This window comes from Cetorhinus maximus, chromosome 8 (genome assembly GCF_964194155.1).
Source record: "Cetorhinus maximus chromosome 8, sCetMax3.hap1.1, whole genome shotgun sequence".
Taxonomy (NCBI): domain Eukaryota; kingdom Metazoa; phylum Chordata; class Chondrichthyes; order Lamniformes; family Cetorhinidae; genus Cetorhinus; species Cetorhinus maximus.
In genome coordinates this window covers 98,490,523-98,634,701 of record NC_135886.1, presented here as the reverse complement: position 1 = coordinate 98,634,701, position 144,179 = coordinate 98,490,523, and the positions used below count along the sequence as shown (strand labels likewise).

Genomic DNA, 144,179 nt, shown 5'->3' with positions numbered 1-144,179 from the left:
TGCCTCTTCCCATTCTAGTAAATCTTTTCTCTGCTCCCTCTCCAAGGCCTCGCCTTCCTTAATAAAGTGTTGTGCTCAGGGTTGGACTCAAAGCTCCAGCTGAGACCTAATTGATATAATGGTTTCGAAAGGTCTTTCTTAGTTGTAACACAATGATTCACCAGCTGGCCCACTCCAGGGGTTGCATATTACAGGAGGGCAGAGAGCTCGCATGCCCCACCCTTCACCCACCAACCCCCCACAAAGCCAAATCGGTGGCAAGCCAACTTGCTCCATGCCAGCCCACCTGCCCCGCGGCCAATACACGCTGTGAGTGGGCTAAATAGCTTGTCAGTGGGACTTCCACCGCTCACTGGGGAGGAAGACCGGCCTTGGGAGCTGCAGGCCAACCGGATTGACTGGCAAGTCCAGCCGTCCCAGCCGCGTTAAGAGCGCATTAGTGGGCACTCCCGGGACTGCAGGCAGAAGAAGAAGGCTCATGGATCCTGGAGCCAGGTAAGTCCAGGGCGTTGGGCAGGGAGGGTTGGGCAATTTAGGGGGCAGGGGGATGGGGGGATGGGGGTGTTCGGTTTTGGTGAGCAGGCTTTGGGGTGGGTTAAGTGGCTTAGGGTGGCTGCCCCCTGATGCACAAAGGGCACCTCCCAGAAGATAATACCCCCTCCTTCCTTTCCACCTTTTTAAAAAGCTAAAAAAAATGGCCTGCCTACTCCCACCAGACTGCCCACGTCAACCGTTATGTCATGTGCAGCATATTATCTGGATCAAGTGGCTTGGTAACAAGCTTAATTGGCCCTTGATTATTTTCCCATCATCCAATGTTATGGGCCCTCTCATTAGGTCTCTCATGTTGCAATCCTGCCCGCTGTCTAAATTGGACCACAAATGCAGAGGTGGTCAATTAAGAGGTTGCCTCATGTAAAGTTGCTCTAGCAGGCACACTGAGGCCAGGCACGGGCTCAGGACCTGGTCACAATGTCAGGATCCTGACTCCTGCGAGAAAATTCAGGCTATAATGTTAAAGTCAAAACCACTGTATTTGTGACAAATACCACATTATGACTTCCTCAGTTATGACTGAGGAAGTTACATATAGGCCTGACTGACGAGGGAGCAAAAATTGCTGGATATATCCAACAAATTTCTCAACATCTGACTGCATCAAGGCAGTCTAATGTTTTGAGTGTGAGCAGTACTAATGGAGAAAATGATAACCCATTTCTTTTCTGTCAAATGCTGACTGAGCTTCTGCACATTTTCAGCAATTTCTGTTTTTATTTTAGCCTCCCAGCTTTTCAATTTCTCTTTTAATCTGAATAAGTCACCCTGATTTTGATGCAGTAAATACAACGCTTATGGTTGTGAGTTTTAGTTAGCTTTAGAAACATAATTAGCTGAAGCCTGCTCTCTTTTTACCTACCTTAGCTTAGTGTTCCCTTATCTAACAAAACTCTATCAGTCTGGATCACGAATGCTTCAATTGTCTGAGCATTCACAGCCATTCCAGACTTTTACTATCCGCTGTGTGAGAAGAAGATTTCTGATCTCTCCCCTCTATAACCTAATCTTAAAATTATTGTTAGGTCTCCTCGTTCTTGATTTCCCCACTTGAGGAATTTGCTTCTTGCTTCCTGTCCTATAGGATTGTTACATATTAAACACCTTGATCAGATCACCCCCCCAATCTATTAAACACCTCAACCAGATCCCCCTGGATTCTATTAAACACCTCAACCAGATCCCCCTGGATTCTATTAAACACCTCAATCAGATCACCCCCCCACCCCAAATGTATTAAACACCTCGATCAGATCGCACCCCCCAAATCTATTAAACACCTCGATCAGATCACCTCCCCAATCTATTAAACACCTCGATCAAATCCCCCCAGATTCTGTTAAACTTCTCAATCAGATTACTCCTCAATCTATCAAATGCCTCGATCAGATCCCCCTTCAATCTATTAAACACCTCGATCAGATCCCCCCAGTTTCTATTAAACACCTTGATCAGATCACCCCACAACTGTTAAACACCTTGGGTGAAATTTTACGGCAGTGGGATTTTACATTCCCGCCAAAGCCAATGAGGTTTAGAACGTCTCGCTGCATTTTACAGCCCCGCCCCGCCGAAACGGGGCCATAAAATTCTGCCCTCTGATCCGATCACCTCCAAATCTGTTAAACACCTCGATCAGATCACTTCTCAATTGCACATTAGGGATTAATTATTCTGCTTTCAAAATTTCTTCTCTCATATCACATTTTCTACAGAATTACATAGGTGCAATGCAGTTAAAAAAAAGCAGAATGCACAAAATCTCCAGCTCAGTGATCCTTTATTCCACTGGCGCCAAAGCTATAAATATCTTCATCAAAAAAAACTTAACTTAAAGAAACAAACTCCTTCCAATGAGATGACCATTGCCTGGCACTCCAAACATATTAAAAAAATTAAGTGCTCAACTGCTTGGCCCAAATCAGCCATGTTGCAGACTCGGGTGTTGAACATGGTAGCAGGGATGCCTTGCGTTCAGCAGGATGATAGGTAGTGATCCTGAACCTCTCTCTTTTATCTCCTATCCCCCCCTCTTTGTAAAATAGGTTTGGGGTTAAATCTGGATTTGAAGCGCAGCAAAGATACAAAGTTGAGAGCCAGCACTCTGGCAGCAGCTACCCACCAACACATGAGCCAGATTACCTTGCTGTGCAGACCACAAAGGGTACCTTTTGCACTGCAGGGCTTCTCAAGCTCAAGGGGATTCCTTGCTGTCCAGGCTGTTTTCCTTGGTCCCTAGCAGCTGGATGCCTGCTCCAGTTTTTCTCACCAGTGCTCCAGGCACTGACATGAATGAATGTCACCATATTTCCGCTCTCTCATTAGAGAGAGACAACTGGTGGTGAGTTTAATCTGAGGGTCACCACACCCAGGCAAGGCGTAAGGTTGAGAAGGCAGGGCCTCCATGGATGACCTCAGCTGGTACAGGAATTGAACCCACACTATTGTCATCACTCTGCATCATAAACCAGCTAACCATTCTCTCTGGCCTCTGCTTCTTCTGCCCTCGCTGCAGTTCGTTCCTCGTGGCCTCTGGCTCTGCCCACATGAGCCCACCAAAGACACTGCCCTCTCTCATGAAGAAACCTACAGGCTTCGCCAAGTTCCCTTCCCTTGTGCTCTCCCCCACTATTGCCACCTGCTGGAGATGATGAGGTCGACAGCCACCGCAGCACCTGCAGGGCCCAGTGCGAGTCAGGAAGACAACAAGACCTCCCTGTTACATAGAATTTACAGCACAGAAACTGGCTATTCAACCCAGCCAGTCTCTACTGATGCTTGTCCTCCATGTGAACTCGTGTCTAGTCCCAACTGTCTACCCTGTTCCCATATCCCTTTCTATTTACCGTCAACTATTATGTTTAAATGTTGAAATGCTGTCTTTTTCAATCGCTAAGTTTGGTCGTGCATTCATAATCCTCTTTCTCCTGCTCTCTGTTCTAAATCTTGTGGGTTTAATTTTATCTCTGTGTCTCCTCATTCTAGACACCTTCACTGGTGGGAACCAGTCTGATTTGATGAGGATAATCTTTCGAGTTATCAACAGTCACAGATTGTAACTCCTTCGATTATATTCACAGTTCTTGGTTTTCCGGGAGTGGGACATGAACCCACAACCCTCTGATTCAAAGGCGAGGGTGCTATGAACTGAGCCACAGCTGACACCTCCGATTTGATGAGGATAATGTACAGGTAAGATATTGTGGTAAATTGGCTGCAGTGTGAGGCAATGATTTATGGTAGCATTAGCATACAAGAGCAAGGAGACTTATCAGCCCTGTGCATGTTTTCATTTTCTAGGATTACCAGGGGAGGCTGTTTTGGATGCAAGCTGAAGGAGAGGGTTTTTTTTATATAGTGGGAATGGATTGAGATGTAATATGAGTGAGAGGAGAGTGCATAGGTGAATAAGTGTCATTCGGGGGTTTTATCCCCAGACGTCTTACATTGGGCATCGGGCATTAACATTGTCCGATAGGAAATATTCTCCTTCAGTTGAGCTAGGTTTGGGGCTATTTCGTGGGTGAGAAGGTTCTTCTTTTATTTGAGCGCACCAGTTAGGTGCTCTGGCTGATGCTTTCCATTCCTGTATCCATTGGCCCAGAATTCCTACCCAAGCTCCAACCCATTCCCCTCCCTTGCCATCCCTCCGCTAAAGTGAATGAGTGGACAACCCTAACTTCTATATCTGTTTCTGAGATTGGGTTTAACCTTATTTTACGGTCTGATATTTCTGCCTTGATTACTGTTTCCACAAACAGTAAAGTTGCTCCTTTCTCTTCTCTCTGTAATGTGGTTAAGTGATTCACAGTGACACAATAGGTTGAATTCCATTCTTATTACATGGGTTTCCAAGATTTTAATCAGTGTTCTTGGAATTCAACAATTCCATTCAGTTTTCCATGTAATTGTGGTAACTTGATTACATCAACCTGACTTGGGAATATATTACCTCTCCTCTACTGTTGCTGGGTCAAAAAAACCTGGAACAGCACTGTGGGTGAACTTTACACCACATGGACTTCAGTGGTTCAAGAAAGCAGCTCACCAAGGGCAATAAGGGGTGAGCAACAAATGCTGACCTTGTCAACAATGATTACATTACATGAACAAATTTAAAAAATGAATGGTTCATTGATGTGAATAGATAATATGGCCTCCTGGATCACCAATGGAAATTGTCTGAGTGGAGAGGTTACTGGTTTTCAACCTGCCTAATGCTACCACCAGGCAAGGAATATCTCAAACCAACTGAAGATAAAGAAATGGGCTAGACTTATAAAAGGTATTTCATAAAATCTCACATGAAAGGCTACTAGTTATTCTCAAAGCTCAAGGTTACAAGTATAAAATTGGCTGAAGGTTAGAAAACAATGGTATTTGTTTGGGGAATTATGTCAGGGTGGGGCGAAGGACTGAATAGGATCTCCCAGTATTAGGGGCATTTTCTAACTTCCATAAACAACTTGGGCCATGATTTCCCAGTTGGCGAGCGGGGGGCGGGGCCCGCTCGCCGACACATAAAATGACGCGGGATGGCATCAGGCGGAACTCCCAACGTCACCCCGCTTCTTTCAATTTTCAGGTCGGCGGGGGCTCAGCCGAATCAGCGCTGCCGACCTGTCAATAGCCTATTGAGGCCATTTAACAAGTAATTAACATAATTAGTGGACTTGCCCGTCCAACCTGAAGGGTGGCGGGCAGGCCGGCAGCCCTGGCGGGCTTCAGGAAAAGCATGAAACCTCATCCATGGGCGAGATGAGGTTTCATGTAGGTTTGCAAAAATTTAATATAAGTGTGACCAAAAGTGATGGACATGTCCCAACTCATGAGGGGACATGTCAGGGAATTTTTTTTTTTCTGTTTTTATCATTTTTTAATGTGGAGCCTATCTCCCTCACGGAGATGAGTGCGCTCTTTTGTGCTCATGCGTGAAAGAGCGCACTCTCAGCTGAGGGAATTCCCCCCTGCCCACACAGGGAGCGCATGGCGCTTCCTTGTGGACGTCACGCTGGGCGGGCCTTAATTCTGCCCTTGGAGAAGTTTGATGAAAATTGATCAAATTTGTAGATACTACTGGACTGGTGAGTTTAAAGGCCAAGAAATTACAAGATGACATAGACAAAGAAATATGAGTGTTCAGAATAAGAGGCGATGAAATAAATTTAGAGAAAGATTTGCATTTATATAGTGACTTTCATGGCCTTATGACATCCCAAAGTGCTTTACAGCCAAAGAAATATTTTTTTAAGTATAGTCACTGTTGTAATGTAGGAAACACAGCAGCCAATTTTCGCACAGTAAAGTCCCATAAACAGCAATGTGATAATGACCCTACAATCTGCTTTAGTGATACTGATTCTGTGATAAATATTGGCCAAGACACTGGGGAGAACTTCCCTACTTTTCTTCAAATAATTCCATGGGATCTCTTATGCCAACTTGACAGGTAGACAGGGCCTCAGTGTCATATCCCATCCAAAAAGACAAGTGTAAATGAAGGAAAATGGAAGGCAGATGTATCCACAATGCTGAAAAGGTGAAAGATGAAGTTGAAAGAAGTCAAGGAGCTTTGGTAAATTTGGCACTCAATGTGCCTAATCAATGCAGACCAGCACTTAACAAAACCCCAAAGAATATACATAACTAGTGCAATAGGATGAGTCAGGAAAGCAGTGCTAAATCTCTACAGAAACAAAGGAGGATGTTAAAAGTATTGAAAGAAGTCAGAGAAGAGCCAGGAGGTTGACCTCTGGCGTTAGGAGTGTGGGAAATTAAACTCGGACTTTTCAGCCTGGATAGGAGATCTCTGACAGGTGATCTTGTAGAAATAGATGGTAAATGGTATGGTTCAGATTAATCGAGATAACAGTTTTAAATTAGATTGTAAAAATAGGACAAGAGGACACAAGTTCAAATTAATCAATGGCAAATTTAGGATTAGCATCAAGAAGTTGATCACCACATTAAAAAGTGACTAACACTTGGAATGGACTCCCAGATAGAGTAATGGAGGCGAAAGACCCAGGGCCATTTAGGAAGCAATTAGATGCAGAAGTACTACACTATAGTTTTTGTGTGTGGATAGTTTAAGATGGGCCAAATGGCTTTTGTGATCTGTAAGAATCTTTTGAAGGAAGGTTTGCAAGAATGAGAACAAATGTTCTGTAAATTTGCATCTAAAACTACTTACACTGTTTAAAAAAAAAATTTCAGGAAATATAAAAGTAATGCCAAAGGCAAGAAAAGATTGAAGGCTAAGATTATTTTTAGAATAAATCCAAACTTAATTTCTGATTCAACACAAGGAAAGCTGCCAGAATTTTGCCTACATTTTCCTTCTGTCAATGATTGAAGTCTAGTACACAACAGAACACTGATCTGTAAACATATAAGAATGACATTCAGAGGATAGGGAATAAAAGTATTCATCTTGTGAATGCATTAAAACTTAATTATTACAAACACTTTGAATTGTTCTGTACTGTTTATTATAGACTGTGTTCATTTTTCACCCAAACTTCTTGGGCAACCTATTTACTGAAGATACTCTTAATGATGTTATCTTCCTTTAATAGGATTTCTGACCCAAACTGAACCAGGGATAAATTGAGAATTGACCTAGTTTGAATTATTTCAATTCAGAAGGTGCTTCCTTTTTTATTAACTGGCACCTTGGTATATGTCGAGGAACTGAAATCCTTCACCGTTAGCTTGCTATTGTGGCATAAGTGGCAGCATTCCTATTTCTGAGTCAGAAGCTTTTAAGTCTCACTCCAAGAGATGAGCACAAAATTAGGTCTGACATTCCAGTGCAGTACTGAGGGAGTTCTTAACGGTTGGAGGTGTTGTCTCTTGGGTGAGATATTAAACTGAGGCCCCATCTGCCCTCTCAGGTGGATCTAAAAGATTCCATGGCACTATTTTTAAGAAAAGCATGGGAGTTGTTCCTACCAATATTTCTCCCTCAATCAGCAACACACAAGCAGGCTATCTGATTGTTATAGTGTTACTGTTTGTGGGAGCTTGCTATGCGCAAATTGGCTGCCATGTTTCCTACATTACAATAGTAGCTACAGCTCAATTGTACTTCATTGTTTTGCGACATCCAGTGGTAGTGAAAGGCGCTATATAAATGCGAGTTTTAAAAAATCTTTACTATTGCAAGTGCCGAACATCCTGGCATTTTTTAACATTAAAGTAAGCAGTGGTTCCCAGTGAGATTTAAATCGTGGGACATCTGGTATAGTTGGAACATTTCTGATTTCCAGAAGCCCAGTGTGGAGGATGGAAGATAAGAAAAGGAATCTGATTTTATATGATCAAATGGTAAATTTGAATAAGGAATACCATTCGGTCTCTCATAGATCATCCATCCTACACCCTAACCAGGCTCCAATTGCTCCATATGTTTGTTGAAGTCACAGCTACCATCACTCTCTGGGTCACATGTCCTAACTAGGAGACTACTGATGATTTCTAATGAACTGATAACAATATCACGAGTGGAAAATTAAAATCATGGTTGCCGTGCCCTTTAAACAATAATTGTCACACTCCCAATGGCCCTCAGGCCTGGTAACATCGGCTGCGAATTTTAACATACTCCTCCGTTGAATTACTGACTCACATCGAATGAACCTATGCAATTAATGGCACAAACTTGCAAAAGGCAGCATCGGTCATCCATCATTGGAAAGAACGGGCGGAATTTTCCGTGCCCACTGGCGGCGGGCGTGATAGGTGGCATGCGCAGAAAATATGGCGGGACCTACTTCACGACAGCATGAAGGCAGGTCGCAATCTTCCGCTCAGCCCGCCGATGGCTGGCTGCATTTCCCGCCATCAGTCGGCGGGGAGCTAATTGTAATACATTAGCATATAATTAAAAGGCCATCCCGCTAGGCTCTTGGAAACCCACTGTATCGTCCGTCCACTTCAGCGGGAAAGCACGCCGACATGTTTCACAACAACTCGCAGGCGACGTACACTTTGGGGGAGCTGAGGTGAGTGAACAGCAGCATTCACCACAGCTCACTTGTTATTTACAGATCTCAGGGGCGCCGGGGGTGGGGGCAGGGGAAACTGATGCCCGGCCCTGCAGGCAACTGCTGAGGGGTGGGGGTGTCTGGGGGCAAGTGCTGGCCAGCCTCGGAGGCGACTGCCCTGGTGGGGTGAGGGCGGGGGGGGGGCGCGGGGGTCAATTGCTGCCCTGGAGCTGCATCCCGTGCACAGGCAATCGAGGTGGGGGGCAGGGTAAGCAAGGGAAGCAGCCACGCATTAGGGACACCTGTATAAACTGACCGAGCCTCTGCAACTAAAACAGATCAGGCACAGCCAGAGTGATATGATTGGGGTCAGGCTCCTAGCCTGCCCGCCCATGCAAGCATTGTGGAGATACCAAAGGGCCACCAAGTGCTCCATACCTTGCCCACCAACCCCCCACCACCTGCCCCGGCACACACTTCCAATCTGCCACCACTTTATTGGACTGCGGAGCAGTTGGACTGCACACGTTGTACAATCTCCTCACCAATGTTGGCCATGTAGCAGTCACTGCTGGAGGTGCTCACAGCCCTTTGCAATCTCAGCATCCTAGGTTTGGACCAGTGACCCCAAGTCGCAGGTTGACAGGGCAGCCATGCAGCGCACTCATCTCTGGCCATCCAAGGGGTGACCAGCATTCTCCGGGAAGCATTAACGGGCAGTCACACAGGGCCAGGAAAGGTGCTAAGGACAACCATGATAACCACGTCTCTCTCTCTTTCATGCTGCAGGAGGACCATGTCAGGATCATGGAGCCTGGTGACCTAACTGTATGCCTGATGGCCTACAGAGAGCAGAGAGGACGGAGGAGAGAGCGACTGAGGCACCTGGCCACGCAAAGGCAGGAGCAGCAACCTCATGAAGAAGGGGCAGCAGGGGCTCCCACACACACTGCCCAGGAGCGACAGTGAGCCATAACTGGTCAGCACCTAGCGACACCCCAGGGTTTATAGATATCACCTGCCATTCCTGCAGATGACTGAAAACCAGTGTCACCGATGACTGAGCATGTCTAGGGACCTGGTGGCTCACATCTGCCACTTACTGCAGGACTTGGCGCCAAGGTGACATGGAGGGTATCCACTGCCAGTGGCTGTGAAAGTGACCACGACGCTCAATTTCTATGCCAGTGACTCCTTTCAGGGCTCCACAGGTGACCTCTGTGAGATTTCACAATCTGCCACCCACAAATGCATCCATAAGGTCATGGATGCCATCTTCTCCATGGCACACAACTTTGTGCATTTCGCCTGGGACCGGGACAGCCAGGATGCAAGGGCCATTGGATTCGCCCTGATCTTGGGATTCACACAGGTATAGGGTGTGATTGACTGAACTCATGTGGTGCTAAGGTCTCCATCGCTACACTCAGTGGACTTCACCAACCGCAAGGGCTTCCACTCACTGAACGTGCAGCTGGTATGTGACCACAAGAAACGCATCCTGCAGGAGCACGCACTGTTTCCAGGGAGTGTGCACAATGCCTACAGCCTGAGTCGCTCGCAGATCCCTGCAGTCTTCCAAGGTCCACAGAGGCTGCAGGGTTGGCCCCTTGGGGAGAAGAGCTACCCACAGAGGCCGTGGCTGATGACACCCGTGCAGCGGCCTCAGACTGCAACAGAGCGACGCTATACTGAGACTCATGCAGCAGCTCACAACTTGGTGGAGCAGACCATCGGGATGCTGAAAATGCGGTTCCGGTGCCTGGACCGATCTGCTGGAGCCCTGCAAACAGTCCACAGAGGGTGTCACGCATCATCGTCACCTGCTGCGCCCTTTACAACCTGGCACTGCAACAGGGAGAGGAACTGACTGAGGAGGAGATGGAGTAGCTGCACGTCTCCTCTGATGAGGAGGACACTGACGGGGATGAGGGTGAGGGGGTCCTTGGAGGTGACGATGATGGGGATAAGGCTCTCTCACTAGCCAGATGAGGCAAGGACACTTGGGAGGCCCCATAGCTTCTGGATTTGTGGAGGATGATGACAACATACAGTGAGGTGTCCCCATAGATCCTCACATCGCAGTTGTGAAAGTTTGACGCCAGTCTGGCATATCTCAACGTCAATTCTGACAGAATGCTCCTGTCACGGAGATGCAGTGGAGACCCTAATAGTCGCTCGATTGCAGGAGGATGATGACAAAATGCAGTAAGGACACTCCATAAATCTTCACATAGCCTCTGAGAATGTCCGACTCCTGTCGACAAGGGCAGCTCACTTGTGCTCTGTGATCAGGGCCATCTCAGAGGTGCAGCCATAAAACTGTAGACACATCTGATGCTGTGTCCGCCTTCAGCACTTCAGCCCTTCAGGAGCTGGTGCACAGCATCACTGGTCGCAGATGCTGGTGTGATGGGGGCCACAGAGAGTATGAGAGAACTCTGTGGTGCCTGCCCACTACATTCTGGCAGCAATGACCAGCACCGCCGAGGTGCAGGCATCAGTAATGTTTCCAGGGAGTGTGAGGCTGGACCATCACTGTGGTCAGAAGGCTGCACAGAGCACAGGGAGGAGGCCCTGGACTGAGACACCTGCCTTTTATCTTGTGCAGAAAGGTTTCATATCTGAGTGACAAGAACTTTGCTCATCAGAACAAGGAGCCACAGGCAGGGAGACATTCTTGGGAGTTTTTTGACAATAGTGAACATTATATGCAAGTAATTAACACCCATGCCCAGGCTCTGTTTTCAAATTCTGTGAAAACTTTTAATTCCAGCATCCCTCCACCTGTCTGTGACCTTTCCCTCCTGTTGTGAGCCAGTTTGTTCTGCATGGATAGAGATGGGGAGAGTGTATCAGGAACCTGCCAGGCCAGATGATAGGTATGCCTGGCCTGTGTGGGGGGGGCGAGTGGCCCCATGGGTGGGATGAGGACAATGATGGTGTGTGTGAAAGAGTGAATGGTGATGCCCTTTGCACTGGCAGTGTGTGAGGGCCCTGTGGGTGTGTGATGGGTTTCTGAGTGTGTGAGTTGGGAGTGGTGAAAAGAGTGACTTACCCTGGCGGAATGGAGGAGATCATTTATCCTTTTGTGGCACTGGGTGGCTGTCCTCTTCTGAAGGGCGTTGGCGCTGACCACCGCTGCCATTGCCTCCCAAGCCGGGTTGGTGACATTGCTGCCCATCCTGTGGCCAGAGCAGGGCTCCAGGACATCCCGGTGGGCCTCCAGCAGTCGCTCGAGGGACCTGTCGTTGAAGCTGGGTGCTGCAGTCTTTTTGCCTTTGCAGGCCACGTCTCCCAGGCAGCGGTGGTGAGTTGGTGGCGATGAGCGCTTTGCTGGCAGCTGCCTTTTAAAGATGGCGGCCGGTGTGTTGCAACAGCAGGGTGATGGCGAGCGGGCGTATGAGAGCCTGCCTGCAATGGAAACGGCATGTTTCACGGGAGTGAAAATATAATGAGGCGGGCTTGGGAGGTGTGAAAACCCGATATTTTCATTGACGGGTAGGACTCCATTTTACCCGCCTGCTATTGCACTTAGTGCAGTTAGGGGGAAATTCAGCCCAACATGTTTGATCAGTGCACTGAAACTGGAATAATACTTGGATAGTCAACAAACACAAATCAATTTGAAAACCTAAGACGCTGGGTCAGAAATCCTGGAACTCCCTCCCTAACAGCACTATGGTGTTCCTACACCACATGGACTGCAGCGGTTCAAGAAGGAAGCTCACCACCACCTTCTCAAAGGCAATAAATGCTGGCCAAGCCAGTGACGCCCATATCCTATAAATGAATTTTAAAAACGCTTCTAAATCTATTCGCCATTAAAAATAATGTGGCAACTGGGAGTAACCATTTATAGTTTTTATTTCTATGCTAAATAATGTCTCTAAGGCTGCTTTCCTTTGCTCTTTCCTCCTTTGCCAGTAGGGGGAGATCACACACAAAACAGGTTTACAAGTTCCTACCATACACTCCTTTGTTTGAGTCACAGGAATTTCTTATAAATATATTACATATGACAGTTGTTGAAGTAGCTTCTTGTTTTAAATCATATTAACATGTATGTCCCTCACAGGCCCCAGATGAGAGCTGTGTTCATTGCTAGAAGTGTCCTCCTACACACACCACCAGCACACAGCTCCATGGGGTCCACTAACTGGTGTAAGAGCAAACTGTATTCATCAGCTCCTTGAGCTCGCAGGGCTGCTCAAGGACTTGATTATAGGTTCCATCCCTCTCTGAAAGCAAATGAAACTTTTACAAGTTGAGCTTTATGTGAAGGCTTCAAGTTTGTTTTGGTGCATTCACACTAACCTAGAATGAGGGGGCCAACAACTAATACAACAGCTAATACAGCCCTTACAAAGACGGCAATTGAAAATGTAAACCCCTTATATATTTAATTTGGCATGTGGAAAACTTATTTCATTGAAAACCCATTATTAGTGCCTGTTAATGTCATTTGTGGCTCATTTGGTAACACACTCACCCCGAAGCCAGAAAGTTGAGGGTCCAAGGCCCACCTCAGAGACTTGAAAGAACAATCCAGGCTGAAACCCCCAGTCAGCTCTGAGGCAATGTTCCAGTGTCATTCAGGTGAGATGTTAAATGAGGCCCCGTCCCCCCCTTCTCAGGTGGATGTAAAGGATCCCATGGCCTATTTGAAAAGCAGGTGAGTTCTCCTGGTGTCCTGGCCATTTTTTAATATAGCAACCCACATCAGTAAATATCTGAATAGCTTGTAATTTATTTCAGTGCTGTTTGTGGGAGCTTGCTATGTGCAAGTTGGTGCCTACATTACAACAGTTACTATGGGCTTGATTTTTCCCAGGGGCTTTGGGGCCCTGACGCTGGGACCAAATGGGGGTCCCGAGTCCGCACTTGCCAGCTGTGAGAACGGTGGTGTAATCTTCCGGGAGGTGGTCTCTTCATAAGGGCGGTGAGTGAGCTCCCAATGCTGCTGGCCCAATCAGAGGGCCGACAGCTCTGGAGACCCGGCAGCTCCACTGAGAGAGGTGGGCGGTGCTGAGGCAGATTGGGGACCACGAGGGTGTCCCAACATGGAGGCATGAAAACAAATGAATAATTATGAGGGCCAAAGCCATTAGGCACCTCAGCGTGGAGGAAAAACTCATCCAGGTCCAATGGTTTCCCCACATGTCACAGGGAGGTCACCTGCATTCAGCTGGCAGTGTCTGCATTTGGCGCAGGGGTGGTGGTGGCGAGGGGGGGTCACAAAATCAATTCTAATTGAGGCCGTAACCATCTTAATTCTTATTCCCAGCCAATCAACAGGAATGTGTCTGGGAGCCATCCCAATGTGGCTCCTCTCTTTTCCCACCCACGGCACCTCTGCCTCCAAGCCTGTCATCCCAGGGCTGGGAAAATTCCACCCTACACTTCTCAAAATTTGTGAAACACGTTGAGGCATCCTGAGGCTATGAAATTCACTGCATATTTCCAACTTCTTTCTTTCTTTCTGGCAATTGAAAGGAGCAGGAGTTGTGAAAGGAGATTAAAGTCTGCAATGAAGCACAAACTGTGAACAATCATCTCATATTCACTTTGCCACCTCATCAATAATTATTTTATGAGTGACAGTGGGGAGGTTCACTTTAAAAGAATGAATAATTTCCACAGCATTATGACTGGGGAGTATAACACATAAAAATTCCAATGGATACGGGTACTTCTGAAGTATGCCATAAAGGGATGAGCCAGGAACTCACCATTACAGAAACTTAAGCAAAATACTGTTGATGCTGGAAATCTGAATTAAAAACACAATCTGGTGGAAATACTCATAGGTCTTGGAGCATCTGTGGAGAGAGAAAGGGTTAACTTTTCAGGTTAATGTTCTAATGAAAGGTCATCAACCTGGAATGTTAATTCTGTTTGTCTCTCCACAGATGCTGCTTGATCTTCTGAGTATTTTCTGTTTTATTAAAGATAGTTGTCAGGAGAACAGCTAGTACTTCATAACAAAAGAGTTGGGAGAGAGGAAAGAGTGACCCAAACAAGTTGGATATATCCTGCCTGAAATTGGTTTGATTTGTTTTCTCACTGTAACAAGTCCTGTGAGAATTACTTCTCCAGTGACAAGTCTGTAGGTAGCATCATACTGTGACATGATAGTCTATAAAATGATGGAGTGAAAAGTCGTAGCCATATTATTCACTAAATACTGAGCTCTCAGTCTTGGTTAGGATGTTGCATTGCAGATACACTGCATTTGAATTCCAATCAAAACTATGGACCAGCTCCTGTTGCAAAGATACACTCTTCTATGGATAAAAGATCTCAACTTAGTGGGGAAACATTTCCAGCCCCCGCAAACCTCCTGTCATATGATAGACACATGCATGTTTTTATAGGCAAGAGTGGAGAATTCTACAGTCCAGATCAATCTTGTTCTATAATGTAAAGCCAAGATTAAAAAAAGAGGATGCCAGCAGAATGAAATTTCTAATAAGCTCCTTTAACTGAGTTTAATCCTTTCCCCAAAATAACTGTTGAGCAGTCCACAAATCCTTTATGTATTTTCCATTTTAAAAATACTCTCACTAGATAAATGCAGGTGATTGAGTGTGATGTAAAATGACACAACATTAGAGAGGTTAAATTAATATTTTCAATCGGAAAAGATGATTTTTTTTTACAGTACTTGGTTGTGCTATCAACTTCTTACATACCTCTGCATTTCTTCCAAATTACCATAGTAGTGATTTGGCAGGTAAATATTTTAATCCATTTTCACAGGATCAGAAACAGATTGACCTAGTCAGTTGTGCAGACAGCAGATCACCACCACTTTGAAGGCTGACAAAATAGATAAATGAAGTCCATTGTTCTAGATATTAAACATATAGTTTGTAATGGAGCTGCATGAGTTATGCTTATAATAAAGCTGTCCAGGTTATGAATCATAGAATGGTTACACCACAGAAGGAGGCCACTTAGCCCACTAAGTTCATGCTGGCTCTCTGCAAGAGCAATTCAGCTATGATTTTTGCATAAAAAATAGTATCCTCATGTCACTGTTTGTTCTGCTGCCATCACCTTAAATCAGTGGCCTCCTCTTCTGCACCCTCCCACCAAATGAACAGTTTCTCCCTATTCACTCTGCCCAGAACCCTCATGGTTTTAAACACCTCTATCAAATCTCCTCTCAACCTTCTCTTCTGAAGAAGAACAACCTCAACTTCTCCCATCTATCCATGTAACTGAAACCTCTCATCTGTGGAGCCATTCTTGTAAATCTTTTCTACACCCTCTCTAAAGCCTTCACATCCTTCCTGAAATGTGGTACCTAGAATTGGATGCAATACTCCAGTTGAGGCTGAACCCTGTGTTTTGTAAAGTTTCATCATAACTCCCATGCTTTTTGTACCCTGTTCTTTGATTTATAAAGCCCAGGATTCCCCACGCCTTTTTAAACATTTTTTCTACCGCCCTCACCCTGCCACCCTCAATGATTTGTGCACTCATACCCTCTGTTCCTGAACCCCAATGAGAATTGCGCCTTTTAGTTTATATTGCCTCTCCTTGTTCATCCAAGGAGATGCTGGTGGAATGGGTCATTCCATTGAACCAATATGTATCACTTAACACTTCTCCGCATTAAATTTCATCTATCAGGTGTTGACCCATTCCACCAGCCTGTCTATGTCCTCTTGAAGTCTATCTCTATCCTCCTCTCAGTTCACTGTATTTCCAGGTTTTATATCATCTGAAAATTTTGAATATGTGCTCTTACACCCAACAAATCAAAGTCATTAATAAATGTCAAGAGAAACAGTGGTCCTAGTCTTGACCCCTGAGGAAACCACAGTATGCCTCCAGACCGAAAAGCAATGGTTCACCACTACTCTCTGTTTCCTGTCACTCAGCCAACTTCACATCCACGTTAACACTGTCCCTTTTATTCCACGGCTTTCAACCTTGCTGGCAAGCCTGTTATTTGGTACTCTATCAAACGCCTTTTGCAAGTCCATACACACCATATCAACCAGACTACCCTCATCAAACCTCTCTGTTACCTCATCAAAAAACTCAAGTTAGTTAAACACAATGGGCCGGATGACCTTTAAATATGGTGAGCTGGTTCAGATTCAGAAGCCCCATCCCCATTACTGACAGAAACCATTTTCACCGGTAGGGGTAAGGAGGCAACACTCAGTGATGAGTTCAAACAGACTCTATTTTTTCACTCTACGAACTGCCTTAACCCACAGTTTGGGAGTCACAAATTGTTAGAGTAGATATAAGTGCTTGTGAAGGGCAGATAAGGTCTGTAGGACTATCAAGCTGTGAAGTTAATTAAATGCCCAGCCCTTTAAAGATTAAAAAAAAATCACTGCCTGTGTCAGTGAGAGTTAAAAAAAAGTACCTGTCCTAGCTGTTCAATAGCTGTTTGTTGACATTTTCCCCAAGGGCTACCATTATGTCGTTATTAATGCTTCTCTACTTTCCACAACTTACAATTATCTCAGCAGGCATTCCCAATTTCACAGTTTGATTGTCAGCTCAAAGACATGTAATCCTTCAATAACCTCTTTGATGTGGGGTTTTGGATACAAGTCTGTTTGAGTGTATAACAAATGAAGTACTTGAGGACATTTAAAGGTTTTGACTGGACTTTTATGAATGGGCATTTTTAAAAAAATATAGTGAAGGTTGTAATAGATATGCAGGCCTCTATTTTATTTCATTTCGACATGGCTCCTGATATCTGCCATGGATGGCATAAGTTGGCAAGGGGGCTATAAGAAGCCATGGGGGTGAATGGAGAGAATGGGTTAGCATGAGTTGGCATGGGGAGTGGGTGGAGAGATGGTAGAGTGGGAGGGATCAAAGCTAGAGAGCCTAAGAGTTAATAAAAAAGCTGGGACAAAGTTCCTGAGAGCTTAGGTGGTCCTATTAAACAGCCCACCATGGCACACAGCAGCCATAGCGACTGCTTCCAATCTCTGTCCGGGTCAGAGCTCCATCCCACTCCCGCCACCACTCCCCACCCCTGCCCCCCCAATCTCACAAGATCGAAAATCGGGTCTGACAGAGCATTTTCTCCCAAGGTGGTGCCCACCTCAGGACCAAAAATCCACCTGAGGTGCCTTTAATAAATCCATACTGGTTTTTCTTCATATTAATGTATCCTTGACCAAGCGACTGTTAATTTTATCCTGGATTATCATTTTAAAAGCTTTCCCACCACCTTGGTTAAACTGACTGGCCTGTACTTACTGGATTTATCCTTACGTCCTTTTTTAGCCAAAGGTATAACATTTATAATAACAGTTATAATTCTCCAGTTCTCTGTCACCACCCCTGTAACCGAAAAGGATTGAAAAATTATGGCCTGTACCTCTGCAATTTCTGCCCTTGCTTCCCGCCATATCCTTGGACGCATTTGATCTACTCCTGGTGACTTACCAACTTTAAGTTCAGCCGACCTTTCTATAAACCTCTTTATTAATTGCCAATGCATCCAGTGTCTCAGTTACCTCCTCCTTCACCATATCTTGGCACCATACCATCTTCTTCTTTCATAAATTCAGATGCTAAGCTAAGCACTTATTTCGTACTTCAGCCATGCCCTTTACCTCATTCCATGGACCTCCTTTTGGATTCTTAATCAACCCCATCCTCATACTATCCTTTTACTATTTACTTTTATTATGCCAATCGAAGACTTCTGGATTCCGCCTTATGTTAGCTGCCAATTTCTTCTCTTAAACTCTTTCTTTGCCTGTCATTTCCTTTTTCACTGTCCCTCTGATCTTTCTATAGTCAGTCTGGTTCTCACTTGTTTTATAAACCTGACATCTGTCATGTGCAACCTTTTTCTGTTTCATCTTTCTTTGTGTCTCTTTCATAATTTAGGGAGCTTTGGTTTTGTTTGCCCTACCTTTCTCTCTTGTGGGAATGAATCTTTGCTGATGACATAAAGAAAAACCTCCACTAATTTAGCAGGAAGAGGAATGTGTTGGTGTTCATTCGTTATTCTTGCTAACAGTAATTTCTGGACATTTATTTTCTTTTTAAACTGCACTCACCAGTTCTAATGAAGAGAAAGGAAACAATGATTTCACAGCTTCAGAATATCCCAAAGCATGTTAGTCAATAAAATACCTTTGATGTGTAATCAGTATTCTAATGTAGGAAATACTGGAGCCAATACTTAACCTGGCCCAAACCAATGAGGAACCAGACAAGTGGAATTTTCTTTCATTTGACATGAAAGTACACAATTCTCTTGTACAGATACATGCCACTTAATCTCAGCCTAGACAGGTGAGGCACAAGTTGGCAAAAAACAAGACTTATGGACCTGAGGTGTGGCGATATGGCTAAAATTTTACACAATTTACCAGCATAGAGAACTGGTAAACTTTTAACTCCTTGCCATAAAAAGCCACCTTTTACATACAGTAGAGCACTATCTTGTCACCTAGAGTTAAGTAGAAATAATTTTCCAGCACCCTCCTCCTCACTATAGGAGGTTTATTCATCTTGGTTCTACTTGATCTGTAATGGTCTTCCTATCTTGGACTCCAGGGCTAGGATTTTACGACCCCTCCACGCGTGTCTGCCCCCGGCGGATGCAGTGATCCATTTAAATTCCCATTCAGTTCAGTGGGACTGTAATATCCCGCCGGGTGGGAGAGGGCATAAAATCCTGGCCTAGGTATGGGACTTGTTTAGTAGACAGACTGTAGCCATACTCTGATATCTGTATAAGACTTGTTTATTAGTATTGCTTCTAAACAGGTTACAGAGTAGGCATGTTGCTCCTAGGCATGGGTTCTAACCTCTCTCTCTAGAGAGATAGAGAGAGAGAATCTAACACATGACTGACTGATGTCAGTGGTACATCATCATCTACATCATACATTAGCATATTCCATCTGTTAACCTTTTATATTACACTACTGATGAGCCAAGGTTGTTGGTCAGGGCTCAAACATGCATAATACTGCAGATCTGCCTAGTTCAAAACACCTGACTACTGAATCTATCATAAAGAGTTGCCTTGATTCCAACCTGTCCCCAGGTTCACCCTCATGGAGTCAATGCTACCTCAGGGTGATCATGATTTTCCCACTTCTTCTCTTCCCCTTCCCCTAATAATGGCTCTGAATGAATTGTGAGTGACGTGGCATTCCTTTGTCATTTTTATACTGGCGTGAACTTATTGACCATAGATGACTATTGTAAGACAATTACTTTGGGTTGTACCCCTACTCTTGGAATAATGACAGACATGGAAAGTATTGCTTCCACTTACACGTGGTGTTGTCTTTACTAAGCTTTATTTTCAAGTCACAGAAAATAATAATTACCAGTTGCTTAGTATATGCATGTTGGAGCTCACCCCGGGTAGTTGATCCCCTGATGGCTTTGCCTTGCACATCTTGCAGTGTCTGAGCAGGTCACTCCTTCACAACTGCAGTATAGAATTTCCTCCACCCTGATCTTAAATTTTTTTATTCATTGATGGGATGAGAGTGTCACTGGTTAGGCCAGCATTTATTGCCCATCTCCAATTGTCCTTGTTCAGAGGATATTTAAGAGTCAGCCACATTGCTGTGGGTCTTGAGTCACATGTAGGCCAGATCAGGTAAGAACAGCAGATTTCCTTCTCTAAAGGACATTAGTGAACCAGATGGGTTTTTACAATAATTAGCAATGGTTTCACGGTTCTCATCAGACTTTTAATTCCAGATTTTTATTGAATTCAAATTTCACCATCTGCCATGGTGGGGTTCAAGCCCAGGTCTCCAGAGCATTACCCTGAGTCTCTGAAATATTAGTCCAGTGACAATACCACTACACCACTGCCTCCCCTTGGCTCCATTCCAATTACCACGGTGTCAGCATGTCTCCAACCATATTTGGCCAGAAGCAAATTTCTGCTCACCTGATTGGCTTTCAATCATTTTGTTGGCCAAACTCTACTGACTGCACCATGCTTTGTCTCAAAACTGATTAGATTAGCCCAGTTCATTGTAAGTTCCAACTTGTTACCACACTTATGGCTCTCTTAAATTCTTTGGTTCAAAGTCCTCTCCAATCTCAATATTCCACAGTCCACCTCCTCCCCCCACCGGCCTCTGCTCATTGCAGGCATGGTTACACCACAAGCATCTTTTTTTTTACACAATATTTCTGTTTCAGCATTTATAAATTGTCTTACGCTTTTACTAAATAGTAGACTAAGGCATGTTATTTGAACATGTTAACACTTATAATAACACCAACAATAATTTTTACCCTACAATGTCTTCACAATAAGGAAGATAGTCAGCTTAGATGAGCTGATTAGTAAAATATTTTCATTTAAATTTGACCTGAAATCATTTCTGGTTTTTAAAATTAAAGTATTTTCTTAAAAAACAAAATGTGATTATATTTTCGCTAATGTTAGTAAAGATAGGAAAATCCACTCTTGTTTATTATTCCTATTGTAATTGTGGTGGTAGGTGCCATAGAGAAGGTTTGATGGCTGAAGGTAATGCAGAGTAATATTTAAGGGAGTTTTTAATCTTTTCACATTTAAAATGGTACCTTCTTGCAATATGAGCACTGTCATGATGACGGGAAATTGTGACTTAGTGAGATCTACCTATGAATTCATCAGTTAAGCAAAAACATGTTGAATGGTTTAAAGAGGAGCTGTTTTTTAAAAAAAATACAAGAAAAGACACTGACCAAAGATGGCTACCACCAGTCACCTGATATCTGGTATTGTAAGTTGACCACTTTTCTGGAAAGCTCCTATATGGATTGCACTGCAGACCTGCCCTAACATGTTGTATGGGATTTTGCATCTGGTGGGGGGAGGGGGGTGGTTTCAGGGTCCACTTAAAAAAGGAACTCTTGAAATAAGGGCATTAAAAATGCAAAGTGATGGACTTTAATCAGTGGTAATTCTGTCAAGACAATAGGAACTGCTAACCAGCCAGATACACTCAGCATACACTCAAAAACCCCTGTGGAGGGTGAAATAACCCCATCTCCTGCTGGTTTCTACTATCTTGAAATGTGTCAAAAGTTTGTGAGATGAAAGATTAAAAATATGATGCCTTGTTCTACAAAAATAATTGCAAGACATGTTAATTGAATTCCTTCCTTGGAATATACAGACAGGACGTTTAAGGACTGATTTTGCCAAGCCAGAGAGAGAGGCAAAAGTCATCAAAGTCATCTGCTAAAGAGAGCAGTAAGGAATCTCTCTCTCTCTCTCTCTGAAGCTAAGATTGGCTCCGGCAAAGTGCAGCTAACTGAACTTCAATTCAACTACAGGAGTTTAAAGGAAAGCTAACTTCAAATGGCTGCAACGTTCAACAATCTCTGCCTCAAGGACAAGTAAAGGACTTAATTGCATATTCTTTTAACTTTTATTTGGTCTCTAACTTTCTTATTTCTGATATCTGTGTGTGTGTGTGTCATTGCGTCTTGCATTACTTTTTCTTGGGCTTAGTAATTAATAAATTTACTCTTTCTTTGACTCAAGAAAACATGGTTTGATTGACTCCTTATTAAAAAGCAAATACATTGGGATTGGAAAAGGTATTTATGGGGAAAATAAATTCTAAAAAAACCTTTGTTGTAACCAACCGAGGGGGAGCCAGCTCACTCCTCCTCATCCAGTCCTAACAGCACCATTTTATATTTTGATCAGATCAGATTTATTATCAAGAAAATCATTTAATTATATTTGTTCTTAACAGAACTCAAGCATTGTTGAGTTGATTCACCCCTGCACAATGAATTACAGCACAGAAACAAGCCATTCAGCCCATGAAACCTATGGAGGTTTCTTCCTAATCCAACCTAATCCAAGCCTTCTGCTTGCTTATCATTATTCCTGGCTCTAATATTCTTTTCTTCAAGCAACTATCTAGTTCACTTTAAAAATCATCTATGGACACAACTTCAACAATGGTTTGTGGTGGAGAATTCCACATTCAAGCCAACCTGTGTGCAATGATAGTTGGGGGCAATTTTCAACTCTTGGTTGCCTGTTTGCATTGTTTTTACAGCTCCTCATATACTCTGAGGACATTAATCCTGGCAATCAGAGGCCCCATGAGTAATTGGTGTCAGCCATGGTTCAGGGATAGCACTAGAGCCTCTAAGTTACAAAGTAGGGGTTCAAGTTCCACTTCAGAGACTTGAGCATAGATGCCCAGATTTTAGTTCCTGGGTTGGGTTTGCAGAGTCAGGAGATATCCCGATTTGGTGAAAATGACTGTTAAAACTGTCTGCCCACAGGTCAAATTTTCAGTGGTGGGAGGAGGGCAGCTGAAGAACGCATTGAAACAGGCAACCCCAGAACAAGTGCACAGGCATCTAGGTGGGGAGGCAAGCTGGGCACAAGGCATGCCTCTGAGCCCCAGAACTGTGTTTAAATAAATAAAAAATAATAAAACAAAAAAAATTCCTCCAGTCCTCACCTCTCACCCCTGCACACTCCCCATGCCATATTCATTCCAACCATGCCAACCCATGCCCCCACCCAATCCCATGGCTCCCATACCTCCTATGCCAATCAATGTCACCCCACTCACCAAATCATGCCAACCCATGCCCCCACCCCCCTTTTCCCTCAACCTCTCCATGTCAACTCACCTGGTATCCTTGGACAGTTCCTTGACAGCTTTGACACTTCCCGGATAGCTTTGACACTTCCTGAAAAGCTTTGGCAAGTTTGAAAGCTGGCAGCTTTTTAACAGTTCCTTATAGCTGGATAGTTCTTTGACAGCTGGACAGCTCTTTAACAGTTCTTTGACAGGTGGACAGCTCTTTGACAGTTCCAATGACTTTGTGTGTAAAAAGTGCATAATCATGTTCACTTTTGACAATCTCAAAGGGTGGCTTACCTTTCCCAAAGGTGCCCCAGAAACCTATCCAAAGGGGTATCCTACTTTTCCAGAAGGGTACCCTGGTTATCCAAACACACCCACCAAGTTCAGACCTCTTCTTACCTCTTCCATTCTGTATAGTCCGGATTCTACACTCCTGTTCTTCCAAAATCCCACTTCAGTGGAGGCAGTTGGTGATTTAAATGGCCACTTCCCTCCGTGAACCTGGCCCGACTCCAGTCCCGTCCCTGCAAAGGTGGGAAATGCCTGGGTCGGGCGCCAGCCTTAGAATTTTCAGCCATTTCTGGGATTTTCACCACGAAGGAGAGCCTCCCTGTCATGGCGAAAATCTGGGCCGGAATTTAGGCTGCCATTCCAGTGCAGTACTGAGGGAGTGTTGCATTGTTTCAGGCAGCGAGGACATAAAATGGCACCAGGGTCGAAATGTTATTAAATGCTGTTATCTTTATGAAGGCCACAGTTATAAAAATCTTCCCTTTAAATAGTACCCAGCATGCCCACAGGATGCCCCAAAACACTTTACAGCCAATGAAGTACTTTTTTTGAAGTGTAGCTACTGTGGTAATGCAGCAGCCAATTTGCAACACTTCCTTGGAACACCATTGGAGTGCCAGCATGAATTCTGCGTTCAAGTATCTGAAGTGGAGCTTGAACCCAAGCAGTGCTGTCATTGCACAATAACGTTTATAATTTCTGTCCTTAATGCCTGGCTACTGCCACTATCTGCTCCAACTCATCAACCATGAGCAATGCAAGTCCCGTGGTGGGCATTTCAAAATCTTTTTAAAGAGATGCTGATACATGATGCCCAAAAGGTTTCAGATGATGGGAGACAATTTGAGCTTTCAAGACTTTTTTGAGGGTTGGGTATCAGTATCAAGGGGCAGAATTTAGCCCATGTCAGGCGGGCTCAGCGGGGGGTGGGCAGAGACGGTCGGGAAGCCGATCGGGGCCGGACCACGATTTCATGCTGGTGGGCCAATTAAGGTCTGCCCAACGTGAAACGCGAGTGGCAGTGCTCAGCACTGCCTGTGTGTGGGGGGGGAGAGGAGGGCGAGCGAGACGAGCACGAACTTCGTGCATGCGCGTGAGTGCGTGCTTCATAATCTCTCTGAGGCACAGAGCTGCCTCAGAGAGGTAGAGTTAATTGATTCTTTAATGGCCTTAAGAGGCCTTTTAATTGTTGGTGGGCGTGTTGCCGACTCCGGTGGTGCCCACCGACTGAACTATCCCACGACTGCGTGAATTGACGTTGGCACGCTCGGTCGACGTCAACGCGCATCATTTCACACTGGAGTGGGTCGGGCACATGCCTGCCCACCGAGCTTAAAATTTTTTCCAAGGCAGTAAAGGTGGCTAGATCGTGTTGAGGGACAGATCTGCCATGAGGTAACTGGATGTTGGGGTAGGCTTGAGGAGCTGAACGGTCAGTAGATACCTGTTCTCCAGTATATCCCCAGTTTTTGTGGAAAGGAAGGCAATTGACCAAAAAAGTGAAAGGATAAACAGTATGTGGTGAAAACAACAATGCTCCCTTCACAAACAACTGGGAACCCTCCGAGAATAACAAGGAATAATACAGGAGGAAGAGCTACAATTAAACCAAGTGGGGACAAAGAGCCTTGTGAGAAAAACTGAAACAGCAATGGAAAGTCATTTGAAATCGACAGGAGGGGGCTGGGCAAGGAGGAAACAGAGTATCAGATGAGACATACATTAGAAGCTAGTTAATATGTGGGTATTGATTCAGAGATGCTCAAATGAGCCACAGATCAAGCGTAAGCAAACACTTGGGAGACAAATTTATAAAATGTGTTTACATGAATGCAAGAAAGATTAGAAATAGGAAAATGAGAAATGGTAGCCGTTGCAAGAGTGATTAGCGGAGCGAAGCAAAAAGAACATAGCAACTGAACAGGTTTGGACCGACTCCCCAAAAAGGGGTGTGGAGTTCTTCAGGGTTCTTATGAAAATGTTAGTGGGTAAATGAACTGTTACAGGACCATTCACAGGGACACCAAGGAAATTCTCCACATGGCAAGTCTGTCCCTACAGTGTAACAGTTAAAAAAAATGAGGTTGAAAGATCAAGAGCCAGTCAGGGAAAAGGTGAAAACCATAAAAGGTGCAAATGGCCTTGAGCATAAGAACATAAAAAAGTATGAGCAGGAATAGTCTGCTCTGCCAATCAATACAATCATGGTTGACCTGCCTGAACTCCACCTTCCCACCTGCTCCCCATAACCTTTCATTCACTGAGACGTCATAAGTCTGTCTATCTCAGCGTTGAATATACTAAACAATAAAGCATCCACAACACCCTGGATTAGACAATTCCAAACATTCACACACTCTGAGTGCAGAACTTTCTCCTTATCTCAGTCTTAAATGAAAAACTCCTATCCTGAGGTTGTTTCTGTGTTCTAGATTCACCAGCCAGGGGAAACAATCTATCATTTTCAATCCTTTCAAACCCCTTCAGGATCTTGTATGAATCAATGAGATCACCTCGTATTCTTCTAAGCTCCAGAGAATATAGACCCAATTTACTCAGTCAATCATCATAGGACAACCATTGCACCCCTCAGACCAATCTAATGAACCTTTGCTTTACTGCCTCCAAGGCACATACATCCTTCCTTAGATGGAGGGGGGTGGGGAGGTGATGGCGTAGTGGTATTGTTGCTGGACTAGTAATCCAGGAACCCAGGGTAAAGCTCTATGGATCTGGGTTTGAATCCCACCATGGCAGATGGTGGGGTGGAATTTGAATCCAATAAAAATCTGGAATTAAAGGTTTAATGGTGACCATGGAACCATTGTTGTAAAAACCCATTTGGTTCATGAATGTCCTTTAAGGAAGGAAATCTGCTGTCCTTACCTGATCTGGCGTACACGTGAATGAAATGTCCTGGCAAGCCACTCAGTTGTAACAAACTGCTACAAAGTCACAAACAAGGAATGAAACCAGACGGACCACCTGGCACTGACCTAGGCACCAGAAACAACAACGGTGATCTCAGTCCTGTCAACCATGCAGAGTCCTCCTTACTAACATCTGGGGACTAGTGCCAAAATTGGGAGAGCTGTCTCACAGACTAGTCAAGCAACAACCTGAAATAGTTATCCTCACGGAATCATACCTTACAAGCAATGTCCCAGGCACACCACCATCACCATCCCTGGGTATATCCTGTCCCAGGAGAGGCCCAGCAGAGGAGCCAGCACAGTGGTATACAGTCGGGAGGTGTTGCCCTGGGAGTCGTCAGCATTGACTCTGGACCCCATGAAGTCTCATGGCATCAGGTCAAACATGGGCAAGGAAACCTCCTGCTCATTACCACGTACCGCCCTCTCTCAGCTAATGAATCAGTACTCCTCCATGTTGAACACCACTTGGAGGAAGCAAGGGCGCAGAATGTACTTTGGATGGGGGATCTTCAATGTCCATCACCAAGAGTGGTTCGGTAGCAACACTACTGACTGAGCTGGCTGAGTCCTAAATGACATAGCTGCTAGACTGGTTCCGCGGCATTGGGTGAGGGAAAAACATACTTGACCTCATCCTCACCAATCTGCCTGCTGCAGATGCATCAGTCCATGACAGTATCGGCAGGAGTGACCACTGCACAGTCATTGTGGAGACGAAGTCCCACCTTCACATTGAGGATACCCTCCATCATGCTGTGCGGCACTACCACCGTGCTAAATGGGATAGATTTCGAACAGATCTAGCAACTCAAGACTGGGCAGCCATGAGGCACTGTTGGCAGCAGAATTGTACTCGAACACAATCTGTAACCTCATGGCCTGGCATATCCCCCACTCTACCATTTCCATCAAGCCAGGGATCATGAAGAGTGCAGGAGGGCATGCCAGGAGCAGCACCAGGTACACCTGAAAATAAGCTGTCAACCTGGTGAAGTTATAACACAGGACTACTTGCATGCCAAACAGCATAAGCAGCAAGTGGTAGACAGGGCTAGGCAATCCAAAACCAACGGATCATATCTAAGCTCTGCAGTCCTGCCATATCCAGTCGTGAATGGTGGTAGACAATTAAACAACTCACTGGGGGAGGAGGCTCCATAATATCCCCAACTTCAATGATGGAGGAGCCCAGCACATCAGTGCAAGAGATAAGGCTGAAGCGTTTGCTACAATCTTCAGCCAGAATTGCCTAGTGGATGATCCATCTCGGCCTCCTCTGGAGGTTCCCAGCATCACAGATGCCAGTTTGCAGCCAGTTCGATTCACTCCACGTGATATCAAGAAACAGCTGAAGGCACTGGATACTGCAAAAGCTATGGGCCCTGACAACATTCTAGCAATAGTACTGAAGGCTTCTGCTCCAGAACTTGCCGTGCCCCTAGCCAAGCTGTTTCAGTACAGCTACAACATTGGCATCTACCCAGTTATGTGGAAAATTGCCCAGGTATGTCCTGTACACAAAAATCAGGACAAATCCAACTTGACTAATTACCACCCCATCAGTCTGCTCTCGATCATCAGTAAAGCAATGGAAGGGGTCATCAATAGTGCTATCAAACAGCACTTGCTTAGCAATAACCTGCTCACTTATGCCCAGTTTGGGTTCTGCCAGGGCCAGTCAGCTCCATTACAGCCATTACAGCCTCGGTTCAAACATGGGCAAAAGAGCTGAACTCCTGAGGTGAGGTGCGAGTGACTGCCCTTGACATCAAGGCAACATTTGACAGAGTGTGGCATCAAGGAGCTCTAGCAAAACCAGAGTCAATGGGTATCAGGGTGAAAACTCCCTGCTGGTTGAAGTCATACCTAGCACAAAGGAAGATGGTTGTGGGTGTTGGAGGTCAGTCATCTCAGCTCCTGGACATCACTGCAGGAGTTCCTCAGCGTAGTGTCCTCAGCCCAACCACCTTCAGCTGCTTCATCAATGACCTTCCTTCCACCATAAGGTCAGAATTAGGGATGTTCGCTGATGATTGCACAATGTCCAGCACCATTCATGACTCCTCAGATACTGAAGCAGTCCCTGTCCAAATGCAGCAAGATCTGGATAATACCCAGGCTTGGGCTGACAAGTGGTGAGTAATATTTGTGCCACACAAGTGTCAGGCAATGACCATCTCCAACAAGAGAGAATCCAACCATCGCCCCTTGATGTCCAATGGCATTACCATCACTGAATCCCCCAATATCAACATCCTGGGGGTTACCATTGACCAGAAACTGAACTGAACTAACCATAAAAAACTGTGGCTACAAGAGCAGGCCAGAGGCTAGGAATTATGCTAAAAGTACCCTGACTCCACCAAAGCCTGTCAACAAGGCACAAGTCAGAAGTGTGATGGAATACTCCCCAGTTGCCTGGATGAGTGCAGCTCCCACAACACTCAAGAAGCTTGACAATGTCCAGGACAAAGCAGCCTGCTTGATTGTTACCACATCCACAAACATTCACTCCCTCCACCACCGACACACAGTGGCAGCAGTGTGTACCATCTACAAGATGCACTTCAGGAATTCACCAAGGCTGCTTCGACAGCACCTTCCAAACCCAAAACCAGTACCACCTAGGGGGACAAGAGCAGCAGATAGATGGGAACACTGCCACCTGGAAGTTCCCCTCGAAGTCACTCACTATCCTGACTTGGAAATATATCGCCGTTCCGTCACTGTCATTGGGTCAAAATCCTGGAACTCCCTTCCTAACAGCGCTGTGGGCATATGTATACCACATGGACTGCAGAGTTCAGGAAGGAAGCTCACCATCACCTACTCAAGGGCAACCAGGGATGGGCAATAAATGCTGGCCCAGCCAGCAGGGCCCACATTCCATGAATGAATTAAAAAAAAGATATGAGGACGAAAACCAAACCACACAGTACTCCAGGTGTGGTCTCACCAAAGCCATATACAATTGTAGCAAGGCTTCCTTATTCCTCTACTTCAATCCCCTTGCAATAAAAACCAACATGCCATTTGCCTTCCCAATTGCTAGCTGTAAGTGTACTAACTTTTTGCACTCGTTGTACGGGTACACCCAAGTCTCTCCGAAAATCACGTTACCATAGATCGTGCAAACAAGCCGACGTTTGAAGTTTTAAAAAACCTTCCAAAACGAGGGTCGACTTACATTGGGTATAAATTGTTTCTAACCAAGCAGCAACAAGGAACATAAATACTTGGACTCATCTGCATTGGGAAACACCAAAAATCTGTACACCGCCTATGTGGGAAGAGGGGAAAGCCGACTCTACCCTTTTATTGGGAGCAGGTATATTTTCAATATTTTATTTGATAAATCCAGTTTGTTCTGATACCTTGCAATAAACATTTGTGCCAAAATAAAATAAAATAAATCACTTACTGCCCATCTAACTACACCCAGCAAAGGGAACTAGAGATGTACCGAATATATGTTAAATTCTATTGCAAAATTTGATCTTTTTACTCCCTCTCTATTATAACCTGCCAAGAGAAAAGCAATATCAGGAACCATCAATCTGTATTTAACTAACTGATGCACATGTAACTCCATAAAACCTCCGAGCCAAAAAGCTGAGGATGAGAACAAAATAGTCAATATTTTGAATGAATATTTCCTTTGAACATTCATAAGAGAAGACATAAGCAAACAAAATATCTCAAGGATAATGAATGTGCATGAGATGACAATCTAGATAGGCTAGATGGGTGTAAAATTAATATTTCTCCAGGGTCAAATAGCATTTATCCTAGACTGCTGAGAGAGACGAGATAGAAGATTTGTGAGGCACAGACTGCCATTATGAGAAAGTTAATGCACACTGGGGAGGTATCAGTAGATTAGAAATAGGTTAATGTGGTGCCCTTACTTTAAAAGGATGGAAAAGCAGACACAGTAACCACAGACCATTTGCTCTATGTCCTTTCCATGCAAAGTAATGGAATCAATTTTCATCTGTACAGTGATAACCTGCTGAACAGCACTACACATGAATTCAGGAATTGAAGATCTTGTCTGACGTGTGAAGATTGGACACCCTAATGATGTATATCCACATTTACAAAAGTCACTCCACACAAGACTATGGAATGGAATTAAAAAGTAGTAGAACCTGGGAGATTTTTTCTGTTCACTGTTTATAGTGAAGTTGAAAATGAGTTCTTGATTTCAGTACAAAATAGTAAAGGAAATCTTGCTCTGACGTGTTTCATGTGTGCACACATTTGAGTAAATATTTGAATTAAATAATGTATTTAGCTTTCTCTCTATTGAAACCACATTATAAAAATATTTGCTCAGTATATATTTATATTCAGCAGTTAACTTTCCATGACAAAATATAAAGTAAATTTGACCCTTTTTTGTTATAACTGTCTCTGTGCCTGTTTTCCACTCTAATTCCTTTCCCTCTCCCTTTGTCTCCTTGGTTTTCTACCTTCACCTTTTTCCCCTCTCTCTGCATGACTCTCACTTCCAGTGACTCATACATACGAACATATGAAATAGGAGAAGCAGTAGGCCATTTGGCCTCTCAAGTCTTCTCTGCCATTCAATAAGATCAAGGCTGGTCTTTTTGTGTTTCAAATTTCATATTCTCATCTACCCTTGATAACCTTTGATTCCCTTACCTAACAAGAATCTATTTATCTCCACCTTAAAAATACTCAATGACCCTGACTCCATCGCCTTCTGAGGCAGAGAGCTCTCAAAGTCGCACAACCCTCTGAGAGAAAAAAATTCTCCTCATCTCTGTCCTAAAAGGGTGACTCCTAATTTTAAAATGCTGCCCCCTAGTTCTGGACTTACCCACAAGAACAAGCATCCTTTCCACATCCACCTTGGCAAGACTGTTCAGGATCTTGCATAATTCAATCAAATCACCCCCCAATCTTCTAAATTCCAGTGGAAACAAGCCCAGTCTGTCCAACCTATCCTCACAGAACAACCCACTCATTCCAGGTATCAATCCAATCAACCTTGTCTGAACCGCCTCCAATGCATTTACAGCCTTCCTTAAATAAGGAGACCAAATTTGCACACAGTATTCGAGATGTGGTCTCACCAATGTCATGTATATTTGAAGCGTAACATCCTTAATTTTATGTTCAATTCCCCTCGTAACAAAGGATAGCATTCCATTAACCTTCTTAATTACTTGCTTTACCTGCATACTAGCTTTTTGTGACTCATGCACTAGAACACCTAGATCCCTCTGTACCTCAGAAATCTGCAGCTGTTCTCCACTTAAATAATACTCTGCTTTTTTATTCTTCCTGCTAAAGTGAACAACTTCACATTTTCCCACATTGTATCCAACTGCCAGATTTTTGCCCACTTATTCAAGCTATCTATATATGTCTACAACCGCCATATGTCCTCTTCACAACCTACTTTCTTACCTATCTTTGTGTCATCTGCAAATTTAGCTACCATGTCTTCACTCCCCTCATCTAAGTCATTGATATAAATTGTACAAGGTTGAGGCCCCAGCACAGACTCCACATTTATTTCTGTCCAATTATTACTTTTTCTCTCTCCCTCTTTCTGTATGCCTCCTTCTTTGTCTCAGCATTTCTAGACCTCCCATTATCCCCTGTGGGCCTTTCTTTCTCCTTTTGCTCTTTTACCAACAATGAACAGAAAATGTCCTCAACATTCCTAAGTGTTGCAAAGGGTCAGACAGGGAGCAGGCATTTTAAAGATTAATTTGATTAAGAAGATAATTAGAATAATCAAAAAGACAAAACAGATTAATCCCTCAGCATCATCAACTAAAGTTCTATTTCACTGGTATCACGGGTAGAATTTAATGCCCTCCCTGTGGTGGGTTTGGTGACAGGAGCCGGGCAGTAGGCGCTGGATGGGGACCCTGCCTCCTTCCCACCTCCTTCCCTCCTCCTTCCTGCCTCCAACCGATTAAGCCCGTGGTGGGTAGGCCCGAGGGCGGCCTTCCTACTCCACAGCCAATTGAGGCCCTTAAGTGGGAAATTAATGCCCACTTAAGGGCCTCATCTTGTCAACGCTGGTGTTAACCCAGCAGTAGGCGGGGGTGTTCATAATGCAGGGAGCATGACAGGAAAACCCTGGTATGTTTGCTTGTAGGCTTCCAGAAGGGGATCCTCGTTCAAAGGCTCTCAGTGCCTGATCGAGGTACCCAGAATCAGGAAGGGAGTGGTGGGAGGCACTGATAGCCACCTCTCCCCTGGCCTTACTACCAACTCCCCAAAACCCTCCTTCCCTGTGACTCCCTCCTGACATCACTCACCTGTCCCTCGGAAACCCTAGGCCTCAGGTGGGTGCCATACCGGTAGCAGTCACTGCCACCCCGGTGGCGCTGCCGTTCAATAGGGCTTCAGGCCTCTAATTGGCCAGCATCTCTCAGCAGTGGGACTTGCATCCCTGGGGTCCTCGATCCTGGGGAAGGCCCGATGGTAGTCGGTTGGCAGGCCTTCTCGAAAAGAGGTGATGCAGCGATCCCTCTCATTTCCACTAAATACCGCCACATGAGTGGGAAGTGGTCCAGAGTCCATTAATTTAATCTGTATTATCTCTCTTTCTGCCTATACCCAACTTCCTTTCTCAGTTTTGTTTTTCTCTCAGCCTTTTGGTGTCTTTATATCCTCCACAGAGACTTGGTGGCAAACTTAAGGCTTTGGTCCCCTGGTATAATAGAGACAATCTTGTCCCTCCCTCTGTATGAAGCTTGAGCTCTCCTCTGAGCCTCAGTGTTGGAAGAGTTTGCTCATATGTAAACAATTTAGTCAAATTATAGACCAGGGAAATAATTCTAGATTTCTATGGTATCTCCTAATTTTAATTCTGGCATTACCCAGCTCATTGTTTGTGAAATGTTTGTTGGAAAGTTGGGAGGCCAGAATATGAGACGCCAGGAAAAAGCAGGGTTTATTAGGATTAAATATTCAATTTATGTTGTTGGTGCCGTTGCCTTCTCCAATGATCCATGTAAGGAAGCTTGGTTATCTATGTTAAGGCCCTGTATAAATACAAGTTGCTGATAGTGTTGTTGTTTTCCAGCATTAAATCAAAAGGTGTTCATGATTTGCAGAAAGTTATCAGATGCACAAATCCAGGACCATTCACTACTATAGTGCTGTCAGACCCTTGTCCTTCCCGCCTTCACTGGTGAGCGATCCCAGGAATCCACCAGTAAGTCAAACACCACATTCCATCCCCAGGTGTGCTACATTCAGGCCCTCTGTAGAGTCACCAAAGCACAGGAAACCTCCCCTGATACTGCCCAGCACTTTCTACCTCTCTGCTGTGAAAATTGAGAAGCCCCTGCCCAGGCGTGCCAAACCCCAGAGCCATTCCCAGTGCCCCCAATGCTCAGATGCCTCTCAGTATTGCTAAACCTCATGTTCATGACCCACTGAGCATTGCTAAATACCACAACTGTGTCCCCTGAGACCTAAGATCCATTGCCTGTGCTTCCTCAGTACTGCTAAACTCCATTCCTAGCTTTCTCCACCCCTCAGCACCCTTGTACTTTATGAGCTTGCCCAACCACTCAGTACTGCTAAACTCCATGACCATGGCCCCCTCCAGAACTGCAGAATTCATGTGGGACCTGGCCATGGGGTGCCTGCACAGTGAGGAGTGAGCTGACGGATGGCGCCGAGTGGGGAATGTGCAGAGGGCGGGTGGAGAGGCATTGGAGCCAGCCCAGCCTCCTGGATAGACATAGGCTTCTGCCACCGCCCGGGCCAGAATTTTACATTTCGGGATCAGACGTGCAGCCGACCCGACCTCGTGTGAAATGGCGTGAGAAAACATTGGGCTCGCATCCCAGCATCATCACACCATCGTGCCATATTACAGTCAGCAGGCACGTGTGGAATTCTGATGCTTGCCCACTGCCAATTAAGTGGGCAATTAAGCCCATTAAAAAGGCAATTGATTGAAATTTTATGTTGCCCGTGCGATTTTGCAGTTGACACACGAGCCACACGACCAGGCAACCATCTCATTTTTAAGTGAAACTCAATCCAGGGTGGGGGAAAAGAGCCGTGGCTCTGTGAGTAGGTAGGAGTTTCGGTGAGAGTTGGTGCTTTTCTGACAGTTATTTGCATTTTCTGTGTTTTCTGGAGGACTCTTTGGCTTACAAGCTTTCTCGGAGGCTTCCTGCCGAGGGCACCTTTCAGGGCACTATCCTGTGCCATCTGTATTCCAGCAAATAGGGATTGTCTACTCCACTGGAGGGACATCCTCCTCTGAGGAGGAGAGAGCTGGAAGAGAGAGGAGGTCTGGTGTCCGCAGGCAGCATGCCAGAGAGTGATCTGTGGAAAGAGAGGCGCAGCCACATGGGGTGCAGGGCCAGCCGGAAGTGCAAGGCGGAAGGGTCCGCAATCGATGCCGTTATCCTGCAGCGAGTGCCTACAGTCAGCACTCCAGCTACCTGGATATGTCGGAGGTCCAGTGCCGAAGGGAAATCTATAGGGAGATCGTGACTTCCATTTGCATATGATTGGTCCTGAGATCGCCTCAAATTGTGTTGGTGGCCGCCGGATGCCAGTGGCTCTTAAGGTGACAGTGACCCTGAACTCTTTTGCCTTCGGCTCCTTCCAAGGGTCAGTGGGGGATCTATGTGGTATCTCCTAATCTGCTGCCTATAGCTGTCTCAGGCTGGCCACTGATACTCTGTTCAGATGAATAATGAACTTCATTCATTTCTAGACTGACAAATGGCAGCAGGCTGAGCGAACCAGAGGCTTCGCTGCAATTGCTGGGTTCCTCCACATCCAGGGTGCCATAGACTGTACTCATGTGGCTATAAGGGGGTCAGCGGGTGAGTTGGTTGCTTTAGCAACAGGAAGGGCTCCCTCTCCACCAATGCTCAGATTGTTTGCGACCACAGGACACAGATTTTGCAGGTCTGCACCATGTACCCGGGCAGCTCCCATGATGCGTACATCCTGCGGCATTCCCAGGTACCAAGGCTCTTCATTGCTCCAGCTCAGTTGGATGGTTGGCTCCTGGGTAACAAAGTCTATCCCCTGAAAAGGTGGCTCATTTGCAAGTGCTATGTCTTGGTGCCCACCACACCCCCTCGCTGACAGCAGCATTAGAGGCAGCCTGCTGACTGTGATGTCCTGTCAGCCCTGATGACCTTGGTGGGCATCTGCTGGCTGGCAGAGCCTGTGTGGGCCCGTTTGAGAGGGAGCGTCCAGCGCCATGGCTAGGCACTCCTCAGTCATCACGGCCTCATCAGATGCCCTGGGCATTGGCAGAGGGGCAGAGGAGCTGCTGCTTTTGTCTGGAGCGCCCTGAGAGGAGCCCACAGATGCAACATGCAGCTTGTCTGCTGGCGTGAAGTCGGTTTGAACCTCCCTGCTGACCGTTGATGGCTAGCAGAGGGACTAGGTTCCTCATCCATCTCTCAGACTGGCAGTGACCTGCTGAGGCCACTGCCAGTGTTGGGCTTACAGGTCTGAGCGCAGCCCCAGAAACCCCTGATTCTGTTCCTGGAGCTGTCTCTCCATGACAATCACCACTCTCTCAATGGAGGAGGCTCTGCGCTCGGAGCTCTGGGTTATCGCAGTGCTCATGCTCCACATGGACTCCTCCATAACAGAGACCATGGCAGGCAGACCCTCAGGATCTCCACAAAATCGTCCCATGCATCCAGCTGGACATCCAGTGTCTGCTGCTTGATGGTCGACTGCAGAGGCTCATAATCTCCTCTGACTCAGCATGGTCTTGGTATCCAGCTGTCCTCCACTGCCGGTGCCCTTGGCACTCACTACCTCCACCAGCTCCTCAAGCGAGTGTGATGTGCCCTCAGCACTGTGCACTACCATCTGATCCAACATGCTATTGACCACCGATGTGCCTGTATCTGCACAGGTGCTTGGTTCGGAGAGATAATGTGGCGCGGGTGCATCTGTCCGCGTCTCCTCCTCGGGTGTCAAGGGAGGGTCCTCAGGGTCTATTGGGCATCGTGAGGATGGCATCTCTGAGGGAGGGACAGAATATGTCAGTTGATTACATTATAACAGAGTGACTGTGCATGAACTACAGTTGTTTGTCAGAATGGGCAACTGCCTCACTGAGGCCCTGTGATTGCTCGAGCAATGTGGACTGTCAATTTGAACTTCTCATTGGAGATGCCACGATCCTACATTTCCCAGTTTCTCACCTGTCCACTGGACTCTTAACTTCATCCGAGGCCCTTGCTTTCTGTGACCTATGGACCTTGTTCCACACTCGCATTCCAAGTCCAGTGCATCCATCTCGAACTTGGAAAGTATCAGTCTGTCGGGGGCCCCACCACTCATTTGTGTGCACTCCAGCGCATTATGGCTTCTCTTCTCCTGTACGGGCAAAAATGCATTAATTAGTGCACCCTCCACCTGCCACACCATCGCAGCCTCCCCCACACCCAGGAGAGCCAGCTTGAAGCGTCTGTCAGGTTGGCACACCTCACCCTTCTCTGCACACAAGGCAAGCAGTCACATCTCCCAGCCTTGGCATGCACAGGGATACATGCTATTTGACACCCTGCATCTCACACTCTGAGTGCACAATGAACGGCCACCCTTCATGCCAAGTTGGTACTCACCCTTGTGGAGTGCAGAAGATCATTGAACTGTTTCTGGCACTCGGTCCATGTGCAGCGCACAGCATCATGCCCGCTTATCTGGGCAGCCACTTCTGTCCAAGCCTTCTTTGTCAGGTGGGGTGGCCTCTTCTAGCCATCCTGCAGCACGAATGTGCCAAGTTGGGCACTCACTGCCTCCACTAGAGTGCGCAGGCACTCGTCAGAGAACCAGGAGGCAGAGTGCCCATTGGCATTGCCCTCCCACCTGGCATGCTCAGTGGGTGCTGAGGCCATCACTCCTGCCAAGCATGCGATCTTGCGCTCAACTCCTGGCAGCTTTCAGGGAGCCGCCTGTGCTATTTTAAATGTCCGCTCTGGGCCACCATTGCACCCAGCCCACCACGCTCCCGTCCCAGCTGGCAGTGCTGAACCAATGTCTGGGCGCATTTCATGCTGGCTGGCTCCTAATTGGACAGCCAGCATGAAATCGCTTCCAGGTTGCGATTGCGGAAGGGAGCAGGTAGCACATCCGCTTCCAAGCCCACTGATCGTGCACACACAACTTGCATAAAATTCAGGCCCTGAGCCTGAAGAAAGCCACATATGATGAAAGTTCCCACTTTTATTTCAGGTATAATCACTCACGTACTTCATCTTGCATGCCATCTTATTATGAGTTAAAATTATGCACATGTGCAAAGATATTATATAAAATAAAAACCACGTAACTCACTTTGAATGTAAGAATAATCAAGGCCTGTAATTTACTGTTAAGAGAAAAGAGCACTCAGGTGGAATTCAATCTCTAGACATCAATAAAAAGCTTAAATTATGATCTGATAAAGAAACAAAATTTGACTTATTCAGTCACCCTAAACCAATACTCATGATAAGACGTTGTGCATTCAATGACATCTTACAACTAATATTATCAAACTGCTATTTTCTGATTTAACATGTACAACACTACAGGAGAATTATTAGTACATAGCTAAAAACCTTACACAATGCCAATCATTCTTCAGACACCACATACTTGAGTAAATTCTGTAATCCTACACTCCCAGTGGGAAAGCAGCATTGGAAAGGAAGGGAAAGCCGAAATGGAGTTACATCATTGTAGCCTCAATTCTCTAACCAATATTGTGAACAAATATAATTCCCTGCTGAGAGCATGGCATCAGGGCATTTATCCCACTACCTAACGCAATTTCCATGTCAGACTTTTTAAAGGAAAGCATATAATGAAACAAAAATGATCTTTTGGCATGTACCAATTAGCTTTGCAGAAGCCACCACTGAGGGAAAACTTCAATAACCCTGAAAACAGGCAGGGAGATTGCAATGTACAGTGAACACACACCCCATTGTCCTTTTGATGCAGGCAACATGCCAACTTTGTGCTGCCTGCTGATTTGGATGATGACCGCATGCAGCTCAGTGCTGAACATGTTGCTGAGTGGCTGTGCATCTTAGCAGGCAACTTGGTGCGAGGTTAGCACTACTTCAACCTAGCTTGCATTACCAAAAAGCCAGCCTTAAAGGAGAGATTATTTCTGACTGGAGCAGGTGTCGGAACTGTTTGTAAAAGAGAGTCTGAGCGGAAAGATCACTGAATTATTGTGCAACAGGGGAGAGAGCATGCTCCAAGGTTCTCTGAAGCTGTCTTGATGGAGAAGGTGGAGAGAGAAGTCCTCTATCCATAGAGGGCCAGGAGACACTCCAGACAAACTTTGAGATGGAAGTAGAACCAAATGCTATATCCCAGCAACTGCACCACTAGCCTCACACGCTGCTCAATGCGCCATGTCCCCATCACTCACCTACCAACAATCTCTATCAATTACGGCTCATTTTTCACATTCATATGTTTCACCTCACTGTCACAAAGTTAATACTGCTTCAAGTCTCACACCCACATCACACATTTTATACACACTACCATGATAGGCACATCATGCAACTAGATTGTGCAACACTCACTAACACTTCCCTCCCTTTTCTCATGCAGGCTGACTCAAAACTGAAGGGAGGAGGACCTAATAGGTGGCAAACAGGTGCAGCTGCATGTCTGAACCCTCCGAGGAGGAGACAGTGCTGGCCATCTTGGAGTAGTCATGACTGAGGCTGTGACCAGCAACAGGGCTGAAACCAACAAAGGTGATGGTATGCTCATACTTAATCCTCCATCCCTCATCCCACTTCCCATTCATTCCACAATCTCTTCTGATTTACAAGCTGCAGACGATGTAAGCATGCATCTCTTACTTTCCCCTCCTCCCCTCGCCACAACCATGCCCTGTGTCTCTCTCTTTCCTCCTGCAAGAATTACCACCTGTCCAGGCAGTGGTGGGAGAGCAAGAAGCCAGCAATGAAGAAGAAACACCATCACTTGATTTCACTTTCAGAGCTACCAGTTCAGATTCTGACACTGAGTGTCATTTAGAAGATTGCATAGAGGTGGGATCTGCATGTGGTGAGACACGGGACATGAGTGGCCTTCAAGCCAGGGCAGGGGAAAAGGTAACACATCATGGTTGTGTCCACAAGTTAACCACCATGTCTATGCTGTAAAGGCAGGGCCCAGCCAGCTGCCACTCCAGCACAAGCAGAAGCCACTAAGACTGAAGCTGCTGCCATCATTGGTCTGGATACCAGAGCTCAAAGTGGCTCACAGCAGTCCAGCAGCCTGTCCTGCAACAGATTACAAGGATTGCTGAGGCAATTCCTGGGGAGGGGGAGGGGGGGCCGTGGCAGCAGTGGCTCTGTGGTGAACTGTCCTCTCTCAGAATTTTTAAGAAATCCATTCATGGGATGTTGGCTTCACTGGTTAGGCCAGCATTTATTGCCCATCCCTAGTTGCCCTTGAGAAGGTTGTGGTGAGATGCCTTCTTGAACCACTGCAGTCCCTGTGGTGTAGGTACACCCACAGTGCTGTTAGGAAGGGAGTTCCAGGATTTTGACCCAGTGACAGTGAAGGAATGGCGATATATTTCCAAGTCAGGATGGTGAGTGGCTTGGAGGGGAAATTCCAGATGATGGTGTTCCCATATATCTGCTGCCCTTGTCCTTCTAGATGGTAGTGGTCCTGGGTTTGGAAGGTGCTGTCTAAGGAGCCTTGGTGAGTTCCTGACAGCTTGAATGACAGCATTCATCCTCTCCGCTTTACCACTTTACCAGTGCTCTCACCGTTCCCTGTCAGCCAGCCAGCTCAGACTGCTGCTGCCAATCCTGGGGTGGTGCAGTCTGAAGCCAGGCCTACCGGGGCCAGAGTTGATGGAGCCATGCTGCAGCTACTGGGGTAACACTGAATTGAAATACTGGGACAGGCAAAGACACAGGGAAGACAGGCACTAGGAAATGCAATAGTTAACTTTTTTATGTATTGTGGCATGGGTTGATTTATAAGTTTGTTTTGAAATGTTTGTTTTGCCCTGGTTGTAATTTTTGCATTGTGCGTTAGTCAATAACAGAAAGAAGGCAAAGTGAGAGACTGCTGGTGAATGGGGGGTTGGGGTTGCATCTACTGGCAATGAGCTGTTGGATGAGCTGTTCATGGACAGCCAGGCCAGGAAGCAAACATGTCCGTTGCCTTAACACTTACTCTTTCTCCTGCTGCTCCTTCTCAGCTGGTTACAATATCATTGGGGGCGAGGGCTGTGCCCTCATGATGTACAGGATGCAGCAGACTACCACAAACCTTGATACCAAATGTGCTGAGTACTTCTGGGCTCCACGAGAGTGACCCAGGCAACTCAAGCATTATTTCAGAATGCCAATGATCTCCTCTAGCACACTTGGTGTGGCAGAATGCTTTTCATTATATGCAAGCTGCCCTTGTGTATATGAGTTGTGCACTGGGGTCATGAGCCATGTCAAGGATTAGCCCAGTAGTCAACCCCTGGTTTGTCATGGTGGCTCAGATGTAGATGGCACAGTGGACCGCCGCAGCATGAACTTATCATGGCTGCTGTGCGTATATCCCCATTGACCTGCATAATTTGCTGTGTATGGTTGCAGACTAGCACACTCTCTCCTTTCAAAATTCTGAAGGAACTGTTCCCTCCACGATACCTTGGTCCACTCCTTAGACACCCCCAACAATCTCTCCCTTTCCTATGGCACCTTTCCATGCAAGCACAGGAGATGCAACACCAGCCATTTTACCTCCTTCCTTCTCACCATTCAAGGCCCCAAATGCTGCTTCCAGGTGAACCACCATGTACTTCTTGTAGTATATGAGTATTTGGAATAGCAAAAGTTAATGCAGGACTGGGAAAGAGTACCGCCCACAGTGTGATGTAAAGAGACATATGACCTGAGACTAAGGTCAGTTGTGGAGTGGACAGAGACCTGTGTAGAAGCAAGCATGGAGTTAGCTCATGGCTTGGGCTATACCCTGCATATATGTACATACTTATGTGTTATCAATAAACACTTAATATTCAATCATACAAGACTCAGAACCTCTTTGTGAGACCGAATGAACATACAACATACAACACTTCTTTCAATTTTGTATACTGTATTCGCTGCTCACGATGTGGTCTTGACTACACTGGGGAGACTAAACACACACTGGGTAACCGCTTTGTGAAACACCTCCCTTCAGACCACAAGCATGACTGAGCTCCCTGTCGCCTGTCAATTCAATTCTCCACCTCGCTCCCACTCGGATCTTTATGTTCCTGGCCTGCAATATTCCAATGTAACTCAACACAACTTCGAGGATCAGAACCTCAGCTTTGGATTAGCACCTTCTGAACTCAACATTTCAATTCAACAATCCAACAATTGCTTAAAATTCATGAATTTTCGGTCATGACCTTTGCCTCCATTTTGTTTAATATATTTTATTTTGCTGGGGTTTTTTTATCTCATTTCTTTCTTTATTCCTTTGCTTTGCATTCAGAAAGCTGCTATCCAGCCAGTCAAATCTCAGTTGGACACATGTTTTTCTTCTATACTTGTCCTATTACCACTTGCTTAGGCTTTTGCACCATGAAACCTTTTATCATTTAATCTCTACCACCCTCCACCCTATTAAAGATCTTTCCTTTTGTTCTTCTTCTCACCCTCTCCTCTCAAAACCTATTACATTTCCAACTTTCCTCAGTTCTGTGAAAGGTCACAGACCTGAAACGTTAATTGTTTCTCTCTCCACAGATGTTGCCATAACCTGCTGCATACTCCCAACATTTTTGTTTTTTTATCTTGGGTATCCAGCATCTGCTTGGTGGGAGGGATTTGGTGCGAGTTTAGACACAAGCAGCAGAGTGTTGAATGGCCTTAAGCTTACAGAGAGTAGAATATGGGAGACCAGCCAGGGGTGTGTTGCAATAGATGTAACAAAGACAGCAATGATGGTTTCAGCAGCACATGAGCCGAGATAGGGGCGAAATCAGGCCACGTAATGGAGGTGGATGGGTCTTAGTGATGCACGAATATGAGATCGGAAGCTCATCTCGGGGTCAAATGCGACACCAAGGTTGAGAATAGGCTGGCTTACTTAGACTACTGCCAGGGAGAGGGGTGGAGTCAGTAGCTAGGCCTGCTGCTGGGTGCCCACCTCCAGGCAGTTGATTTCTGGCACATTGGGAAACTGGAGGCCAACTGGAAAATCCCAGCCAACTTCCTAAACATAACTTTAACTAGGCTCTTAATGAGTCTAATTGCCTTCTCGTTCTATGGGGGTGGTAGCCTTCCAGGGGTCTGAAACCATCTCCCCAAAATGACTGGCAATGGGAACAGTGTCCCAAAACTGCCACACCAACCAGTGCTGGTATTTCTGGGTCCCCTCCCACCAACCCCAACCCTCCACCAGTCATCATTCCCAACTTTGTAGAGTCAGAAAATTCAGCCCCTGATCTCCATTGCTTATCAGTACATCCAGTATTGGTTGAATTTTGCAGCCTTAAAAGGATCTCATGGGCTACACTTTACAGCCCCATAGAATACACTGTGGCATGACCTTCCTGTCATTATGAAATAGCAGGGTAAATTTTTGTCTTCATAATTTTCAATGAAATGAGAATCAAGCAGTTTTTCCATAAGAGTTGAGCAGTCTGCTCCAGTAGGTTATGCCTGGGCAGTGAAGAGGAAAATCGAACCAAGCATGTTTTTATACTACCTTTGCCCTGTAATAATTGATTGGATACATGTTTTCCTTATAATTAACAATGTTACACATTACCTTTGGCTGGCACTTTGACATGTTCAGACATACACCACAGCATCTTACTTAAGCAGCGCACTCTTTAAGTGAGCTATTGAATTTGTACATGAATATTCTTTTGGGTCTGTGTCAATGTGGGATAGAAAAAATGTAATAATTTAAGAATTTTTAATCTGCTGAAAAACAGAATTGCATGAGCAAACAACTCTTTAATTACCCAAAATAGATTGTGAGAGGGATAAAGATTCTGATATGTCCCAGCCTCCTGATCTCCTGCATGACATTATAAAGACCCTTTGTTTATCAGATGCACTGCAATATACAAACTAACTGAATGTGGTTAGTAAATCTTGGCTACTGCAGAAGTGGGTTTATCTAATGACCAAAAGTCTCATGTTTTATAACAAACTTTATGCAAACACGGAAAGCCAAGGATAATGTGACAGTCTGCAAAGGCAATATGATGTGTTTATTCAATATAGACATTGTTCACTTGTTGCTAAAAATGTACACTTCATTCCAACCTTAGCCTTTCTGAAGCCAACCACAAGCTGCAGCTCGAGGGGCTTTGCAAATGTTCACAAGGGGCTTATCCCACACCACGTGGCCTTTACCAGTGAAGGGTTCTCAAAATTCCCACACTTTTCATATCATCAACAAGGATATGACTTTTGGACTTTTATGGCAGAGGACCCAACTGCTGACTTAAGTGTAGAACCCTGCAGACAGGAGGCTAGGCCCATGAGGCCTGGGACTGGTCATGCCTGGGCTTGTTGAGTGCAGTGTGGATTGTTTGCCTGAAACCAGACAATGAGAGGAGACAGAATACGCATTCTTCCCTTTAAAACAATCAGCCCAGAGAAAGACTTCATCTTACACGAAACTAAAACCCATAAAAATCTTGCATAAATAATCACTACTAACCACTAAGGCAGGAAGGCAGCAATCAATGCACTTATACGAACCTATCAATACTCCACATATACATTGGAATTCAGTTCAAGACTCGTTACGGGGACAGGAAGACAGTGATAAACAACATGTGAGCACATTAAAAATAACAAGACAACAATCACCTGAGGAAGTCTACCAAAATCAGACAAAGAACTAACCTTGATTTGGATTGAGATAAGAAATTCGAAAAACAGTAAAACTGGGCCACCAGTTTTGGAGTGGTTGAAGCAGAGTTTAAGCAGGGAGAGGTGGCTGAGCCAAGCGGAGGGAGGAGATCTGGAGGTTTGCAGGCCCGCAGGCAACATCACGGCGAGGGGCACGGGGTGGCCGGCTCAACCAAAGACAACAAGGCTGCAACCGCAGCCCTCCATGAAGATTGACCACCCACAACCGCGCCCTCCACCCAACTGAAGAACCTTCGCAGATTCCACAGACCAGGACCACATGGGGAAGACAGGCCCCAGAGGACACAAAGCGCGTACCCCAAAACTGCAACCAGCTTACCTGGCTGGATTTCGAACTGTCAAGGAACCCTCGTTGGTGAGCATGATCCCTGACCTCTCCTAGTTCAATTTAGTTAGGTTTTGGGGGTGGGACAAGGGTAAGGGGATTAGTATTGTGATTTTCCCTCGTTATGCCGTGTGTTCCCCATTCTTAACTAAGTGTACTTTGTAGGTCTATATAATCTCAGTGTAATCCTAATGTTATAAATTCATTTGTGACTTCAATAAACCCAGTTTTTTTTTTCTTCTTACACCAAAACCTGCACTTTGTTACAACCCTCAAATAAGTCCAAGGTCTAGAACCCAGGGAGTGGGAGTGATTCGGACCGCTCAGAGGTCAGAGGTGAAGCTGACACACACTACCATCCCCTACACCAGGGCCTAAGAGCAGCCATTTTCTACTTGGTACGACTAAGTCCATCTGACTTTGGACAGTATTTAAACATTTGCTGTTTCCTTCCATACTTCACCTACCTCTTAGTCTGCTTTTCCGTACCACATAATGTCTGTCGCCATTCAAATTACCAGTGCCCCACGACTATCAGTGACTCCAAAGTATTTTATAAGCACATCAATAGTAAAAGGGTGGTAAAAGTAGGAGTAGGGCCGATTAGGGGCCAAAAAGGGGATTAACACATAGTGGTAAGGGGCATGGCTGAGGTATTAAATGAATACTTTGCACCTGTCTTTACCTATGAGGCAGATGCGGCCCAGGCCATGTTGACAGAGGAGGAAACTCAGTCACTAGAAGGGTTTAAAATTGATAAGGAGGAGGTTTTGGATAAGCTGTCGGTACTTAAAGTTGATAAGGCACTTGGACCGGATGAGATGCATCCAAGAATATTGAAGGAAGTGAGAGCGGAAATTGCAGAGGCACTGGCAATAACCTTTTAATGTTCCCTGGATTTGGGGGAGGTGCCGGAGGACTGGAGAATAGCAAAAATTACGCCCTTGTTCAAAAATGGTTGTAAAGATCTGCCCTGCAATTACAGACCAGTCAGTTTAACTTCGGTGGTAGGGAAATTTCTAGAAACAATTATTCAGGATAGAACTAATAGTCACATGGAAAAATGTGGATTGATTCAGAAGAGTCAGCATGGATTTGTTAAAGGAAAATCATGTCTAACTAACTTGCTGGAGGTTTTTGAAGAGGTAACAGAAATGGTTGATGTGGGCAAAGCCGTTGATGTGGTGTTTACGGACTTCCGAAACGCGTTCGATACAGTGTCACGCAACAGACTTGTGAGGAAAGTTATAAGTCATGGAATAAAAGGGACAGTAGCAACGTTGGTACAAAATTGGCTGAGGGATAGGAAACAGAGAGTAATGGTTAATGGGTATTTTTCGGGCTGGAAGAAGGTTTGTCGTGGAGTTCCCCAGGGTTCGGTATTGGGACCCTTGCTTTTTCTGATATATATAAACGATCTAGATCTTGGTGTGCCGGGGACAATTTCAAAGTTTGCAGACAACACAAAACTTGGAACCATTGTAAACTATAAGGAGGACAGTGCAGAACTTCAAAAGGACATTAACACATTGATGGAGTGGGCAAATAGGTACAGATGAAGTTCAATGCGGAGAAGTGTGAGGTGATGCACTTTGGTACAGAGGACATGGAGAGACAGTATAAAATAAAGGGTGTGCAGGAGCATAGAGACCTGGATGTATATGTATATAAGTCTTTAAAGGTGGCTGGACAGGTAGAGAGAGCTATTTCTAAAGCATACAGTATCCTAGGCTTCATTAATAGGGGCATAGAGTACAAGGGCATGGAAGTTGTGGTGAGCTTATATAAGATACTGTTTAGACCTCAGCTGGAGTATTGTGTACAGTTCTGGGTGCCACACCATAGGAAGGATGTGAACGCATTGGAAAGAGTGCAGAAGAGGTTTACGAGAATGGTTCCAGGGATAAGACACTTTAGTTATGACGAAAGATTGGAGAAGTTGGGACTGTTTTCCTTGGAGAGGAGAAGGCTAAGAGGAGACTTGATAGAAGTTTTAAAAACCATGAAGGGTCTGGACAGAATAGATAGGGAGGAACTGTTCCCGCTCATAAATGGATCGAGAACCAGAGGGCACAGTTTTAAAGTGTTTTGAAAAAGAAGCAAATGCGAGATGAGAAAAACTTTCACACAGCAAGTAGTTAGGGTTTGGAATGCACTGCCTGGAAGTGTGATGGAGGCAGGTTCAATTGAGGCAGAGCATTGGATGATTATTCAAATAAAAACAATATCCAGGATTACAGGAAAAGGCAGGAGATTGGCACTAAGTTAAAATGCTCAAAGAGCCGGTGCAGACATGATGGGCCAAATGGCCTCCTTCTATACTGTAACAATTCTATGAATCTGTGATGCTGAGACTCTGTAATGCTAAATGTTAATTCCAGTCAAATCCATTCTGTTGATCACAACATCACACCAAACAATTTAGTATGAAGGTCATTGCCTGAAATTTAGGGCATGTTCTCATCTCACTTTTGGAACTGAGTTATGTAGTATAAGGGTCTGGCACATATAGGGTTAATGTGGGATTGAGTACAGTACTGCCCACATAGTGATGTAAGAAGATACATGACCCAGACCCAGGGGTCATTGTGGTGTTGAGCAGAGACACAGAACTATCTAAATATGGCAATAGCTTCTAGCCTGTATCCTTTACTGTGCATGTGTAAATAGTTCTACTTGTTAATAAAGACTTTCAGTTAATGTACTGAAGACTATGAAGACTTCTTTAAAAGACACCATTCTGTAACCCGCACCCTCCCAACATAATATAAAAGCAAAATACTGCGGATGCTGGAAATCTGAAACAAAAACAAAAATAGCTGGAAAAACTCAGCAGGTCTGACAGCATCTGCGGACAGGAATACATTTAACATTTTGAGTCTGTATGACTCTTCATCAGAACTAAGGAAAAATAGAAATGAGATGAAATATAAGCTGGTTGAGGGGGGTGGGACCGGTAGAGCTGGATAGAGGGCTAGTGATAGGTGGAAGCAAAGAAGAGATTGCCAAAGATGTCATAGACAAAAGAACAAAGGGATATTGACGGTGGTGATATTAGTTATGGAATGTGCTAATGGTGACATTGAGGGTAGAAAGCAGGACGAGCATCCCTCCCAACATGGTGGCAGCTGGGGATCAAAAACCCTCAAACTCACTGGAATTCCGAAACAGGGTGGGATGCTGGAAGACTAAGAAAAATCTTCAATGAAAATTCTGACCTGAGAGAAGCTCCCAACAGAAGCTGAAGGCCCAAGAAAATTCATCAGCAAACAATCTAGAGAAAAGGCCTAGAAGCTGAGGCAGAAATTTTTACTGCAGCAGAAGACTCCACTGATTCTCCCTTGGAAGCCTAGCTTCTGAGCAGAGAGTCCACAGAGCCCGCAAGGGTCACTGAAATCTTTTAAAATTCCAGGCTGTAGCTAGTCCTGAGAGCCCTTTCCCTAATTCAGTGTCAGAGGCCATTGAAGGAAAGCCTGTCGCTAAAACTCAATTTCCCAGTGCGAGCCCCGAATTCATAAGATAAGAAAGAAGAATTCATTATTTACAGCTCTTGGGAACATCTCGACTCTCCAACTGAGAAAATGGCAAGCAAACCATGGAACTAAAGAAGTCAGCACACAGCTGATCCAGGCAGCCATTATTAAGATTCTTTTGTGGAGCCTGTGAAAACTAGGAGGTTCAGGAATTCCCTTTGTCTCGGGGTCAACAGCGATGGCATCTTGAAAGTCTATAAGATTTTAAAGCTACACATGCAATTTAATTTTTTTTAACATGGATCACAATTCAATACTCCCAACTCAATTTGGACTGACCCAAGGGCCGAACCCAGCAGGAAATGTGGAATGCTAGAGAAGTGATTTTTCACAATTCTGGAATACATCAGGTCTCAGTAAAAAATCAGAGGGAGCCCAGATTACTGCCTTTTTATATTCATTTAGTGATCTTGCAAATCAAATTATCCAAATGCAAGGCATTGATGAATCCACAACCAGCCTTGAGGAACAATTAACAGCCTTTGACAAATATTTTAACCTTCAAGCTGAGGAGAGGGCAGAGCTTAAAAAGAGGCATAGAAAACCCCCAGCAAAGCAATGAAAGGGTGAAAGACAATACCCAAACAAACCCCACGAGGGCACCAGAGAGGCAGGGAACTTTCCAAAAGTCCCAAAGGAATACCCTTTTAAAGACCCCGACTTATTTCCAGAACTGTATCAGCAGCTGATAGGGAATGACAAGAATACAGCCCTGTGGCAGGCAGAGGAAGGAAAAGCAGAAGCTAAATTAGAAAACATCTGCAACAAAGCTGAACTGGAAGATTTGAAGCACAAGATTCAAGTTGAGTAAATACCTTTGAAAATGGTATGTTAAACTAAAGTCTTCAATGAACCAAACTGTTTGAGATCTGAAGAAGCAAATTTCGGAGAGGTCACAGAGGTACCTGGAAGAAATAACGACCCCCAATTCCATGGTTGGCAAGTCCAGCGGGAGTTGGGAAAACTCAACCAGCTGTACAGCCAGGCACAACAGCAGGCAGAAAAGATATTCAAAGAAGTTTTGGCTTTAAAAGACTCTTTGAAGAACTAATACATGCCCCTGGAAAAAAACGAAGAGTTAAAAAAGGCTTTGAATGCTACTTTAGAAAAAGCTGCATTGGAACTATCAGTAGTGACAAAGCAACACACTGACATGCATAGCCAGAAGACAAGAGTAGAACAAGAAAATAAACAGTTGAAAGACCAGCTAATTATGCTTGAGGATCAAATTCAAAAACAGTCCATAACCCTTCAGCAACATGACGGAATAAAGACTATCTTGAGCCATAGAATGGCAGAACAGAAGAACAAATTCAATAAGGCTCTGGTAATTTACAAGGAAGCTCAAGGCAAAATCAATGATCTTCACAACAAAAAGGAAAGCCAGTTTAAAGACCTTCACAGGCTATAAGGATCCCTCAGGTCAGAGTTTGTTACTCTGGAACATCACAAAGAGAAACAAAATGAATTTAATGCCACTCTGCAAGAACTAGTTTTCAGAGAAGACTTAGGAATGTTCAATATTCTGGGAGGAAGCTGAGACTGCGGCACTGAAGAAACCAATTGCACATTTGGAAGGAACCTTGGCGAAACGTTGCATTTCCGAAGAGGTATATGAAGGGATGAAAATAAAGAATATAGAATGGCAAGCAAAGGTAGAAGTTCTCATGAAAGAACGTGAGGTGTCTCAAAAACAATTGGCAGAAGTTCAATTACAGAATTTGAGCTTGAAGGATAGCACCGGGGAATTATACTCTGCCAAGGAAAAACTGATTGGTGTATGGTGACTCACATATGAATGATGAGTTTGTTAAGGAAAAATGAGAACCGATGAGAACATTGGAGTGTCGCTCACAGGATGTACAACACTTGAAAGAGGGCTTGAAATGCTTAAATGATGAACATGTGCAAACAAATTCAACAAAGGTAGACCTTCAGCTAAAACCTGATGAACTTCATTCATCAGATATCTCTAGTAAACATTGAAGAAATGCCTGGAACAGGAAAAGGAATTGCTGAAGACACAGAACAGTTGCTTGAATACAAAATTAATGACCAAAACTGATGAGATTGTAGAGCTCTGATCCAACCTGAACAATATGATGGATGAGATGTGTAGTATGGAAGGGCAAATCCAAACTTTGAGAGCAGAGAAGACGAATTCTAAAAAACACATTGAGGATCGAATGAATGAACTGAATGAACTGCTGTAAATAGCAGTCAGTGACCAGGCAAGAAACATTCCCGACAGAACTGAATGCCCAGGTGAAGGTGTCAAACTTATATAAGATCTCCTCAAAAAACTCTGAGACAAAGACAACTCAACTTATCAGAATAGTTGCTGAGCTGAATGAAAAGGCTTGTAATCTCAGAAAACAACTGGAAAAGAAGAAAGTAATCAATAATTTGGCTAAAATTGTGAAACAGGTGCGAATGAAGTTTCTATTGTTGAAACGTGAATGTCCATATTCATTGAGACAGCCCACGTGACAAAAGAAGAGGAGAAATAAGTGCCAAGATGAATACAATGTTCATCCACCTACCCCCCCCAAAAAAAAAAGTTAGAGTAGCTGCAACCACCGATCAATGCAACAGCAGAACTGGCCAAGTGTAGTTCAACACAAAGAAATGGAAAAAAAGAATAAAACATACCCAGATGCCAGCCCAACCTCCAGACCAACAGGAAGAACCAGCAACAACACAGCCTACCACTCCTCTGACAGAACTGCAAACGAGATCTGTAAGAGTTATAAGACCTCCAGACTACCTGAACCTTTAAATTCGAGGACTTGAAGGGGGGAGATAGGGTAGTGATAATGTTGTAAAATAGTGATAATGTAGTAATGGTGATAATATAATAACAATAAGGTAAATATATGGGACTGAAAACAATATAAGACATGAAGTAAACTTGTGTAACTCCATATACATTGGATAAAGACTTGGAGGAAGTGTAGTATAAGGGTCTGGCACATACAGGGTTAATGTGGGACTGAGTACAGTACTGCCCCCACAGTGATGGAAGAAGGCACATGACCCAGACCCAGGGATCAGTGTGGTGTTGGGCAGAGACACATAAAGACTTAAGCATGGAGATAGCTCCAAGTCTGCACCCTTTACTGTACATGAATAAATAGTTCCGTGTGTTACTAAAGACTGACAGTTAACCTACTGAAGACTGTGAAGATTTCTTTAAGAGACACCATTCTGTAACCAACACCCTCCCAACAAGCTCCTTAATGTTGAAGCCAGAGGCATCTCACATATTGGGCTGAGGGCCTTATTTCCATGGAGCTGTGCTGCTGAATTTCTAGGTCCCTTTCTTCATTTATGGAGAGGTATAACTGTTAGAGATGAACATGCAATTCCAATTTGTACAAAGAGCAACAGCCAAGACAACTCTGGTCCTTTAAATAGGAAAATTTCAAAGGGGCACTGCAGTGTACAATTTGAATGGATAGGATTGGGGCCTTGTAATCCAATTGATGGATATTATTAGTTGTGAGAACACGATGGTGGGAGGGGAGCTCGCCAAGTGGGGAGCACGACAAGGAAACCCTAACATGTTTGTTTGCAGACTCCTGGGGTGGGGGGTGGGGAGAGGGTGCAGTGGTGGTGGGGGCAGGGTCTCTTGTTCAAAGGCAGTCAATGTTTGATCGAGAGTCCCGATATAGGGAAAGCGGGGTGAACAACTGTCCATTATTTTAAGGGATTGTCGCTTATTTTGCCCCATGTAAGGGACACCTTTTGTCCCTTATTTCTAGAACAGCCTGTGGGAGATTGATCCTGGGAGTCTCCAGGGTGAGTTTGAGTGATTCGAGTGGGATGCAAATGAGTGAGTTGGCCAGCAGAGAGGTGATAATGTTGTAACTGAACAAAATAAATTGTAAGTTTTAGTTAATTTCAAATCTCCCCCTGCTATCATGGTCTCAAGACAAACCCTCCTCACATCCCCCCACCCTACTCTCATGCTTACCAACCTCACTCTCATGGTCCCCCCTTCACAGTAACCAGCACCAACACCAGCACCAGCACCAGCACTCCTGCCCCAGGCTGGTCTCATAGGTCAAAGTATCCCTTATTTTATTTCTTAAGAGTTGGTCACCCTGAGGGAAGTGGGTGAAAACCACGACTCTGTCCTTGCAGATGAACCTCCTCACCCCCAACCCCTCATGAGCCCCTTCCCCCCCCATCACTTACCTGTGCCTGGATCCCTCCTCAATCTGTGCCCCTGGGCGAGTGTAGTACCAGCAACAGCCACTGCCTCCTTGATGTCGCTGCTGAGTACAGAAGTGCTGCCAGACTCTGACTGGCCAGCAGCTCTCAGCAGGCAGGACTTCTGCTCCCAGGGTCCGTGATCCCAGGGGAAGGCGTACTGCTGGCCTGTCAAGTGCCTGAGTGGCACAAGATGTAGCAGACCTTCTTGAAAATAAGTTACATGGAGGTCTCCCTGGCCCTCCTGGCCGCCAAGATCCCCGTCACCTCCACAAACATCCACCTATAATCTTATTAATATATACTTTTCGAGGGCTTGACTAGGAAGATGCTGACCTAGGCTGTTTCCCTGACTGGAGAGTCTACAATTTAGCATTATAGTCTCAGGCTAAGAGGTCGGCTATTTAGAATTGAGATGAGGAGAAATTTCTTCACTCAGAGGGCAGTGGATTTTTGGAAATCTCTACCCCAGAGGCTACGGATGTCAGTCATTGATATATTCAAGATTGAGATGAAAATACTTTTGGGCACTAAGTGAATCAATGGATTTGAGGATTGGGCGAGAAAGTAGAATTGATGTTAAAGTCCAGTCATGATCTTATGGAATGGTGGAGCAGGCTCGATGATACATTTTGTCTACTCCTGCTCCTATTTCTTATGTTCTTGTGCTCTCTTCCTCTCCCTCTTGAAGGTACTGACTGCCCCCATCTCCTCTTTCTCTTCCTCTTTCATCTGAATGTACTGACTGCTGCTGGGGTATGTTACGCAGCTAAAGGTTATTTTCAAAACATTAAACCAGTGACCATTCTTTACATGTCACATGGGCATCACAGCCCAGTTCATTGCTGCCCTCACTAACACCCATAAATCAGTAGCTTTCATCTGTTCCCATGGAGGTTTTCCCTTCACTGGAACAGGAGCACTGAACACAGTTGTAGCTCTGCTAGCATTGCTCCAGTTGAAATGAACTAATACAGCATAGATCAGGCACCCGGTCTGGGATACCACTGTCTTGTTTGTTGTACAAAACACTGCCTTTACTTTCAGAATTCTAAATTTAATTTTACCATTATTCTAGGCTGGTTTAAAATACCCTGTTTTGTTCTGCTTACTATATCCTCAACGTCCCCTGCAATGTCTCATTCACCTTTGTGCCCCCAATTCTAGAGGAATACTTCAGAATAAAAAGATCTCTCTCATTCCACCAGAGTACTATTCTTCTTTAATGAAATGCTTGCCTATTGGTGAAATATGTGTCTTATACTGTAAGCTACTACTCTTAATAAAGCAATCAGGGAAAATATAACTGTGGTCTCTATCTTCCTCTGACATCTCCATTCCATTACTGACCTTGCTTCCTGACCTTTCCCACCCCTCCATTTCCTGTGGCTCTCTCTATTGATAGTTCATTTGGTGTCATACATACTCAAGTGATTATTGAGTTTCTCTCCCCCACCCCCCTCTTGCTATCGAAATGGCTTCCTATTCTGCTATTTTCATATTAAAAAGAATAGTAACTCTTATCAAGGAGATGGTAATTGTGGGATGTCTCTTACAGTGTACCCAGTAGTGAAGTCAAACAACCAAATTAACAAACTCTTAGAAAAATAGCACTTCTTATGAACAAAGCTTCCCCCTGTTTCCATAGGTCCTTACTCATTCATTTTCATTCAAGCTTTTTTTTCCCTTTGTCGATGCCCAGACTCCATCATAAATTCACAATTGGAGCTGTGAATTTTTTTTAAAAATAGATCCATTGAGGTAGAAGACAGTCTTTCAAGATTCATATAGTGCTGCTACTGAGCAGCTTTTAGGAGAGCAGAGCACATTTTCATGAAATTAAATCTTGTGCTTCTGACTTATGGTTAATAATGAGGATTTGCTGCTGATGATGTAAACTCTCAAACACACTGGAAGGCATCCAAAATGCCTGCTGCATCAACTTAATGTGCAGTTGGAAAACACTGTATTTATTGTTTGATTTATTGCTTCTAAATCTCATTTCATCCACCTCTTTACTCTGTTAATACCAAGTAGCTCTTCCACTTAAACCTCCATTTTATTCCTTCCACAAAAATATTCTTGATCAGTTCAAGCAAATAAATTCCTATCACATATTTGGGTAAAGATCTGTTTCATCTCCCCCTTATTTTTACTTCAGTGTTTCTTTCATACATCAACTCCCTCAGCTTTGTGTCTCAATTGTTCACTTGTTCATTTGAGTGAGAATTTTGGCTGCCACCTTAGACCTAAACCTGTCATTCCTATTTCCCATTTCTCGCGCCATTTTTCTCCTTTTCTCTTTACCTCTCCTAGGTCCATCTTTCTGGCTTTCCTTCATTTCTTCCCCATCGAGTTCGCTGCCTTCCCAAATTCCTACTCCAACCCTTCAGTATTCCTTGACATTCTTATCCTCCTGCCACCAGGTTAGGCTTGATTTCCTCTTAGCCTGCAGCTTCCCCCGTGCCTCTCTCAACAACCTCCAAAAGGCCCATCAAGGCACTCATTGCTACCTTCTTATGACCAGTGTGCCTGCTGGTGGCTAATTTTTGCTACCTCTTTCTTGGCCAACTAATCCCTCCTAATGCTGACCCCATGGACTCTGCCAGTGAATCAACTCTCACCGCCTCCTCTCCGGATTTCCTTCCAGAATGCCTGTTCACTTGTCAACAAGGCCCTTGGCATCATGAGATTATTGTGATGACTGTAGAAACACCATGGCCTTGATACAATCCTGGCTGAGGGGTGACGACACCTTCCTCTGAAATGAAGCCTCCCTACCTGCCTAGACCTTCCACTGCTTGTCCCATAAAGCCACCATGACAGTGGTGTGGCCCTTATCACCAAATCACAACTTGGTCTCTCCATCTGCTCTTCTGGTACCTTCTCCTCCTTTGTAGGGTCTATCCATGGGCTCCTTCTATTTCCCATCTGCATGCTACCTTGGTGACATTGTTCAAAAACACCTCAGGTTCTACATGCTCGCAGATGACACCCAGCTCTAACTCACCATCACTATCTCTCTAAATCTCTCCACGGTCTCTGATTTACTACACTGCTTATCCAATACTGCATGAGTAGAATTGAGGGAAATTGTGAACTCAGAATTCAGAACTGAGCTCTGGACACGGGATTAGAACTCTGCAGCATCTGACTCAGCGGCATGTATGCTTCTCAGTTTGTAATGGTACAGCTAGTTTCAGGCAGGGCAGAGGTTGGGCAGCACAACTAGCATCAGTGCCATAGGTCAAGAAGTGAATGTTATTTAGTGATCCCCGGGGGAAATGTAAAGACATAGGCCAGAATTTTCGGCTCGGTGAGCTGAGACGGGGCCCGCTTGCCGAGGCGTAAAATGATGCGGGGCGACGTTAGGCCTGCATCCTGATGTCACCGCGTGTCATTTAGATTTTCAGTTCGGTGGGCGCGTAGCCAAGTTAGCTGCACGCCCGCCAAACGTTCAAAGGCCTATTAAGGCCATTTAAAAACTAATTAAACCAATAAACTGAGCTTCCCGTCCACCCCTTGTCCTCACTTATCACCCCACCAGCCTTCGGATTCAAAGGATCATCCTCCGCCATTTCCACCAACTCCAGCATGATGCCACCACCAAACACATCTTCCCTTCATCACCCCTGGCGGCAGTCCGCAGGGATCGTTCCCTCTGTGACATCCTGGTCCACTCCTCCATCACCCCCTACACCTCAGCCCCCTCCCACGGCACCTTCCCATGCAACCGCAGAAGGTGCAACACCTGCCCCTTTACTTCCCCCCCTCCTCACCGTCCAAGGGCCCAAATACTCCTTTCAAGTGAAGCAGCATTTCACTTGCACTTCCCTCAGTTTAGTCTACTGCATTCGCTGCTTCTAATGTGGTTTCCTCTACATTGGAGAGACCAAACGCAGACTGGGTGACCGCTTTGTGGAACATCTTCGGTCTGTTTGCAAGCATGACCCAGACCTTCCTGTCGCTTGCCATTTCAACACACCACCCTGCTCTCATGCCCACATGTCCATCCTTGGCCTGCTGCAATGTTCCAGTGAAGCTCAACGCCAACTGGAGGAACATCACCTTATCTTCCGACTAGGTACTTTACAGCCTTCCGGACTGAATATTGAGTTCAACAACTTTAGATCATGAACTCTCTCCTTCCCCACCCCCTTTCTGATTCCCCTTTTTCCAATAATTTATATATATTTTTCTTTTCCCACCTATTTCCATTATTTTTAAATGTATTTCCATCCATTGTTTTATCTCTACCTTTTAGCCTATTTCGATTCCACCCCACCCCACCCCCACTAGGCTCATCCTGCTTTCCACCCTTAATGTCTCCATTAGCACATTTCTTAGCCAATATCACCACCGTCAACACCTTTGTCCTTTTGTCTATGACATCTTTTGGTAATCTCCACCTATCACTGGCCCTCTATCCAGCTCTACCTGTCCCACCCCCCCTTAAACCAGCTTATATTTTGCCTCTTTTCTATTTTTCCTTAGTTCTGATGAAGAGTCGTTCGGACTCGAAACGTTAACTGTATTCTTCTCCGCAGATGGTGTCAGACCTGTTGAGTTTTTCCAGGTTATTTTGTTTTTGTTTCAGATTTCCAGCATCCACAGTATTTTGCTTTTAGCTTGAAGCTTTATTTTGTTGTGAGCGAGCACATTCCTTTTGTAGTGTAATCCATGTCAATACTGCCGTTTCTGCAGGAGCTTTTGTAAGGTATGTGTTTACAGATTCTCTTCCAACTGTCTGATTAGAATAAGATACTTCACATGGTGCCATACCCAACTATGACCCAAACAAGTTTCATTCCTGGATTTCTCTCCCTAAACCTCTCCACGTTCCTCTCCTTAAAACTTATTTCTTTAACCAAAGCCTTTGGATTGCCTGTCTTAATATCCTCTTATGTGGCTTAGTGTCAAATTTTGTATGATAATGCTCCTCTGAAGGGCCTTGGAACTTTTTACTATGTTAAAGAGGCAATATAAATGCAAGTTGCTATCTGTATTGAAGAAAATATTGGTTCTCTTCCATGTCCTGATAAATCCTTAACTCAACCATCTTGTTTTGGATTACAAGTCATGCCTTGTGTCCTAATACATTGGACAAAATTGTTATGAGGATGTGCTTTCTAAAGATGCAATTTCTAATTTTTCTTTTTCTGGCTGGATTCTTGAAAAAAATCACTGGGACACTCTCTACAGACATTGGGAAACTGTCCAGACTAGCAACCCACACAATCTCGCATTTCACCAACTGGGATGAAAAGGACAGACGCTTAACCCCTGGGGAGCGAGAAATACCCAATCCCCCTGTTGGCTTCACACCACCCTGAGGTGCTTCAAATGTTTCTAAGCTAAGACATCAAAATGCAATCACCTGTTCTGAAAGAAAAACTGCAGCAAACATGAACTAATATAATTTCTCTGGAATATACAGCCATCAAGGTACTTTTAAGGATTGCTTACCAAGCAGGAGAGACAGAACGAAAGACAATGCAATGTGTGTGTGTGTGTGTGTGTGTGCCCAGACGAATGTGTGTGATGAATGGTGGTTGTGATTTACCTAGTTTTTTTTAGTTCAGGAAATAAATTCAATAAACTTATCTTGTTCTTTGCTTAACCTAAGAAAACCTGTCTGACTAATTCTTTGCAGTCTGAAAGTGTAAATTGTGGGACTCCTACAGAATTGGCAAAGCACACCCCCTCTAAATTCACACAAAATCCTGTTACAGTCAAATCTGGAGTGAGAGAATAGAGGAGTCATTTAACTCCTCCTCATGTGATCGTAAACATCAAAAAGTGATGATTGCAAGCTTTGCTTTTTCTGGTCCTGAGCTAAGAACCATAAATCTCAGTGCTCAGCATTTCAACTGTGCACTGTTTTTATCAGACATTATTCAAGCTTCAGCCAAAGAGTTTAAGCTGCCTAAGATCTTGTCAATACTGCAGTTCAGACTACCTCCCAATATTCTGTCTTTGTGACCTGTGAAATATGTCTACTTCCATGGATAAAGCCCACATTTCCTATGAGCCAGAACTCGTGTAAAATATTTGGGATAGTGGGATGCAATATGTCATTCAGATATGCATCTCTTGATCTCTCCAATTTAGTGGGAACACACAATGCTGAAAGACCAAGTAATCAGGCTAAACTACTAAATTAAATTTATTGTACATGTTAACTTATACAGAAACAGTAATAAATAATCTGTTGGGATCAAAAAATATCATTTAATTTTCACAGATACTGGTCTTATCTGAGTTATAGCTTACATTGAGATTCTTGAAGTTTTTAAATCATAATTCTGCAAATGAGATTATATGCCATGCACGGATTCCTTGGGGTTCCATCTCATGGGGAAAAACAGTTGAACCATATGAACTAAAGTAAACTCTATATTTATCCCCAACAATGCCCCTAAGGACAGGGTTGTTAGTCAAACCAGACTTGAGAGATGTCAGGGCGGCCTTTTCAATACTTTGTTTCAAGCAGTTGCTTGCACATCCTGGACAAAGCAAACTTACATCGGCAGATGAGAATTTTGAGGATCGTGATTGATACAACCATTACAGTTAACATTCTAGCAGTGTCAAAGTCAGTTATTATCTAAGGTAAGAACCAAACCACTTTGTCATGAGTACCAAAAATTTCAGGGGCTCAGACCACTCTACAAATATTGGGGTAAAATTTTCAACTGCACCTGGTGTGTGGTAATCTGGCAGAGAGGATCACTCAATTTAGATCCTGTGCAATTTTCATTCTAGGCCAATAGGATCTGGGGCAGGAGTCTGGTCCATCCAAACTCTGTTCTATTCTCTGCCCTGTATCCAAGAAATCCAAAGGGCACAGGTAGGGGCTAGAGAGGCTGGTTCTTACATCCTTCCCTTTCCATCCTTATGTCATTGACAGATATTTGAGGGTTAGGATAACCTCCCCTACATGAAGTTCCATCTTTCAGCAGCCAATGGAAAGGTCAACCATATGATGTGGGAGTACACAAAAATATCCCACAATGCTTTTACCCAACCATAATCTAATGAATGAATTGAAAAAGAAACTTGGATTTATAGAGCACTTTTCACACCTTCAGAAGTCTTCAAAAGAGATTAACAGCTAATGAAGTACTTCTGAAATGTAGTTACTGCAGTAATTATGGGGAAAATTGCAGCCAACTGTGCTCGCCAAAGATGATGAGGTAATTAATGTTTTGAGTCCGTATGACCCTTCTTCAGAACTAAAGAGAAGTAGGAACGTGATGAAATTTATACTGCTTAAGGGGGGTGGAGCAGGTGAAGTCGGATAGAAGGCCAGTTAAAAGTGGGGACTAAGGAGGGATTGACAGAGATGTCATGAACAAAAGGACAAAGGGAGTGTTAATGGTAGTGGTAAGGGCTGAAGCCTCTGAAAAAAGGTCATACGGACTTGAAACATTAACTCTGTATCTTTCTCCACAGATGCTGTCAGACCTGCTGAGTTTTTCCAGCATTTTCTGTTTTTGTTTCAGATTTCCAGCATCCACAGTATTTTGCTTTTACCTATGATGAAGTAATTGTTTGATTCCGACAGCAGGAGAGTTAGGTGTTGCATTAAAATAATATTGGCCTTGGTCAGGCACAATTGCCTGTCTCCTGGATGAACAGACAAGCCATTGCTCTGATTTTCCTGGCTCCATCGTCACCCCAGCTCACATTCTCAAAGGGTGCTGAAATCAGTGAAGATGCCCACCATTTTTCAAAATCAGCCCTGTCCTCAGGACCAGCAGTGGGACAGACTGGCAACCAAAAGTTCCAACAGCCACGCTTGCCATACTGGCGTGCACCTCGAGATGTTTTAACCCCAGTTTTTTGTGCATGCATCAGCCGTGGCATTGCTTATAGGAAATCAAATGACGCCCTGTTTAATGACAGCGGCTGCACTGCACAATGCACAGTGTATTATTCTACCGCTAAGTTGTTTTATGCTCTTCAGGTTCTAAGTTTGGCAAGTAAGAAAGATCAGTCAGAATTTAATTGTTGTTTGGTGAAGAGAGTTTGAAAATTGTGAGGTCTTTGCAAATCTCTGACTCCAGATCAGATTGAAAGCCAACTCAACGCGAAATGGCTGTTTTCTTTATTGATCACTTTGGAGTGTGGTGAATGGTCTTGAAATCATTATTTAGCTAGATACAAACCAACCAATAAGTGAATTAAGAATAAGATAATATTTATATATTCATACTTTATTGATCAAAATCACTTCGCTAAGCTGGCATTATTAGATTGTACAATCGCTAATGTCACCTTGTCAATCTTGCTGGGTTAAAATTAATAGTGGCTGTGTTTTTTGTGGTTAAACTGCATTGTAGACAAGGATTCAAAAAAAATTCTCAGGCTTGGCTTTCACTCGTAAAACTGGCATTTGTTGATCATTCCTAATTATCTTGCAAAGATGATTGTGGAGCTGATTGAAGCTGTTTGATGCAACTTGTTAGGCCATACCAGAGAACATGAGTCTACCACGTTGTTGCGGAGTCACATGTAGGTCAGGCCAGGTAAGATTGGCTGGTTTTCCTCCCTGAGGGCATCAGTGAACCAATTGGGTTTTTGCAATAATCTGAAAGCTTCACGGTCACTTTAACTGATGCCAGCTTTTTATTTAACACTGATATCAAATCTTAAATGGCCGTGGTGGGATTTAAACTCCCAATTTCTGGATAATTAATCCGAATTAGTAGTGCCACAATGCAACCATGCCTAAAACTGGACTTTGCCTCATAAAATATGATCATGGGACTTGCTGTGATGATGACTGTTCTGTAGAAACATTTGGGTTGGATGATGAAATGTAAAACTTATTTTTGCAGCAGGAGACATTTGTTGTGCCATTCGCCATTGACCTGACTACTGCAAACTCAGTTAAACCTACAAAGATATTTATTTTGACATGGAACATTAGACACTGAAGCAGTAATGGTTAATGTTGTCCTTTATTTAAGAAAAAGATACGTGTTGGACAGACAGTGCAATACTAATGATGCAAAAACATTGACTTTATCATCTGTTTGATGGGTTGGTATTTCAGCAAGTCAAAGAGAAAAATATCAATATGTTGCTTGTCCAAAAGTTCTCATCCAGTCAAAAGAAATAACTTAGATTTATTTAGCACCTTTCACAACCCCATGATGTCCCAAAGTGTTTACAGCCACTGAAGTACGCTTAATGTGTAGTCACTGTTGCAATGTAGGGAAATGCAGGTGCCTATTTGTGGACAGCAAGATCCCATAGACAGGACTCTGGTAATAATCTTTTTTTTTGGGTTAGGTTGGTTGAGGGATAAATATTGCTTCTTTGGAGAGTGCTATAGATCTTTAACATCCATGTGAAGGGGCAAATAGTACCTCAGTTGAGCAACTCCTTTGAGAGATGACACCTCCAACAGTGCAACACTCCCTCAGTACTGCATTGGAGTGTCAGCCTAGATTGTGCGCTTAAGTCTCTAGTAGGGCTTCAACTCTTGACCTTCTGGCTCAGAGGCAAGAGCGCAACTACTGAACCACGGCTCACACTGAAGGCAAAGTCTTCAGATATTTCCTTAGCTTATTAAAGGATTATTATTAAAACATTACACAGAGCAGCAGATTTTCGGTACCACTGAGTACAGATGCCAGGCGTATATCTTTCAATCTCCTATTCTCACTTTAGCTGGGTTCCTGTGCGTTTTAGTTGCAGACAGCTCTTCAGCAAGTCCTGCTGTGTGGGGTGCAGAATGCAGAAGTGCCCTGAGGCTCCTCAGATGTAGGAATGATCAAAAGAAGTCACTCTTTCACACCCACTCTTTCTCAAAGTGTTTTGACTATTTGCATAGCGTACTCAAGAACCTGTTTGCATTTTAGAATTGGGTCCACACAAACACATGGAAATTAAAACAAGACTCATTTTCATTAGATCTGGCAAATGCTTAACCTTGCACTGGTGACACTAAGCTGAATCCTATCAATGTATCCATTGTCAGTACTATGTTGTTTTTATTTGGCTTGTGAAGCATCATAATAAGCTGCTATACTGGCTGGAATTAATTAAAACTTTAATAATCATGAAATTCTCACATTATTAAAATCATTTGTGTTGCTTTTCTTGACTTCACATTCTCCCTTGGAGAATAGTGGGCAGTAATCGGAGGATGCATAGGCTGATTAATAGTTTGAGTACAGATCACCCGTAATTTAGCTGAGTGGCAGAATTGGCTTGGGGAGGCTGAATGACCTATTCCTGTTCTTTATGTTCCTCTGTTAACCAATTTTTTTCCCGGAAAATGGGTAAACATGCGAATTGGGGAAGGATAGGATTACATAGGCTCCGGTTGATGTCCTAACATTTTTATTCATTGCAATCTAATCTAAATGAGTTTAGGTTTTGTCAAATTAAGATCAGCCTGACATGACACTTCCAGGAAAATCATCAGAGCAAATGTCAAACAAAAACAAAAAACTGCGGATGCTGGAAATCCAAAACAAAAACAGAAATACCTGGAAAAACTCAGCAGGTCTGGCAGCATCGGCGGAGAAGAGCAAAGTTGACATTTCGAGTCCTCATGACCCTTCAACAGAACTAAGTAAAAATAGGGAAGGGGGTGAAATATAAGCTGGTTTAAGGTGGAGGGGATTGTTGGGACAAGCAAGCAGTGATAGGAGGAGATAACCAAAAGATATCACAGACAAAAGAACAAAGAGGTGTTGAAGGTGGTGATATTATCTAAAAGAATGTGCTAATTAAGAGTGGAGAGCAGGACAAGCAAGGTAGCTCTAGTGGGGGTAGGGTGAAATAAACAATGGGTGGAATACATTTAAAAATAATGGAAATAGGTGAGAAAAGAAAAATCTATAAAAAGGAGGGGGAAGAAACGGAAAGGGGGTAGGGATGGAGGAGGGAGTTCAAGATCTAAAGTTATTGAACTCAATATTCAGTCTGGAAGGCTGTTAAGTGCCTAGTTGGAAGATGAGGTGTTGTTCCTCCAGTTTGCGTTGAGCTTCACTGGAACAATGCAGCAAGCCAAGGACAGACATGTGGGCAAGAGAGCGGTGTGGAGTGTTAAAATGGCAAGCGACAGGGAGGTCTGGGTAATGCTTGCGGACAGACCGAAGATGTTCTGCAAAGCGGTCACCCAGTCTGCGTTTGTTCTTTTGACTGTGACATCTTTTGGTTATCTCCTCCTATCACTGCTTGCTTGTCCCAACAACGCCCCCCTCCCCCCCCCTTAAACCAGCTTATATTTCACCCCCTTCCCTATTTTTACTTAGTTCTGTGGAAAGCAAATGTCAGCCTTGTATCACACTGAGGCCAAATGTGATTGATTGTTTTGTCATGGAAATATAATAATTTTCATGATATCATTGTGATTTATTGTAAAGGTAGGTTAATAGTGGGGTTTGGATTAGTTTCTCTGCGTGAATGTGTGTGAGAGGGATTTAATTGAATTGCAGACAGCTAGTCTGGAGCTTTTGAGTTATCTAAAGATGCTAAATACGTAAATATGGCTGAAATTTTAGAATGTGAAGTGTGAGAAACATTTGCATTTTTAGATAAACCAGAGTTGTGAATTTCAAAGAGATGGTGAAGTGTTACACCTAGCTATAAGGGGTTAAGCAATGTGTTAATTTTTACCAGAGATTATTAATAATATGAATGCTATGAAAGATTTATATTATGGAGAAAGTAAAGTTGAAAACTCATATTGGGACCATGGAGTTGATGTTAAAAAGGGAGAAACCTGTATAAAGGGCATGAGGTTATGTGTAAGGAGAAGGAATTCTAAGATCTAACAAGTGTGAAAAGCCCCCAGCTTCTATGCATCAAGCTGCTGTCTACAGGGATCGAAACTAAGAAAACTCATTGTGACTATCCCTGTCGAGGGTACTGTGTGTTTTGCCTGGGTCTGTTGAAATCTATCTCGTTTTACTGTTGCCTTAATGGAGGTATAACTGGGAGCTAGATTGATTAGGAGATTTAGGAGTTATTATAGTAGTAATTTGTAGGCCTATTTATGTGCTTAAAAAAATTTGTCTTCTATTAATAAATGTTTAATTTAGTTTTGTAAAAAAACCTCTAAGACTTGGTTGGCTCATTACCTCTGAATTCAAGGCACGGATCTCAAAATAAAGTACAAATCGCAAATAGTTGCGGCAGCTGTTTCAAGTTTCCCTCTGGGATTTGAGCAGCTCAGCATTTACCATCTGCTGTGCCATAGCAGCTTATTCATGCCAGTGACAACTGAGTAGTCTGTGATTTATTTTCCAAAACATTTTGTTTTTCTCTGCGATTCTTGCTATGTTAGGGCTGAAAATTGGTTTACAAACTATTTGCTAATTGACCATTTGTTTTAGACAAGACCTACACTAATTTTGGGTTCCTGCTCCCATAATTTCTCATGTGCAATTTTTGTCCAGTTGAACCATTGGCTTTGATGATATTGTTTTAATTACAGATGAATGGCATAATAGGGAAGAGGGGAATAAGGGAAGGATAGCTGCAGGCTTTATTTAAGCCTAAAATCCTGCTGTTTTAATGAACTAGTAAATGCAATGCTGCTTGTTCAATGCCTATTGTCAGGATAACAAATCAAAACTTCCTTTTCATTAACAGAAACAGCTTTATTTTGTGAAAGTTATTTTGGAAGTACTTAAGGTAGAACGATCAAAGTTTTCTAACTTTAGAATCTCATTTTTCAAACTTAATGGTGACTGGATAAATAAAAGTGAGTTCATGCGTCCAGTGCTACCTTTGTACTGAAATAATGCTGTTGCTATGGTAATCCAGGATGCTTCGAAGTTCCTCCCCTGTCTTCTGGTGGGCAACCTGGAATTCTGAAAAGCTGAGAACTTTATAAGGCTTGATTAACACAATGGAGTACCAGAAATAGAAGATTGAAAAATCCTTGTGTTATGCGCTATTTGAATTTGAATCCCGTTCACACTTAACATTTCCACTGCTAAGGCTCAGCTGGCAGCTTTAGCTGGGGCCTTTCTGAAGAGGAAAGGAAAACAAGCCTGTCTTTTTTCACCCGGCACTGCTCAAGTGGGCCTCTTGATGAAAGAGCACCATTGATGGTGACCATGGAGATAACTAAGGACTAGACTGCCATCCCACTCTTCCAACTAAAGGAATAATTTGCATGCAAAAATGAAATAGAACTAACAAAAGACAACTAATTAAATGATTTTAATGCACTCATTAGCCACACATGCATTTTAGATTTTGTATATTAAGAAACAAGTTTCAAATATAAAACTTTTGAGTTAAAGTGCACCATTGGAAAGCACCTTTTACATCTTTGTTCATAACTAAATCTCCTCAGAATAAACAAAAAACAGGTTGGTAAGGCAAAATTTTCCAATATACTCTACTCCAAGAAATTGTTCGCTGTTTTCCCAAACTTAGATTTAATGCTGCTGATTTTGATATGTATGTAAATTGGGATATCTTAAATTAATCCCAGGGCATGTAGAGTGATTTTAAATGGTGCAGTTACAGATACCAGTGTAAACCAGAGCATTATCATGATAACCAGCAGTGAAGTCTAATACATGAGACCCAAGGCTCGAATTTAAAAAGCTATCAACCTGCCTGCCTCATGGGTACTAGCTCATTTTAACAGCTGAGCTGGTCGGGGTGTCATGGGCCAGAGACAAGTGGCAGCCGGTTTCTATCTGTCTCACTGTTCTTAATGGTGTCTCCTGTGGCATTGGGAATTCTGTAGCATTGCAAAGTAAAGTTAAGCTGTCTACAGTTCTCCCTCCACCACGAGTTTGCACCAGGACTAAACAACTGTGATAAAAGAGTCAGGGAAGAAAAAGGAGGCTGTAGGGAGTATAAATAGATCAGTCTATTTATCCATATTGTGGTGAAGTTAGTTTAAAACAATGCAGACACAAAAAAAAATCATCTATGATTGGCAACTAGTTATTTTGTACATATAAGTTGCTTTTATTTCAGAAGGAAAAATGCACAAGCCCATCTGATATAAATATGTGACCAGATTTCTTACAACTTGCTAAATTTTTCCTTTCCAAACAGGTAATTGTTATATGATGAAATAGAATGAGCCTTGAGCTTGAGCTTTGCAGATCAATGAAATAATTTAAAGATCCTTTGATACAATTAATGGTATGTCCCAAAGGTATGTGTTGGGGCCCCTCTTGTCCTCCACACACATTATTGAACTGGGCACAGTTATAAAGGGAATCTATTTCCATTCAGATACTTAAGAGTCTTGGACTGTAAAATCCATGGGGGCACAATGAGCAAAGAATTACACCAGGATTGTGCATGTGGAACTCCTCCACTGACCCTACAGAAGTTCACAGGTCAGAGGGCAGGGCCTGTAGGAGCCAGCCATTGGTCGTGCATGGGGATGGTTACCAATTCTCCCAGATTAATAGTGAGTCTCCCAGAATTGATGATTGCCCCGCTTCACACTGCTTAGCAACTAAAGAGGAAAGCAAAGCTTTGCACATCACAGATTTGAGAGGAAAGAGAACCTATTGTCACAAAGATGGTAAAACCCAGCCAGTGATCAGTGGCAAAGGCCCTGCATGGCGTGAGGGAGTGAGGGGGTTGCGCGGGAGGAGATAAAAATTCTAAGCTGAAAAATTAACACTCAGCCCTACAGCTTTCTAGTTCTCTCAATTTAAATTAGTCGCACAGAGTCCTGAAAACGTGATGGGGTCACCTGGAGACAACTGATTGATAGAAAGGAAGAGTGTAGGGCCAGGCTAACAGGGAGGGCAGAGGCAATAAGAAGTGATGGAAAACACAGGTAACATGAAGGAAAATACAGGGAATGTAAGGCTGGAGGGATTTGGTACAATACTCTTTAAGCTTAGAAAAATCAGCAGTAACCCAACAATTGTTTAGGAAATGGATTATGCAGACTATCTTTGAAATAAGATCTAACTCATCTCAGTAACAGTTTGTATTTTCTGAAATATAGACTGAAATTTTCATTCGGTACTGCATGGACTTCCCTCCTGCTGCACCACCCCCCCAACCCCACCCCCACCTTGTGTCCCCACCCAACTCCCTGCCAGCTATTTCCTACTTGCCAAACACAGGATCCACCCGAACTCATTTAACTGCCGTCTGGGTTGGATTCTCCCAAATTGCTCCCCTCCCACTCCTGAAAGATTATCAGATCAGTCATGAACTCACGGAATGGCAGTGCAGACTCGATGGGTTGAACGGCCTACTTCTGCTCCTATGTCTTATGGTCTAATGCATTCCAACAATTCCTCACATAATCTCTGTACCTGCCTCTGAACAATCATAGATTGGTTATCATCATGAACAGATTAATTTAGCCCATCAGCAATGAAGCATGCGTCAGGACCATACAAGGACCATACAGCAGAGAAAGGAGGAATCATGAAGCAGAAAGTTACAGAACAAGTGGGAGAGGAATAGTGAAAAGAGCTGTAGTCAGAAGAGTAGCTATCAGGCTGAGAAAATGTAATGGTCATGTATATAGATAGGGAACAAAAGTGGAAGATAAACAGAAAGGCAGACGTGGTGACAGAAAAAATTCAAGCGTAGGAAGAATGAGAGAGGCCAATGACGGGACAGGGAGACATTTTTTAAAATATTTATTATGAGCCTGCAGATCAATTACTAACAAAGAAAGCATAGCACAAGTAATCTTTGCAAGAATGGTTTCTTCGCAACACGGCAGCCTGAGGGGCTTATTTCCAAGCAGTTTATGATTGTGACATGCGATAAACTCACCTCTTGAATAAAATGAAGTGGGCTTCACAGAACAGCAGTCCACTTCTCCGAAAATGCAAAGCATTCTAGCAAAGTTTGCATCATCAAGCAGCTGTGTTTTCATGGAACCCAGTTTGTCACTTGCACTCTCTGCAAAGTGCGCCCTATATCAGCATAGATCATTGCATTGTGAAAGGATGCTTTCATCTGTGGAATCTTCAGACATTTAAAGATTTGTTTTTAGTAAAGTAATTGTTTTAAACCATTTTATCTTGTTAGTAATAGTTCCAAAACAAATTTTGTTTAGTTTTTTTTAAACAATGTTGTTTAGTTCTACTATTAAGGCTGGAAGGCCTTGAGCATGTTGCTACATACGTCTGATTATAGTAACTAACCTGCATGAGAAATTTGGTAAATTGTTGGATTTAAGGAACAGTTAAGTTCTTGGAATGCATTTTTCTTTAAGGATATTCTTTGCCCCTGTACGATTAGTGGTCACCCCAATGTTAAGTCTCTCAAAACTTGTCAAACATTTAGGTGCCCTGGGTTCAATGAAACAATGCTCTCCATCAGCCCAACTGGACCCAAACTATGACACCAATCTGGTGAGACACTGTTTATACCTCACCAGTTTTTCATTCTTTCATGGTATGTGGGCATCAATGGCAAGGCTATCATTTGTTGCCCATCCCTAATTGTCATTGAGAAGGTGGTGGTGAGTCTTGAACCACTGCAGTCCAGCTGGTGTAAGTATACCCACAATGCTGTTAGGAAAGGAATTCCAAGGTTTTGATCCAGCAACAGTGAAGGAATGATGATACAGTTCAAGTCAGGATGGTGTGTGGGTGGAAGGGAACTTGCATACAATACACACTGCTGCCATTCTGTGTCAGTGGTGGAGTGAGTGCATCTTGTAGATGATACACACTGCCACCACTCTGCGTCAGTGGTGAAGGGAGTGAATGTTTAAGTTGGTGGATGGAGCACCGGTTAAGCAGGCTGCTTTGTTCTACATGGTGTCGAGCATCTTGTGTGTTGATGGAGTTGCACTCATCCAGGCAAGTGGAGAGTATTTCATCATAGTCCTGAACTGTGGTTTGTAGTTGGTGGACAGGCTATGAGGAGTCAGGATATGAGTTATTTGTATCAGAATTCCCAGTCTCTCACTTGCTCTTGTAGACACAGTATTTATATGGTTGGTCCAGTTCAGTTTCTGGTCAATCGTAACTCCCAGGATATTGATAGTGGGGGATTCAGCGATGGCATTGCCATTGAATGTCAGGAGTAGATGGTTAGATTCTCTCTTGTTAGAGATGGTTATTACCTGGAATTTATGTGGCTGTTATGTTACTTGCCACTTAACAACCCAAGACTGAATGTCATCCAGGTCTTGCTGCATATGGACACAGACTGCCTCAGTATCTGAGGAATTGCGAATGGTACTGAACAATGTGTAGTCATCAGTGAACATCCCACTTTTGTCATTATGGTGGAGGGAAGTTTACCGATGGAGCAGCTGAAGATGTTCATGCCAAGATGCATGGCAACAATGATGTTAGAGCAAGTTGAGGCATTGACTCTGTCTTTTCGCCTTTGAAATTTGGGTCTCAGTGAAGCAGACTGGGAGGCCTGTGAAGAAAGTCATGATCACTATGAAACAGATTGGGAGGAGTATGAAGCAGGTCAGCATCAATGTGAAGCAGACCAGGAAGAGTGTGAAGCAGGTCAGGATCAATACTTTTTTTTATTCATTCTTGGGATGTGGGCTTCACTGGCTGGGCCAGCATTCATTGCCCATCCCTAGTTGCCTTTGAAAAGGTGGTGATGAGCTGCCTTCTTGAACTGCTGCAGTCCATGTGAAGCAGACTGGAAGGAGTGTGAAACAGGTCAGGATCAATATGAAGTAGACAGGGAGGAGTGTGAAGCAGGTCAGGGTCAATACGAAGCAAACTGGGAGGAGTGTGAAGCAAGTCAGGATTGATATGAAGCAGACCGGGAGGACTGTGCAGCCCCTTGGGGTCACTGAGAAAGAAAAAAAGAATCCAACTATGATATTACAGGATGGCCATGAGTTAATTGAACTGGTGAGAATTGTAGCATTGTTTCCTTTTTCCCAAAGTTCAAAGTTAGTCTAGGGAGTTGGGAAATTCAACATCTCAGTTTTAAAAAAATATAATAATGATTAAGCAAATAATTTCAGTCAACCTCCCTATTTTTAAGTGACAAAAGAAACAGAGAAGTGAGTATCTGGTGATTCTTTATTTTTTAAGTAGTAAGTTTTATTATTTAATAGATAGAGGAATGGCAGGGCAGCCTCAGCCCCTAGAATGCACATGCTGTTCTATATGGGAATATCAGGATATTTCCTGTGTCCTGGTAAACCATATGTGCAGGAAGTGTTGTCAGATGCAGAAGCTTGAACTCCAGGGGCTGAATCTTCTGGCTGGTGTGTGGGTGGCGGAATCCGCACACCAGCGCTTAAAATGTCACACACTGATGTCGCGCGAACGTGCCGATGTCAGCGCACAGCATCGTGATGTTTCGGTTGGCGGGCGTGCACAGCAGCAGGACGCGTGCCTGCCATTAATTAAAGACCTTGTTAAGGCCATTAACTCTTCAATCGATGAGGATTTTGAGGGGCCCGTGCGAACTTCGGCTTGGCGCACGGGCCCAACGGGCAGGCGGGTAAGTGATTCTTTTACAAACCTCATCCAGTCGCAGGATGAGGTTTGATATCGGAATTATAAAATTGTAATAAAGTTTTTGTGTATTTCATTAACATGTCCCATCTCGTGTGACATTTTCACATGAGGGGGACATGTTAATGATTTTTTTAATTTTCTATTTTTAAAGTTTCAGTGCCTTTCAGCGATCTCCCTGAGGCAGAACTTTGCCTCAGGGAGATGTGCGTTTTTTCGTGCGCATGCACGAAAGAGCGCAGTCTGGCAGTTGGGGAATCCACCCCCCACTGCCCGCACAGGAAGCGCATAGCGCTTCCTGTCGGGCGGCCCGCTGGGTGGGCCTTAATTGGCCCGGCCACTTAAAATGGCGGCGGGGCCTGTTTCGGCAGCGGCGATCGGCTGCCCGCCTGCCCATCATGGGCAAAATTCTGCCCCAGGTTTCTGAGCTTCGGCAGGAACTGTCATCACTGCAGTGCATTCATGAAGTTGAGAGCTTCATGGACAGTGCATTTATAGGTACGGTGACCCTACAACTTAAGAGTGTGCAGGGAGAGAGGGAATAGGTCAAGAAAAATAGGTAGGTAATACACGAGCCCCCTGAGTGCATCTCACTCCTCAACTAGTAGTCAGTTCCGAATAATGAAGAAAATTCAACTGAGGAGTACAGCCAGAGCCAGGTCCGTAGTACCATGGCTGGCTTGGCTGTACAGGGTGATATGAAGAAGACTGGAAAAGCAATAGTTATAGGGGATTCAATAGTTAGGGGAGGACAGGCATTTCTGCAACCACAGACATGAATCTAGGATGGTATGTTACGTCCCTGGTGCCGGGGCACGAATATCACTGAACGACAGCAGAGCACCCTGAGTGAGGAGGATGAGCAGTTAGTGGTCATGGTCCACATCGGTATCAACAACATACGTAGAAAGAGGGATGCAGTCAGAATTTAGAGAGCTAGGTAGAAAATTAGCAAACAGGGCCGCAACATTAGTAAGATCGGATTACTCGTGGTATCAGATTCAAGGAGGTATAGAAATTGGAGGAGTGCACAGTTTCTCTAGCCCCACTATTCCACAGATCACATCATAAGTGTGAATGTTTAATTCACACACCAAAATGGCTAAATGTTTACTTTCACTATTGTCGGACCCAGAATAAAAGAGACTTTAACCAGGCTTCTTTCAACAAACTCTGAATGATTGATTTATTATGTACTAAAACTTCTTTTTTAAAACAAGTTGCAGATCTGGTTAACATACACTTTGTAATCCTGAAATGTAACTATCTGCCCCTTGTAAAACCCAACACACACATAGGGCAACATTTTTCACCCGTCGGCGGGGTGGGGGGGTGCGCGGGAACGGGCGCGTTCCCAATCGGCGCCCCCAATCGAGGGCGCGCTGCCATTTTACATGGGCGGGCCAATTATGGCCCGCCCAGCGTGACATCTGCTCGGAAGCGCTGTGTGTTCCCTGTGCGGGCCAAGGGGGGTGCCACCTCAGGGAGATCGGTGAAAGTTGTAACAATTTTTGGAAGGGTACAAAAAAAAAATTCCTGACGTCCCTTCATGTGACAGTGTCACATGAGCTAGAACATGTCAATTTCTTTTATTTCAACATTTTATAAACATTTTAAATCCCTCATGAAACTTCATCCCACCCTTGGATGAGGTTTCATATTTTTCCTTGAAAGGTCCGAGGAATACTCTGGTACAAAATTTCAACACTCGGAGTCCAGATGCAATATTCAAGTGGTTCCTTTATTACGCATGCGGGGAGCAAACTCTGGGCAATCCAGGTGCTTCTCCACCGAGGTTCAAATGAGCACAGTTTATATATCTTTTACTATCAGTTATAACTTAATGGTATTAGTTAGACAAAGGCCACAGCACAATGACCCCCCGGTGGGCTGATAATTGTGTTCCTGGTCAGTAATTGCAGTGCAGAAACTGGGCATTGTCCTTTTGAAGATAGCAAAGAATGTATGTTTGTTCTATACAAAAGGTAAACGGGGGCTGACTGGATGTGGTTCGAGGCTATCAGACGGTGTTAAATGGCCTTCCTCATTTCGTGATCGATTCATCCCAAGTCGCCGCCCGTGTGTCTCCCATTTCCTAATTGCAAATCTACAGCTGAGCCCTTTGTACAAGTTTTTAGCTTTCATGTAAGGCCGCGACTGTTTGTGTATGCTTTGGTGCCCTAGTTGCTGGTCCTGGCTAGCACTTTAAAATAAATCCAAATTTTCTGCATCTTCATCCTGAAGGCCACCTGGGCTCTCCACCTACCCGCCAACCTGAAGGTAGGATGGGCAGGTCCATTAATTGCCGTAATTACTTTTTTAAAGACCTTAACTGGCCGTTGACAGTTCGGCGGGTGCACAGCCAAGTCGGCAGCACGCCCTTCAAAATGAAAATCTAAATGACGTGGGGTGACGTTGGGACGCACGCCCGATGTCACCCTGGGTCATCTTAGGCATCGGCGAGTGGGCCCCTCCCCCCCCCCCGGGCCTCTCCCCCCCGACCAGAAGATGCAGCCCATATACACACACACGCACACTCAAAACATAGGACAAAACAAATAGAGTCTCTGCAGGTGTTCGTCAATTGGAAAATTTTATGGAAAAGGATAAAGTTTGAAGGGTTTTGACACTGTCCATCTAATGTTCCTACATGTGGAGACTGATTGCTGGGTCACAGTCGTCTGGATTTTCTTTTCAAAGGAGCTTCGGCCTGGAGGAAAATGGAGCCAGGTCAATCATTGGGATCTCTCTCTCATCTCAGCTTTACAGGTTTACAAATCCAGACGAGTTATAACGAAATGAGGATTCTCTGGCTGGAGGTTGTTAACCACACATGGAATTTCAGGCAAGGCAGGGAGAGAGTGAGTTAACACAGCCTTCCTTCTCAGCTTATTCCCCAAAAACTGGGTCAAGAAAACAAGTTCAAAACATAGAACTCATTTCAGTCTGGTGATTCCCAGAAAATCCAGGGCCTCTGCCTTTAAAAAAAAGTAGTCTTTTTTTCTCCAGCATTTAAAGTAATTAAAATTCAAATAAGCAAATAACTCTCATTTCCTCAAATGCTTTGCTGGACAGTAAGCTGAAGGCATGTGATTTCTTGGAAAAGGCAGGTTGCTCACAGCTCAGGCGAACTTATAACCCTTTTAAAAAAAACTCCAGGTCAGATCCTGATTTTCCAAAGTCCTTCCAATTTTTAAAAACACAAGAAGTTCTTGACAATATGGATTGCTAACATGCTTCCGCCCTTAAGAAATGAAAACCCATTTCCAAATGTATTTCATTGCAAAGTCTATAGGAAAAGATATACAATATATGAAAAAAAATCAAACATCCACTCACTCATTCTCAATCATTCCTTACACAGCTTTCTCTGATTTTCTTGATTTCCAGATAATTCTAACAAAATTACATTCTTGATCATGCATTAGCAATTATATTATCCTTCCCAGCAATATGAACAATCTTTAAGTTATAATGCTGCATTAGCAAGTTCCATCGGAACAATCTGGCATTCTGCATCTTAAGCTTTCCCACAAAGGACAAGGGATTATGGTCAGTATACATTAGTGTTTCTTGACACCTATGATGAACATATATCTCAAAATGTTTAAGAGCCAGTAACAATTCCAGGGGCAGAATTCAGCCCTTGTCGGGTGGGCTCGGCAGGGGTGGACGGGGGCAGTTGGGAAGCCAACCGCCGCCCGCGATCGGGGCTGGACCGCGATTTCATGCTGGTGGGCCAATGAAGGCCCGCCCAGCGTGAAACGGGAGCGGCTGTGCTCAGCGCTGCCTGTGCGGGCAGGGGGTGGTGGATGATGTATGAGCACAAACCTCACGCATGCGTGCAAGTGCGCTCTTACAAATCTCCCTGAGGCACAGAGCTGCCTCAGGGAGATGAAGAGTTTTCAGGAAAATAAATAAAGGTTCACAAAATCTTATAAAACATGTCAAACTCTGTCACATGAGCAGGGACGTTATTAATTAAATTTAAAAATTTTTATTTTATATTTATTTGCATTTGGAAACCTCACCCCGCCCATAGAGGGATGGACAGGCAGCAAAAAATGTAAGTTAATTAAGACTTTAATGGCCTTAAAAGGCTTTTTAATTGTCAGCAGGCACTGCTGATTCCCACATGCGCCCGCCAACCGAAATATTGCGCAACTGCGCGTTGATGTCGGGACGCTCGCTCAACGTCAACGCGCATCATTTTACGCTCGAACGGGTCAGGCACACGCCCTCCCGCCAAGGTAAAAATTTTGCCCCAGAATTTCCTTTTTTTCTGTAGAGTGCATCTTCTGATGCCGATTTAATTTTTTTAGAAAAGTACCCCATTGGCTTCTCTATGCCTGACTCATCTTCTTGCAATAAGACTGCACCCATCCCCAAGTCACTAACATCGATTGCCACGTTGAAGGATTTTGTGAAGTTGGGGCGGCATCGCTTCATTCGTCAGGATTTCTTTCAGCTTCTCAAAATCTGTCTGGCACCCTCTTGGCCATGCTACCTTTGCCTTCTTTTGCAATAAATCTATTAGTAGAGCTGCTATTGTACTGAAGTTTGGCACAAACTTACAATTAAAGCTGCACATCCCCAAAAATCTCATGATTTCCCATTTGGTTTTAGAGGCTTGGAATTCCACCAAAGCCTGTACTTTTGCTGTTCTTGGCCACACTTGTCCTTGCCCTACTATATGCCCAAGGAAAGTTACTCGCGCCTTCGCGAGCTCACTCTTGGCAAGGTTTATTACTAGATCTACTGACTGCAGGTATTTAAATAGGGCTTCCAATTGTTTTAAATGATCTTTCCAAGTAAATGTAAATCAATATATCATCCAAATAAACCACACAGTTAGGAACATTGGTTACAATTTGATTCATTAGTCTTTGGAAAGTGGCTGGAGCATTTTTTAGCCCGAATGGCATCCCCTGACATTGGTATAGCCCATTTGGCAGATATCTCCTTAGCTTGTGATGTTAAAGGTACTTGTCAGTTTTCTTTCACTAAATCTATCTTACTAAGGAACATGGCACTGCCAACCCGGTCAATACAATCTTTTAAATGAGGGATTGGGTAAGAATCTGTTTTAGTTAATGCATTAGCCTTTCTATAGTCTATGCACATTCTGGTTGACCCATCAGATTTAGGCCCTAACTCCAATTGGTTTGACTAGGTTCAGTTAGGTGATTTTCAAACATATATTGAATTTCTGCTTTCACCTGAGACTGATTCTCCAGACTTAAGGAATAAGGAACAAAAACAGATAAAAACAAAAACAGAGCTCTGAAGAAGGGTCATTTGGACTCGAAACGTTAACCTTGTTTCTCTCTCCATTGATGCTGCCAGACCTGCTGAGTTTTTCCAGCATTTTCTGTTTTTGTTCAGATTTCCAGCATCCGCAGTATTTTTCTTTTATCTTAAAGAATAAGGATATTGTTTTATAGAAGATTCCCCTACATCCACATTAAGCATGGCTAAAATTGTACACCCTGGTTTATCCTATCAGATTCCTTTAAATTCTGTGACTAACCTCACTAGATCTTCTCGTTGTCCTACCTCTAAGTACGAGGATATGCTGTCTAACTGTCCTAATATTTCGGTGTTAGCTAACCGGGTAGTAACCTGCTCACTGGTGCTCTGTTTGTGTTCTGCCAGGGTCACTCAGCTCCTGACCTCATTACAGCTTTGGTTCAAAAATGGACAAAATATCTAAATTCAGAGGTGAGGTGAAAAAGACTGCCCTTGACATCAAGGCAGCATTTGACTGAGTGTGGCATCAGGGAGTCCTAGCAAAACTGGAGTCACTAGGAATCAGGGGAAAAACACTCCACTGGTTGGAGTCATACCGAGCACAAAGGAAGATGGCTGTGGGTGTTGGAGACCAATCATGTCAGTCCCAGGACAACACTGCAGGAGTTCCTCAGGGTAGTGTCCTAGGCCCAACCATCTTCAGTTGCTTCATCAATAACATTCCTTCTATCATAAGGTTAGAAGTGGGGATGTTCGTTGATGATTGTACAGTGTTAAGCACCATTCGCAACTCCTCAGATACTGATGCAGTCCATGCCCAAATGCAGCAAGACCTGGACAATATCCAGGCTTGGGCTGAGAAGTGGCAAGTAACATTTGTGCCACACAAGTGCCAGGCAATGACCACCTCCAACAAGTGAGAATCTGACCATCGCCCCTTGACATTCAATGATATTACCATCACTGAATCTCCCACTATCAACATCCTAGGGGTTACGATTGATCAGAAACTGAATTGGACTAGCCATCTAATTACTGTGGCTGCAAAAGCAGGCCAGAGACTAGGAGTCCTGTGGCGAGTAACTCACCTCCTGATTCCCCAAAGCCTGTCCATCATCTACAAGGCATAAGTCAGGAGTGTCATGGAATACTCTCCCCTTGCCTGGATGAGTGCATCTCCAAAAACACTCAAGAAGCTTGACGCCATCCAGGACAAAGCAGCCCACTTTATTGGCACCCCTTCCACAAACATTCACTCCCTAGACCACTGACGGACAGTAGCACACAGTCTATAATATGCATTGCAAGAACTTACAAAATCTCCTTGGACACATGAGGGAGAATTTTCTCCCCATCGGGCGGGCCAGTCGGAGTGGGCGCTGGTGGGCATGGAGCCGATCGGCAACCACAATCGGCTGTGTGCTGCCATTTTACGTGGGCGGGCCAATTAAGGCCCACGCAGTGTGACGCACGCCCAGAAGTGCTCAGTGCTCCCTGTGTGGGCGGGTGGAGGAGGGAGAGTCGGGCCCTAGGCTCTTTCGTGCATGCGTGCAGAAAAGCACAGAAATCTCTCTGAGCCACGGAACTACCTCAGGGAGATTAATTTCATAATGAGAATTTTAAATAAAGAAGGTAAAAAATCATTTACACATGACCCCTCATTGACTGACAGGCCTGTCAATATCTTTAATTAGTTTAATAATGGCCTTAAAAGGCCTTTGACAGTTCGGTGGGCATGCAGCTGACTCCGCTGTGCACCCGCCGAACAGAAGATCGGAATGACGCGTGGTGACGTTGGGATGCACGCCCGTCATCGCGCGTCATTTTACGCGTCGGCGAGCGGGACCTACCTCCGCACGCCAAACAGAAATTCTCCCCATGGGAACACCACTATCTGCAAGTTCCCTTCCAAGTCACTCACCATCCTGACTTGGAAATATATCGCCGTTCCTTCACTGTCACTGGGTCAAAATCCTGGAACTCCCTCACTAACAGCAGTGTGGGTGTACCTACAACACATAGACTGCAACGGTTCAAGAAGACAGCTCAGCACCACCTTCTCAAGGGCAACTGGGGATGAGCAATAAATGCTGGCCCAGCCAGCGGTGCCATCATTCCATGAAGAAAAAAAAGATTTAATTTGTGAACTATCTAAGGGTAGAATTTTCCGTGCCCTTTGGCATCAGGCATCATGGCGGGCGTGAGTGGACAATACGGAGAGAAGGCCAAAAATCTGTTTCCTGACGTCCTGAAATCAGTTTGCACTCGTCCACTGTGCCCGTCAATGGCAGGCTGTGTTTCCACTGCCGCAAGTCAGGAAATTCATTTTAATACATCTGCATCTCATTATAAGCCCTGCTCGCTGGAATCACCCCCAACACTGAATCACCCGGGCATCACGCCAACGTGTTTCACAACTGAACATAAGCGATGTGCACTTGATGAGCTGAACATCACTAGGGATTTTGAGGCTTGTTTGCCTACCTTTCTTCAAGCACCACTCAGCGCCAGGCTTCACAGGCAGCACCACACCACTTTTAGCAGGACGTCATAGGCAGGTCTCTACTTTCGAGACCAGCCATGAGTCTTTTCAATGGCTACAAGTCTATGGCTTGCTTGGATAAGGGGGATATGTGGCCTCAGCCAAGGGAAGAGGCTGCAGGGCTAGGGCATTGCAGTTGAAGAGGGTATCCCAGGGTATGTCAAGGGACACATGTTGACCTGTGCAAGTGGCCTTGAGAGGATGAGGGCTGAGGAGGCAGTCCCCATAGGAGGTGAGGCCAAATGTAGATGTGAGGGTGTGTGTGAGAGAATGAGTGGTGATGTCCCTTGAGCTGGCAGTGAGTGAGATGCCAGTGAATGTATGATGGGCTTGTGAGTGTGAGAGAATGATGAGATGGTTGACTTACCCTGGCAGCACAGATGAGATCATTCATCCTCTTTCTGCACTGGATGGTGAACCTGTCCTGTGCACTGACCACCACCTCCCAAGCCAGAGAGGTGACGTTGATGGGCCTCCTTTGGCCAGAGCAGGGGCAGAGGACATCGCAGTGGGCTCCAGCGGTGTCCAGAAGGCATTAATGAATCGGGGGGCTGCAGTCTTCTTGCCTTTCGGGGCCATGTCTTCTGTGCAGCAGTCCTGGGCTGGAAGCACTGAGAGCTGTCTGTGTGGCTGCACTTTCAATCTGGCGCCCAGAGTGAGGAAACAGCGAGGTGACGGTGTGGTGAGTGAATCAGAGGCTGCCCACCAGCGAAACAACATGTTTCCTGGGAATGCATGATTAATGACGGGGGATTGGAACGATACAGCGTGAAAAGCCGCCATTCCAGTTAGTGGATAAAACCTTCTTTTTCCGGTCCGTTACCTCACAGTGCAAGTCTGGGATGAATCCACCCTAAGTCTCCTTCTGCCTTATTCTCACTGTCTCTTTCGTCCTCCACTGTCCTTACAATCTGACATGCCTGCTCCTTCTTATCCTACTCCCTACGATGGTATTGTTTTAACATATTGGTACATATGACATAGCTGATTCTTTTTCCTATGATCTGGGTATCTATCAAATAATTTACTTAACCAACCATCTTAATTTCCTTGTATGGGCCACTGAACCGTGCTGTGAGGTTCCCCCTGTAATGGCAATAACACTAACACTTCATCCACTGGTTGTAATTTTCAGGTTGCAGCTTGCTTACTTGCCCATTCCTTTATCATTGTTTGTGAAACTGTAAGATGTTCTTGAGCCACTTTGCAGGCTCCTGCGAGCCATCCTGGAACACGGGCACATAGGGCAGACTTTTACGTCCCACGGGAAGGTGCGTGCCTGACCCGATTGGGTGTAAAGTTGCGCACGATGACGTCGGGCAACTGTCCCGACATCATCGCACACTTGCGCGATATTTCAGTTGGCGCGCATGTGCGCAAAAGTTGGCAGTGTGCCCGCTGACAATTAAGAAGCCAATTAGTCCATTAATTTATTAATTAAGAGAGATTTTTCGCTGCCCGTCCAGCGTTATGGTTGGTAGACAGGTGAATGGGCCAGGTGACCTCTGCATTTTTGAGGAAACCTCACCCACGCTTGCAGAGACTTCAGCGCTTGCCCACCTCCCGCCCCCACCCCGGCAGCTCTGAGCCTTTCAGCGTGTGTTTCACACTGGTTGGCCATTAATTGGCCAGCCAACATGAAATCGTGGTCGGGGGCCGATCGCGGGCAGTGGACCGTTTCCCGGTTGCTCCCGGGCCTGCCAACCACGTCTGCCCGACGACCTGAAAACCCTGCCCATGATCTCTGTTGTGAAAACCTTTCTTTGATTAATCTCAGAGTACCTCTTATCTCATGCCCATAAATTAACTCAAAGGCACTAAAACCAATAGATTCATTCGATGAATCTCAGGTAACAAATAAAAGAAAGTCCAGTCCTTTGCCCCAATCATGGCGGTATTCATGGCAATATGCTTTAATCATTGTTTTGAGAGTTTGATGGTACCTCACCAAAGCTCCCTGTGTCTGTGGATGACAAGCTGTGGATTTTAATTGTTTTATACCCAAATTACTCATGTTTTGAAAAATTTTAGACATAAAATTAGAACACTGGTCTGACTGGATCTCTATTGGTAATCCATATCGAGTAAAAGATTGGGTGAACTTCTCTACCACTACCTAAGCTGTAATTGTTCTCAAAGGGATGGCCTCTGGAAATCGAGTTGTTATATCCATAATAGTAAGGATGTTCAGTGTCTGGCTTCTGTTTTTGGTAATGATCCCACACAGTCTAATATATAGTTCCCCAAAAACTGGTATGGGAATTAAGGGTGCTGGTTTGATTATAGGTTGTGGTTTCCTCACCACTTGGCATGTATGGCACGTTTTACAAAACCGCACCACGTCCTTGTGAAGACCTGGCCAATAAAAATGTCGATTTATCCACATTTGAGTTTTCCATATCACTACACGTCCTGCCATAGGAACTTCTTGTGCTGTCCATAATACCTCTTTACAATACTTGAGCAGTACCTGATCAACAACCGTCCACTCTTCATCTGCAGGTCTGTGAGGAGGTCTCCACTTCCTCATTTGAATCCCCTTTTTAATATAATAACATTGCGGAACTCCCTCAGCTTCAGCTTCAGTTTGGGCTGATTGTGCTACCTCACTTAGCTCCAGATCGGCTTGTCGCGCCTCAGCTAGAGATGACTTACTAAACATTTCTTTTGGATTATCCAAGTCTTCAAAGAAAGTTTTGGACAATCAGATATCTGTCTGTGGTATCACTTTGACCTCCGATGATGGACTTTGCTTAGCCATTGCTTGGGTCATCACACACGAAGGAAAAGTTCCTTGAATCTTTTCCTGTACCTGCTCCATCCCTTTAGTCTGAATTGGACTTTCCATAATTATGAAAGAAGCTACTACCTTTGCTCCGGCTAAATCATTTCCCAGGAGTAAGTCAACTCCGTCTACAGGTAACGTCCAGACAACCCGTTCTGTCACTGTCTCTGACATTAGGTCACACTCTAAGTGCACCCAGTACAAAGGTATGAGTATATACTCCCTGCCAATACCATTTATTCAAACTTTGGCTTTTAATGCACTCTCTGGTGCAAAAGTTATGCCTTTGCCCAGCAAAAGTGTTTGAGTGGCCCCTGTATCTATATATTGATATATTTATGGGTTTAGCTGTCTCATTTGAGGGATGAGGATTGCTTTTCCTCTCAACAGAAATTCTTTATAACTCTCATGTATCTTATTCATCGCCCCTGAACTCACAGCAGTGTCCACACTCGGACTCACAGCTGTAGTTAATGGTACAACTTGATCTATTGTATTTTGGTCAGGTCTCCTTTTTCTGAATTGCACTTACGTACCCCAATAAGTCCCATGGATTTCGCACACAACTTCCAGCAGTCTGCACGAAGATGTCCCACCTTGTACGCTGGAAACATTTAGGCCTTTGTATAACACTTCCACCCCCAGCATCTTCCTTTCTGGTCTGAGGAGGAGTTCCCAGGGCATTCCCAGCTGTCCCTTCTCTTCCTTGGTTACTTGCCTTCCTTTCACCTTCCCACTTTCTATCCTTCTCGGGTTTGTGGGGGTGATGGACAAAGGGTTTGTATTTATGGACCAGCTCATAATTGTCAGCCATCTTCACTGCCTGCCTAACTGGTGCAATCCTTTGGTCTTTGACATCAGTTATAACTACTGGAGGAAGTGAATTTTTAAATTCTTCCAGGAGAATTATTTCTCTAAGAGCCTTATATGTGGTCTCTGCTGATAATCCAACAGTCAAAATTACTTTGCTTTACCCTCTCAAATTCAGTATAGGTCTGCCCAGGCTGTTTCCTTATGTTTTGAAATTTCTGCCTGTACGCGTCAGGGACCAACTCATACACAATAAGAAAATCCTTTTTCACTGTATCACAATCCACAGAAACCCATGAGCTCTGTCTATAAACCTACTTTGCAAGAGCAGTGTTCGTTTTCTTTTCCTACTTCATTTGCTTAGCTGCTCTCTCAAACGAAATTAAAAAGGCCTCAACATCCCTTTCCTCAAACCTGGGAAGGGCTTGAACAAATTTAAACATCTCCCCACTGGGCTCTAGGCTGGGGTGGTTTTTCCATCAGCAAAACTTTCCCCAACACCTGGTGCCTCTTTTTAAAATTCCAGCCTCTCAAGCTGGTATTCCCTATTTTGTTCCTGCTCTCTTTCCCCCCATTGCTAACGTCTCTCTCTGGAGGTCAAGTTCAAGCCTTTTCATTCCACTTTCTCTTTCCAGTTCAATTTTTTTCATTTCTCTTTCTCTGTCTTTTTCCTCTGATTCAAGTTTTTTTTGCAACTGAATCTTAGCTAACTCAATTGACTCTCCCCCTGGGGAACACGGTCTCTCTTGTATCCCTTCCAAATTCAAATGCTGCGCTATTACCTCAATTACGTCTGCTTCCTTGCCCCTATGATTACTTCTAACTTCAATTTATCTGCTAATTCCATTAGCTTACCCTTGGTTACTTTTATAAATCAGCCAGAGTTAAATCTTCCAACTTTAGAAAAGTCTTAGCGACTTCCAAAGCCATTTTGGTTCATTAACGCTTAAGAAACCTGGGGCAGAATTTTCCCATTGGTGTGCAGGGGCGGGCCCCGCATGTCCGTGCATAAAATGATGCACGGTGATGTCAAGCGAGCGTCCCGATATCACCGTGCGCCATCGCGATAGTTCGTTGGGCAGGCAATTGATGATATCCACTGTGCACCTGCCATTAATTAACGTGAAACTTAAAGCCCTTGACTCACCAATCAATGCCGATTTTTCAGCGCCCGTGCAATCTTTGGGTCGGCACACGGGCGTAACGGGCAGGCGGGTAGGACATATTTGTATAAACCTCATCCACGGGCGGGATAAGAGGGCTCACTGGGGTCACGAGTGTGCTCTCTTAAGTATTGATTTTTCAAAGTTACTGATACTTGCCTGTGTGATCTGCAATACTTCAAAACACATGCCAGCTGCTTTGTCTGGACTCTTAGCCTTCAGTTCAGCGCTCTGCAGTGAAGAATCTTTTTTGGGCCTGCAGGTTTCTGGAATCCTTCCATAGCCTGGGAATGGGAGCTGAACTCTCCACTGGAGGCACCTCCTCTGAGGTGGAAGGGAGGGCTAGAAGGAAGAGGAGGTTAGGAGTGCACATTCAGCCTCCAGGGGAGCCACCTTTAGGAGGACAGGTGCAGGCACAAGGGGCGCAGGGCCAAGAGGTAGACCTAGGTGGAAGGGACTGCAGAAGATGCCACTATCCTGCTGCCAGGGTATACAGGCGGCGAAGTAGCTACCTCAATATGTCTGAGGTGCAGTGCCAAAGGAGGCTCCGACTGTCAAGGGAGACAGTCAACTATATCTGTCAGATGATTGGACCAGAGATCTCAGCTAACTGTGTGGGTGGACACCCCATGCCAGTTGCTCTAAAGGTCACAGCTGCCATCAACTTCTATGCCTCTGGCTCCTTCCAGGGGTTGGTGGGTGATCTTTGCGGTGTCTCCCAATCAGCTTTCCACACTTGTGTCAAGCAGGTTACAGACGCTCTATTTAGGAGTGCATTGACCTTCATCCACTTCCGTTGGGACCAGGCAAGCCAGGCTGACTGAGCCAGAGGCTTCACATCGATTGCTGGCTTCCCCCGTGTCCAGGGTGCAATAGACTGCACGCATGTGGCCATCAAGGCACCAGCGGGTGAGCCCGGTGCCGTCGTCAACAGGAAGGACTTCCATTCCATGAACGTGCAGATAGTGTGTGATCACAAGATGCTGATTCCACAAGTCTGTGCAAGGTACCCAGGCAGCTCCCACGATGCTTACATCCTCAGACACTCCCAGGTGTTGGGGCTCTTCAGTGCTTCAGCCCGGCTAGATGAATGGCTGCTGGGTGACAAGGGCTATCCCCTCAGGAGGTGGTTCATGATGCCTCTCTGCCATCCAAGAACAGAAACTGAGCAGTGGTACAATAGGAGCCACGCCTCCACAAGGGCTGTGGTGGAGAGAGCCATCGGTCTTCTCAAGATGCGCTTCCGGTGCCTGGACCGTTTGGGGGACGCACTCCAGTACCCCCCAGATTGTGTCTCAGTGATAGTGGTTGCATGCTGCGCTCTGCACAATCTTGCTCTGGAAAGGGGGGACGCAGTGGACGATGAAGACATCGACGCAGTGGCTGCGACTGCACACGGAATCCAGCAGTGAGTCCGAGGATGAGCATGCACAGGGAAATGCTGAGGGGGTAAACGCTGGCCTGGGCATACTGCAGGGAGGCAGGGACACCCGGGAGGCTTTAATCCAACCAACCTTCAGCTAGCACACCACAGATGGACCTCCAGGACAAGCCTGGGCTGTAGACTCCATACTCGATACCTAAGTCCCAAATGTTCCAGATTAGGAACAGTAACTAAGGGCCTGGTTAATGAGGCTGAATTTCCCACAAAGCACTCCTAAGATTTCTGGAAACCATACACATGCAGAAGAAAAGAGGCACCCTCAGTCATGGTCACATGTCTGAATTTAATATCACAGGCAAAGAAACTTATTGAAACAAAATGACAAGGATGTTTCAATTCAAAGCAAATCATAAAGACCTCATCTTGGGCCAACACAAAAGTACCAGTGAAAAACCTGTGGTGTTCCTAAGATGCTTTATGTTTACGTTTACGGGTGCTACATCTTGGTGCTGCCCCATCGCTGGGAGTGGCATCTGAGACAGCCTGCTGGCTCTGCTGTCCTGTTGGCCTCAATGACATTGGCGGTCGTCCTCTGGCCTGTGGAGCCTGTGCTGGCCCCGCCTGGGATGGAGCTGCCAGTTCCACAGCTGGCATCTCCCCAGTCATCGCAGCCTCACCGGATGATACGATCACTGAGAGAGGGGCAGAGGATCTGCCGCCCTCATCTGGAGCGCCTTGAGAGGTGCCCGCAGAGACGACAGGCAGCTGCTGCGCCGATGTGAGGTCGCTTCGGACCTCCCTGCTTACCGTGGATGGATGAGCACCGAGCTGGGAAACTTGGTGCCCAGACCATCTCCCACACTGGCACTGACCAGCTGAGGTCAATGCCGATGTGAGGGCTTGCTGGTCCGGGCGCATCCCCAGGAAGCCCTGATGGGTCTCCTGAAGGAGCCTTTCCACGAGAGTCGCCACTCTCTCCATGGAGGACGCATGGCGCTCAGACATGTGGCTCATTGCTTCGGCCATCATCTGCATAGACTCCCCCACCATGGAGACTAAGCCAAGCATAGCCTCATATATCTCCCCCAGACACTCCCGCCCAGCCGCATTCCATGCATTTGCTGCGTCGCGGATGACTCCAGAGGCACATCATCAGGCACCGACTGAGCATGTGCCTGGTCCCCTGCAGTCCTCCAACTGCTGGTGCCATGGACACTCTCTGTCTCTGCCAGCTCCTCCAGTGACTGTGAAGTGCCCTCACTGCTGTGCCCCGGGACACTAGCTGATGTTCTAACTCCCATTGAAGTGCTAGTATCTGTGCTGGTGCCTGCCTGTCAGAGATGGTGTGACGCTGGTGAGACATCAGGGCCTCTGCTGCTCCTCCTCCCGGCCCTGCTCCGCTGATGCTGAAAGGAAGAACAAGGACATTGGATCAGTTAACGTGGAGAGAATGTCAATGTGCATCCCTGTCCCCCGGATCATTATGCGCTCATCCTTCTATAAGCAATGGTCAAGCCATGTTGCTAAATTAAATCAATTAACATTCAGCAGTGCTATGGCTGTTGGGAGAACAATGCTTACCTCACTGCTGGGCATACACACCTGGCTGTGGCACCCCAGCCTCACCGACATCAGTGGACCTGGGCGCATGACGCCTCTCCAGATCCAGAGCCTCCTGCTCAAATCAGCTGAGAATGGCTAACTGCGCCTGGCCCCCACCAGTCCTCGCACGCTCTGCTGCATTATGAGCATTCTCCTGAAAATGAGAGAAGAGCATTTATTTGTGCAAATTGTACATGGACTCTCTTCACGCATGGCCCATCCCAACCAGAGTGGGACATTGCAGAGCTCCAGAGCCTCCTCACCCCGCTGCTGCCGAACACTCACACAAAGATGCTAGGCCTGTTCCCCACCGCCCCCTTGGTCACATGCTGCCTACATCACATTAGGCACCACACGGTCTAACCTTCCATAGCAAGGAGGCGCAAGCACGTGGAGCTCAGAGGACAGCAGATCGATCGGTGCCACACCACCTTGAAGCTCCCCTCCCAGCGTGTCATCACCCTGACTTTGACATGTCCTGGAGTTCCAGCACTGCGCCTAGGTACAGCTCCTCCAGGTTACCCCCAAAACAGTCATGTGGGTCTCAGTGTACCACATGCTGTGGGCACAGAACCCATCTCTTCACCACCCTCTCAGGCTGACCTCGGCATGGGCAATATCTGCTGGCCCACCCAGCAAAGCACACATGCCATCAATGATTCAATGCAGTCACAACACTCAGACTTGGTTGGCAGGGGGGTGGCGGCAGCAGGGGGGTGGCAGCTGCAGGGGGAAAGCCAACCTGCTGGGCTTAGTGACCAATGCCAACATTGTCCTCACCCTTCCAGAGCACAACAAGTCGTTGAAGCGCTTGCGACACTGGATCCAGGTGCGCCGCACCACATCGCGGGAGCTCACCACCTCTGCCACCTCCTCCCAGGCACGTTTTATCATGTGGGGGGGGCCTTCTCCTCCCGTCCTGGGGAACCAGCAGCTCCTGTCCTGCCACGTCCCCGAGGAGGGCAGCATGGCAGTCATCAGAAAAATGAGGGGCACAGGGGCCCTACCCTCCAGCCTGGCCTGCCCTGTTGGCCTACCCTCCGGATTTGCACAACATCCATTGCCCCTCTGCAGAGCCCTTCCCCAAGCCATTGCAAGCAGCCTTTCCAAGGCTGCCAGGCCTTCCTTTATACAGGCTGCTGGGTTGCCATTGGACCCAGTGGGCTGAGCGTGCCCGCAGCCGTCTATTTGCTCCTGCTGTGCTCAGGAGTCGTGAAGCATGTTGGACAGGCCTTAATTGGCTCACCCACGTAAAATGGCAGTGCAGGCCCGATCGGAGTGGAGATTGGGTCCTGCTCCCGCTCTGCCCCACCCCCCCCCCGGCCTCCAGAAAATTCTGCCCTGGTATCTGGCCAATTATTATTAATCCATGACCAATCACCGCCTGTTGTCCACATTTAAAAATCCCACAAGAGCTCACAATATATGTTGTGGCCAGATGAGAGGAGTGCGCAGTTTCTCTAGCCCCACTACTCCACAGGTTGCAGCATAAGTGTAAATGTTTAATTCATTTACCAAAATGGCCAAATGTTTAGTTTTGCTATTGTCAGAACCAGAGCAAAAGAGACTTTAGCTAGGCTTCTTTCAATAAACTCAGAATGATTAATTTATTATGTAGCGAAACTTCTTTTTTAAAACAAGCTGTAAAATCTGGTTCACATATAATTTGTAATCCAGAAGTGTAACTATTTACCCCTTTTAAATCCCAACAAGCACACAAGCAAAGGACAAAACAAATAGGGTCTCTGCAGAGGTTGACCAATCAGAAAACGTTATGGAAAAGGATAAAGTTCGAAGGGTTTTGACACTGTCATTCCAGTGTTCCTATGTGTGGAGACTGATCACTGGTCATGTTAGTTGTCTGGATGTTCTTTCCAAAGGAGCTTCAGTATGAAGGAGAACAGAGCCAGATAAAACTTGGGATCTCTCTCTCATCTCAGCTTTTCAGTTTTCCAAATACAGACTAGTTAAACTGAGATGGGGATTCTCTGGCTGGAGGTAGATAACATGGAATTTAAGGCAAGGCAGGGAGAGAGCAAGTTAGGACAGCCTTCCTTCTCAGTTTATTCCTCAAAACCCGAGTCCAAAATAAAGTTCAAAACATAAAACACATTTTAGTCAAGTGATTTCCAGGAAATCTAGAGCCTCTGCCTTTTATAAAAACAGTAGTTTTTTTTTTTCTCCAGTAATTAAAGTAATTAAAGTTCAAATAAGCAAATAGCTCTCATCTCCTCAAGTGCGTTGCTGGGCAATAAGCTGAAGTCATGTGATTTCTTGGAAGAGGCAGGTTGCTCACAATCCCAGGTGAACTTCTAGCCCTTTTAAAAAAAACTCCAGGTCAGATCCTAAGAAAGTGTCCTGAATTTCCAATGTCCTTCCAATGTTTTAGAACACATATAGTTCTTGAAAATATGGATTCCTAACAAAATAGGAGGGTTGAGCAGATAAATGCATGGCCGCAGAGATGGTACAGGAGGGATGGCTTTAGATTCCTGGGACATAGGGGTCAATTCGTGAGGTGATAGGACCTGTATAGGCCAGACGGATTGCACCTAAGCAGTGCTGGGACCAATTTGCTTGTAGGGCAATTTGCTCGTGCCACTGGGGAGGATTTAAGCTAACCTGGCTGTGGTGTGGAAACCAGGAGGAAATATTAGAGATTTCCTGACTCCGTTCCCCTTCAGCAGGTGGGTCAATAACCAGCTGACACAGATTTATGATAATTGGTAAACAAACCACGGGGGAAATGAGGAGCAATTATTTGATGCATATAGTCATTATAATTTATGTTGGATTGCCTGGAAGGGTGGTGGAAGCAGATTAAATCCTAACTTCAAAAGTAAAGTCTTACAAATTGGTAAAGAACAGGGGCTTAGGACTAATTGGATAGCATTTTCAAAGAGCAGTACACGCCAAATGTGCTGAATAGCCTCATTCTGTGCTGTACAATTGTATGAATTTAAACAGTTTCAATCCAGTTTCTAGTGGGCACAAGCCCACGCTTTGAAAGGGTCCCTGATTTTGTTCTAAGTTGGCAGTCTAAGGCTGCAGTGATGTAACTTTGGTGCTGTAGAGATACACTGTTAAGGTTGCTGTTGAGAAATGTTGTGCGAAGCTTTCCCTAGGTACCAGGCATGGCAAGCCTTTTTGAGTAGTTCCCGTATGGCCATTCCCCACTGATCCTGATATTCGCTACCTCTCAGTCCAGGTCTTAAATATGCTGGGGGCCTGCAGCAGTTTAAAGGGAAGGTGCAGTACTGAATGAGAGCTGGCAGGCAGCTCTCCTGATCGGAGGAGGGGGGGTGGGGAGAGGGTGCTGGGTAGAGGGGAGCAGAAAACTGGCACCTCCACCAGGGTCTGAGCCAAACAGCCTTGTTAGAGGAGGCAAACTGAGATTTTTAACCCTATGGTTTTCTCCATCAATAAGAATGCTTACTCCAATCTGGCTCAACCCTTCCTTTGACTTATCTGCTGCTGAAACCCTCATTCATAACTCAGTCTTTGTCAGCCTTGCATCCTCCACACTCTGTAAACTTCAACTTATCCAAAACTCTATTCCAGTTACTTTGCACTGTAGAGTACCTGATTAGCTTTTACATTTATCATATATTTTAATAGATACATAAGGATAGTCCTCGTGTAACAAAAAAGTTATTACAAAACAAGAAAAAAGGGGGTCAATTTTATCATCTGTCTTTGTTGACCTACTTTTGCCCTCCCAAAATTTAAAATTTAAAATTCTCACCTTGTATTAAATTCCTTCATGGACTTGCACCTTCCTATCCCTGTAAACCTTTCTGGCTCTACAACTTACCTGCTTCTTTGACTCTAGCCTTTTGGGTTTCCACCCCATGATCAGTAGCTAAACTGTCAGCCAAGCAGGTCCCACACTCTGGAATCTCCCCACCTTAACTGCTCCACCCGTCCCCCTCTTCAGACCCTTTATAGAACACACTTCTTTGGTCAGGTTTTTGTTCACCCCTCATAATAGCTTCTTCATTTTTCCATGCACATCTTTGAAGCTTTGGGTTTCTATGCCAAGGGTGGAATATAAATGTATGTTGCAGTTCAAACTCCACTCCTGGACTTTGAGTACTTGCTCTAAGCTGACACTACAGTGCAGCAATGAGGGATCACTGTGAAGAATAAGCCTATGTGGTTACATTCTGCCTCCTCTGAGTTAGTTGATGCATGTTCAAACATTCACTCTGGTGCTTAGGCACTGATTTCTGGGTTGATATCCAATGGAATATTGAAGGTGGATACAGGTGTTCTTTCTCTCTCCATTCCCCATCATTGTGTAGCCAATAATAAAAATTAAGTTCTAACCACCCTATTGATGGCTATAAAGACGGTTACTGCCATGGAAGGAGGGTTCAAATCATGGCCTGTCAGATTGTTAATCAGGCTGAAAATCTTTTCACTACATCACACTGTTCTCCAAATTAAGAGTGTAAAGATACAAAAAGAACAGCATTTTGAAAGATGTTGGAGGTAAGGGCAAATCTTGCCAGGCAAGGGGAGCTGGTTTTGGTGCATGCAAGGAATCTGGAATTAAAAGTCTAATGATGACCATGAAACCATTATTGATTGTTGTAAAAAAACAATCTGGTTCACTAATGTCCTTTAGGGAAGGAAATCTGCCATCATTACCTGGTCTGGCCTACCTGTGACTTCAGACCCACAACAATGTAGTTGACTCTTAAATGCCCTTTGAAATGGCCTACCAAGCCACTCAGTTCTCAAGGGCAACTGGGGATGGGCAATAAATGCTGGCCCAGCCAGCACCACCCAGATCCCATGAACAAATAAAAAAAAGTTATATCTCCTTAAAGTGACATTGGGTTGAGATCCTAACATAATCCCATGCTCTCTGGGTTTCATTGGGATGGATTAAAGGTGAGCAGGGAACCTCAGTGTTGCTGTCAGGTAAAGCATTTAAATATTCAAAAAGCTTATTAAGTTGTCTTAATCAAGGGTTCTGGCTAGCATACCTATTTCCCAAGCTGTGTGGAGCTTGCTATAGTCATTGAAGAGAGTGCACAGTGGGGAGAACTACTTAAGTGAAACTGACAGACTGGGAATCCTTTAATTAGTGAAACTGAAGAGCTGCAACCATGGCCAGGCAAGAGAATGCTGCTCACTGAACTCCTTCACAGAGAGCGCTTTCACTACTTGACAGGTGATTGACATCTTCTTGGAAGTAACTTCACCTGTCTTGCACCTCACTCCCCTCCAGATGCACTGTCAGATTTCACCATGGCATGGGGGAAGCTTATGCAGCTCTACCCTGCACCTCTGATGAAGAATAAAAGGAGCAACACCAACCACACTAGCAGTAGCAGAAGAACCAACAGTTTCCTTCTCCTCAGCCACATGCTGCTCCAGAGGTGATAGACACATGGATCCAACTCCAAGAAGGCGAGATTCTCCAGCACTGGGTCTACAGGCAGAGGATCAGCTCCTTCAACATGTCTGAGCACCGGTGCCTCAGGTTTTCATGGAAAGTTGTTGCTGACATCTGCAGCCACCAGCAACAAAACCGCCCTCACAGTGGACCATGTGGGCATGTATTGCCAATGACCATCAAGGTCCTAACACTGGAGGGTTGTTCCCACCAACAACAAACCCCCCACCCACCCGGTCTCTTGCTCCTTCCCTTCTCCAGTGCTTCTATATCCTGTTTATAATGTGGAGACCAGAGCTGTTCACAGTACATCCAGCTTCAGTACAAGTTCAATATAACTTACCTACTTATCAATTCTATCCTTCTGGAAATGAAACCAAGTGCTTTGTCTGATTTCTTAATGGCCTTATTAACCTGTGCTGCTATTTTTAAACTTCATTGCAACAAATACAATAAGTGACCACATTTCAAAGATAATCCATTGGCTATATTACACTGTGATATCATGAGATGTGAAATGCACATTATAGATCTTCTGTTTTGTTTACTTTGCTCCATTCCTTCTTTTCTCTAGTTCACAATTTTTCTCACTTATTAACCTATTTTTCAACTACCTATCAAATTCATTTTTTAAAAATAATTTGTACAGGTGGCTGGAAGAATGGTGCCTTCTGGTGGTATTAGATGAATAATGATTTTTTCCAATAAGACTTGCCCCACAGTTGATCAGAGGCACTAACATGAGTTATAAAATGTGGGATTTTTTTGATGGATTGACAGCAGGTCTTCTTTAAAATCCTGCCCAATTCTCCTTTTCACTGAACTTGACTGAATGGAAAATGAGATGCTGTGTATATTGGTTGTCATTTTAATATTGCCTGTGTTGCACCTAAACCAGAGCTAAAATTACCCCTATAGTGATTGGCCCTGGAACACAAGATTTCTTATGAAGTGCCTGTCTGGTAGCTTCAATCACACTTGGCCCAAATCATTGCCATTTATGGAAACTTGAGTTCAGTTTTGGTGACCTTCAAGGTATTACTTTTTTTTAAAACTGAAAAATAGCTCAAATTCCCAGATCACAAAAAAGCAGCTTTGGAGACAGTGAATGAACTTTTGTTTATAACAGACTGAATAGGATGTTTACAGCGGGGATAATCCCTGAAGTGTCTCTCCAGCTGCTGGCTCAGGGGATTCACAGCTGCTGCAGTTTCGATGACTGCTGAACACAGACTTACATCCTCCCACTGCTTTGTTTCAATTTGACAAGTGCTTCACGGTAAATTTCCAGTCACGCTCTGTTGTGCAATATTCTTTCTGGTGGTTTCAATTGTAACTGACAGCTGTCCAGAGGAACTCCAGTGTGACACATGTCCATCAGCATCGCTTACCTCAGGTATGTCCAATCTCATTTCCTGACTGTGCAGGGTTTCCTGTTCCAGCTGGTATTTCTTTTGGTGACATTTTAATCAGCAAGTGCAACCCATCTATTCTCCTCACCAGTAGCAACTTCACCCTGAAGTGTGATTTATGTGTGAAAGGTTCACAATCAAACAGCTACAGTTCGCTAGATTCCACACCCTGCTTGCATCATAGCAGCATTAGAAATATGTAACTCCCTGGGATTTATCTGTCATTCAATCAGTGACTGGTCTGTACCTCGGATCAGTAGGAAGTGGAATTCCTTCCAACGTAAATTTGCAGCCATTTTGTTTGTGTGCACGTGCATGTGTTTATGTCTCTCTCTTTTCTCTTTGATCTTCTGGACTACTAAATGTTGCAATCTTTGATCCTTCTCCACAACCCAAAAGCTATTGAGGTTAGGGGGTCAATTGAAAATTTCAAAATTGAGATTCAGAAGATATTTTGTTAGGCAAGGGTATTAAGGGTTACGAAGCAAGACAGACGGATGGAGTTGTGATACAGATCTAACTGAATGACAGAGCAGGTTTGAGAGGCTGAATGGCCTGAACCCATTCCTAAGTCCCTAAATCATTTTATTGGCGACAGCAGCTGCATTTTAAGCAGCTCCTCCTGAGAAACAGAGCCCTGTGGGTTGAGACTTGATGCATGAGGCAGGTGTGCTCCAAGCAGAGGAAGTTGCTGAATTTTATCAGAACAATCTGATTTTCTGTTCTGCGCTGAGGCTGAGGGGAATTGCCACTGCAGTCTGATCCAGCTGCAGTACAGCATCAATTAGCGTCTCGATTATATCAATCGTTAACTCTGGGTCTAAATAAACACAAACTGCTCTTTTAGACGACAGCTGCTGTTGCTCAACTAAACACTGAAACAATCTCCCATCTGTCCATTCTTACCCTACTGTTACTGATGGTAACATCCCATTTCCCTCGTGAGTGCTTAGTTTCATTTTTATGCTTGTGTTTCTGGAGTTGGGGTAGTAAAAACGTACATTAGTAATCACCTAGTGTAGAATGCACGAAAGCTAGCAAATATATTACATTATGAAATAATGCATTCATTCAGTCATCTGTCTAATATCACTTGACCACAGAGAATCTACTGCAGGAGCTGTGCCCACCTCTTCACTGCCCTGTCAGCCGACAAGGTTAGCAGTGTGTGTCTTGGCCTTCATCCTCAGGCCCAACTTGTCATTTCACTCCAATTACAGTCACGTCTGTGTATCCATGACTTGGATGTCATCCAATCACATACAGGCATATTTTGTTAATCATTTCTTTTAAAAGCAAGGCTTACTTTTTTGTTGGTAAAATCCATTATGCAAACCAAGCACTGAAAAGGCCCATTAAGTGTAAGAAAATGGGACATTCAGAAGTTGTCCAGACAGCACACTTGAAGCTATTATAACAGCTCTATGTATATGTGTAGTGATATGAGTTGTAGCAACTGATCTGAGTGCAAAGCAATGTGTGCAATTAAGCTGCAGACCTTAAAAGCTAGAAATTAGTGATGAGATTAGTATAAATTACACTCAATGCAAAATTTGCAAATGCACTTGGCTCAGCTAGGCTGAAATCACTGAAATGCAAATTTATTTTCATGATATTAAGTGCAGTCACACACAAACAAATGAAGCAACATTTTCTTAAAACAGTACAGCAGCTCTACTTCTGAACAGAATGATTTGCTACCAACACAGAATAGTAGCTTTTTCAAGCTTCAGCTTCAATATGTAATTCATTTGTATTCTAGTCTTCGACATCCCACCAAAATAACTGAAGCCTTAGAGGCTTGGAAACTTCTTTCGAACTTCTGCTATGTTTCCCCCTCAAGGTTTGAAGCCCTCTAGTTTCAGTACATCCTTAATATTTGCCAAACCAGACAGTGTGTCAAAAGTGTGATGGTCATCAATGCTCATAAGTACTTGTTCAACATAAGTTTGAATGTTAGAGCAGATATTTTTAACATGGTTCACGTCACAATCAATACATGTAGAGATTACTGCTGATTGTAAAGCAGAAATTAATTGAAAGGCTTGGCAAGGTATTTGAGTTAGGAGTTAGATGCCAGAATTGCAAAGGGCAAAAGTGGCAGAGTTCGTAAGTATTCAATTTACCACATTTCATTTTAACTGAATGACGGAAAGGATGCCTAGTTCATGGAATTATAAAACAGCAATGCAGCGAACAGTGAGAGATTACATGTTCTCAGTTTTAATTGAATTTCAGAATTTAAAAAAAGGGAATGTCTCTTCATTACGGCCAATGAAAGCTTGTGAGCGAACCAAACTAGTGGCATTCGTGCCTGCTCGGAGTACAGGAGGGTGAAACTTTCCTCTGTAGCAGAGTGCAACCAATGGCTGTTTTGGTTCTAGCAAGTTACTGCATTTTATTCAAGGCAAGGCAACAAATGTCATTACCAGCAGTTTCCATCTGAAATCCTGGAGCATTACCTCACAGAGCATGTGTTATGGAGCAGTTGTAGTCTTAAACTCCTGAAGTCAATCTACTATCATTCAGGTACACAAGCTTAAAACTGAGATTCTAACTGAATATTGGCTCCATTTCTATTTACAGAATCCACAGCTCCATCTGCCGGTACCTCCCCTTTGACCGTTAAGGGTGTTTCGCTTTTAAAAACGGAATCAAGCTTGGTGCAGGGTCTAATGTTAAAATACTTCTGAAAATGCTCTGACGTAAAGTAATAAACAAAGGGGTCAAGGCAGCAGTTTGTGGTGGCCAGGCACAAAGTGATTGGATACATGGTCCTCGCAAACCTCTCCAAGGAGCAGTTTGCAATTGCTTGCGAGCGCACAAGAGCATAGATAAATAGGATGGAGTTGTAGGGTACGAAACATATTATGAAAATGGACAAGTGCACAATGATCATCTTGAGCACCCTTCCTTTGTTGGCTCCAATTGGAGACAATGTCTCTGGTTTTCTCAGAGTCCTCAGAACCAACGAGGAGCAGGTCAGGTTCAACAGCAAGGGAATAAGAAATCCAACTATTTCGATGAATATAGTGATCTTGGACAGGTAGGTTTTCCAGGTATCTTTGGAGAAGCCTTCAAAGCATGTGGTGCTGGAGTTATTCCCCCTGTTGTTAGTGGTGGAGAACAGAGATGCAGAGATTCCCCCGCTGAGAACCAGGAGCCAAACCCCTGCGCAGATTATGCTGGTGTTTCTCCTTGTCCTAATGCTCCGAGACCTGAACGGGTAAACTATGGCCAGGAATCGGTCGGCGCTGATGCAGGTGAGAAACAGCATGCTCCCGTATATGTTTGTAAGGAATGCTGTTCCAGAAACCTTGCACAGCCCGTCGCCAAATGGCCAGTGCCTATTGATGTTGTAAAAAATTTTGAAGGGCAGCGTAAAGACAAAGAGGAGGTCCGAGACTGCGAGGTTTGTCATAAAGATTGTAGTTTCATTTCGCATCTTCATTTTGCAGCTGAAGAAGTACAGGGAGGTACAGTTTGTCAGCAACCCAAGGATAAACACAATACTGTACACAGAGCCATACAGGGTGTACTTGAATGAATCGTTGGTAAGACACGTGGGGTTCTGGCTGTCGTTCCCCATGTCTCGCTGTGTGTGTTTTGTACAGGAGCAGGTCAGAGCTGAGCAGCATCCACAGTCGGTTTCAGCACACAATGAATTGTGGCAGGAGTCACGTCCCAGGTTTCCTGATATGGTCTTGCCTTTGCACCATAGTTTACTGTCTGTACAGCTGATCTATGCCTACAGAGAGAAGGAGAGAGAAAAATCAGCATGAGAAAATGGAGGCTACCTTTTCTTAAAAAGGAAATTTTTTTTATTCCCAATATTAATAGCACAGTTCCTGTCCTTGTCTGAAAAAGTGCTGTACAAATCCCTGCAAAAAAATAGGAAATGGCCCTGAATATTAACCTCCTTTTCTGCCCCCAAAGTCCTTATGTTGTGTAATATTAGAAGATTAAAGTTGCACAATACTTCCTCAGGAAATCCAGATAATGGTGCCTCAGAATTTAGAAATATTTGTTCCACAGTTGGCTTTTTTTGTCAAATGGTTAAATGCTTTAAATCAGCTCTTCCTGATTATTACTAATATAGCTCCAATAGCAGTTGGCTCCCCTTAATCCAAAGTCACTTGATTTGAATTATCTGATTATTTAAAAAAACACTTTGCTGTGCTGCTAATGTTATCTAATTTGAATTATTCAATAGTGGGATTTTCTTTTTTTTTTAAAGTGCAGGAGTAGATTAGTATCAAGAGGTTTCCCAAGAGAGGGAGGGCATTAGGAACTGGCTTCCCATGCACTATCATCGTATCTTTGACAGAAGTCACGCCTCCTCAGCAGGTCAAACCCAGAGGAAATCCCTGGTGCAGTACTGTACTTAAACAAGAGAAGAACTTGATTTAGCCTATTGATAGATATACCCACGACATTTAATAATGCTGAAACGCCAAGCAGTTTAGGGATTCTGCTCTTCTACAAAGTGAGAAATAAACTAATTAATTAATTGCATTTTTATAGCATCTTTCACCACCATTGCACAACCCAAAACCCTTTATAAACAACAAAATACTTTTGAAGTAATGTCACTGTTCTAATGTACCAAAACTAATTGTGACACAATAAAGAGATTTGGATGTAAAATTGTAATATTTAACACTAGCAGAGACCTGCAAAACAATTTCTATTGAATTAGTACCTTTATTGTAACAGTACTTCATTAAATACAGGATTTCTGAGTATCTTTTCACCAAAGACGAATAAAAAGCAACATTCTCACTCTACAAAAAGCTGTCCAAGGCCTGAATTTGCGCATGTTGCACACGCACAATCGGTGGGCTCGAAAGAGGAGGCAATATCTGCTTCCGGCCTCGATCGCGTCGGACACATGATTTCACACTGGCTGGTCAAATAAGGGCCGGTCAACATGAAACACGCCTGGTGCTGCACTGCCAATGTGTGTCGGGGGGGTGGGGGGGTGGGGGGAGGGGTAAACCCAGATAGCTCCCTGAAGGCTGCAAGGAGTTGGATAGATGACGGGGAGAGTGATGGAAAACTGAGCAGGGCTGGGAGAGAAAGGACAGCTGGAAACAGAGGGGTCTGTCTTCAGGTCAGAAAGGATGGTGCTGAGGAGGTGCTCAGGCTTGGCCTCACTCAGAGGTGAGGAGTGAGGCCAAGAAGCCTGGTGTGTTTTAACTGCCACAAGGCAGGACACCTGTGTGCCGAATGCTGGAGGTTGCAGAAAAAAACCATGGGATTTGTTGGGGCACACAAACCCTGGGCAGAAAATGGGAGGCGACAGAAAGCATTGCAGACCAGGCTATGGTTCTGACTGCAGCAGCAAATCCCTGTAGATGCACTACTGAGAGTATGGTTGAGTTTAAAACTCTCAAGCATTTTGTATCAAAAGGAAAAGTGGCCACATTTCCCCAGCACGAGGCGGACAAGCCTACAGTGATATTGAGCGATACAGGGGCCAGCCAAACTCTTTTGCTGGGAAAAGGTATGACCTTTCCACCAGAGTGTAGTAAGTGCCAAGGTGTTGGTAAAGGGTATTGAAGGAGGGTACATGCCCATCCCCTTATACCTGGTGCATCTGGAGTGCAACCTTGTATCAGGACCGGTGACCATGGGAGTCATCTGCAGTTTGCCTGTGGACGGGGTCGACATGCTTCTCAGCAATGACCTGGCAAGATCAAAAGCAATAGCACCCCCAGTACTCTCAGAAGCCAACAGAGGTCAGGGAGACAGAAAGCTGCAGAGGCAAGTGCCCGACATTTTCCCTGACTGTGGTAACCTGGTCAATGACCAGACAAACTCTGTCAGAGGACGCTGAAGTGGCACTGCAGACAGGTGACCTTACTGTCTGGTTATCTGAGACCTTTTTTCGGGAGTCTAGAGGACCCCAAGGGAGGTAATAAGTAGATCTTCCTTGATTTAATCTCAGCAAATTGACCCATTGTTAAAAATGTTAGCTCAGGCTGCCCAAACTGAAGCTGAGGCAGAGGCAATCCATGAATGTTACATTAAAAGTGAAGTGCTGAGGAGGAAGTGGAGACCCGCTCACAGACCTGCAAACGAGGAGTGGACAGTGATCCCACCAGGTAGTGGTGGCCCCAAGGTACTGTGGGGAAATATTAAGGCTGTCACACAAATTCCCAATGGCTGGGCATGTTGGTATAGAAATAACGCAGGCCAGCATCAGCCAGCATTTTTATTGGCCACACTTCCACAAGATGTATAGGTTTTGCAGAACCTGCCAGGTTGTGAGAAAACCCTAGTCTGCAATGAAACCTGCCCCTATGATTCCCGTGCCGGCTTTTGGGGAAGCATTCAGCAAGGTGCTAGTGGGCTGTGTGGGGAAGGGGCTACCAGTATATTCTTACCATCATGGATGTGGCTACCCGCTTCCCAGGGGCTGTTCCCATAAGAACCATATCTGCCAAAACAATGGTGAGGGAATTAACACAATTTTTTACCCGGTATGGGCTGTTCACCAAGATCCAGTCAGATCAGGGCTCAAATTTCATGTCACAAATCTTCCTGGAAGTCATTGGTAGCCTGGGCGTGACCAGTTTTCAATGTATCACCTGCAGTCACAGGGGACGCTAGAACGGTACCACCAGACCCTAAAAACAATGATCAGGGCACGATACTGCCACGAGTACCCCCATGACTGGGATAAAGGACTAGGTTTTCTTCAGTCCGCCACCAGAGGCTCGACCAATGAGTCCATCAGTTTTACTCAGATTGAATTAGTTTACGGGCACCAAGTGAGAGGCTGCTGAAACTAATCAAGGAGAGGTTTTTAGGACAGAAGGAGGAAGTCTCCATGTCAGACGATGTAACTGTGTTCCGCGAGCGACTCAGGAGAGCTCGTGATGTGGCTCGAGAACACTTAAAAAATGTCCCAAACAGCCATGAAAAAAAACAGGCAAACATGGCAGGGCGCAAACCTTTCAGCCAAGAGATTACGTGTTAGTGCTCTTATCAATACTGCATGCACCCATAAAAGCCCAGTTCAGTGGCCCGTGCAGAGTAGCAAAGATTATTCCGTTGAGTTTGTTTCTCCAATTAGATCACCTAAAAATCACTCACATTGCAGGGAAATTGAATGTGATTGCGTATACCCTATTCTAGAATTTAGGGACCCAGTTAGAACTGTTGGAATAATCCAGACCAGGGCTAAGACAGTGAATTAAAGTGGATGTGTTTTTTTTTAATTTTGTGTTTTTATACCTTATAATGAAATAAGAGTGAATGTCATTTCATTTCTGTGTGATGGGGAGGTGTTAAGAGGCTATGCCCCTTAGTTTTGAAAATATGATTTTTCAACTTTTAACTGACTGGAATTTTTGCAATTTGAACTGAGACAGGACAAGCTGCTTAAAAATGCAAAGCCACATTTCAAGGTGGAGGTGAGAAACTAACAAATCACACACAGGGGAGTGTGAAGAGAGAGACACTTCCTATAACTCGGACATCAAAAATGCAAGGTACTGCATATTGAAATAATGGTGACCACAGACAGACACACCCAAAAGCTCTTGGAAATACACATTGGGTGAAGTATTTCAAGGGAAGGCTGTCAGCCCACTAGAGAAAGCAAGTGGCACAGGCAGTGTCCAGAAAATCTTCAGCAGAGGAAACAAGTTGAGGCCTCTCCCTCCCCTTTGGAATAAGTGTGTTGCCTGGTTCGAGAAGTCAGCTCTACCAGACGCCTACCAGCAAACTGAGATCTCGTAATTATCACACCTTCTTCTATATCTGACCGCATCCAAGAAACCAGCTAATCCAAATCTGCCACAGAAATAGGAAGTGTCTCTCTCTGGGGAGGTTGAATAGAAGGGAGCCAGTTCATCCTCTCTCACCTGGTCATAATACGTTTCACTTACTTGGTAATTCCATTTGAGGTCACTTTGAATGTGATGCCCCATAGTTTAATGCATGTTTATTGCACAACATGAGCATCAAAGTTGATGGGAGAGAGAGCAGGAGGGTTGCACATGAAACAAAATTCCAATAATAAGGGGAAGGGAGGATGAAATTATTATTTCAAAGATTTCTCCATAGAAAAGGATTCTTGGCTGAATGGACATGAAGTTTGCTGCAGACCCTTGAATTGATGACACTTGATTCAAGCCCATTTTGATTGCACCTCAAGTTTCACTCACCCTGAAACAAGATATGAGCTGAAATGAAATAACAGCTTAACAAGCATTTTTGGCATGTAGCTGGGCCTTTCCATCAACAGATGTGGCATTGATTTTTTTTTTAGCCTGATTTTCCAAAACAACAAGAATTATTTCTTTCATTTTCCTCAGCTTTTAGCACAAATCTTGAATGAGTCAATTCATTTTCTCTCCCCCCGATTTAATTTTTGTCTCCCAGAAGAAATCTTATTCATTCAACGTCTCCTTCAATCTATGAAGGGGGGGCGGGGGTGGGGGGGGCGAAAGCTAAACAAAGAATTTTTAAAAACAAGGGTGAAGCCCAGCATTTGCTTAGATAACAGGAAGTGTGCTCATGCCAGGGTCAGACATGTCCAATGAGGATTAATTGATCAGAGGCCTCAGCTGCTGGAGTTTTCATTTAAAATGACAGCTTCAGCTAAAAATACAGCTTCTTCTTGCACCCAATTAACATACTGTGTTTGATTGCTTAGAGTTTGTAATCACTTAATTTCTTTTCCAGATTGGTCTTAATAACACCAAAACAACTGGTTTCTTTAAGCGACAATTTAAAGTTGCCTTCTTCCTTGATGTCACACACAAATATTTTGATAGTAGCTCAGCAAATTAACTGAGAGGTTCAGACCATTACAGACTAGTTACAGAGTACCAATGAATAAGCACTATAATTTTGGAGTATCAAGTTCCACTAAATATACAAGTTGACGTGACTATCTCTTAATCTATGATGTTCTGGTACTTCCTATTGCACTTATAGACCATCTGGACCAACATCTCCTGGGATCGCAATGTTGGGCCATTTAAAATCCATTAAGCTTGCAAAGCAAGAAAGGATGAGGATGGCTTTGAACAAATACTTTGTTAATTCTTTACAGCAGCATTTCTTTGTTAAAAATATAACTGCAGGTGTCTCAAGCAAGTCACAAACAAAATGAAAATAAATGAATTTAACGCTTCGCTTCTGGCTCGATAAATAAATTGATGAAACTTTTTAAAAATAATCTTTGCATTTTCAGCAATTCTGCTAGCAGATTATGTTGAAGCTGCAGTGGGTACTTCATTGGCTGAAATTTTCTTGTGCTTTTTTTTGGTCAATTTTTTTGCTCAAGTGGAGGGATGTTGATGCTGAGGAAATGAATACTTGCTTTCTCGGCAAACTGTCAGCAGCAAATGCTCCCAGGTCAGCTTCAGTGCTGTTAGATGTACAGTAAAAGCACTGTATACTCTGCCAACAACATGCCTCAAACTAGCCTCTCAGAGGAACATGGCCTACTGCAGCAATTTGGCACCTTTCCAGTTCCCACACTACCCACCTGTGGCCTCCGAGTGAGACTGCCTGTTAGTAATAAATTAGGCACAGGTTTGTGCTGCAAGTCCAGGCCTGCATCGGAAATGGATTGAAATTCAGGCCCAAACATACTTCACACAAGACCTTTACTGCCAACAGACAGAGAAAACTTTCATTCTGTCAATTCAGCCTAGATGTGGATCCAGGTTCCAGCAATTAAATATTTGGACAGTGCTTTTCCTCTTCATCTGAAACAAATTCCAAATAGACTTATAATTACGTAGCAATCATGCACTTTCCATCCCTAATATATACATAAAGATGGAATTCATTCTTTGGAGATGTATTCATGGATACCAGAATGTTGGACTTTATGATTCATGGATAATCGAATTCACGATTACAGACCCTAAATTCAAACACAAGGTCCCTGACCAGGGTAAATGGGTGTGGCACATTTGGCTTTTTCCCCTGACCCTGATGAGAATAATGCTGCATTATAGACCGCATCCAATCTCAAGGGCAAAGGTTACCATATCCCGAGGGAGTTCCCCATGGCAGGATGAATCACTGATGTCCAACTAGTGTTGGAGCCTTGCACAGAGCAAGGTTAACATTTGTAATTAGTCCTACTGCCCTAATCTTGACTTGAGGCTGTAATCAATAATAATCTCTGCCCAGATTTGAACCCATCAGCTTGTGGCAAATGGGAGGAACGCTTAATTTCAATGCATTGAGAACATGTGATGGACGGAGCTACCCACAACCAACTGTTCAGAGCAAAGTTCTGCCATCCTGTCACATCTAGTTGTGAGTGTGGTGCACATTGAAACAAAGCAGGCTCCACAATTCTCAATGATGGGAGAGCCCAGCACATCAGTACAAAAGACAAGGCTAAAACATTTCTAACCATCTTCAGCTGGAAGTACTGAGCGGATGATCCATCTCGGCCTCCTCCTGAGGTCCCGAGCATCACAGTTACCAATCTTCAGTAAGTTTGATTCACTGAAACAGCTGAAGGCAGTGGATGCAGCAAAGGCAATGGGTCCCGACAACATTCTGGCAATAGTGCTGAAGACTTGTGCTCCAGAACCTGCCGTACCCCTAGCCAAGCTGTTCCAGTACAGCTACAACACTGGCATCTACCCAGCAATATGGAAAATTGCCTAGGTATGTCCTGTACACAAAAAGCAGGACAAATCCAACCCAGCCAATTACCGCCCCTCAGTCTACTCTCAATCAGCGAAGTGATGTCATTAATAGTGCTATCAAATGGAACCCACTCAGCAATAACCTGCTCACTGACACTCAATGTGAATTTGACCAGGACCAGTTAGCTCCGGACCTCATTAGGACCTTGACCAAACATGGTCAAAAGAGCTGAATTCCAGACATAAGGTGAGAGAGTGACTGGCCTTAAGGCAGCATTTGACTAAGTGTGGCAAACTGAACTCAATGGAAATCAGAGGGAAAACACTCCACTGCTGGGAGTCATACCTAGCACAAAAGAAGGTGGCTGTGGTAGTTGAGAGACAATCACCAAAGTCACAGGACATCGCTGCAAGAGTTCCTAAGAGCATTGTTCTAGGCACAATGATCTTCTCTCCATCATAAGGTCAGAAGTGGTGATGTTTGCACAATGTTCAGCACCGTTCTTAATCATCAGATACTGAAGCAGTCCGAGTTCACTTACAAGACCTCGACAACACCCAAGCATAGTCTGATAAGTGCCAAGTAACATTCGCACCACACAAGTGCCGGGCAATAACCATCTCCAGCAGGAGAGAATCTAACCATCATGCCTTTGATGCTCAATGACATTACCATCACTAAATTACCCACCAACAGTGTGGGGGTTGCCGCTGACCAGAAACTGAACTGGACTAGCCATATGTGGCTACAAGAGCAGGTCAGAGGCTGGGAACCTTGCGGCGAGTAACTCACCTCCCGACTCTCCAAAGCCTGTCCACCACCTCTCTCAGTTCCTTCACCTCTGTCGCATCTGTTCCGATTATGCCACTTTCCAAAATGGCACTTTTGGCATGTCTTCCTTAACCGAGGTTTCCCACCCACTGAGGTTGACAGGGCCCTCAACCGTGTCTGACCCATCTCCCGCGCCTCTGCCCTCACACCTTCCTCTCCCTCCCAGAACCATGATAAGTCCCCCTTTCCTCACTTTTCACCCCACCAGCCTCCATATTCAAAGGATCATCCTCCGCCATTTCCGCCAACTCTTGCATGATGCCACCATATCTTCCCCTCACCGCCCCTCCCGTCAGTATTCCGTAGGGGCCGTTCCCTCCAGGACATCCTGGTCCACTCTTCCATTACCGCCAACACCTCATCCCCTTCCCATGCAATCGCAGGAGGTGGAGGTGCAATACCTGCCCCTTTACCTCTTCACTCCACACCGTCCAAGGGCCCAAACATTCCTTTCAGGTGAAGCAGAACCGCCTTCAGTTTGGTCTACTGCATTCGCTGCTACCAGTGCGATCTCCTCTACATTGGAAAGACCAAACTCAGACTGGGTGATTGCTTTGTGGAACACCTTCAGCCTGTCCATAAACATGACCTAGACCTTCCTGTTGTTTGCCATTTCAACACACCCTGCTCTCATGCCCACATGTCCGTCCTTGGCCTGCTGCAATGTTCCAGTGAAGCTCAGTGCAAACTGGAGGAACAGCACCTCATCTTCCGATTAGGCACTTTACAGCCTTCCAGACTTAACATTGAGTTCAACAACTTCAGACCATGAACTCTCTCCTCTGTTTACACCCCTTTCTTATCCCTTTTTTCCAATATTCATTTTAATTTTTTATCCACATATTTTTAATTTTTTTTTTATTCATTGCTTTATCCCCTTCTTTTATCCCCCCCTTTTAATCACATTTTCAATCCCCTTTTTTCCCCACCAGTGCCCCCACCACCCACCCCACCCTCACAAGGGCCATCTATTACTTGTCCATGTTGTTCTTTTCAGAGTGCTTACCCTTGTTCTGCTATTATCACATTCTGCTTTCTTGCCTGAATGCCACTATCAGCACCTCCTTTAGCCAGTAGCACTACCATTAACCTTTTGTCCATGATATCTTTGTCAATCTCTCCTTTGCCCCCACCTACCGCTGGCCGTCTACCCAGCTTCACCTGCTCCCCCCCACCTCCTGCCACCTCTGCTTAAACAGTATATATTTCACCACATTTCTACTTTTCTTTAGCTCTGAAGAAGAGTCATACAGACTCGAAACATCAACTCTATTTCTTTCTCCACAGATGCTGCAGACTGCTGTGTTTTTCCAGCATTTTCTGTTTTTATTTCAGATTTCCAGCATTCGCAGTATTTTGCTTTTACTTATCTACCATCTACAAGTCACAAGTCAGGAGTGTGGTAGAATACTCTCCACTTGCCTGGATGAGTGTAGCTCCAACACTCAGGACAAAGCAGCCCACTTGATTGGCACCACATCCACCACCTTAAGTATTCACTCCCTCCACCAACACACAATGGCATCAGTGTGTACCATTTACAAGATGCACTCCAGCAACTCAAAGCTCCTTCGACAGCCCCTTCCAAACCTGCCACCTCTACCACCTAGAAGGATAAAAGGGAGCAGACACATGGGAACACCACCACCTGTAAGTTCCCCTCCAAGCCATACACCATCCTGACTTGGAAATATATTGCTGTTCCTTCACTGTTGCTGGATCAAAATCCTGGAATTTCCTCTCAGACAGCACTGTGGGTGTACCCATGCCACATGGACTTCAGAGATTCAAGAAGATGGCTCACCACCACCTTCTCAAGGGCAGTTAGGGATGGACAATAAATGCTGGCCTTGTCAGTAATGCTCACATTCCATGAACAAATAAAGAGAAGTCTCAACTCCAACGAAAAATATCACTCAAAAATTAGAAGGGTAGCCAAATGAAGAATCCACAGAAAATGAAATCTCACCAGTGTAATAGTGAAGAGGTAGCCAAGTGTTCACTTGAAACAGGCAACTTCATCGTGACCATCATGAGTCTTAAGTGAAATGTGCTTAGTAGCTATGTATAGTGAACATATGTTACTGTTAGGTATAACACACACAATAAAATGAATTATATCTAGATATTTAAAACATGCAAATATGTATGACCATAACCAGAGCAAACAGATTAAAAGGTAACGGAGATAATTATTTTCTGTACATAGTGATCCAGCGTGCACTGTCTGAAAGGGTGATGGAGGCAGATCTGATCATAACTTTCAAAGGGAATTAAATAAATACTTGCCAAGGAAAATGTTGCAGGGAATGTGGAAAGAGCAGGGAAACTCTTTCGAGTTATCAACAGTCACAGATTGCAACTCTTTCGAGTACAATCACAGTTCTTGGTTTCCGGGAGTGGGACATGAACCCACAACCCTCTGATTCAAAGGCGAGGGTGCTATGAACTGAGCCACAGCTGACACCAGTGAAACTGTTTCGAGTTATCAACAGTCACAGATTGCAACTCTTTCGAGTACAATCACAGTTCTTGGTTTCCGGGAGTGGGACATGAACCCACAACCCTCTGATTCAAAGGCGAGGGTGCTATGAACTGAGCCACAGCTGACACCAGGGAAGTTGAACTATTTAGAAAGCTCTTTCAAAGAGCTGGCTTAGGCACAATAGGTCAAATGGCTTCCTTTACTAGAATGCTATGATCCTAATAGTCACTGCATTGCAATCATTGTTACTCTGCTCTTAAAGGGAACTCAGTCCTGGTTGGAAAAAAGCCAGAGTTGGCAGTTTACTAAAACACTGCCTAGACTTTTAAACACCATGCTGTGTCAGTGTCTCTCCTTCAGCCAGTGTATTTTAGGAACAGTCCAGAGCGAGACCAGGTCAAGATGCAGTTTGTAGTTGACCTTTAGAGTTTTGTTCTTTAAAGTAAAACCTTTCACTAAATGGATATGGTGAAAAAAATAAGCTCTTTACTTTAGATTTGCCACTGTAACGCTTTTTGACTGCCTCCGCTCTGTTTTCTCTGATATACTTGTTAGCATGACAACATTTCGCTTATTTTAAAAAATAAGCTATAAAATCTAGCTGCAAGGAAGTAATTAAATTAACAGCATCTATTCAGAAGCTGCTTCCTACCTCTTGTTTCTTTCCTCTCCTGATGGGGGTTGATATTTTGCTAAGGTACATTTATACTGGTGCTGAATGAACCCCCAATAATCTGCCCAGATGGTTATTCCCTATATAGGAATCTAGATAGGGAGTGTCATCTGGCCATTTATCTATGTCAAGCATTGCAACCAGGTATGAACCTGATATCACCTAAGGTTCACAGAGATAAGACTTTCTAAAAGGATTTGTTTAAGTGGGTAGGAGGATTTGGCTGATTTGGCCCTTTCCAACCTGGGAACACTGAAGACTCCTGTGGTGTTATTGTTTGGGACTTATGAATTCCAGTTGCACGCTTGTCGTGGGATGGTAGAATTGGTACGATGGACAGAGTTGGTCAGCAGACACTTCTTAGGTGGAACACATTGTTTATTTACAAAAGGTACTTATCAGCTACACTTGTGTGCTTTCACATCAAACCCTATCTCCAGACTATTGACTACAGACTACTGACTACAGAGGTAGCCCGCACTACTCCTCTATTGGTTACACAAGATCATGTGATCTTCCTTTTTAACATCCTTCTTAAATGTATACCACACATTCCATAATACCACATATTTTCATCCATGTTATGATCAGCCAACTCACTCCAGGCTTGAGGCCCCATATGGAAGGGTAAGTAAATTCTCTTTTAAAACCTTAGTATCAGCAATACAGCAAGCGGCTGCCTACCCAGACTCTTAGCCTCTCCAGTCCACCTCAAAACCCATCCCAGGACGTATGGCTGCACATCATGAATTTATCAGGGCCCTGACTGGCCTGTGGGGTTTGCCAACTTTATGGAGATGAGGCCTAATTTGCAGTGAATCTCGGCCTGACATCTTCAAGCGCATGTCCACACCCAGTGCTTCCCACCAATTTCTAATGCTATTTCAATAAGTGAAGCATTTTGTTACCTTTCACTGAAAATAGAAATGCGAGAAAGAACAGGAACTGAAATTATCTGTTCATCAATAGGCCGGGGCACTTTGATGTGTTAAGCTAGCTGTTAAAAATATCTTCTGCAAACTACTAGCATTAAATGATGAAGTTTCAAGAGAGGAATGGCAAAGATTTTTGAGCTGCAATATTCTTGAGTGAACCGTGCCCCTTATTTGAATTTGGCTTCTATTGAGTCTATAAAACTATACTATTAAGCACTTCTGTTGCAGGAATGGGTACCATAACTAGGTTGATGTATTAAAAGAGGAAGAACAATAAACTTATATTCATGTAGTGCCTTTTTATATCCTCAAAATGCTTTATATTGTTTCAATCGTTACTGTAATCCCTATTTTATGACAAATACAGCAACAGTTTGCACATAGCAAGGTCCCACCACGAGTAGTTGAGATGGATGGCTAATTATTTTTGGTTTTATGATGGTTTCACTTGAAAGGACAATAGGGAGGACTCTGTGCTTTATTGTATGGTTATTAATGGTTCTTTTGCATACATCTGAACAGGCAGATAGAAGCTTTGGTTTAACATCCGATCTAAAAGATAGCATCTCTAACGGTGCAGCTCATAGAACATACAAGGACTAGAAACCACAGCCTTCTGACTCAGAGGTGGAAAGGTGTCCAACTGAACCAAGTTGACACATTGTAAATATTTTTCCTACAAAACAAAGCTCAATAAAGGATATTGAGTCAGAGTTAAATGGAAAATGCATTTGTATCTGATGGAGGCAAAGACAATGGGGTGGTCCGTTTTTAGCAATTCAAACTTCAATTCAGTTATAACAGAATCAACTTTGCTCCCACCTTCCATCCTTCCCTTGCCTTCACATGGTCTATCTCCAATACTTTTCTTCTTATCCCTTCCTCAGCTCCGGGCCAGATTTTCCCTCCCCTGACACTGAGCAAACCCATGTCAAGAGGCCCAAAGTGGAGGTGTGCAGGACCATAATTTTACTTACCAGGCCATTCCAGATGGACATCATTTTCACTGGGGTGTGAAATGTGGTGGGTTGTGACTCGACATTCAAGTAAAGTGATGTCGGAGTCACCATGAAGGTGCCTGCTGCAAATACAATTTTCCATGACATTAGTATTTTGCTTGAGGCAGATAGGTTCCCGAAGACTATGGGAACCACACCAGGTAAATCAATTGTGAGCCTTGGCAGACTCCTGGAGTGGAGGAGGAAACCTTTTGACAGGAAAGTTTAAAGTTGTTGCCAACTTCAAATTTCATAATGTAATGGTGCACTATGATAAGTATTATGTAATGCAATGATTGGTTAAGGGCTTCCTCCTTTAAAAAGTTACATTACCATTAAATTAACCAGCATTGTGTAAGTGTTCACATGCAGAGTAATTTATCTAGTGGATAAAGTGCTCTCCTGCATTCAACAGTATTGGGAATCTGATTTAAACGGGTCCTATGGACGCTGGTTTGAGTCAGGTTGACTTAAAGTCCAGAGATCTTTTCAGACTTTGAGAAAAAAAAAACTGAACAAATGCCAGAGTTCTTTGCTTGAAACTCCATTGAGGCTTAAAAAAACCAAAAAGAGCAGATGACTCAACATCTGATCAGGCAACTTAAAATACTCTATTGTATTGAGCTCTGTAGGATCTGTTCATTCAGTTATGCAATGCAATTCCATTATGAATGCTTGACTGAGCTCCAAGCCTCAATAATAGAATTAGCTCAGCAGGGGTTGTTGATACAGATGTGGAGAGTCTGTGTGCTTGCTTTGACAGTTTTATAAGCAGATAATAGGATTAAAGTTTGAAGTAGTTCTTGAATGACTGTTCACTTGACAGCTAAATGAGCACTTGAGATGAGAATGTTTTTTTCAAGGGGACCTTCAATGGCTGTGTTTGATTGATTTTATTGAGCTTCTAAGAGGGGGTTCTTTTCAACTGGAGTTTGAATGGCTGTTTTTCTTTTATTCCTTGAGCTTTTCAAAGACTTCCTAGTGTTATTATATGGCTCATGGGTTCTGTACATAGTGGCAAGTGGGTGAGTGGTCATGGTGAGTGTATGGGGACATGGGGAGCATGGAGGAGACATGGGATGTGAGGGCTAGTGGTCTAGTAACCACTCAAAGAACTGGGCCCATGCCCCAGTGAATGGATATGGGCCTTCTAACCTGTCAGCCTTGGAATTGCCCACCACCCTTCCCACCTCGGGCGTGCATCAAGAGGTGGCGGTCATGACTCCGGCCTTACCCTAACTTTGGAAGTTGAAAATTCCATGTGAATGGGCTGACTTTTAGAAGTAGGGAAATCAATGTTGGGAAATAGCCCGACTCACACTTCCTGACTTAGAAGGGAAAAGTCCTGCCCGATTTCTCCATTTCTAGGGATAGGCTGTTGACCAATATTCACTGTAACCTCACTGACAGCTACCTTGATTGCACTTCCTCCCATATGGCTTCTTTTCCTGCAGGGTCTCCGGCACCGTTGCATCTGTTCTGGCCATACCAGTGCTTTCAATATGCCATATTTTTATTCAGCTGAGAATTCCACCCCCCCCCCCCCCCCCCACCACTGTGACTGACAGGACCCTCAACTATGTCTATTCCATTTCCCGTACTTCTGCTCTCATCCCTTTCCCTCCCAAAACCACAATAGAGTGTACCCCACCTCTACCTTGTCCTCACCTTCAGCCCCACTATCCTTCACATTTAATAGATCATTCTCTGCCATTTCCAGTGTGATGCCACCACCAAACATATCTTTCCCTGCCCTCCCCTTTCAGCATTCCAAAGGGACAGTTCCCTCCGTAACATCCTGGACCACTCCTCAATCACCCCAACATGGCCTCCCCTTCCTACTGCATGTTTCCATATAAGTGCAGCAAATGCAACACCTGCCCTTTTACCTCTTCCTGTCTCACCATCCAAGGCCCAAACACTCCTTCCAACTGAAACAGTGATTTACTTGTATACCTTTCCAATTTAGTATTCTGCATTTGCTGCTCACAATGCAGTCTCCTCTACATTCATGAGACGAAGCACAGATTGGGCGATGGCATTGCAGAAAACCTCCGTTCAGTTCAAAGGCATGACTCCAAGCTTCTGGTCACCTGTCATTTTATTTTTCCCACCCGCTCCCACCTCTCTGTCCCTTGGCCTCCTACACCATTCCAATGAAACTGACCTAAACTTGAGGATAAGAACCTCATCTTTCCATTGGGCATTTTACAGCCTTTTGAGCTCAACATGGAATTTAACAAGTTCATAACTTCTGCACACATTTTTCTTCAGAAGGCAGTCGTTGGTGTTGATTCCGCTAATCCAATTTACTCCTCTTTTAGACCCACATTTTGTTTCATTATTTGTTCCATTACCATCTCCTTTTACCTTGCACCATCATCTGTTTTGTCCCTTAATCACTCCTGCCTTCCACTTTGCTTTTGTTTCCCACCCCACCTCCCCTCAACTCCAGCACTGCCTCTGCACTGGCTTAAAACGTGTTACATCTCTAATGTTTTCCAGTTCTGATCAAATGTCTAACGTTAACTCTGTTTCTCTTTCCAGAGATGCTACCTGACCTGCTGAGATTTCTAATACTTTGCCTTTATTTGGTCCGGCCTCTTTTTTTTAAGCTCTAAGTCTTCATTAAAAGTAGCCCTTTGTCCAGATTAACCCACTGCACGCTGCAGGATTTCAGTGTTTTATAAATATAGCTCTTCAGGAGAAATATCCAGGGGCTAGCAGATGAAAGTATTCAGTCAAGAGCAACGAGAGTGGGATTGATTGGTCTGGGCCAATAGAATGGCATGAGCCACCAAAAAGTGCCCCATGCTCGAGGATGGTATCACTAACACATTTGGGCCAGTCACATTGAAACTGTGGGTGCAAAATGGTTTTCAACATTAATAACACATGGTGCATCCAGCTGGGGCCACTGGCCATGGGAAGCTTCAGGTGAACCGATAGTGGGCACGTGATTTTGTATACATTGATGTTTTGCTGAACTCCAGATTCTCCACAAGTACAGAACTCTAATGGGTACCACATGTACTACCTTCTCTGTTCTGATCATGTCACTTGAAGCTGGTGTAATGGGAGTGGCACTGATTATAACTGTGTTTGAACACAGCGAAGATGAAATTAGTCCTCAATGAGGCAGATGATATTGGCTGCCTGATTTATGCTGTACCAAATTACTTTCCCCCCGCAAAAAAAAGTGCACATGCAAAATTGGCTGTTAATTATCACTTATTTGGTGCTTTTGCTAAAGAACGATTTCACCCCCTATTAACTATCTCTTTCAAACTTTCCTGGCATTTTCTAAACATGTAGATGTAAGTTGACCAGGCATATAAGATGACCCCCAATATTTTCAGTGCCAAAATGCATGTTTAGGCCTATACGCTACATATAAGTCAACCTCTATTTTTCAGTTAATAAATGCATATTTAGGGCTATATCCACATTAGGAGTTGACCTCAACTTTTCAGCTCAGAAATTGATGTTTATGGTTATATTCACCATAAATGTTGGCACATGGGATCAAGAAGGCAATATGGGCCATGTTACCAAGAGGTTGCACGGGAGATTAAGACACACCCACGGAGCAGGCCGTGCATGGTAACCGATAAACAGATGTGTCCTCCAGCACCAACATCAGCGGTGCATATGCCCAGTATAAAATATAAGTGAACCCCCATTTTTGCAAATATTTTTTGAAGCTTCAAAGGTCGACTTATATGCCGTGATCTATAGTAAATCTTGTTCTTAGTCAAGAGGTAGCTGTCAGTGTATAACGGCGCTTTACTTGTTCAATGACTTAAGATTGCTGTTTGATTTTAAGAAAGAATCAAACTTTCTAAAAGTCATACAATCATAGAATCACACAGGTCGTCATACTTTTTCAGCTCTTCAAGAGTGCTCGGGTTAGCCCTACTCGCTTTTTCTCCTTATAGCTTTGTAAATTTTTCCTTTTTAAGTATATATCCATTTTCATTTTGTAAAGTACCATCGAATCTGCTTCCACCCACCCCTTCAGGCAATGAATCCCAGATTATAACAATTTGCTGAGCAAAAAACTCATCTCGTAATATCCAACAAGGAACACAGATGGAACATGCATGTACCTGGGGTTTAGATAAACAAAGGACGTTGAGATTCGGTATCATTTTGCAGTTCTATTTGCCTCTGTGTTCAGTTGAAATTCAGTAAAACTTTAAAGCAGTAAGTTACAAATTGAGTACCCCCTCTGGATATCAAAACATTCCCACAGGCCCTGTCCTAACTTTCAAAGTGAGTGTCTGCTAAGTGAAGGAAAATAGTGCTATTACTGTAGATATGTTACTTTGTTCTTGTAAAATAACATGTTGGTAAGACAAAACAAAAATCTGATGGCCTTGTGGACCCCTGAAATCTCGACAGAGAACCTCGTTTGAAACCTTTTTTAATCCAATATGGTGATTTGGGCATTGATAGCAAGGCCAGCATTTATTGACCATCCCTAGTTGCCTTTGAGAAGGTGATGGTGAGCCACTTTCTTGAACCGCTGCAGTCTATGCTGCTTAAAAAGATCTAAGATCAGTCATGGTGGAACAGTAATATATTTTCAAGTCAGGATGACTTGGAGGGGAGCTTGTAGGTGGTGGTGTTCCCATGTGGTCTGCTGCACTTGTCCTTCTAGGTAGCACTGCTCGTGGGTTTAGAACATGCTACTGAGGGTGACCCCACCAAAGCAGATGGAGAAATTTGAATGCAATAAAAATATGGAATTAAAAGTCTGATGAAGCTGGTACTGAGGGAGCCTTGATAAGCTGGTGCAGTGCATCTTGTAGGTGGTATACACTTACAGCACTGGCGGTGGATGGGGTGCCAATTAAGAGGACTGCTTTGCCTTGGATAGTGTTGAATTTCTGGAGTGTTGTTGAAGCTGCACTCATCTAGGTAATAATGAGTATAGTGGGGAGATGGTGGTGTAGTGGTAATGTCACTGGACTGGCAACCAAGGCTAAATGTTCTAGGGACAAGGGTTCAAATCCCACCATGGCAGCTGGTGGAAATTAAATTAATAAATCTGGAAGTAAAAACAAGTTTCAGTGTTTGAGCATGAAACTATTGTTGTAAAAATCCATTTGGCTCACTTATGTCCTTACTGGTCTGGCCTACATATGTCCCCAGACCCACAGCAATGGAGTTGACTCAACTGCCCTCTGAAATGGTGTGGTAAGCCACTCAGTTCAAGGGCAATTAGGGATGGGCAACAAAACACCCACATTCCATGAAAGAATTTTTTTATATATAAATCCGCTCACAGCAGGATTTCCAGTCTCTGACTTGCTCTGAGGAGCACAGTTAATGTTTCGAGTCCGTATGACTCCTCAACAGAACTAAGGAAAAATAGAAAAGAGGTGCAATATAAGCTGGTTTAAGGGTTGGGGGGGGGGGGGGACACACAAGAAGAGCTGGATAGAGGGCCAGTGACAGGTGGAGATAACCAAAAGATGTCACAGACAAAAGGACAAAGATGTGTTGAAGGTGGTGATATTCCCCATGTCCTCACTTATCACCCCACCAGCCTCCGCATTCAAAGGATCATCCTCCGCCATTTCCGCCAACTCCAGCATGATGCCACCACCAAACACATCTTCTCTTCACACCCCCCTGGTGGCATTCCGCAGGGATCGTTCCCTCCGGGACACCCTGGTCCACTCCTCCATCACCCCCTACACCTCAAACCCCTCCCACGGCACCCTCCCATGCAACCACAGAAGGTGCAACACCAGCCCCTTTACTTCCCCTCTCCCCACCGTCTAAGGGCCCAAACACTCCTTCCAAGTGAAGCAGCATTTCACTTGCACTTCCCTCAACTTAGTCTACTGCATTTGTTGCTCCCAATGTGGTTTCCTCTACATTGGAGAGACCAAACGCAGACTGGGTGACCGCTTTGCAGAACACCTTCGGTCTGTCCGCAAACATTACCCAGACCTCCCTGTCGCTTGCCATTTCAACACTCCACCCTGCTCTCATGCCCACATGTCTGTCTTTGGCTTGCTGCATTGTTCCAGTGAAGCTCAACGCAAACTGGAGGAACAGCACCTCATCTTCCGACTAGGCACTTTACAGCCTTCCGGACTGAATACTGAGTTCAACAATTTTAGATCATGAGCTCTCTCCTCCATCCCCACCCCCTTTCCGATTTTCCCCCTCCTTTTTGTTTTTTCCAATAATTTATATAGATTTTTCTTTTCCCACCTATTTCCATTATTTTTAAATGTATTTCCATCCATTGTTTTATCTCTACCTTTTAACCTTTTTCGATTCCTTCACCCCACCCCACCCCCACTAAGGCTTTCTGTACCTTGCTCGTCCTGCTTTCTACCCTTAATTAGCACATTCCTTTAGATAATATCACCACCTTCAACACCTCTTTGTCCTTTTGTCTGTGACATCTTTTGGTTATCTCCACCTATCACTGGCCCTCTATCCAGCTCTTCTTGTCCCACCACCCCCCACCACCCCCACCCCTTAAACCAGCTTATATTTCACCTCTTTTCTATTTTTCCTTAGTTCTGTTGAAGAGTCATATGGACTCGAAACGTTAAGTGTGTTCCTCCCCGCAGATGCTGCCAGACCTGCTGAGTTTTTCCATGTATTTTTGTTTTTGTTTTGGCTTTCCAGCATCCGCAGTTTTTTGCTTTTATCTGACTTGCTCCTATAGCCACAGTATTTATGTGACTGGTCCAGTATTTTTCCTGGTCAATAGCGACTCCCAGGATCTTGCTAGTGGGGAAATTCAGCAATAGTAATGCAATTCAATGCGTAAGAGACCCGTGAAATAAGCATTGCTCTTTTTATAGTTTCTAGTTTAAAAGAAAGAAAACACTAACTCTTTACCAGATTAAAGATGTACTTATTGGATAGTAATCACAGAGCATCTCTATTAATGTTGGACCAACAAGTCAGCACCTCCCTCCCTTACACCAATTGTCATGAAAACCCATCTGATTCACCAATTTCCTTTAGGGAAGGAAATCTGCCATCCTTACCTAGTCTGGCCTACATGTGGCTCCAGATCCAGACCCACACAGAAATGTGGCTGACTCTTAACTGCCCTCTGAAATGGTATGGCAAGCTACTCAGTTCAAGGACAATTAAGGATGGGCAACAAATGTTGGCCTTGCCTGCAACACCCACATCCATGAAAAAGAAGTGTATTTTCCAATGCCTTCACAAATAGGAAGTGACTGTATATGGTTGTGTATTTTTTTTTTATTCTATCATGTAAGTGTCACCGACAAGGCCAGTGCATGTTGTCCTTCCTTAATTGCCTTTGAACTGAGTGGCTTCCCACACCATTTCAGGGGGCAGTTAACTGCATCACTGTGGGTTGGGAGTCATGTGTAGGCCAAGCCAGGTAAGGATGATAGGTTTCCTTTACTATAAGACATCAGTGAACCAGATGGGTTTTTACAGTAATCAATGATAGCTGTCATGGTCACCATTACTGAGACTAACTTTTAATTCCAAGTTATTAATTGAATTGAAATTCTGCCAGTTACTGTGGTGGGATTTAAACCCTTACTCCCAGAACATTAGTCTCAGGATTACTAATCCAGTAACATTACCACTATGCTACCACCTCCCCAGTAAGATGCTATCTTAGCATATGTTGCATCACCATCCTGTACTCCAGCATCCTTGAAAGCAGGAAACCAGTGTTATAACAGGTCAAAAGGAAGAGAACTGGAACTTGGCTTCCGAGATCTAAGGGCTTTGGAAACCCAGCTGTGGAACTGCTTTCCGTGGGGCAGCTGGGGTGGGGGCTTGTTGTTCTTAGTAAGTGACCTGTGCAAGTCCCCGTGCACTGGATCCTGCTGGTTAGTCAATACCATAGTATTGTTTTCTCAAACTTTTGGTCAGAATCTCAGAGGAAAGTACATTGCACAGTGTGATTGAGGGAAATCTGTTGCGCAACTAACTAATTGTTATAGCACACTTAAGAATTTGTTGCTTGACTGTAAGCTACTGATAATAGCAACAACTGGCAGGAAAAGAGCAATTAATGTAAAATCCATGGATGCAAATATACAATTATAGTAAGACTTCCTTGTTTTTGTACTCCAGTCCCCTTGCAATAAAAATGGACATGTCATTTGCCTTCCTAATTGCTTGCTGTACCGACATGCTAAACTTTGGTATTCCTTGTACGAGTATACCAGAGTCTCTGTGAACATCAACATTTTAAAGCTCCATGTCTTTTAAAAAATATTCCTCTATTCTTACTACCAAAGTGAATAACCTCACACTCCCCCATATTATACTCAATCTGCCATCTTGTTGCCCACTCACTTTACCCCTTTATATCTCTTTACAGTCTGTGTTTATTCACAGCTTATATTCCCACTTAGATTTGTATCATCAGCAAACGTACATGCATTACTCTTCGTCTCTTTGTCTGCATCATTGACATAGATTATAAATAACTAAGGCCACAATACTAATCTATGCAGCACTCCATTAGTTACAGCCTGCCAACCTGAAAATGCATCATTTATCCCTACTTTTTGCTTCCTGTCTGGTAACATATCTTCTATCTATGCTAATATATTACCCCAACTTCATGACGCCTTATTAACCTGTTGTGTAGTACCTTATTGAATGCCTTTTGGAAATCCAAAGGATATTACATGCACAGGGTCCCTTTATTTATCCTACTTAGTTACATCCTCCAAAAAATCCAATATATTTGTTAAGGAACTATTTCCAACGTGTTAAAACCATATTGACCCTGTCTTTCATACGGCGATCTTATAAGTGCATTGCTAGGATTTCTTTAGTAATAGGAATTCTTTAATAATAATATCTATTGTTTAAGTACACCTCTGCTCCTTTTATTTATAAACTTGCATGAAAAATGTTAGGAAATAAGTCATCGTCTAAAATACACTGTGGAGGCTGGGAAGCCAGTTAGCATGGAGACATAGCAATGGAAGATTTAACAAAATCAAAAGATTACATTCTTTCAGCATTTTTAAAAATAAAGTTTGTTGCACCTGTCCTTACTTTCAACAAGTCCCATTTACCCATCATCCCTGGGATCACGAATCTACATTGACTCCCAGTCCGGCAACACCTCAATTTTTAAAATTTTCATCCTTGCTTTCAGATCCCCCATGGATGGCCTCACCTCCTCCATATCTCTGCAGCCTCCTCTAACCATACACCTCGGCATGATCTCTGCCCTCTTCCAATTCTGGCCTCCTGCACATCCCGATTTTCTTTGCTCCACCATTGTTGGCTGTGCCTTCAGCTGGCAAGACCCCAAGCTCCAGTATTTTCTCCTTAAACCTCTCCAACTCTCCTCCTCTAAGACGCTGCTTAAATCACCCCACCAGCCTCCACATTCAAAGGATCATCCTCCGCCATTTCCGCCAACTCCAGCATGATGCCACCACCAAACACATCTTCCCTTCACCGCCCCCGGTGGCATTCCGTAGGGATCGTTCCCTCCGGGACACCCTGGTCCACTCCTCCATCACCCCCTACTCCTCAACCCTCACCTACAGCACCTCCCCATGCAAACGCAAAAGATGCAACACCTGCCCCTTCACGTCCTCTCTCCTCACCGTCCAAGGGCCCAAACACTCCTTTCAAGTGAAGCAGCCTTTCACTTGCATTTCCCCCAACTTAGTCTACTGCATTCGTTGCTCCCAATGCGGTCTCCTCAACATTGGAGAGACCAAACGCAAACTGGGTGACCGCTTTGCAGAACCCCTACGGTCTGTCCGCAAGAAAGACCCAAACCTCCCTGTCGCTTGCCATTTTAACACTCCACCCTGCTCTCTTGCCTACACGTCCGTCCTTGGCTTGCTGCACTGTTCCAGTGAAGCCCAACGCAAACTGGAAGAACAGCACCTCATCTTCTGACTAGGCACTTTACAGCCTTCCGGACTGAATATTGAATTCAACAACTTTAGACCTTGAACTCTCTCCTCCATCCCCACCCACTTTCCGTTTCTTCCCCCTTCCTTTTGTTTTTTCCAATAATTTATATAGATTTTTCTTTTCCCACCTATTTCTATTATTTTTAAATCTATTCCTTATATGCCCTGTTAGTCTTTCCACCCCACCCCCATTAGAGCTGTACCTTGTGTGTCCTGCCATCCATTCTTAATTAGCACATTCGTTTAGATAATATCACCACCTTCAACACCTCTTTGTTCTTTTGTTTGTGACATCTTTTGATTATCTGCTCCTATCACTGCATGCTTGTCCCTACAACCACACACCACCCCCACTTCTCTTCCCCCACCACTCCCCCCCCCCCCCCCCCCACCTTAAACCAGCTTATATTTCACCCCTCTCCTAATATTACTCAGTTCTGTTGAAGGGTCACGACGACTCGAAACGTCAACTTTTTTCTTCTCCGCTGATGCTGCCAGACCTGCTGAGTTTTTCCAGGTAATTCTGCTTAAATCCTGGTTCTTTGACCATGCCTTTGATCACCCAACATAAAACAAACATTGTGGTTAGGTGTCAAATTTTTGTTTGATAACGCTCCAGCGAAGCGACTTGGGGCCATTTAACTAATTTTAAGGCACGATATAAATGCAAGTTGTTGTTAAACGGTATCACCTCAGGGTGTGTTCAGGTGGAATACTACTGTTCCCCTCTCTCTTCCCTTTCTTGCCTCCTTCTACAAGTAAGAGGACACTTTGCCAAACATTTCAGCTGCACTGTTAACCATCCCCACATATTGTGCTCCTGATTAGAGAAGGATAATTGTAAGGATGATTCCTGTTTACTTATTTATTTTCATTGCATTATACAGCATTCCTTGATGCCCCAGTTACCAGATGAATTCTACTTGGAAGCAAGTTTTCTCCGCCATCCACACTTTAATCCCACTGACTTTATATCACTCCCTATTGGTGGCGATTTATGCCACAACCAGAATTAATGAAAACCAAATATGAAGGAAAACCAGTTTCCAAAGCAAGTAGCAACGAAATGAAGTAGGTTACAATGCTCCATATGAGAATCAACAACAGATTGCTGCAGTCTTCTTTCCGATACCGCACGCAATATTCACTTCGATGCAGTCAATACATGGAAGTCAGATGAGAAAGAGGTGAATACAAATCAACAACGTAAATGTGAATGTGCAAATGATCACAGAATGTAAAATAATTCTAGCTTACTATTTTTGTGGTGCTGGTGTATTTTTTGGAATGGATTCCTTGGAAAGACAACTCATATGCTAGAAAGTACAAGCTTTGTTCTCTTAAATCATAATTCGATTTGCAGAATTAGCACATGGTTGAGGTAAAAAAAAAAAATTGAGCATTTCTTTATGTTGAGTAGTTTTATATTAGGTTAGTTTTGTATGTCATATCAGTGTGGAACAGAGCAACACAGGAAACTTAACTGCCCAATGCAAATTTGCAGGATATCACTCCAGAATCTCTTCATAAGATGGTTTGTTAATATCAGCTGTGGCTCAGGGCTCACTGTCTGCCCCAAAGTAAGAACCTTATATGCTCAAGTTTCACTCCAGAAACTTAACTAAGATTCAGATTCTTGGTCCTGAGGCGGGATGCACGGGTTGGGAAAAATTTGAGCAGTCAATCAAATCGTGAAGTTAGAACCCCCTGCTGGGATAATGATAGGTTGTGGAAAGCAGCCAAGCATTCATAACAACATGGTGGTTGCTGTTAGGTTAATTTCAACAACAGCTAGTGTAATTGATGCAACAGAGATTTTTAAACCTCTTACTAACCCAGGCAAGATGGTTTTTTTATTTTTCTAAAGGGTTGGGAATTTAAAAAACTTCAGAAGCTGACGGTTCTACAGACCTAATCCACCCTTCAAAAGAAGTTACATCTACTCTAAAATTGATAACAGGCACACACTATGGGTTAAGCCCCTTGCTACAGCAAAAATTGGATCTGTTTGAGCTCAGCACCAAGTTCAAATGGCTCTGCTGAGTTCAGATTTCCCTCACGTGTAAGTCACTCCCCACACCAGCAAAAATGGGATCTGTTGGAATGGGGGCAGGACTTCCAGATCCATGTCCTTCCTGCCATTTTGGAAGATGCATGGAATCTCTACGCAAAATTTCACAAAAATCCAAGCCCGATTCTTCAGTGTAGTATTCATGCTGCACTGTCAGAGATGCCATATTTCAGATAAGACCCGAAACCAAAGTCTCATTTATCTTTTCAGGTAAATGTAAAAGTTCCCACAGCATTATTCACAGAGAGGGTCTTGCTGTAGCTGTCATGGAAGAGCTGTGGAAAGCCCCCAAAAAATGGTTTATGCACCATTTGTGCAGCTTTTTTGCATCACTTTCGTCTAAATTACAACAGACAAGTGGCAGATGCCCTACAGATATTCAACCCCCCCCCCCCCATAATCTGGTCATTTATCTCAGTCTGGTGGAGGTACCTTGCTGTACACAGGTTGGTCACTGTGCTTCCTACATCACAACAGTGAAGTGCATTGGGGTACCCTGAGGTTGGAAAAGGCACTGTATAAAGGCATGTTTATTTTTCCTTCTGTTAATTCGAAGATTATTACCTCGGAAATAAACCAGACACTGCCACCAGTGTGATCTCTTATATGGTTGGAAGAAATATTACCTGTCTTTTAAAGAACTATTTACATGTTGAAGTCTCTATGGGAAAGGGGACAAGCTGCCTTGGTTCAGTATTTCCACTGGTTGCAAATATCATGGAATTTTCTTGTCACTGAAATGATGGAAAATGGAATAGAGAGGCAAGAGTCTGAAATATTTATATCCATGAAATAAATGGGATTATAATATTTGCTGATTGGTGCATGAATTTGCTTTGATAAAACACTGTCCAAGTCAGGATACTTATCAGGACCAAGTGCTTCTCTGGTAAAAGCAAAAAACTGCGGATGCTGGAAATCCAAAACAAAAACAAAAATAAAAATACCTGGAAAAACTCAGCAGGTCTGACAGCATCTGCGGAGAGGAATACAGTTAACGTTTCGAGTCCGCATGACTCTTCAACAGAACTAAGGAAAAATAGAAGAGAGGTGAAATATAAGCTGGTTTAAGGGGGGTGGGCAGGTAGAGCTGGATAGAGGGCCAGTGATAGGTGGAGATAGCCAAAAGATGTCATAGACAAAAGAACAAAGAGGTGTTGACGGTGGTGATATTAGCTAAGAAATGTGCTAATAGGTGACATTAAGGGTAGAAAGCAGGACGAGCAAGGTACACCCCCTAGTGGGGGTGGTGTGGGGGGAAGGGATAGAAATAGGCTAAAAGGTAGAGATAAAACAATGGATGGAAATACATTTAAAAATAACGGAAATAGGTGGGAAAAGAAAAATATATATAAATTATTGGAAAAAAGGGGGATCGAAAAGGAGGTGGGGATGGAGGAGAGAGTTCATGATCTAAAGTTGTTGAAGTCAATATTCAGTCCGGAAGGCTGTAAGGTGCCTAGCCGGGAGATGAGGTGCTGTTCCTCCAGTTTGCGTTGAGCTTCACTGGAACAATGCAGCAGGCCAAGGACGGACATGTGGGCATGACAGCAGGGTGGTGTGTTGAAATGGCAAGCGACAGGGAGGTCTGAGTTATGCTTTCAGACAGAGCGAAGGTGTTCCGCAAAGCGGTCACCCAGTCTGCGTTTGGTCTCTCCAATGTAGAGGAGACCGCATTGGGAGCAGCGAATGCAGTAGACCTTCTCTGGTCCCTTGCTGAGCTCCCACAGCACATACCAGAGGTGTACTTTGACTATCAGGGGAGAGCTACTCTTGAGTTTCCATCCTGCCTGGGTGCCCCCCACCCCCCCCCACCCCCCCAACCAACCCTCAACCCCACCCCAGAATAGGCCTGTCTCCCATTCCCACCCCCAAACTCCCCAGCTGAGTCTTATATTGGAAAGCGGGACAGGAAACTGGGATTGCAGCCGCAGGTCCAAGAGGACAATCAGTTACTGTGTTGCTTATCGCTGGCACTGAGGCCTGAAAATAAATCATCCTGGAAAATATGCGGAGCAGTGCAGAAAACCACTGTAAAAACAAACTTTACGTGAAATCTCAAGGGTGCCCCCACAGACTCTGGTTCATGTATGTCCCTGGGTCAACCCCCACAGGTTTTCCCGAGACAGTCCTCCACTGCGTCACTTAATTGTCAACTAATGAGCAAAGCAAGGCCGAAGGCTTCGCCCCCCAACCATCACATCACCATTATGAAGTTGGGCCTACTACAAGCAATGGCCTAGTGATATACTGTGTGAAAAGCCTCAGAAAATGCTAAGATAATGGAATGGAGAAGGTTTGAGCTAAGAAGTTTTTGCCAGGTTTTCCTTTTTATGCACAGCCATATGGTGTTGCAGCAGACTGATAAAACCCACATTCCAATACTACACTAGTTAATTCTTATGAACCTGTTCTTTTAAAAAAAAAGCTAAAAACTATATTTCTGATTATTAAGTACATATATCTGAGTCTAGAAAACAGTGTAGATACCTTTTTCTGTCTGCCACTTTAATGCAGGTGCTTACATGTCTATTTTAAAATGTGTTAAAGTCGCCGCTAAAATAATGAATGAATGATAATAATAATAAAATATATTTACGTGCTACTACAAGCAATAATTGAAGTTTCACTGCTATTTTTTTTAAACTCAGCCGTCTGTGAATCTGAGACTGGTGGCTGAAAAAGCATGAAGTGGTTTTAAGGTGCTTCAGGGAGTCTGGCCTATACACGACTCCTGGTCCACACTGCGATCGACTTTTAACTGCGCTTGAAGGTGGCCTAGCAAACCACTTAGTTGTGGCAAATAGGAAAAAGTTCTTAGTCCACCAGCTTCTCAGGGAAATCAGAGATGTCCAGTAATAGATTGGCCTTGCCTGTGGCGGCCACATCCTCAGAATGAACTAAATTTAAAGCTTAATCAGCAGAGCTCTCCTCTGATAGTTAAAACGTGGGCTGTGAATCAATTGAACCACCTACCAGGACAGCAGATGTACTCCTGAGGCCACAATGATACATGTTTCTAGAGCGTAGACAAAGCAACAACTTCCTGATTGAAAAATCCATGGGGTAGATTTTCATCCTATCACCCAATGTAAAACTAGCATTGAGGATCAGCCATGCATTATAGAAGTTGTTTGATTTTCACCCACTCCACCTTCCCTCCCCCAATGAAACTTTACACCCAACTTGCAAGTCTGAAAATCTAACCCTGTGTGTTATGCTTATCAACTACACACATTATCTAACAATCTGATGTAGAACTACTCAAAAGGTATGCTATAATTTTAATGTTGATGCTCAGCCAAAATTGCATTGATTCAAAAGCGAAGGCATAACCATTTGAACCTCTCCAATATTTTAATTCTTCTGCATTCCTGTTAACAACAACTTGCATTCATGTAGCATCTTTAATTTAGTAAAACATTCCAAACTGCTTCATCAGACAAAAATTTACATAAGCAGTACCACAAAGGCAGTGAAAACTGATGCAAAGCTTGATAAAAGATTAAAGTTTTCAAGGAGGGCCTTAAAAAGGTGGAGAGAGCGGTAGAGAGGTTTAAGGAGGGGATTTCAGATACTTAGGCTGAGCTAGCTAAATGCATGGCCAACAACAGTGGGTGAAGAAAGTGAGAGTTGGGCAGGAGACCACAGTTGGAAGAATGCTGAATGCTCAAGAATGTTGTAGGCATGCAGGAAGTCAGAGAGACTGAGGTTTTGGAGGACCAGAAGCCAGTGAACAGAGGGTAATTGGTGAGCAGGACTTGATGTGAGCTAGGATACAAGCAATATTTCAGAGGATGGAAGATGGGAGGCTGGCTAGCAGAGCTTTGAAAGAGATAGGCCTGGTGGTTACAGTAACATTGCAGCAAGACCTATCATTCCTTAGGCAGGTAATAAGAGAAGTTAACAAAAGCAGTTATAGTATTTTCATTAACTTTTCAAATCTCTGTTCTTACCTGTAAGTGCTTAGAAACACATGGGCAACATTTTCCCCCAGTCGGAGAGGGGGTGCGGGCGAGCAGGCAGGCTTCCGGTCAGGAGCATGCCCTTTTACGCGGGAGGGACAATTAAGGTCCGCCCAGCATGACATCAGCCAGGAAGCGCTGTGCGCTCCCTGTGTGGGTGGGGGGGAGGGGGGGGGAATTCCCTCAGCCAGGAGTGCGCTCTTTCGCGCACGTGCACGAAATTCCTTCTGTGTCTATTCGTTCAGCACAGAGTGGTTTCCTATATGAGCTGGGACGTGTCCATAACTTTTATTTAAACATTTAATAAAAATTTAAATACCCTTATAAAATCTCATCCCGCCCGCGGATGAGGTTTCATGTTTTTTCCCTTAAGGTTGGACAGGCAGGTCCATTAATCATGTTAATTAGTTTTTTTAATGGCCTTAATTGGCTGTTGACAGTTCGGCAGGTGCGCAGCCAATTCAAACTGAAAATCCAAATGACGCGGGGTGCGTCCTGACGTTCCCCCGCGTCACTTTACTCGTCGGCGAGCAGGGCCCACCCCCGCTCACCGACCGGAAAAACCTGCCCATGAGAAGTTGCAGTTCATCTTTATGGTACTGACAGCAGGGAGAATTTTAACTCCCAAAAGCGGGTAGAACTGGGTCAGATGACATGTAGAAATTTAAAATGTAATGGTGGTCGAGCAGAGCACAAGCAACCAATCAGCTTGCACGAGGCAGGCAGACCATTTAAACATTACAATGAGGCTGCTTGCTTCCAAACTGACCAGCATTTATCAGCTTCTCAGTCTGGCTAGCTGTGACCAGGAAACAGACACAAGAATAGAAATCAGATCCTGATCGTGAATTCAGCAGAACCAGTGGGAAACAATTCTTTTGGATTTCCCACCTCAAAGCAGCCCCCCTTTTATTCCCTGCCTGAGCCAATATTCTTCAACGATTCTGTAGGTGTCCAAACCAAGCAGTCCTTGTCCATATGCAGCAAGACCTGGACAACATCCTGGCTTGGGGCTGAAAAATGGCAAGCAACACAAATGCCAGATAATGACCATCTCCAACAAGAGAGAATCTAACCATCTACCCTTGAGATTCAATGGCATTACCATCACAGAATCCCCCTTAAATCAACATCCTGGGGGTTACTATTGACCAGAAACTGAACTGGACTGGCCATATAAATACTGTGGCTACAAGAGCAGGTCAGAGGCTAGGAATCGCGTGACAAGTAACTCACTTCCTGACTTCCCAAAAGCCGTCCACTAAATACAAGGCTCAAGTCAGGAGTGTGATGGAATACTCTCCACTTGCCTGGATGAGTGCAGCTCCAACAACACCCAAGAAGCTTGACACCATCCCAGACAAATCAACCTGTTGGATTGGCACCCCATCCACAAATGTTCACTCCCTCCACCGCCGACACATAGTGGCAGCAGTGTGTACCATCTGCTGCAGGAACTTACCAAGGCTCCTTCGACAGCACCTTCCAAACCTGCGACCTCTACCACCCAGAAGCACAAGGGCAGCAGATGCATGGGAACAATTAGGGATGGGCAATAAATGCTGGCCTAGTCAGTGACGCCCACACCCCATGAAAGAATAAATCTAAAAAAAAATCATCCCATTAGTTTTAAGATATCTAACAATAATGAGGGAGAGGATCAAAACCATAACTTCTAAAATACTTTTCAAGAACCATTTTTGGGTTACTGGATTTAACAAGGGGCACTGTCTTGCAGTACATTCGGATCCACTTTTATCCTCTAGGAACATTAGAAATGAGAATGTGTCATTCAGAACCTTCAGCACTCAGCTTATAATGGATGACCACACCTCAAATCCATTTAACCGCGATACATGATACCCTTATATAAAAATATAGCAATCTTAGTCTTGAAAGCTCCAATAGTCCCAGTATGAACAATCTTCCGGAAGAGGGAATTCTGAATTTCTACCAAGAAAACATATGCCCTGTTTCTCCATTGTTTCTGAAATAAATAGTTTCTCCGTGTTGACCATTTTAACATTTTAAAGTCTCGGTCAAGCCACCTCTTAATCTCCTACACTCAGCGGAATACAAGCCTCTGTGAGATTCCTTGTGTCAAAACACTAACACTAATAAATAAATAAATAGAAAGGTTGCCTACTTTCCACCTACAATCACCTCTGTCTTCTGAAGTGCTCAGTCTCTATAACGGCTTTGAATACAGGAAGGTCTGCAGAACCTTCCAACAAGGGAAACTCTTTCGAGTTACCAACAGTCACAGATTGCAACTCTTTTCGAGTACAACTACAGTTCTTGGTTTCCGGGAGTGGGACATGAACCCACAACCCTCTGATTCAAAGGCGAGGGTGCTATGAACTGAGCCACAGCTGGGGAATGCGCAAACAAAAAAGCACTTTGTTAATTGCTGTCAATTTAGGGGTGCTTTCAGTGAAATGCTTTTCAAAACTATTGTTTATTCTGACCATGGAAACACTACACAGTGTCTGTGCCAAACTCTGTCTATACTTGAAGTGGGCAGGAAATTCTGCAATTACTGCCTAACTACCAACTGCTGTACATATATCTGCACTATACATTTCAATGTTTAGCATAGTAATTTATCAAAGCATAGAGCAAGTACTACTCGCAAACTAACTGAGGTATTGAACCTCAATTATATTAATTGCTATCTTGCTCTCTGGACAGACCACCCAGAATATAATTCCAACCTCAAACCTCACTCACTTTCTTCAAGGACGGATGGCAAACTCCATTTTTCCTTGCAATACAATCGGAAATGCATTCTTGTAATTTGTTGAGTGATTTACAGGGCATTCTACACAAAACTTCATGGAATTAGCCTCATTCCACTTATTTAAATAAAATAGCTACTTACAACAGGGTGGCACAGTGGCGCAGTGGTTAGCGCTGCTGCCTCATAGCTCCAAGGACCTGGGTTGATTCTGACCTTGGGTGTCTGTCTGTTTGGATTTTGTATGTTCTCCCTGTGTCTGTGTGGGTTTCTGCTGGGTGCTCTGGTTTAAAAGATGTGCTGGTTAGGTGGATTGGTTATGGTGAATTGCCCCTCAGTGTGTGTGTGTCCTGTGATGGATTGGTGTCCTGTACTAGTGCCCATTGCCTGTCGGGATAGGCTTTGACTTCCTGCGACCCTGAATTGGATGAAGTGGTCCTGGAAAAAAGGGAGTCAGCTATATGCAACATTCACCTTCCATTTAACCCTAGGAATGCTGGCAAACAATTTAATTCTGAATCATATTTGAATCCAAAAGGTTCAAAATTTGAGTACCATATATAAAATATGAAGCTGATGCCAGTGATCTTTTGATTCTTATTCAATGAATTACATAGAACCACGTTCACTGCTGGATTATGTGGAGTTGAGGTTCTGTCACTAAATCAAATACAAATTATTTTAAAGGAGGAAGGTTAAAAATACTTTTGTCCAGTGACTCCTCTCATAGAATTTGCATTCTTGCTCCACACCCACCAGTAGAACAAGTAGTACATACAACATTGGTGTACACAGGTACAGGGGCATCATACACACTGTTGGGCACACACTGGCACTTTCTTGCAGAAGGAGACACAGAAAATTTTACTTACCTTATTGGGCTTCCCACCTATACACAACCAACACACACCACAGTAAAATGAAAAGGGCACCATTATTCCCTCAACTGGTGCACAGCTCTTCCGGTATTCCTCTCACGGCAAAATAAAAAAGTTTGCCAAATATATTTTCCAGAGGATACTTGCCCTTTTTAAAAAAATCTCCACCAAATCAGATCTATTTTTCCACAATATTTTTAAAATATCTGTTTTTCAAACATTGATTGTAAAGTCAGATTCTTAGAATAAAATGTTATTTCCTCCTTTTCAAAAAAAAAGCATGACTTCATCTAGCACCTTTCACAGCTTCAAGACATCTCAAAGTAATTCATAAATAATGAAATACTTCTGATGTACTATGTCACCTGTGTAATACAGGGAAACGCAGCAGTCAATTTAGACAGCAAATAATCTGTTTCCATGATAATGCTTAAAAAATAAATGCTGGCCAGGTCACTGGGAAGAAGTCTTTTGTTCTACGAATGGTGCCATGGAACCTTGTATGTCCACCGAGAGGACAGATAGAACCTTGGTTTAATGACTCATCTGAAAGACTCCGACAATGCAGCATTCCCTCAATACTGCACCTGAATGTTTAATTAGTTCTTTTGAATTATTGGTTTGACTTTACAGAGATGACAATAAGAAAAATGAATCAGAATATCTTCTTCATACCAAAATGCCAAGAACTTTGGAGGAGTTGCGACATCTTGGGGTCTAAGTACAGGAGTCACTAAAAGATCTCTCTCTCCAGACTTAAGGGACTATTGGCAACCATGTGTTGGTCTATGGTTATGCATAACAAGATGCAGTGGTCTGCCATTGTGCTCTGCAGGTTCTAGCTGACCAGGGGACTCACCTGTTCTTACAACCTGCCATAGGCATATTGGAAGGGTTTGCAGGTTGATAATCAACCTGTTTGGCCATGTTATGGATGCACCTCTGTGGCCAAGTCCCTGGGCTGAATTTTGCCGTTGGCGAGCAGGGGGCGGGGCCCGCTCGCCGATGCACAAAATGACGCGGGGTGACGTCGGGGGTACTGCCCATTTAAATTTTCAGGAAGGCAGGGGCACAGCCAAATCAGCTGTGTGCCCGCTGACCTGTCAATGGCCAATTGAGGCCATTGACAGTATAATTAAAACAATTAAAGGGCTTGCCTGTCCAACCTTAAGGTTGGCGGGCAGGCCAGGAGGCCCGGCAGGCTTCTGAAAAAACATGAAACCTCATCCACCGGCGGGATGAGGTTTCATGTAGAGTTTAAAAAAACTTTTTAAGTTTGAGTGAAATTTATTAACATGCCCCATCTCGTGTGACATTGTCACACAAGGGGGACATGTTAAGGATTTTTTTATTTTTCTATTTTTAATGTTTGTACAAGTGTAAGCGATCTCCCGGAGGCAGCACTTAGCCTCAGGGAGATGTGCGCTCTGTCGTGCGCATGCACGAAAGAGCGCACTCTCGCATTTGGGGAATCCCCCCCTGCCTGCACAGGAAGTGCATAGCGCTTCCCGCCGGGCGGGCCTTAATTGTCCTGCCCACTTAAAATGGCGGTGGGGCCCACTTCTCCGGCGGGGATCGGCTCCCTGCCTGCTGCAGATTGGGTTGGACCCGCCCGGTGGGCAGAAAATTCTGCCCCTTGAGTGAGACTTGAATTCAGAGTTTCTGGCTTCGAGACGGGGATGCTATTCACTGTGCCACAAGACCTCCCCCCTGCAATAGACAAGTACAAACATAATTAAAATGCCTAATGGAATGCTGGCCTTTATCACAAGAGCATTGGAATACAAAGAGGTGAATGAGAAAATATAACAGCACAGAACACTGTTTAGACCCGACTCAATACTGGGCACCACACTGTAGGCAGGATATACTGGCCTTGGAGGGGGTGCAGTTCAGATTCACCATAACGGTACTAGAACTAAAGGGATTAAGCTACAAAGACAGGCTGTATAGTCCAGGTTTGTATTCCCTTGAGTATAGAAGGTTAAAGGGAGATCAAATTGAAGAGTTGAAGTGGATTATCAAATCCTCTCTCTATCAAATCCTTTCACGGGAAAATATTCCCTTCATTGGGAGAGTTCAGAACAAAGGGGGATAACCTTATAACAGCGAATACATTTCAGAAATACTTCAGTGACTGTAAAACACTTTGGAGGTGTCCTGTTGGCACAGAAGCCACTATATAAATAAAAGTCTTTCTTTGTTTTTAAATTAGAGCTAGGCTGTTCAGGGGTGTTGTCGGAAAGCACAACAAAAGGTTAGTGGAAATCTGGAGCTCTCCACCCAAGATCCAATCTCCCTCAGGCTCAATGGATGAAGAGGCCACTCCTGTTCCTACATATCCTAAACTATATGGAGCGGTGTTCAGAGAAAGCAGAAAAGTGAATACAAGATTAAAGCTTCAGTTTGTAGTGAGTGGCATTCATTTTCAACCAATGGCAACAGAGCAGGTTTCTGGCATAGAGACAATTGGCATTCCACAGGCAATCTCCTTTTAGGGACTATCATGATGCCAGTTGCACTCATTATGGGCATGCATACCAGTTTCTCAGTAATTACTGTCTTAAATAGAATTGTTTATCAGGCACACATGTGTGTTGGCTGTGGTGAAGGCATGAACACTGCTCCACAAATAGGAACATTGGAATATGCAGCAACAGAAAAGGCCACCAAGTTCCATCTCATTGGTTATGTCTCTTACATTCACCTCTCATCATTGCTCATGTCAAAAATTGATTCCTCTTATAGTTGTTGACACTAATCAACTCCACAGTCCCCTTGGACAATTTGTTTCCCCTGTCTGGGGAATCTAGAACATGGGAGCACAGTCTGAGGATAAAGGGGATGATCATTTAGGACTGAGATGAGGAGAAATTTCTTCACTCAAAGGGTTGTGAATCTTTGGAATTCTCTACCTGACGGGGTTGTGGATGCTCCATCATTGAATATATTTACGGCTGAGATAGACAGAATTTTGGTCTCTCAGGTAACCACAGGATATGGAGTGGGCAAGAGAGTAGAGTTGAGGCAGAAGCTCAGCCATGATCATATTGAATTGGTGGAGTGGGCTCTAAGAGTTATATGGTCTACCCCTGCTCCTATTTCTTATATATGTTATGTTATATTTCAGCATCCAATAACTAAAGATTCCTGTTCATCTTCCTTGTTGAGTTTGTATCCATGCCTCATGTAGTTTGTGGAGGTCAGTTGGAATCTCAAAACCTTGAATAACTTTTCCCTTCATAGCTCTGATGCCTAATTTCCAGTATCATTTTAGCTGACCTCAGCTGTACCCTCTTCAAAGCAACTGCAGTACAATGACCAGAATTAAACACTGTAGTCCAGATGGGGCTAAACTAGTACCATATACAAAAACCTGATTATTCCGTGGGCTGTATGTTCCATCTGTCATATAAACACAGTGGCTATAACAGGACAAGAGGCTGGGCACTCCGCAGTGAGTAACTCCCTCCTGGCAGCCCAAAGCTTTTTCATAATGTACAAGGCACAAGTAGAATATTCTCCCCTTGTCTGGATGAGTGCAGCTCCAACAACACTCAAGCTCAACGCCATTCAGGACAAAGCAGCCTGCTTGATTGCACCCCATCTACCACATTAAACATTCACTTCCTTCACTACTGAAGCATTGTAGCTGCCTTGTGTACTGTCTCAAAGGTGCACTGTAGCAACTTGCCAAGCCTTTGATAGTAACTCCCAAACCCGTGACCTCTACTGCCTAAAAGAACAAGGACAGCAAGCACATAGAAACAACACCACCTGTGAATAAGTCTCCAAGTCACATACCTTCCTGCTTTTAATTGTTCATTAATCATGTTTAATTGTTTTCAGGTGGTTGGAATTAATTGGGATTCACTTGTTTACCTTTTTACCAGGACCTGATCAAAGTCTGGAACATGGTCTCCTCACGCTGGAGCTCTCCCCCATCAGCAGCAGGGCTATCAGAGCAGTTACTCAGGAATGTGCGCCTCCACCAATACAGATTCATGTGGCTGGCAGAGTAGAGGGCTCAGGGTGCTGGGGTGTCGAGCGTTGGAGATATGTTGGATGGCAGAGGAGTGGGCTGGATGATGCCCCCTGAACTGGTGCGTCGTGCAATAGTCAACATCCAAGTTCGCGGCCAATGCCATCCACAGCCTCAAAATCATGCTGCTCAGCCCCGACTGCAGCCGTGGAGTCGAAGCGGCTCAAGCACTCAGTGGACTCCCGTCCAAACTGACCCCCATTCGGACGGAATTTCTCATTGGCCCTAAGCCCCAAAACCTCCCTCGCAAGCTGCAGCCCCATAATTTGAGCCGTCTTGCAGAAATTCCCTCTATGTCTACTCATTCGGCACAGAGTGGTTTCCTATACGAGCTGCTGCACACCCTTCACGTTCTCACCAACGATCCGGACATGCTGTGGCGTTCTGTCCTGCTGCACAATGGTGGCAAAGTCTGCATTGGAGTGCTCCCTACATGGATGCGTTTCCCCCCCCCCCCCTCCTTTTCCATAGGAGATTTGGCGAGGAGGGTGCTGCATGCAACAGTCCCGTACAACCATAGGCTAAGATGGCTCATGGTCGCCTGTACTTTCTGCGGACCTTGTGGAGTCCGTGTTCCATACATATATAGATTGTGGGAGATTGCACTCCTTTAATTATCTGAGGGAATTGTTCCTTATGTTTTAGCTGCACTTTAGCCCCGCGCTCCTGATCTTTGGTCACCCGGTGTGGAGAAGGGCCTCCATGTAGGTCTGCTCCTGGGCCAGACCAAGTTGGCCATAAATAGATCCAGGCAGTGGGCAGTCATTCAGCCCAACTGTCTGTCCCTATCCATGGCTACAGCTGGATGTCTTTGGAGATGGAGCATGTAGTATCTATTGGCACGCTTGAGGCCTTCCACAACTGGTGGGCACCATGGGGGCTGGAGTACATAATTGGCCCCCAAAATTACATTTTGCTTTAGTTTGTTAAGTTTCCTTTAAATCCTTATTCAAATGTTACAGTGCCCCATTAAGGGGCTGTCAATTTGGTTAATTTGATTCATTTGTCTGGTTAATTTCACAGGTGCTCAAAAGAGTATAAATAGGCATAGACTGAATATATGGTTGTTTGGTTAGGAGGTATATACTCGTAATATATAAGTTGTAAATTAATGCTTATGAAAGTATGCAAAGATTGGCTCCAGTTCTATCCTTCAAAAACTAGCTTTTTGGAATATAACACCTGACTTGGAAATATGTCATAATTCCATCATTATCACTGGAAGTCCAACCCTAACAGCACCATGGGTGTACCTACACCACACCAACTGCAATGGCTCAAGAAGGCAGCTCACCACCACATTTGAGGGTAATTAGGGGGGCAATAAATACTGGCCATGCCAGCAATACCCAAATCCCATGATCATCTAATAAAACTCACTGGCTATGTACCCTAAGATCTTCCTTCCTGCATTTGTACATTGCACTTACAGTTTCAATAACTTATGCAGCTGCACAACAACCACCCTCCCCGAAAACATGACAAGGGAGTGAAAACCCATTGATAAGATTTATAGCAAATCATTAAAACCCTAAAAGTTGTTTGGCAGCTGTTCCCATTGCCAATCCCCCTAGCTGCAAAACACCCTGCAATTTTTATTTGGCCTACAGCTATCTTTAGCGGCCTCTCACACCAGTCCAAAGTCATGATGAAAAGCATCATTTATTGCTCTGACATGAGTCCAGCATAAATACAGAATCTGCATCCAAGTCTTACACTTCCCTCAAACTTAATTAATTAGTCAATCACTGGCTGCTGATGAACTACTTCACAAACGTGAAAGCCCACAACTTGTGAATACAGTTAAGAATGGTGGGAACTGTTTGTCATTTTCTGCTGAGATGGTCAGTTTATTCTCTTGATGCCCCGCTACAATAGAGAAACTTCAAAAGAGGCATTCCTTTAAATCCATTCTTGAACGGTTCCCAATGTTGCAAACAATTTTAAGTGATAATTCATGCTTATTAATCATACAGTCTTGTAGGGCGGATGTAAGCTTTTAAGTATATGTTGTGAAATGCTAATGGATTTTTAGTGTTTCTAAACAAAGTAGACACTTATTGCCATGTTAGCTTGTTTATAATTCAGAATTCAAACCATTTGTTTCGAGATTATTTGATATGAATTTAAATGGACTTGCTTCACCCAGAGCAGGTGGCACAAAGGCCTTTTAAAATCACATATTTTACACTTTCCAATTTTTGCATTTCTTAAGGCATTCATTTTGGAAGATATTTATGGGGTGAAATTCCTCCTCAAACAAAATGGAGACCACTTATATTCCGCAGCAGATAAAGTTACAAATGAAATTTCATTCTCAGGAATCACACATTCTGCAATTTCCATTGTTATCAGATCATTCATTGAGAGAAAAAAAACTGTGTGCCATTGATGTCAGGGCTGACAAAAAAACTCCCTCCCAGTTTTCTTGCAAGGGTTGATACCTGTAAGATGCTGTTTAAATGCTGGAGCTGCAAATGACTGCTCTTCACTGCAGATTTCTAGCTTTACAATTAGTCTGGAATAGAAAATGGATGTCAGAGATGGGAGCACATTATAAGCGGATAAATACCCTGATCAAATGGGGCAAGGAGTTCATCACTCCTCAGGCTTTGGATCAAAATAGCATGCTGGCCCGATTAGGTCACTGGAGTCCAATCTACATACTAAATGGACACTCTACCAGTTTGGGTCAGTGCCCTTGCCAGGCAGTCAGTGTAGGTAGGGCGAGAAGAGTTAAAATTGAGGCCAATGTAATGAAAATCAGGCGGCTTCTTAAAAAGGGGCAGGCAATTTGCCCCTCCAGATTACAACTATGCCATCCCATTGTCTGTATTTGCTAACAGTCCCAATTATAAACTGTAGCTATGAGAACATCATAGTGTAGATGGTAGGTAATAAGAATAGAAAGACTTGCATTTGTATAGCACCTTTCAAAACCTTAGGAAATCCCAAAATGCTTCATAGTCAATGAAGTGCTTTTGAAGTGTAGTCAATGTGACAATATAGGAAACACAGCAGCCAATTTGTGCTTGGTAATCTACCAACAGTAGTGTGATAATGAAATCTGCATTTATGATATTGATTGAGGAATAAATGTTGGTCAGATCACCACAGGTAACTCCCTAAACTCCAAAATTGTGCCGTGGTATCTTTTACACCCATTTGAAGGTGCAGGCAGGGCCTCAGTCTAAATGTGTCACCCGAGAGACGGTAACATTGTAACATGGTCAAATGCTATTCCATTTCATAGCAATCCTCATTCCGTGTGGATCTGCACTGTTGTGTTGAACCGTCAATGTACTTTCAACCTGCCATTCTCTCCGTTATTCTGTATGATAACACTAATTGACTGTGTAAACTCTATGTAGACAAAGGGAGAAAAATGAACTGCTCAGATTTAAACAAAAAAATAAATGCTGGAAATCTGACCCCAAAACAGGAAATGTTGGAAACACATAGCAGATCAGTAAGGGCCTGAGGGAGGATTCCGTACCCAGAATTTAACCCATATTTTCCCCTTTCAGCTGCTGGCAGAATTTATTGTTCATTTCCAGCAACTTGGTACAACCCATGTGGCTGCCCACACCGGCTGTGAGCAGTGAGTTTCAGCTCTGTACCGCATATAAAAATGCATCCTCTCACACATTTACCAGTTTCACTTTACACTGAAGAAAATCCTGAGCTGTGGATCCTAGTGAGAGAAGGAAAGCGGTCGGTCTCTTGTTCGCAATTTGACAAAAGTTCACTGAGCTCACTGAGTTGGGAACCTTAAGGCAGTTTTATGTGCAAGTGGCTTCCAGCTGCGTTCACTTCAGCGCAAGGTTAGGTTGGGATAAATCAGTAACCGGAGACCATGTGGATCAAAGGAGCTACCACTCACAACAAAGACTGGGGGAAACACATCACCGCAGCATTAATGAAATGTCACGAAAAGACAGTACAATCTTCCCCTTCGGAAGACACAAAAGGCTGAATTATAGGGATTTCCTCGGCCGGGTTAACAACTGTGGAAAAAATTACTTACCGAGCAATCCGGGCTGATGTTTACCTCGATTGACTTGGAAAGACTGTCTTCATGTAACTTAGGTCTCAATACTTTGGGTGCATGTCAACTTAGAAACAAATAGATGGCTTCAGACTATCAGGATCTTTTGGTTGCTCCTGGCTGCACACATTGCCACACCTTGTGGCTTTGTGTTGAAACACAGTGTTGCCTTGTGACATCTTTTGAAACAGGCTCCCAACCAGCGCAAGTTCCGAGCAGCGTTTGACTTGAAGCAAAGATCTTCACTGGTTTCACTCGCACTGTGCAGCATCAACTCCCTGTCTGTAACTCAATCCCTGTCCAGTCCAGCCCAGCACTGCACTTCCACTTTACCACACCACGATTGGACACATACAACCCTTGCACTCCCCCCACCAAATCAGATGGTTTCATTTATGTCAGTTGAACTCTTTAGGAGCTCTCCTCATGTTTAATATACTGTCAGGGACATGTTTGCAATACAGCAAATGCGTTTTATTTATTCTACTTAAGGAGAGGGCGGGGTATCTAACAATCTTTTTTAACCACTGCCCAAGAGGCTGCCCTTTGAAAATATGACAGTGACAGGTAGAAATCATTGTTTTGTTGTTTATTTAAATTCAACTTCTGAAGTGATTTACACTTTGGAAGGATGTATTCAGTTCCTAAGCAAGACTGAGAGGATGAATTTGAACTGTCACAACATAGAAGACACTGGACCCAAGATTTGGGGCTGAATTTTCAGGTTCCGCCAAGGGCAGGAATGGAGGCGGGTGGGGTCAAACGTACCAGCGCTAGCCTGGGTGCCAGTTTCTTGATACCATTCGCAGCACAAGTAAGTTTCACCAGGGCAGAGGGAGGGTAACATTGAGAATCCACCAAATCTATTAAGAAGGCCAATTAAGCTGATTAAAGAGCTTATTTAGACCTCGTTAAGGGGGTATGTTCTGATTTTGACAGGAGCGCTCAGGCTGCACACCCTGCCTGGGTCAGACCAGCTGAATGCAGGCAGACACACAGCAGGGTGCCTGGCACAGCCGCCCCAGGGAATTGGCTAGACTCCATGAAAGCACTAACAGTTCATAGGGGGACTTGGCCATTGGCACACAAGCGTCATTGGATCAGTGCAGGTTGCGGGAAGACTGTTGAAAAATGTACTTGGGCAGTGCAGGGGGTCATCACCCTCTTGGCATTGAGGGGACATAAGAGACGGGGCAAGGATGTCAAACACAATTGGGAGGGGCAGTTGAACACATGAAAGTCAGCAGTGGGCAAAGGTGGCACCACTTTCAGATTTTGGGTCCAGTGGCGATGGAGAGCATTACCCTCAGCAGAAAGGGCAGAGTCTCGGGCATCAGGAGGGCAGTGGAGAGGAACAGGTGGCAGGAAGGGCATAGAGGCCATACCATCAAGGTAGAATTTAATGGCACAGAATGAATTATTGTGGGAGTGAGAACCAGTGCTGCGGGAGACTGCAACTCTCCAGGCAGATGATCATTGACATCGGGGATCTCATTGCTGAAGACCTCGCACCTCAATCTGTTGCTAGCCACACCCCGCCAATGGCTGTCAAAGCCACTGTGCTCCTGATCTTCTTTGTTTCTCGCTCCTTCCAAGGATCAGCTGTGGAACTTGGTTGCACATCTCGCAGGTCACTGATGACCTGTTTGTGAGAACTCGTCAATAGCTTCAATTTCAAACAGAAGGGGCCACGCAGGCACAAAGGACAGTCGGATTCACTTCCAACACTGGATTACCCCATGTGCAGGGCTCATCAGTTGCACCCAGTGACCATCCAGTGAGATTTAACAACATCAAGGGCTTCCACTCCCTCAGTGTTCAGCTGGTCTGCAGCAACAGCAAAAGCTTCCTCAATGTCTGCGCTTGCTACAGCCATAGCCTTCTGCTCCCTAGGATTACCATCAAGCAGACTAATAGGCTCCAGGAGTTGCTGTTCTGGTGCCTGGACTGGTCATTGGCACTTTTCTGTACTGTCCTGAAAAGGTCTCGCTCATTGTGGTGGTCTGCTGTGTTCCCCATGACATGGCTCACCGGAGAGGCATGGACCTTGAATCGGTTGGGGCCCTGGAGGACACAGCTCATCAGAGGAAGAGGATAGCAGGGCATGGAAAAGAGGGATGAGGAAGAGGAGGCACAGGGAGACTGTGCAGAACACTGAAGTGCCTGGGCTACACAGCGGGGTAGCCAGGCCCAGCATGGGGCCTGAGAGTCGCAGGATGCCATCAATCTTAGGGATGATCTGATTCAGCCTCGTATCGACTGAGCCCCTCTGACCCAGGAGGAACAGCATGTTCTGGAACTCAGTTTGAGCTGCCCATGTTAACACTTCCATTGAAGATGCAGCCTGGAACTGGTAAACCCTAACCATTAAAGAAGGATGCACACCTGCTCAGAGGTTTCACTGTCTCATTGACAGAGCCTTGATCACCTTCACCACTTCATTCAAGTTTTCTTATCCCACCATTGATAAAAGGATGCTCACATGTCTGGCTTCATGTGTCAATATTTACATAGTGCTCATAAAGTGCACAATTACAGGAAGAAGATACCCCAGTAACCCACTCTGACCAACATGGTGGCCTCAGCTCTTGACCGTTTCTACGTAATGCTTCACTTGTGGCCTTGGAAGAGATGGAGGCATCCTGCTTACTTGTCTCTACCTGAGAATGAGATGCACATGGCTGTTGTCCTCACCATAGAGGTGTCCATGAGGGCATCTCCAGAGGCTGCTGCACCTGCATCATTGCCAAGACAGCCTCCCTCACTGGATCATGCTGCACAGATATTCCCTCTGTCAGAGTTGGCAAGGAGGCCGATGATGATGATGATGATGATGGCTCCTCATGAGGGGTGGTGCTTCATCCTCCTCAGTGACTGCCTCAGCCTTTGAATGGCACTCCAGATGGCTGGGAGGAAGCACCAGCTGAGACGCAACTGGCATTCCCTCCAGACATCCCTGTGCCATCAGTGCCACTGACTGGCCCATGCGGGATAGTGTGGCATGCATGCTGTATACATCAGTGCGCAGTTTCTGCATGCACTCCAAGTGCTGTTACATATGGCTTTCCATGAGATTGGCCACTCTCTGAATGAAGGTCCTCATGTGCTGAAAGCCCAGAGCCATGGTGGTGCACGTGAGATGGACGGACTTCTCCATTCTCAGCCCATGACCCCTCACTGCCTCAGGGAACTTCGACATATGGAAACACATCTGTTGCTGCTGATCTTGGTGGAGTATCCTTTCCAGAGACTCCCCAGGCTCTGCATTTCAGCCCAGCTTGTAAGATGTGATGATGCTTATTCTCAGCTGTGGCTGCGCTTGGCCAAGTGATGGTGAGGGAGTTGGTCTCCTTGGCTAGATGTCTGCACCGGTGGAAGACACAAGAAGAGATCATGAGTACGAGCCTTGCCAAGCAGAAGCCTCTGCAGTGCTGGGGATTCCCAATAAAACTGAGTTGTCCCTAAGCTGTCGGATGGGGCGAATTACAATGCACCCCCTTAATGAACACATTGTCCTTGCTAATCACCATCTCCATTACGGATATCCATTTCCATTTCCCCGAGTTGCTCCTGATCATCGACGCATGTTGCTCATGGCTTTCTCAGGTCCTCAGCAGCACTGTGGCTCTGAGTCACTCTGACGGATTAGTAAATACACTGGGAACTCACTCCTCACATGCTTACATACTCAGGAGCAGCATTCAGCCTGAGGCTCCTCAGCTGACCTGTCTGCTGGAGCTGAATACCCAGAGGCCTGTCCTATTGGACATTGCACTCACCTTGCCAGAATGAATCAGCTTATTGAACCTCTTCCAGACTCCGGAACACCCTCCATCTGTTGACTGTGTCAGCTATCTCCATCGAGGCCTGCTTAGTCTGGGTGGTATGGCCTCCTCCAGCTGCCCCTCAGGAAGAGGGGACCTCCCTCCTCTCCCACAAGGGCTCAAGGCCTGCATCTGCAAACCAAGGGGGGTGCCTTGCTCTGTTCCAGGGTTCTGCTCCCCTGACTCAACTTTCAAGCTGAAGGTAAAGCAATGAAATGGCAGCCACAGTAGTCTGTGGCCGCCTCTGTTTCCATCCTCGTGGTCACTAATTGGCCACCAAACTCGGGTCCAAGTGAAATGAGGGCTATTGACTGATTCCCCCTGGGGCGGGCTCAGGACTCGCAAATGGTCCCGACTTCCATTTTCTGTCTCCGGAAGAAAAATCCTGCATGAACATCATTCTTTTTATCGCCTGCTGCCTATTTTAACTCTGCTATTTTCTTTGATGCTGACTCAGGCTGCGGTGCCAAAACTGTTTCAGTGCCCACCCCTCCACACTACTCTCCTCTCCTCTCCCTACATTTTCCCTCTCATATCTTCTTTCATCCACACTCCAACTCCCCTCTCTCCCCATTCCGCTCTCCCATTTTTCTCATGTCCTCACCCACTTCCCTCTCTCCCTTCCCCCTCGCTATTCAATTCCATCCTCCCTCTCTCCCTTCCTCTCTCCCCACCTCTCCCCTACCTATCCACCTTCCCACTCTCTCTCACACTTCCAACCTCTTCTCCCCAACCTCCTCCCTACCTACCCCACTCCCCTCTCTTCTACCTGTCACTGTCCCCTATTTCCTCTGTTCTCCCCATCCCTCCCATCCTCTCCCCCCTACACCTCTCCCCTCTCTCACTTTTCCCCTCCCAACCTCTCCCCTCCCCCTCCCCATTATCCCTATCTCCCCATTCCCCTCCTTGCTTCCCTCCCTTCCAAATCCCTCCGATCCTAACTCCTTCCCCTTCCTCTCCCCTCCCTTTTCCTCCTCCCACTCTCTCCTTCCCCTCCTTTCTCCTCCCTCCTGAACTCATGGCTCCTACCCTCACCTAACATTCTCTAAATCACTCCTCCCTTCCCAACCAAACCCGACCCCTCTCATTCTGCCCCCTTCCCCACACTTTCTCCTCCCTTCTCTCTCCCATCCCCCTCCATCTCCCCTGCCCGATCTCTCTCCTCCCCCCTTCTCCGCTTCCCTCAGCTCTATCTCCCCCTCAGCTCCCTTCCTCCCCGTCCTCCCCTCAGCTGTCTCCCTTCCCGTCCAGCTCTCTCCCCCACTGTCTCACCTCTCTCACACTCTTCCCTGCCCCTCCACACCACACTTCTCCCAACCCTCCCCGCACTCCCTTGCTCCTCCTCAGCCCCTCCCATACTCTCTTCAGTACCTTCTCCCCTGCTCTCTTCCATTCCCCCATCTCTCCCCACCTCCTCCTCTGCTCACTCTCTCTCTCTCTCTCTCTTTCTCTCCCCTGTCCTTCCCCCTCTCCTTTCCTCACTCCCTCACTCTCCCCACTTTACCCACTCTTTCCTCTCCCCGGTCTCTCCTATTCCCCTCTCTGTTCTCTCCCCCGCTCTCTCCCTGGCTCCCTCCCCCTCTTCCCCAATTTCTGCCCCTTTGCTCCACTCTCTCTCCAACTCCTCACAGTCCCCTCTCCCCAGCTCTCTTCTCCTTCCTCTTGCTACTCTCTTCCTCCATGCTCTCCCATTCTCCTACACTCTGCCCCTCTTCCTCTCTCTACCCCTCCCCTACTGTCTCTCCATACCCTGCTCTCTTCTCCTTCCCCTTCCCGTTCTTTTGCTCTCCCTCCGACCCCCCATCTCTCTCTTCTCCCTTCATCCTCTCTTCTCTCTTCCTCTTGCCCCTTCCTCCTCTTTCCCTTCTTGTATCCATCTCTTCTCTTATCCTTCCCTTCTCTTACCACTTCACCTTCTATCTTCCACCCGCCTCACCAAAGAAAGAAAGGGATCCCAGGAAATTTGCAGTGATGACAGACCTGTTTGTTGCAGCTGTTCACCTGTGTCCTATTTTCACAGGATCCTCAGTTTCAATTCTAATGTGTGCTTGGAGCACGTCTGACTCATTAACTGGAGAGGAGCAGACAGATTGACCAGCTTGGGGCTGGACACTGTCTTGTCATCTTCTAAGTACATCCGGCCATCCACATTTGTTTAATTAGGTGGGGGAGGGGGAGCAGAAGGAGATGACTCCACTGACGGATCGTGAGATTCGAGGCTGCTCATTTGACCCCATGTTTAAATCATGGGCCAGAGAAACCAATCACCACCTTCTGTGCTCACGCACACCCAGCTGATCCTCACTGCCCTTTATCCATCGAATGGCTTCCTTCTGATGAGCCAGAGATAACATGCAACGCTAAGTTTGACTTTTTTTCCTCTGTGGAATGTGGGCGTCAATGCGCCAGCATTCGTTGCCCATCCCTAATTGTCTTTGAACTGAGTGGCTTGCTGGGGCCATTTCAGAGGACAGTTAAGAGTCAACCGCTAAGAGTCATGTTGGTCTGGAGTCACATGTAGGCCAGACCGGGCGAGGGTGGCAGATTTCCTTTCCTAAAAGGCATTAGTTAACCAGATGGGTTTTTACAGCAATCAATGATAGTTTCATGATCACCATTACTGAGACTATATTTAATATATGTTTAACTATATATATATAAAATTCCAGATTTATTAATTGAATTTAAATTCCACCAGCTGCCTTCGTGGCATTTGAACCCATGTCCCCAGAACATTAGTCAGGGGGGTGGGGGGAAGGTGCCACTGGATTACTAAACCAATGATGTTACCACTACACCATCATCCCCCACAGGTTACATTGAACTTCCAGTAAGATGTAGAACAAGCTTTTGTTAGTCCAATGCCAGTTTATTGCCATGCAACAGTGGAGTCCTAGAGCTGGAAAGAAATGACAAACATACTTGTGCAACCTGAAGCTTAATGATGGAAAAAAGTTCATTTCATACACATTGCCTTACTTGCTTGAACAACAGTCCCA

General features: G+C 44.6%; 1 protein-coding gene and 1 long non-coding RNA gene across 6 annotated transcripts; both read right to left on the bottom strand.

Annotated features, from left to right (window-relative positions):
* Window positions 1-73,499: 73,499 nt before the first annotated feature.
* LOC144683829 (uncharacterized) lies at window positions 73,500-93,316 on the bottom strand. Its single transcript, XR_013577340.1, has 2 exons — window positions 93,115-93,316; window positions 73,500-74,069 (listed from the first exon to the last, which is right to left on the bottom strand). It is a non-coding gene; the product is annotated as an uncharacterized LOC144683829 (long non-coding RNA).
* Window positions 93,317-94,720: 1,404 nt separating this feature from the next.
* Window positions 94,721-137,699, bottom strand: lpar4 (lysophosphatidic acid receptor 4). 5 transcript variants are annotated; one of them, XM_078547294.1, is made up of 3 exons: window positions 137,336-137,699; window positions 135,753-135,826; window positions 94,721-96,883 (listed from the first exon to the last, which is right to left on the bottom strand). In XM_078547294.1, the coding sequence occupies exon 3, from the start codon at window positions 96,722-96,724 to the stop codon at window positions 95,675-95,677; it is 1,050 nt and encodes a 349-aa protein (XP_078403420.1). In that variant the 5' UTR covers window positions 96,725-96,883; window positions 135,753-135,826; window positions 137,336-137,699; the 3' UTR covers window positions 94,721-95,674. The 5 variants fall into 5 exon arrangements, with proteins under 5 accessions (XP_078403420.1, XP_078403421.1, XP_078403422.1 ...); XM_078547295.1 differs by lacking the exon at window positions 135,753-135,826 and adding an exon at window positions 114,984-115,058; XM_078547296.1 differs by lacking the exons at window positions 135,753-135,826; window positions 137,336-137,699 and adding exons at window positions 114,984-115,058; window positions 118,859-119,041.
* Window positions 137,700-144,179: the final 6,480 nt, after the last annotated feature.

What these genes read in the sequence shown, in the direction of transcription:
- lpar4 (XM_078547294.1), bottom strand. Translation starts at nt 96,724, where the DNA reads ATGGGGAACGACAGCCAGAACCCCACGTGTCTTACCAACGATTCATTC.